The sequence below is a fragment of the Lepidochelys olivacea genome (assembly GCF_965140295.1).
Source record: "Lepidochelys olivacea isolate rLepOli2 genome assembly, chromosome: 2".
NCBI classification, from domain to species: domain Eukaryota; kingdom Metazoa; phylum Chordata; order Testudines; family Cheloniidae; genus Lepidochelys; species Lepidochelys olivacea.
In genome coordinates this window covers 184,554,434-184,685,687 of record NC_140412.1, presented here as the reverse complement: position 1 = coordinate 184,685,687, position 131,254 = coordinate 184,554,434, and the positions used below count along the sequence as shown (strand labels likewise).

The 131,254-nt window shown below is 39.6% G+C and overlaps 1 protein-coding gene across 3 annotated transcripts; it reads left to right on the top strand.

Moving 5' to 3' along the window:
• Positions 1-18,929: 18,929 nt before the first annotated feature.
• On the top strand, positions 18,930-122,354 carry GOLGA4 (golgin A4; the record flags this gene model as incomplete). Of its 3 annotated transcripts, XM_084618163.1 has the most annotated exons (26): positions 18,930-19,355; positions 27,827-27,919; positions 47,524-47,589; positions 48,633-48,947; positions 51,907-51,954; positions 53,378-53,434; positions 56,473-56,544; positions 57,859-57,957; positions 58,578-58,716; positions 60,557-60,744; positions 62,680-62,763; positions 63,542-63,689; positions 70,130-70,308; positions 71,528-71,659; positions 73,268-73,423; positions 74,407-78,713; positions 80,862-80,983; positions 83,528-83,658; positions 95,636-95,749; positions 100,704-100,724; positions 100,949-101,017; positions 101,790-101,865; positions 111,072-111,175; positions 117,258-117,344; positions 119,444-119,508; positions 121,602-122,354. In XM_084618163.1, the coding sequence occupies 25 exons, from the start codon at positions 18,930-18,932 to the stop codon at positions 119,471-119,473; spliced, it is 7,263 nt and encodes a 2,420-aa protein (XP_084474289.1). In that variant the 3' UTR covers positions 119,474-119,508; positions 121,602-122,354. The 3 variants fall into 3 exon arrangements, with proteins under 3 accessions (XP_084474289.1, XP_084474291.1, XP_084474290.1); XM_084618165.1 differs by lacking the exon at positions 56,473-56,544; XM_084618164.1 differs by lacking the exon at positions 119,444-119,508.
• Between the last annotated feature and the right edge of the window lie 8,900 nt (positions 122,355-131,254).

Below are 131,254 nucleotides of genomic sequence, written 5' to 3'. Positions count from 1 at the left end.
TTGAAAATTTACCAGACAAGTATGGACTTTTAGGCCAATAAATGTTAAGTGGATTTCCTGGGGAATCCCTAGCCGGAGGTTAATGCAAATTCCCGAACTCTAGTTATGCAAAACCCCAGCCTTTTAAGGCTATTCCCTGAGGAGAGGGTCATTGTCTGCTGTTTACCTGATACAGAAGGCCAAGATCAAAGGCCCAAGCTTATAAGAAACAGCTGATCTGCTTGCAATCTGTTCTGGAGCTAAAATGGATGAATTTGTAACCTAGGGGAAAACCTAGTTGTGGGTTTTGAAGGAGTGACAACCACCAGAGCCTGAGACTAGAGTTGTAAGGACATCTGGTAAGCATTCTAGCTTACTAGAGCGTAGGTTCTTTTATTGTTTTAATGTGTTTTTTCTTAAATGCTTTTACTTTAAGAATAAATATGCTTGCTTAGAAAGGGTTGTGTGGTAACTTATAACTGCAGGCAATACATTGCTTTCTCTCTGAGGGCAATGACCAAAGTGCAGATGCTGGTCTTTTTAGGCAGTCTGGCTTGCTAGGGATATCACAGTGTAAGGCAGGAGCTGTGCACCCTAGGAAAACCTTGGTCAGGAGTGAGTGAGATGTGGCTCTTGATCCAGGACAGATGATGGCTGTGAGCCAAAAGTGGTTGAGGAGGGACATCCTATCAGATCATTTCAGGACTACTACCTCTGTATCTTTTCATTTATCATGGACTGACCATATAAACGGTTCTCTGTGTATTCTAATCAGAATGACAAAGTGAAGGAATAGTACCGTAGCCACATATAAACACACCTAGCACTTGGGTTTGTGGGTGAGTAGCCCACCTAAGTAGATGGATTTTAAATCTTCTGTTGCAATCTTCATTTTGAATATGTTGATTTTTCCCCTCTGGTTAGACCATGGAGGGGGACTACAGGTACAGTTACCCAGCATCACAGTTTCAGTGTATCCATTATTTATTTGCTTATTAATAATATTTTATGCTTTTAATAACACCTACCATCTCAAAGCAAACTACAGACATTAGTGAATTATGTCCCAGTACTGTAGTGAGCTTCACATCAGTGGCTCCAAGCATCTGCCAGGGAGCTTTGCATCTGCCACAGTTCTCATACTTGGAGCTTAGTGCAGGATCGATGCCCTTATTGTTGTAGGATCCCTACTAGTTAAGTATTTTACAGATGGGTAAATATGAGAGATGTGCAGAGTTAAAGGGCCAGATTGTAAACCCTTTAGTGAGCAGTGACTAAGTGACTTGCACAATTATTTCCTTTGACTTCAGTGGCACTACTTACATAAGTAGCTGCTCACTAGTGGAAGTAAGGGTCTCAGAATCTGGCCCCTTGTTTCACAGGAAGCCTTGGCAGAGCTGGCAATAGTATCAAGCTGCCTGAAACCTCAGTTGTGTGTTTTAGCCGTATATAGTATAAATAAAGCAAAAATTCATTTGCTTTTTAATGCCAAGTTAGTTTACAGTATGTAGCCCTAAATTGAAACTGATGAAATTGTCAATATAATTCTAAGAAGGTATTTCACAGTCTGGATTTTCAGATCCTGGCCTCTGCATGTTTGTATGCGGTGCATGCACAGACTTAGAGAGAATGATTCTGTTGCGGTCATTAAGGTACCTTTCTGGGAGGTGGGAGATCCTGGTCCTGTCCCCCTGCACCAATCATGCTTTCATTATTTATCCACGGGGGAAAAGCTTCAACAGGGAAGACTGAGGGCACCCTTCACCAGAATGTCCCACAGCTCAGTGTTTTGAGCATGTTCCTGAGAGGTGGGAGACTAGCTGTTCAAATCTTTTCTCCCCCTCTATCAGAAAGAGGGGAAATGAACCTGCATCTTGCACATTCCAGGTGAGTGCTCTATCCGGGGGCTAAAAAAGTTACAAGATGAACACCTCCTCCAGTGAGATTCTGAATGGGACCCAGTCTGGTAAGTGGCCTCCAAGCACACTACTGGACTGAGCACACACGACTTAGGCAGCTGAATGCCTATCTTCCTGACATTCATGGATCACTCTGGAGCTTAGGTGGGACATAGGCATCCAAACGCCTAGAGGGAAGCAACAGTGCACATGCCCAGAGGTAGAAACATAGGTGTCTAGGAAACTTGTACCCTGAAAACTTAGGCACTGAGAGAGTTTGGGTGCCTACCAGGTCCAGCAGGAGTTTTGTGGATTGCAGTGGAGCCAAAACTGGGCCTTGGGTACCTAACTCTGGGGTTTAGGCACCTAAGTACCTTGATCTGAGCCTTAAACTCTGTGGTCGGTTTATCCATCTGTAAAATGGGTGTACTATTTGTTTCACAGAAGTGTTATGAGCCCTAATTAACTTGTGTTTATCAAGAATTTTAAGATGATCAGATAATAACCACAATTTTAATTCATTATTTTTACAATACTGCTTCTGTAACAGGTCAGCAGAAGCCATACAATATAAACCAGGGGCTCTAAAGAGACATTTAAAGAGTGGGAGATAGATTTACCCCATGCACCTGACCCTCCTCTTCCCTCTGAACCCCCACCCCTCCACCAGGAGTCTGCCTGTCCTGGCCTAGGACCCGTATACTCACCTCCTCCAAATTTGAAGGAGTGGCATTGTGACCTGGCACATGGGGTTGTAGCATTATTCAGATTTGGCCCAGCTCTCCCTCTGTCATGACAGAGGCACGACCAGTCCAACTTGAGTGAGTGGTGTTTAGACTTGGTGTGCAGGATTGCAACACCACTGAGGTTTTGCCCAGCCCATCTGCCATGACAGAGGGGCAGCTGGGCCAAATTTGAGTGAGTGGCATTGCAACCTGGCATGTGGGATGGCAGCACTGCTCAGGTTTGGCCTGACCAAAAAGCGGTTGGGCCATGGCTCCTTATCTTACAGTGGCTCTACAGCATATAATATAAACTGTCTTGCAGGAGTATCCTGTGGACCTGTCACCCAGGAATAGATCATAAACAAAAGGAATTTCAGCCTTAAAACTTTGGGCATATTCAGCTAGATATTTCACCCCACCCAGGAGATGGTAATGATAGTGGACAAACTTATAGTAAATACCTGAAGCCAGCAAGAGGGATGACAGAGGATAAAACAATAATAAGAGTCTCCAGTCAAAAACACATTTTTTAAATTAAGAGTACCAAGGAATTTGCATGATAGGTAATTTCCAGACTGCAATATCAGATAATCAAGATATATTGAATGCTATCGGGGTAGCCCTGTTCATCTGTATCCACAAAAACAACAAGGAGTCCGGTGGCACCTTAAAGACTAACATTTATTTGAGCATAAGCTTTCATGGTTAAAATCCCCACTTCTTCAGATGCAACTAACATCTGAAGAAGTGCGGTTTTTACCCACAAAAGCTTATGCTCAAATAAATCTGTTAGTCTTTAAGGTGCCACTGGACTCCTTGATATTGAATGCTAACAGCTTCCTAATCTGAAATTCCCCAAACAATATGCCAGACTCCATTACAGTCATAGCCTTCTGACATCCTGCCTTAAAGTACTAGTTAAAAGATTTAGGAACATGAGCTTTCATATATTTGTGCTTGTATGGTTTCAGTATACCTACAGAACAAGATGTTTTTTCTTCAAAAAAAGAAACGAAAAGAAAAGAAAAGTTTCTTTTGTTTTCTATGGCAACAATAGATTCTGTACATTGCAACATATAGGAAAATAGGGTTATATCACTAAATCATTCATTCATCTAGTCTGCATCGATCACTGTCCCATACTTGATGCTTCAAAGGAAGGTGAAAATCCTCCTTAATGCACCTTCCTAATTGTACAAAGATGTAAGGGGGGGAAATACTTCATGCCCCTCCCATGATAATTTTATACCCTGAAATGTAAAGTTTGATTACTCATATTTTAGCTAAATAGTTACATATGTTGTTGTCATAAAAATATGCATCTTTTTAAAATCCAGCCATAGTATGACTCTGACTTTCTGCAGCAGTGAATTCTGCTCAGACTGGCATTTTCTCTGATGTGGTTTTAAATGTACTATCCTTTAATTTAGTTTGTACAATTCCTTTGGCTAAGATAGTTTCTTAGCTCCTCCCAAATGTACCGACCTCACTATCTCTAGCAGTTGGTATATTTTTGTAGCTTCACCAATTGGGATGTTTAAATGGTTGGAATAAGTCACCATGGAATAACTTAATAGAAAAAAGGTCACAGTCAGTAAGGTCTTCTTTTAAAGAGATAGTATTTATAGCAAGGAATAAAAAGAAGTCACACAATCAGAAACTAACAAGAATAACTCCCAGCTTGGGGTTCTATCTGATGCTGTGACCCTACATGGAAACCCAACCTTCCCAAAGGTATTCTCCCAAGCATCCATTCTTGTGTCTATTCCCTAAACACCTGTGCAAGAAGATAGGGAAGCTGAGTTAAAAGTGCATGTCTTGTTTGCTAAGAGTCGGGTAGTGCCCTGGTCCTCTCTAAGTGCTAATGGCATTTTAAGTGAATTGCTCCTTTAGTTACATTGAGTAACCCCGTGGGCTCACTTAATGTCTCCTAGCTCATCCCAACAGGAAAAGCCTACTATCTCTGTGTACAAAGCTCATTATCTCTAGGCATTGGTGTAGCTCAACCTATTCTATCCCCACTGGCTGTACCCCCTCAACAAGTTCTTTGTTCTTTTGGACTCAGGTCCCTTGCTTACCCCTTTAGACTACCTAACTATTAAATATTGACCATTAAAGTTGCTCAAGAGACCCTCACTATTAGCTAAGGTAGAATCTAATTACTAGCTAACTTCATTGCAGAAGTAAAGGATGTGTGCGCCTTATGGCACCATATGCTTTGTTCTTTATGGTGGTGGCCTAAGGTCAAAGAAAGTGCCGGGGAGACAATGCGGTGTGAGGCATCACAGGCCTCCAACCCACCCCCACAGTCAGTATTCTGACCACAGCTGCCACCCATCAGCATACCTGTATGACTGGAGTCGAGGGGCAGCAAAGCTCTAGCTTGTAAAGGGGCTGCCCAGGAAGTTCCCGAGTGGGTGAGACATCCAGCCCTACTGGTTGGCTGAGAAGCTTTACTTAAACCAAACAGAGGCACATGAAGTAGTTTGAGCAACTAGAGGAAACCCTGGCTTGCTGCTCTTATGGACCCTGAGCCCTGCCTGCCAGCTTGTTCCTGTCCTCCTTTTCCCTATCTGTTCCCAGTTCCTGCTTTCCTGCCTCACTCCAGGTCCTTGCTCCTACACCCTATCCCTGATGCTGATTCTGGTTTGGCACCTGACTGTTTCTAGCTCTGACCTTTGGCTTGGCATCTGACCTTGACCATGGTTCCAGGCTCCCCTGGCTGTAATGATTAGGCCTGACCATCTACACCTCAGTTCCTACATGCAGCTCCAGTGATTAAAGTAGATTGAAACAGGAGGGGAAGTCCTAACTGCACTAATCAAGGAGGAGGGGGTATACTATTTATCCAAGTTAGAAAAATGTGAGGGAGTTGTAAGTTGCTTTTAGCTTTGCTACACACTCTTACTTAAACTTGCACACAGTTCCCCTGCCTCTCCAGTTTGGGGGAGCAATACTCCCTGACAGTTCTGTTTCAATCTACTTCGCAACCAGTGATGATGCCTATATTCTTGCAGTTCTTAGGATAATCTTCAGCATGCTTAGCAACTTCCACTCTTCTTTTTAGATCTTGGTTTTCTTTGAACACCTTCACAAATACAACCCTCTTTTTTCCTCACAAGTCCCTTAATGACCTTTATTTAAATGACAATTAATTAAGCCTTTTGATTCTTTGTTTCTTCCTTTTTTTAAAAAAGGGAATTTACTGCAAATCCGCCCTCCCCTTTCCCAAGTCTATGTTAATTCAACACTGTGGGTGAGAATTGAAATATACATTATGAAATTGTAAAGGTGTGGTTTCCCTAGCAAACATTGTCAGCCATATTGTACACATTGTGTAATGCTGCACGTTATTGCTAAATATTATATGGTAGCAGTGCACACTATATACACTCACAAGGGAGCTGAGTTACTATATTTTTACAGTTCATGCCATTAGTATATTTAAATTCTTTCCTGTGTTGTCATTGACATAATTTTGCCTTTATAATAGTGACAAGGTAAAACAATTACATTCTTCTGAAACACCGCCACCAGTGGTAGTTTACAGTCACAACACCTAGATATAATATTAAAAGTTGAAAGTATACCAAATAAAACACAAATGCTGTCTTCTTTTAGCTTTGATGATAAAAGTCCCTTTTGTTTTGAAGTAGTAAAGCTCTTTCAACCACCACTAGGTGTTGGCATCCTTTCGTCTGTGAGAGACAGTGGGAATTGCAGCCTATGATGTAGCTAGTTTGCAATGTCTCATGTGACTGAATTGCAAATATGTGGGTCTTGATTGGGAGCTGCTTGCTTCCTACAGGATCTTTTCTCTTCAGGTTGTAGGAGCCAGCTCCTATCATGGACTTTGATGCCTGGATGGAGAAAATGGCACCACTTGTTACGAACACTTGCCAAAATTTCCCACTGGTCAGGATCGATTCCAAATTCCTTTATATCTGGCTTGCATGTATCTTTGAGCCACAGTATTATATAAAAGAAATTCCCCAGTTTCTCCCATCAGAACCACAATTTCCTTGCTATTATTTCTCATTTTGTGTGCTTCCTGTACAATTAGTGCCATAACTTTTAATTTTAGTGTTAGAATTCATTTTACCATACATAGAACTAAAAACCAAATTACTTTCAAATGGCTGGAACACAGAGGGTCTGATTTTCCGTGGCCTTGCAGCTTGCATGGTCATTTATACCCATTTTTCAGAGGAGTTAAATACCGCCAAGTCAGAAGTGTAGTGTTCTGTGTTCACTTTGTACACACTTACAGAGATGTAAAGGACTACACGAACTGCAAAGTGGTGAAGATTCAGGACCAGAGGATCCACAATCTGTCTACTCAGAAAGAAAATGTTCTATTTAACCAAACTGTCTTTTTCCTAAATACCACCTAATATAAGATTCAAAATCCTTCCCTCATTCTCAAATTAGTCACTTTTGTTTACTAATTGCTTGGTGTAACAAGTCACACTTGTAAACACAGAGTTTTGCTATTGACCTAATTGTCATCTGCAAGCTGATGAAGCCCTGTAAATATGCAGGTTTTCCTTGTTTCTACATAGAAATTCTATTTTATAATAGCAATAAGACATTCTAGGCAGTTGTTTCTGATGTACGCCACCACATCAAAGTATATTACTTAGCAGGAAGTGCTCCTATAAATTAACAGAAAGTAGCTGACTCCTGTCTACATATACATATGGTATACTGTAACCCAGTTTTAATAGCTACATGACACTGTCTGATTGTACATAGCAGGAGTTAGAACTGTGAGTATAGAATAAGTATAACATTCCATGAACTGTATTTATCAAATTGTGAAAAGAATATTGATTGCAATCAAACCTAGGTGTCAACAGTCTGTCTTATTTGGTCAATGTTTGTTTTTTGTTAGGATAGTCTACTATAGTATTCAGTTTCTGTTTTTGTTTTCTTGGACTGTCATTTTTTCCCTCTTTTCTGGAGTAATTGCTTCAATTTTTAATATTATCTAGCAAGAAAACTAGAGATACTTTGTAAGAGATGAAGTTATTTTGACAACACTCAGAATAAGACATATGAAAATTAAAATATTATGGATGGTAAATCTTCTCCAGAAATTTTCATAACATAAAAAAAGATCCAAAATACTGCATATGCTGTGTTGCTTTTTCTTATGTCACATCATATTTGCAACAGATGATTGGTTTGAAAGATCTAGCCTTCAGCAAACTCATACATTTTTCACAAAGTAATTGGAGTTGTGGGTTTGGAAAGCAGTGCTGAAAGCCATATTAATAATTTATATCAATCTCCCAATGATTGGCTTTCTTGTGACTTCCCGAAAGTTGTTTCAAGTTCAAGATAGTGTTTTTAAAATCAAATTAGACTGGCAGGAAGCCACATGTATGAATACTTTGCCTACATTAGTTGCCAAGGTAGTAATTGAAATTGTAATTCTTTCAGTATTCAGCTATAGAAAGGCAAGTGTAGCTTGAGACTAACTTTAGCACATGCCTAAATTTAAGCACAGGAGTATCCCAAAATAGGATTACTGTGTTTAAAGTTTGGCAAATACTTAAGTACATTTCTGAACTAGGACCATACTTTCCAGTGTAGCCCACAGTAAGAGAGTCATTTCTACATTAGTGGTCCACTGAAGTACATGGCAAATTGTGACTGATTTAAATGGGACCAGAATTGTACCCTTAATTAGCTGACATGAGCAGTACTGCTTGCAGAGATTTTTCAATTTATCCTTCACAGATGAAGCAATAAATGTAAAAGTTGTATTTGCCTTTAGTAGAGCTATTTTAAGGCAAATATAAATGCTGCAGTAATGGCCTATGTTAGCTGTTAAATACTGTAGATGAGAGAGATATAAACCTATTGTGAACTCCTTGCCCACATTCAATAGTGTAATTTCAGTGGAGCTCTTTGTGAAGTGAGGTAAGGAACTCACAATCTAACTCCTAGAAAAGCATGAAAATACTGAATTTGGCCTTAACTAACTCCCTATTGACTTCAGTAGGAGTTGGATCAAGTCCCTTATTAGTGCATAGTACAGTATCCTTTAACTAAGTCAGGGACTGCAGAATGTACTGCCTTTTACATGAAAGGCTATTGACATGACAGTATGTATCATTTCCCACAAATGTAGAATATTTTTAGATATTTTATACATCATTGCTTAATGTGGGATTACTTTATATTGCTCAGGTAACACACTAAACATGTTGCTGTGTATAAGATGACATTTTATACTAACTTCAGAGTACAGTAATTATAATATTGATGGCATTTATGTAGTATCTTTAATCCAAGGCAGTGTACAGGGATTACTTCACCCTTCACTCAAACACAACCTCTCCGTCATGGAAGCTGGCAGCTCTTCAGCTGTGTACAGGAACACTCCAATTAAGAACAGAAAATGGTGGCTACCCTATCCAGGTGAAAGAATAGGCTATAATTATCCAAACTGGAATATGGCCAGATAATATACTTAATCTTGTGAAAAGTGCTATAGAATATATTTTAGTAACCACTCTATCACAATACTGGGGCAGCAGGATAACACTGACTCCGAAACAGTTTCTTTCAATGAATCACCCTGCTACTTTTTGCAGCAACAAGTTTCTCAATACAGGAAATAACTTCTAGTTCTCCATTTGCTCTTAGTATCTCATTCTTCTTGCTCTCTGTTCTGTAACCTTCAGTCCTACTAAATCCACCCTCTACCTCCAAAATCCTCTAATCATTTAGGACATCTTGTACAGGAGAGAGCAAGTAACTCATGATTCTGCCAGTAGTGCCAGGAGTATTCATAATGCTGCTTCAAAGACACTAGGTCAGCTTTTGTTGTCCTCCTTGTAACTGATATTCTATTCCCTGCTCTCAATGTTCTATATAGCAGTGTAGAGACAGAAATGCCAATATAAAGGAACTGGCCCCATGGCATTGGAGAAAAATGAAGAGCATTACGTACTTATGGGGAGATTTGAAGCACTATTTTCCCCCAGACCCTCTAGCTCCAACACACCCAAGCACATGCAGACGAACCAGCGGAGCACCAGTCTGGACTGTTTCAGCCTATGTTAAAATATATTGCAACATAAGCTATACTGTATACAGGCTACACTTAATATAGACTGCAGTATAATTTACACCTAAAATATGTAGGTTGCAGTATGCATACTCAACAGCACACTTTAAAGGTCAACTAATATCTTTGACTGTGAATTTCTCTAATTTGTAAGCACAAGTCACATTCTTAATGAGTTACAAGTGAATAGGGGTCTCATTTCCCTCTCCTAAGAAAAAGAGACCGAGACCTCTTTTATCTCCCTGATATGTCCTTCCCTAACTTGTACGTGTCAGCCTCATGCTCTGTACTCACCTCCCTGATTTGTCCTTCCCTAATTTGTACGTGTCAACCTCATGCTCTCTACTCACCTCCCTGATTTGTCCTTCCCTAACTTGTACGTGTCAGCCTCATGCTCTCTACTCACCTTACCCTGCTGCTGGCTCCCATCCCAGTTCTTTAACCTATCCCCACCCCGAGTTTCCAACACAACCTACACATTTCCAAGGCAAGGATGGGTACTCAGTAGCCAGTGGAGATGGGCTGCAATTGGAACAAAAGCCAAGGAGGGAGCAGGGCTGTTCCTACCCATGCACAAAGTAGGCAGCTGCATAGAGCACCAGGAAATTTGGTGCCTTACGCAGCTGCATGTTACTCCAGCCCCTGCTCCACCTCTTCCCCATAGCCCCTGCCCCTGCTCCACCCCAGCTCCCCTGAGGACTGCAGCAGGGGCTGAGGGCCCTGCATTCACCAGGTGGTGGTAAGTGGAGTGACCTGGCCCCCAGCCATGTTGCCGGTGAGTGCTGGGGGGTGGTTTCCCCTTGTCCCCCAAGCCTCAAGGCTGGGAGCCAGAGGAGCAGAGCAGAGCGGGCTGAGGCCGGGTCGCTCCACTTCCCAGGGAGTGTGGGGTTGGGGCTGTCTTGCACTCGCTGGGTGGCAGGAAGTGGAGCGACCCAGCCCCAGCCCGCTCCGCCCCGCTGGATTGTGCTGAGGGACGGTTTCCCTTCTGTTCCTCCAAGCCATCCCCGCCGTGGTGGCCTGGGGCCAGCCCCCCCTTTCCCTGTGGAGGCTGCGTAAGGCACCAAAATGGCTAGGGATGGCCCTGGAGGTTATGATTCTAGAAGCAGGAAGATAAGCCAAGTAGGAATGTCCTCTACTGGAATTAGGAAACCTTCCTGCCACCCTACACCCACAAACCTAGACATTTACTTTTTCCCAGGTTTTTACTTGTTCCTCAGTTAGGGTGTGGGAGTGGCTGGCTCACTACAAAAGCAACTTTCCCTCTCCTGGAATTGGCACCTCCTCATCAATTATTGGAAGTGGACTATATCCACCTGATTGAATTGGCTCTGTGAACACTGGTTCTCCACTTGTGAGGTAACTCCCTTCTCTTCATGTGTCAATATATAATGCCTGCATCAGTAATTTTCACTCCATACATCTGAAGAAGTGGGTTTTTTACCCAGGAAAGCTTATGCCCAAATAAATCTGTTAGTCTTTAAGGTGCCACCAGACTCCTTGTTGTTCATGTTTATAAGCAGGGCTTTGGACCAGAGCCTGGAGCTGGAGCGCGGAGCAGCTCCGGAGCAGTGGAGCAGCAGGTTTTTGCCTGGAACTGGAGCGGAGCCGGAGCACAGCTCCAAAGCCCTGTTTATAAGAGTCTTTTCAGTGAGAAATTGACAGACGATGAGGGGAAACAGTGAAACTGACTGTACACAAAATGCTGTCAAATGCACAAAATAAATAAACTGGAAGGCAAAGGTTTTTTTTTGTTGTTATTCAGTTTTAATAATTATGTTACTTGTAACTGTAGTAGGTATAAAATTTTCTGTAGAAACTTTTAAGTTTACTTTTGCATTTGTCCTGCTCTGTGCTTGAGGAATAAGGCTCTGATCATGTTATACATTTATGCACATGCAGAAATTTTACTCACATGAGTAGTCCCACGGGCGTGCATGAGACACCTCACGGGCTTAAAGTTAACCATGTCCATAAATGTCAATGGAATTATGGTGGTATGGGAGTTACCACCTTATATTACTGACTTGTGCATTTTAGTTTTGATGCTGCCTTTGTCAGCCTGTCTATAAGGAAACCAAAGGTGGTGGAGGCACCACTAGCTGTCAGTCAAACAAAAGGTGATCTAAAAAAAAGTGATTTTTACCAGTTTTCCTTACTTTTTACACTATGTAAAATACCAGCCATCTTTGTACTGCTACTATACTCTGTATACTATACTAATACTCTGTATATATTTACCAAACACTGGAAGCTAATAAAAATGTGTGCTGCAGAGTGGAACCCCAGGCCTTGTGTAAATTAGAAAATTTCACTGGTTTAACTAAATTAATTATGAAATGGATCTAGTGAAACCACTGCAAACCCCTGGTATAGATACACTTATATCAGTTTAAAATTTGCTTATGTCAATTTAGTTTTTGGTTTGAATTGGTTTAACCAGATTGATTTTAATTCACCTGGTGCAATTTTCTAGTTTAGGTTAAAGCCTCAATACAATTGGTAAACAATTAGGGGCAGGCATTGTCATTTTGCTCTGTGTTTGCACAGAGCTTACCAAAGTGGGGTCCTAGTCCATGTCTGGGGCTCCTAGGGGCTAACACAATACAAATAGACAATAAAAATGGATATCATGAAAACTGTCTGAACACAGTACTCCTATTGAGTTCAGCTGGACAGCCATGTACACTGAGAGCTTGTAGATTGGACCTTTAAGTTGTGTCAGTATGACATTCCCCAGGGTACAATCTGGACTGATGGACAACTGTGTCACCTCAGTTCTCCAACCCGGGGTGCCTTTTACACTGCTTTGCTGTGAGAGCAACTACTCCTGGTCTGCTCACACACAGCCTCCAGCATGTAAATCACCCCCAGCTATATTATATAAGTACTATAGCCAGGCAACCAGCAATCCATGAATGATGCTGTGGGCAACACCAGCAGACTCCCAGTCCCAGACTTTCCTCTAGAAATGTGCATCTTGTACTACCCAGCACTCTCATGGACAGTACAAGCTCATATGATGTCTGTCATTTCATTAATAGAAAATTATATGCACAAACCTTGATATCTCCAATGGAGTTCCCCAAACAAACACACACTGGTGTAGATAAAACAAGATTATTAGCCACAGAAAGATCGGCTTTAAGTGATTATCAATAATGAGGCATCAAAGTCAGAATTGGTTACAATGTAAACAAAAGCTAAAACACATCTAAAACCTAACTTAACAAGTTAAGTGAATTTAAAGCAAAGGTTCTCTCACCGTGTGCTTTAGCAGTCTTACTGGCTGGAATCCTTTCAACCAGGCTCTCTCCCCGAGTTCAGTGTTAATTTCCTTGTCCTTCAGGTGTTGTTGATATCGTGAGTAGAGATGAAGGGACAGATCTTTTGGGGCCTCTGTTCTCCTTTCTTGTAGCTCTCTTTTTCTTTGAAAATAATCTGTAGCTGAGGTTTAGTAGACAGCCAGTCTATGGAGATAGGAACCTCCAGCTATTCATTGCCAAGATGTAAATTTCTTGCTCACGTTCTTTTTCCTGCCAAAGAGTGGCCGCTTAACCAGGTGATAGTCCATTTAATTTTGTTGACACTTGGCTGAGGCATCAGTTTGCCTTTTGTCTCTGAGGAATTGATTTGTGGCTGTTTCCCCTGATTTAGAATATGTGTTAATAACATCATATAGTAGAATCTTGTAAGTTTACATACAATATTTACACACATATTTTAACAGGACAATAATGATCGGCAAATTGTGAGTTTTCAAATGACCCTCACATGGTATACTTTGAATAAGATCCACTATAGTTTTGTAAAAAAGGTGAGCATAGGGATATAGACTGTCACAGTTAGCGGAAAAAAGTGTGTAAGTGATAAGCAGTAGCAAAGTAGGTGTGGTTAAGAAGATCACATACAGTCCATAAGAGATCTAGCCATTTGGAGTGATAGGGGAATGGCACTCTTTCCCTATTTGAATGAGAGTCAGCTCTCATTTTTGAATGGCACATACCACTATAGTACATACTTTGTACTACTAGCAGAAATGTGGTGATGATGATTACAACTGCAGTTATGTTTGGTTGACCCAGAGCACCACAGGAGAATTACTATTATAGTAAAGGTGATAGAGAAATACATATAATTGGACTATAAAATATTACTATACAAGACCTTGATAGGAAATTCCCCATAGTAAAGATTTAAATGGAGAACTTTGTCCAAAGGTAAATGCAGTTGCAATCAGATAATTATTAATGGAATTTTGTGGGTTAGGCACTCTCTTTTGTCTCAATAAAGAATAGCAGAGAAGCCAGCTTCAGGGGAAACGGAGTAAGCAAAAATATCTGAGGAGTATCTGTGTGTTGCAGAGGAACTAGGCAAAAAAGGGCCAACACCTACGTCCACCTGAAATAACCCATGTACAGTAAAGAGAATGAGGACCATGTGATTTTGGGCTGAGTGGTTTTTAAGGTAACAGATCAGAGGACAGGTTTGACAGGAACAGGTAGTATGTTGAAAGCAAGAGACAGTGATAGAAAACACTGCTTTCTGACTATAGTGCTAGAAATAGTAATGACTTACTTTGGTTTTCTGTAAGTGGAACTCCCAGTGTGCAGTTCTTTGGGGTTTGTTTGTTTTTTGAAAACACAAATGAAGGTAACTAGGTGTTGTGTGTATGTATGTGTGTGTGTATATATATATATAAAACAGACGGTGAAAAATACCATGAATTTGTGTCACCAAAGGGTACCTGACCCACTGAAAATCTCCAAAAACTGCTCTCTCTCAGTAAAGGGTGATACTCTTTTTGCTGTATACTACTTGTACAGGATTTGACAGATACCATCTTATGACTTGGCTGAAATGGTAACCTCTCTGTGGAGCATGCAGTGAGAAGAGTCTAGCTACAACCTGGTAGGTTTACAAAAAAATGGGGAAAAAGAAAAAGGAAATTAAGAGGCATATGGTGAAATACTGTCTATTTTGTCAGGAACAATCAGAGCACAGAGACTACCTCGAGTCTCTAGCTTCAATTTTTCCAAAGAAAGAAACATGACATATTATGCCGGGGTGAGCAAAATTCCAAACTTGATAAGAAGGGGGCAGGGGAAATGAGGAGGAGGGAGAAGATACAAAAGAAACATAAAGAGAAGGATTTTACTGACATCTTGACAGAAAATCCACCAGGACAATGCTCTGAAAGAGAGGAGACAGCTGCAAACTCCACACTTTCATTTGATACCTCTGGGATCTGTATTCCTTTCAGTTCATGTCTAAATATCAAACCTACATACTGCATTTAATAGTTAGATTATATATTGGAATGTATGCAGATTCTTGAGGATACATGAGAATTTGAGATTGAGGAAAGATACTGATTTCCCGGGGAGTAAGAAAGTCCACCAGAATGTTCCATGTGCTACCACAAGACTTTTCTTGTTCACCAAAAGTTACTTTGAATTGTATACCTTGCTTGTGTTTATAAGATTCATAGGGAAGAGAGACTATCTGGCTGAAGTAAATAATTGGGTACTTGCTATGGTCTGCAGCAGGCAACGCTGGGCATTGTAAACCAGCTTCCTGGCTCCCCACCTCCCTGAGGTCCTATACTCTATTTCTTGCCTTCCTCAGTTCCAGAGACTCTTTCTCCTCCACCCCCCAATTCCTTGCATTTACCCAAACCCCCACATCTCCTTTGCCCTGCATGTCTATAGAAAGGAGAGCATGGGAATCTTCATGATAAGCACCTAACTATTCTGGCTCTCGCTGTCCTTGTCCCTGGGCTGAAGTTAGCTTTTTTGGGAATGGTGACAAGAGCAGAGGACCAGTTAAAAGTGAGGCTAGATGACAGGCTGTGACTTATTAGTCATTCAGGGACTGCACAGTGGTACATTAGTGCTTGTTTCTCACAATACTAAATAGTTTACTCAAATAATGCTATGGTTGAAGTTATTAACCTGCCATGTCAGACTGGGCCATCCGATCTTTCCTCCCCCACCTCTCATCTTTCACCATTATACTCAAAGGAGTACAATAATAAGGTCAGTGATAACAATGAGTGTGGCCTCTAAATTGTGGTGTCCCAGGAATCCTCTGGGCTGACCTGTGCCTAAAGCCTTGTCCACACTACAGAGCTTTGTTGATGCAAGTTACGCTGACGTACAGCCACTGCTGTAATTAAATAACTCTTGCATGTCCACACTGTGCTTCTTGTGTCGGCAAAGCGCATCCACAATAGCTGATCTTGCATCGACACAGAGAGCAACGCACTATGGGTAGCTATCTCACTGTGAAACTGGCTGCAGGGTGCTTTGGGAAGGGTGTGCAGTGCCTCACATGTACAGCATCACATGATGAAGGATTTCTCAATCCCATCATTCTGTGAGCATCCTACTAGGTTGCCAGCTGCTTTTTAACTGCCTGCATAACCTGCAACCCAGCCACCTGTCAGAAAGCATGGATCCTGCATTGCTCTTCTGTATTGTGCTCTGCATTATGAATACACAGCTATAATAGGAGCCCAATGGCGGCTATTTGGCTTGAAGGTGTAGAACTGATCAATTAAATTGTTTTTAATTGTTCATTTTATTAATATAACTTCATAAGCAAAATTTTATGAATGAAACAACATTCATTCATAAAACTGGTTACCCCAATAACTGGCTAATTGAGTTTCACTTTCAGTCTAATTGCTGCTTAAATCACTGAAACTTACACTGTTTCAACATTGTAACTTCTGCTCACTGTTTGTCATTTATTATTCTTGTCTGTATTGGAACTTCTGTTCCCTGTTTGCCATTCCTTACACTTGTCCATATTGTAACTTAAACTCCATTTTAACTTGTCCCAAACTGCATTTTAAAATGCTCACTCCATTTTGTAAAGGTTGCTGCAACCTTCATTTTTGCAAAATCCTGCTGTAATCTTATTGGTTTAGTTTAGATGTCTGAATGATATATGTATGGATGATGGAATCAACCTCCAGCCCCAGCCTGTCCTGATGAAGTAAACACCAACGGTTGAAGTTGCAGACAACAGCCCTGACAAAGCAAGAAGAGTCCACCCTAAAAGAAAAGAACAAAAGTACAATTGAAGAAACATCAAAGCCAGATCCTAGGCTGAAAGTCATGTCTGCAATTGATGGGTGATCAATCACACAGGAACCCAGAGGCAGTGTGACACAGCAAGACCTATAGACTCTGGATTCAAACTAAAGCCTACAAAAAGGATGGGTGAGATGGAAGACTTTGGAGGGTAACATTCTGCTGCCAACATGGAAGGGCATCGGTGCATGCCCAACAGAGACCCAGCCCTTCCTTGTGCCCGGCTTTCCTGGCCAGTTAGCCGCCACAAGCTACAAACCCAAGCCACGAACTCAAGCTGCATTCAGGACTGGTAACTATCTAGCAGCTGCAGAACATTTGTGTGTGTGTGTGTGTACATAGGTATTAGATATCAGTTATTGGTCTTAAATCAAATTGTGTTATTATAATAAACGTGACATCTTGTCTTGTCCCTGAAATGATCCTGTGTAGTTGTATCTGTATAACAAAGGTGCCTGTTGACACTGAGCCACAGTAATGTGTGTTGCTGTACTGTGCTGAGCCTGGCATTGTTTGTTTGCACCATGCTATGAACCTTGTAATGATTGCTGTGTGCGTCTGAAAAGTAACACATTTTAAATCACTTTTTAAAGTAGCACTCAGTAATATGACCACTAACACAAGCCCAGAAAAGTAGGGGGCGGGCACAGAGTGTGTGACAGAGTGTGTGGGTGGGTGAGAGAGAGAGACTGGGACAGAGTGTCTTGGGGAAGTGTGTGTAGGGGGAGTGGGTATGTGAGAGAGAGACAGTGTCTGTTGGGGGAGAGTGAGTGTGTCAGAACACTGTCTCTTTAAGTTCAGACAGCAGCTAGAAACACATCCTGAGGCAGAAGCTGATGGACAGACAGGTGGTGTCCCCCGGTTCCTCCACCCCCAGCTCATCAGAGACCGGTACACTGGCAGGGAGAGGAGGACACCCCAACATCAGCCCCCACATCCTTCCCTGGCTCTGCACAGCAGTCTCTCTCCCCCCACCAGCAGCAGCCTGCCCTGCATGCTGCTGTGGTCCTAGTGACCCAGGAGAGCAGGATTCTGCATTAATGTTTTGATTCTGTGATTCCCTCACAGTTCTCCTACAGCCTCCTCTCCCCACAGACCCAGGAGATCCACCCCCTCCCCTGTCGTCCAGGCAGGAGTGCGTTTGCTGCTGGGAACCAGCATGCTCAGCTGGGCAGTAGCTAGCTATGTGAGCTCTCCACCAGAGAAATTTCAAAAACTTCCTGGGACTCTGAAAGAGGAGGGATTCATGCCTGTGTAGCTGCCGAGCAGTGGAGTTTAAAACAGTGAGCAAAAGGGTCATGATGGGCATTGTGGGATATCTCCTGGAGGCCAGTTACAGCGACCTAACGAACGCAGTGTCTACACTTGCAGTGTGCATGATAAACACCCATTTTTTCATGTTGTGTGCATATAAATCTCCTCACTGTATTTTCCACTGAATGCATCCGATGAAGTGAGCTGTAGCTCACGAAAGCTCATGCTCAAATAAATTGGTTCCTCTCTAAGGTGCCACAAGTCCTCCTTTTCTTTTTGCGAATACCGACTAACACGGCTGCTACTCTGAAAAGTGTCTACGCTGATGCTTTGTCGATCTAACTTTTCTACAAAAAGCTCTGCGCCTCCCATGGAGGTGGTTTTATTTTGTCAGCAAAGCAGGCAGGGTTTGTCCGCAGGAGGAGCACTGTAGTGTGTACATCTCCACTGTTTTGTCAGTAAAAGCTGCCTTCTCGTTTTCAACCATAAAACGGAGGGCACACCACCACCACCACCACGTGCGCGTGGAATGCAGGGCCCGTGTGGGCTGAAGGGGCGGTCAGCTGTCGAGAAGGGTGGGGCTGCTCTGCTATCTAGGCGGGTAGACTGGAGGCGTCGGCGAGGCGGGTGTTGCCCATTGTCCTAGAAACTGAAGGTGCAAAAAAAAAAAAAAAAAAAAGCCGCTTAAATCGCATCTAGTCCAGATTCTCTTCTCCAAGGGGCTCAGGTAGAATCGTTCCCGAAAGGGCATTTCCTAGGGCGTTGCTCAGGGCAGAGGGAAGTGGGGACTGAGCTGCGGAGCGGCTCCCTCTGCCCTTCCCCCGGTCATTGCTGGACGCAGCGCGCCCGCCCCTTTGGGAACGGCACGAGCAGGGCGCGGGCGCGGGCGCGAGGAATGCCCCCAGGCGGTTTGTCCCTCGCTCCTCGCCGTAGCGTCCCGTCCTCTCAGCTCCACGTTGGCCGCGCACGCGCAGCGGCTCTTCTGTTCACCTGCTGGGGAGGGGGGATCCCGGAAGGAGCGGAGGTGAAGCGGCGGCGGCTGATCCGGGGAGCGGAGTCACCAGCGCTCGCGGGAGGAGCTCGTCTTCCAACCCCCCCCCCGAGCCCTCGGGAGAGGGGACGGGGCGCGGGAAGGAGGGAGAGTGACGCCCCGTCCCGGAGCCAGAGCGGGGACCGGCAGCGGGGGCGGCTCCCCGCGTTCCCCTGGCCGCCCCCTCCTCCCCGGGGGGCCGCCGCCATGTTCAAGAAACTGAGGCAGAAAATCGTCGAGGAGCAAACGCAGCCGCGGAGCCCAGGGGGGCGGGCGCCGCAGCAGCCGCAGGTAGCGCGCTCCGGGGCCCTGCGCCCCCTCCGCTCCCCTCCCTTCGGGCCCTGGCGGCTCGGAAGGGGATAGAGCAGCGGGGCTCGGTGATAACCCCGCTGCTGTCCGGGGTGTCGCTCGTCACCTGCAGGCAGAGGGGCGGGGTGCTCGGATCCGAGTTTCTCTGCAACCTTTAGCATCCCGCTGTGGGTCTGTCAGAGCTGCGTGCTCACGGCTGACTCCTTTTACATCAGTGACCCCCTCTCCCCCAATTAGTTCCTTTTCCTGGTTGGAAGCTCACATTTATTATTCACAAATACGTGTTATAACTTCCTGCAGCGCTTCAGGAGACAGGGCACTTCTCTAACTTTATTTCTTGCTCTCTCTGTCCCGGCTTTAATATAGGACCTAAAGTACCCAGTTCTCTACTTCTTGGTATGATTTTGTATCTTGGATTAAAAGAGAAAAAAAGATAAAGCACAAAGTCTTAATACAAGTTGTGCTTTGGCAGTCAGAAACAGAACCTTGTTCTTATTCAGGCAGGACTCCTATTGAAGTCTTGAGAAATTATATAGAGCTCTATATATAGCACATTAACTTTTGTGCTCTGTTTTTTTCCTCTTAGAAGTGAGCAAACTGCTGCCCCCAGACAAATCAGTTATTTCACAGGAAAGATGTGCGGTGTGCTTTAAAAACAAAACTTTATGAACTTGGTGCTTTTGAAAGTGAGACACCAACATCTTTACTTGGGCACGGTGCAAGGTAGGCCCGTGAAAAATCCCTCCCCCCACTCCTAACATACAACATCTGCTGTTGTCACAGCCTTAAATAGGGAGTACCAGTCAAGCTGAATTGTGCAATGCTTTTCAAGTCTTCTCAAGGCTGCTGAGAACTGATTTTCATGTTAACTCAGTTTCCAGAAGTAATCTTCTCGTTCAGTATTCATACAAAATCTTTTTAGTTGTCAGGTTAGCTAGAATACTGTGGGTGATGAAGCTATTGAATTTTTAGAGTTTAAAGAATTTAATATGATAACACTGTAGTTTACATCAGATCTCACAGTTCAGCATTGTGGTCATTGGTTATCTTTGTCACACCATCCTGTAATAGTATATTCTGTCAGTAAACATCTTTAGAGGTGATTAAATTTCAATATACGCTTCTAATGACATCTAAACTGTACAGTGAATTACTTTTGTTTGACTGCATCTGAATGTTGAACAGTATTTGATAAATGAAGGAGTCATTATTTAGAAATTAATGATTTTCTACCAAACCTTGAACTTCAGACTTTGTAGTCTGCTTTTTTTTCCCCCTGTCCTCTATGTATTTAATTCCTGGAAGTCTCTCTTCTCCTATGCTGCTTTTAATTTTAAAGAAATTAAGAAAAAACTCACAAAAAACCACCTGCACTTCAGAGACCATTTGGTTACTTAATCTTAGAAATTGGTGGTACTTGGTTATTTAAGTTGTTGCTAATATTACCAAAATTTTAAAATATTCTTGATTATGCTTGAATTCTTACATATCGAATATCTTGAATCCGTGGAAATGTGTTACATTTTTGTTGCAGATTAAACAACTTGAAATTTTTTTTGTCCAATATGTATTTCAGTAAAGGTAAAGTTATTACTGGATTTTAGAGATTGCATGCAACAGCAATTTGTAAGTTTTAATAATATAAAATGTATACTTGTCACAGAAGGCAGTAACTCAAAGGGCAAAACTAAACAAAATCATTAAGTAAATGATAGGCTGTGCAGAATGAGCAACTTCTAGGAAGTATTTTGGGTATGTATATTTACACTATATTTCATCCAAGATGCTGACTCTTCAGGTAGGAGTGATCTCTTTGTTGAGAGTTGTAAACAAGATCTTTATAACATTGTATAGTGAATTAGAATTTAAAATGAAATATGATTTCATATGCCATTAATTATGGGTCTCTTTGCAGTTTTGTAGTGGTAAAGGATTGCTTTCATCGGGATAGATCTGAGGCAATATATTTGTATGCATGTTTTCAGTAAATTATAGAGTGATTTAGCTATATGACTTCAGATTAATTTTAAGGAGACATTTCAGCTAAATCATTGTGCATCACTGAAAATTTTACCTCATTTAGTTTGGGACAGTCAGTATGTACTGAAGAATCAGTAGTTATTTTGAATCAATGTTGTGGAAAAATTTGTGCCTGAGAGTGGTGATTTTTTTTTTCACTAGAATAATGTACAGTATGGCTTTATTTCTCTGTTGAAATATTCATTGGCAAATTTTGTGAAACTGAATGAAACAGTTTAAAGTAAGTTAAATAACACTTTTATTTGTTCCACCATGTCAGTTTCTGATCTGTCAGTGATCTGATATACTATATTGTCACTTTGAAATGAATTAAAAACCGCACAATGAAAACAGATGTGTTTAGTTTTAAACATTCTCCTGCAACACTGACAACTCCAAAATTATACCACTGTGTTAGCATGTGAAATTTGACTTTGAATAAAACTTGAATTGACTAATCTGCTAACTCTACATTTCATACAGCTTGGACTATGAAAGCAAATGACATAAATCAAAAGAAATGGCATCAGTCCTCAAAAAATTTACACAAGATCTCCCAGTCAGGGTGAAAAGTATTCCCCCCCCCCCACTCTCCTTGTAATTTAAAGGAATAAAATAACTGCAAGCAGTTAATTGGATTATATTATAATGTCAATCAATTTTATATTCAAGACAATTTAAAAAAGAAAAAAAGAAACTTACAACATGTGTTGCTTTAGATTTTTTTTCCCTTCATGGTTTCACTCACTTTCTCTCTTTTTTTATATCCTCTCATGGTGCATCTTTTCCTGGGCTGTCTTCACTGTCTACCCTTTCTTTTTTGGTATAGTGTTTTTGCCTCTTACACTATGTAATCTTTTTCCAGTCTGTCTCTACTCCATTTACTCTCCCACTGCACACACATCTTCTCACCTTGCAGATAAGGCTTGATGATTTTACCAGTCACTAGAAGCTAGAGGACTAAATGTTCTGGCCCAAGATTGATTGATAGGCTGGTGCCACTTATTCAGGTACAATGATTAGGTAAGAACCTATTACTGTTCCTGGGCCTTGCTTTGCAACTTCATCTTTTGTAAGAGCTGGTAGCTAGTAAGTGTCAAGTGTCTCAACTTGGAGACCCCCAATTTCCTCTGCTCCCCAAGTCCCCCCCACCCCCAAACTCTCTGGCTGCAGAAAGGGAGAAGGAACGTGCCCTTGCTGTTCCTCTTCCTTTTCCAGACCCCACTGCTTGTCTCCATATTCTGTTCCTTCCCAAGTCTCAGGATCCTCCTGTCCAGTGACTAGCTTCAGTACCTTCTGCTGCTGCTGCACCTTCTAGTTTTCAAGAGCAACAGTATAATGAAACTGACCATGGTTCTGAACACAGCAGCAAAAACTGACCAGACTTCAGTTAATTACAGTCTTCTGAAACTTGAGAAACTTATTAGAAGCAATGGGGACACTGGAGTATTGTCTATAGACGAAGAAGATGGCACTGCATCAGATAATACTTGGTTCCTGTTTGAAAGATTATTTTTGCATTCATAAGGACCAGAAACCTTTTTTTTTTAATTTTTTTTTTTTTGCACTAGCTTGGGGAAACTTTATATTTGCAAGGGGTGAGTAGATTTTTCATTCTCTGAAAAGTAAATGCCTTAAAGTATTTGGAGCTCAATTTCTCAGCAACCTATATTGCCTCCATGGTTGCATGGTACTAAATGAGATTTTTGACTTTCTAGCAGTTTTTATTTTGAGATGGGAATTGCCTACTTATTTGGTAATGGCGGTCCTCATGGCTGTGCCAGAAATTAGAATAATCCATTGTATTTGGTTTGATATTTCACATGTTGGCTATTATCTATCAGCTCTTCTATATTGGCTGTTCTCAGGAAACTGGTGGGAAAAGTACAATTAGTTATTGCTCTTTCCCATCATACTACAGGGTTAGGCTAGAATTGTGCCAGGTCTTTATACATACAAAACATTAAACTCCTTCTGCTTTCTAAAAATGATTGATTTTACTGGGAACATAACTGTTCCTTTTCGGTGGGTGAATAGGCTACTATCCATGTCATAGAACATCTAATACTCAATGCCTGATTCTTTTGAGCTATCCATTTGGAAGGTATAGAGAGGTATTTAAAGCAAGATGTTGCTACTATCATCACATATTTCTGGAAGTCAAACAGTAAATTTGTGACAGAAGTAATTGTACATTCTTGGTATATTGTCAACAGTAGTTAGACATGTATGATGAGATCTTGTTTGTTAGTTTTATCTATAGCATAGAACTTTTGGTATTTTAATATTTAGTTCATAGTGATGATTTTATATTTGAGCATGATGAGACTAATAAACTACATCTGAGTTGGTTATGGTGTTTTCAGTCTGATTCAGCAAAAGTTGTGAAATTTGTCTGTTGATGATAGCCATACAGTACAGTAAAGTTTGTTTGCTTTGTTGACTTCATATAAACTGTCTTAAATTCTTCTGCTCACTTTTCCTTGTACAGCTTCTATTTTTCTCTTGCTTTTTGTAAATGTTCTTGTTTAATTATTTCCTTGTCATCCCCATCCCCAGCCTTGAAATTTCCTTTTGAGCCAGTCATTTTTGACTGTGTTGGCAAAAGTTAATAATTGCCTAAAACAAAAAGTCTGTTTAATTTACACATGAAATTTAAGATTTCTTTGCTATGTAGAATTAGTGTACATTTCAGTAATTTTACAGCACTTGCAGCTCTCTGGAGTCGTTAGCCACACGATAAGATACTTTTCTGACTTTTGCATATATTTACACATGAAGAACATTAAACATATAATGTGACGGGTTACTCAGCTAACAAAATTATCTCAATCTGCAGAAAATTAAAAATGCATCCCAATAAAAACCTCCAAAAATGATAAATATCTCATATCACAGCCTTAATTAACGTTAATGGGAAAAAATGTACCTTGAGAGGACAATAGACTTTTTTATATTTCTTAAAAGATAAATCCTGCAAAATCCAGAAAAAGTATGAGTTGCCTTTAAAAACTCTGTGTTCATTCAAGTTTAAAGCAAGTTTCTGTGCCACTTGTGTTTGTGACCCTTTAAAAGCATAAGTTAAGGGAACCAGAAGGCATTACCCATCAAAATGATTGAATGAATAAATGTGTGTGTGTATGTATCAATTTGCAAATTTTTAAACCTAAAACTACTTTGTAATGACACTAAAATCTCATCTCTATTTGTCAGGCCTCAGATCTGTACTAAGAGTGAAGCATGGTTATAAATTATTAAAATAGCTAATGTAGCCTCACTGTAAGGTCTTGAGACTGACTGGAGAAGGGTGAACTTGAGTGCCTGGTATTCAGTGTGGATATTGATATAGGCATCTCAGAAACTCGGTAATATGATGATGATCAATGGGATACTATAATACCAGGGTACAAAATATATAGGAATGACAGAATAGGTTGTGCTGGTGGGGGTGAGGGAGGGGGAGGTGGCACTATATGTGAAAGAATGCATAGAGTCAAATATTATAAAAGTCTTAAATGACTCAAACTGTACCATAGAATCTCTATGGATAGAAATTCCATGCTAAGAGTATATCAGTAAGAATATACTACTGACAACCTGAATAGAATGGCGACGGTGTGAAATGCTCCAGGAGATTAGGGAGGCTATAAGAATAGAAAACTCAATAATTATGGGGGATTTCCACTATTCCCATATTGACTGGGTACGTGTCATCTCAGGACAGGATGCTGAGATAAGGTTTCTAGACACCATTAATGACTGTTTTGTGGATCAGCTAATCCTGAAACCCACAGAGAGAGAGGCAATTTTTGATCCTAAGTGGAGCACATGATCTGGTCCCAGAGGTGAATATAGCTGAACTGCTTGATAATCGTGACCATAATATAATTAAATTTAACATCCTTGTGGGAAGGAAAATATTAAAGAAGTCCATCACAGTAACATTTAACTTCAGAAGGGGAACTACCCAAAAATTAGGATACTAATTAAACGGAAGAGAGAGGGTACAGTCACAAGAATGAAATGCCTGCAAGCTGCATAAAAACATTTTTAAAAACACCATCATAGAGACTCAAATATATACCCCAAATTAAAAAACATAGTAAGAGGACCAAAATGGTACCACCATAACTAAATAACAGAATAAAAGAAGTGGTTAGAGGCAAAAAGGCATCCTTGAAAAACTGGAAGCCAAATCCTACTGAGGAAAATAGAAAGGAGCATAAACTCTGGCAAGTCAAGTGTCAAAGTATAATTAGGCAGGCCAAAAAAAGAATTTAAAGAGCAACTAGGCAAAGACTCAAAAACTAGCAGCAATTTTTTTTAAGTACTTCAGAAGCGGGAAACTTGCCAAACAATCAATGGGGCCCCTGGACAATTGAGGTGCTAAAGAAGCACTCAAGGAAGACCAGGCCGTTGTGGAGAATCTAAATGAATTCTTTGCATCTGTCTTCACGATAGAGGATGTGAGAGAGATTTTGACACACAAGCTATTCTTTTAAGGTGACAAATCTGAGGAACTGTCTCATATTGAAGTGTCAATAAAGGTGGTTTTGAAACAAACTGATAAATTTAACAGTTATAAGTCACCAGGACCCCAAGAGTTCTGAAGGAACTCCAGTATGAAATTGCACAGCTACTTAACTGTGGTATGTAATCTATCACTTAAATCAACTTCTATATTAGATGACTGGACAATAGCTAATGTCATGCCAATTTTTAAAAAAGTTTCAAAGGCGATCCTGGCAATTACAGGCCAGTAAGCCTAACTTAAGTATCAGGCAAATTGGTTGAAACTGTATTAAAGAACAGAATTATCGGACTCATAGATTAAAATGATTTGTTGGGGAAGAGTCAACATGGCTTTTGTAAAGGGCAATCATGCCTCCTCAACCTATTAGAATTCTTTGAGAAGGTCAACAAACGTGGAAAAAGTGATATAGTGTATCTGGACTTTCAGAAAGACTTTGTCAGGGTCCCTTACTAAAGGCAAATAAGCGAAGTAAGCAGTCATGGGATAAGAAGGGAAGGCCATTGCATGGATCAGTATCTGGTGAAAAGACAGGAAATAAAGGGTAGGAATAAATGCTCAGTTTTCAGAATGGAGAGAGATAAATAGTGGTGTTTCCTAGGGAGCTGTACTGGGACCAGGGCTGTTCAAAATATTCATAAATGATCTGGAAAAGGGGATGGTAAAATTTGCAGATGATACAAAATTACTTAAGACAGTGAAGTCCAAAGCAGACTGCAGAGTTACAAAGGGATCTCACAAAACAGGGTGACTGGGCAACAAAATAGCAGATGAAATTCAGTGTTGATTAATGTACATTGGGAAACATAATCCCAACAATACATACAAAATGATAGGGTCAAATTTAGTTGTTGCCACTCAAGAAAGAAATCTTGGAGTCATTGTGGATAGTGCTCTGAAAACATCTGCTCAGCATGCAGCAGCTGTCAAAAAAGGTAAGAAAGTTAGGAATCATTAGGAAAGAGAGAGATAATAAGACAGTAAATATAATGCCACTATATAAATCCATGGCACACCCACACCTTGAATACTGTGTGCTGTTTTGCTCACCCTATCTCAAAAAAGATATATTAGAATTGGAAAAGGTACAGAGAAGAGCAGCAAAAATGATTAGGGGTATGGAATGGTTTACATATGAGGGGGAGATTAAAAAGATGGGGATTGTGGAACTTGAAAAAGAGAGAACTAAGCGGGGGCTTATTATAGAGGTCTATAAAATTATGAATGGTATGGAGAAAGTGAATAGCACTTATTTACTCCGTCACATTGCACAGGAAACTAGGGGTCACCCAATGAAATTATTGGGCATCATGTTTAAAATAAACAGTAGGAAGTACTAATTCACACAGTGCATAGACAACCTGTGGAATTTGTTTCCAGGGGATGATGTGAAGGCCAAAACTATAACTAGGTTAAAAAAAGAACTAGATAAATTCATGGCGTATAGGTCCATCAATGGCTGTTAACCAAGATAATCAGGGATGCAACCCTATGTTCTGGGTGTCCTAAGCATCTAGCTGCCAGACGCTGGGTGTGATTGGATGACTGGGGATGAATCACTTGATAATTGCTCTGCTCTGTTCGTTTCCTCTGAAGCAGCTGGCATTGGCCACTGTTGGAAGACTGGATTCTGGGCTAGATGGACCATTGGCCTTACTCAGTATGGCTGTTCCTGTGAATTGTGGCCTTTTCTGTGGTATAGGCTTTGAGTCAAGATAAGACCTGTCATGTAGGTGCTTGGGAGAGTTGTTTTCTTCCTTTTAAGAAAATCGTATGGAATGCTTTAGCAAAGCTATATTGAGCACAGCATTTAATAGTTGTCATTTGAAACATTACAACACTGGAGAATTGTGTGTAAAATTAGTTCAGACTACTTGTTGACTTGTGCACTTTCTCCATGCAGACCCACTCCAAATCTTCACCACCAGGCAACAGGAGCAGAACATCTTCACTTACAGAACAACCTGATGAAGGCACTTTAACACCAGACAGGGAGGTCAGTTCAGAGCTCTGTTTTTCTTTTTGTAAACTTTTTATCTGTAGCATATTACAAAATATCTAAAGTGTATAATCATATTTATCACTTTACACAATACCTTTTCATCTAATAACTCTTTATCAGTATTCTCAACACCTCATCTGTATATACAAATTAAACTCTGCATTTTTAATATCAGTAAAGCAGGGCTTCCTAAACTTTTCAAGCTGGTAACACTTCCAGGCTGAGAAATATTTTGTGACCTTCTCCATGATTTTTAACCATAAGCAGGTGAAGTTTTGTAACTATAACTGAAGTAACTGAAGTTTCAAAAACTGAGCTGTAATTGTAAAGGAGATACATTTTTATATACACTCATCCATCACCCTGAATTGAGCTGGTCTTGCTGATGAGGTTGAACTGGGGAAATAATCTGTTAGTTTTGATCAGTGGACAATTTCAATATTTCATTTTTATCACAACCATCAAAGAGAAATCTGGCTTAATGGTACATGGAGGAAAATGGCCTGGTCAGTACTGCTGAGTCAATAGGTTCTTGGGTTGGGGGGTTGTTGCCACTTTATTTGCGTCATTAGATCATCAAGAAAATAGTCCCACAGCTAGATCTTATGCTTCCCTAAAAGATGCTGACTTACAAGTTCCTGATGGTTCTTGCGTGGTTCCTTGGTTCCCTCAAAGAAGCCTGAAACAAGAGGAAATTACTACAAGTTTCCTTTGTGCTTTGAAAGACTCATTTCAAAGTTTTCCGATTAGTTTGTTTACCTTGCTGAATATAGACAGAACAATCCCCTGCTGCCCCGGGAGCGGATTTCAGTTCATATGTGCTCGAAAATGTCAGCAACCGGTGCCATCCAAGCTAAATTATTAAAGAGATTAAGGGGAGTTTTGTAATCATTCAGGAAAAACTGTACTTCTGCTCTTAATGTAAAAGTGTTGAGGTAGCACATTACGTCGTGAGGGCCAGCTCACTCCTACGTCAAAGAGGAATTGTTGGCAACTGGAACCCATGTAATCAATGACCAGTGCAAAAAGTAGAGAATCCGCTGGGTGACTTTTTTTTTAATGAAATTCATTACTCAACAGCTTTGAATGACTGACACCTGTTTTCAGGCATTTTCTTAATAGGAGTTTGACAGTATATGTGTATAAAACAGTGAAAGCATAGGGCATTAGATGTGGTGATGTTATTTATCTGTGTGACCAGTTTACTAATTTTGCAGTTTTTCACAACTTTATATGCGTTCTAGTAATATCTCTAATGTTCTTGTTTAGTTATGGCACAGCTTTATAAACAAGTAAGCCCTCTTTAGGAGAACTGTCAGAAATCTATTAATGATGGGGGAGCCAAAGTAGGGCTGTTGGGCATCCAAAGATAGGGATAATCCCTAGGATATATTATGTATTCTAAACTTAAAATAAAGACTTTCAAGGAGCACCTTGTGCCCTGTAATTTTTCAACACCTTGAAGTTACTTCCCTGATGTCATTTATCCTGTAGCACTGCTGTAATTCTTGTTCCCCTTTCTTCTAACGTCTCTGTACAGTGGAGAGAAGAATGTGGATGAAAGTTGAATAACCTTCCTAAGAAATAACACCTTGTTGCGTTACTGAAGTTAGAAATTAAGTTAAAAAATCAACAAAAATTGAAGATTATTCAAAGTTAATCCCTTTACTGGCTTGAACCCTCTTCCTATCTCAAATTCATGCTCTTCATCCCTCACTCTTTCGGCTCTGCACAACTATTTCTCTGCCTCCATCTGTACCCATCTCCTACACCACCTTCTCTACTAAACATCAGTCTCATCCAAAGAAGCTTATGTCTACACTGCAGTTAAACACCCCCAGCTGGCTCGTGTCATTAGACTAGGGATTGCAGGGCTGTAAAATTGCAGTGTAGACGTTTTGGACTTCTTAAGGAGGAAAAGTCCCAGAGCTTGGGATCCGGCCCAAGCCCTTAAGTATACACTGCAATTTTACTGCCCCGCAGCCTGAGTCCCGCAAGCCCAAATTGACTGATACGGGCCAGCTGTGGGTATTTAATTACAGTATACACATACCTTCAGTTAACTGCTATCTTGTCTTTTTTGCCCCCCTTTGACTTCATGCCTTCTGTTATGCTGCTCTTTATGCTTGGAACAGCAACCAGTTAATGTTCACAAGCCCTCCTGCCTTTCCTTTAGAAAATTTCTTAAGACTCATTTCTTCCTTGAATGAACTTAGCTTATAAAAACCTGTAGCTCACTTTGGGTCTAATCTGTTTTGTGTTCTGTGTTGTTACATATCTGTACGTTTTTTTTATACAGCAATTCTCTGGAGCCTGGGACTCACTTATTTGACACATTCTGCATATTGTACAGTGCCATGACAATTTAAAGATGGGCCTAAACCAAAACTTAGAACTGATGTTCAGGTATATGTCCAAATTTTGCATCTTGAGCCCATCTCTTAAAAATGAAAGCCTCCTTATAGAAAAGTTATTTTTCAAAAATATACCTACACTGTCTGGCTTGTAATGTGTTCTCTAATTCATTTCCATGCTACTTGCAGCATTGAGATTGTTGTTAGTTCTTTTCATTGCCATAGAGTCCATCTTGCTGTACTTCATTTAATCGATGTTGCCTTTGACCTATATTTTCCTCCAGTCTGCACAGTAACGCACACACTCTACAGACAAATAAGAGAATCAAAGGTAGCCCACAGGATGTGACAAGTTGCATTGGAAGAACATGCTCTAAGTACAGTGGTTAAGGCTGGGAAGAGGCACAGAAGCAAGTTTTGCTATTTTTCTGTGTTTGTTTAGGCAGGGAGGGGGAGAAGGGGAAATAGGACAAAGAGATGGGAAACAAAGAAGACCATAAGGGGGCTCAGGTATATGATTGTCTCTCAGCCTAGAAATTCTCATAGCAATTCTGTTGTGAAGCATATTCTGTCATTAGAAATGCAGAAAGTAGTACAGTTGAAAAGCAATAGTAAATCTCCCAGATTTATTTAGAACCATTCTTCTTAATATTACATGAAAATAAGTTTCTCTATAATAATGTACATTAAAGAAGTTATCTCAATCAAGACATTAAAATTCCTCTCTCAAAATATTCTTCATTTGTATTAAACATGATTATTAACAACAAAACAAGCTTGTATAGTTATTTTCATTTTAAGTCTAATTGGACCAGATTTTCATAGAATACAGTTTAAGTGTACTAGCTTTTATTCTTAATCACATGACTGAAGAATTAGACCAAATTGTACAATTCGTTTTTGAAAACACATGCCTTCCTTGGCATGTTTTTCAAGCATCATTTTAGTTTGGCCAAATTAGGTGCTTCTCTTTAGAAAAGAATTGTCAGTGGAGTATTATTGTAGCTAAATAGGTCAAAATACAGATAGTAGCATTTGGGGGTTACTTTAAAAGAACATTGTCAGCTAAAAAAATCTCTTTGTAAGACATGGGTCTGAAAATATATTACTAATATCTTAGATTATTGGGAATTGTCTAAATTTGAAAGAATAATTGTTCACTGTTTAGACTCCTTCTTTGTTTTGCATTTCTCTGATTTAAAAATGAAAATCATTGAATTAAGTGTCAATATTATTTCACCCACCTTGTTTCTCTGATATACTGGGACCAGCACAGCTACAACACTGCAAACAGTTCTAGTCAGTTTAACTTACAGGTTCTCCATGCTGCAGTGTCCAACTTGCAAACAGTGTATAGGAATGTTTTATTTAAAACTTAAAATTTTTGGAATCATGGAAATATTTCCACTGTTCATAGGTTTTGTGACAGCTTGTTTTGAAGAAATATCTTAAAAGTTGAGAGAATTGTAGATAGACCCGTTGTAACAAATGGTACATTTATATAAAGCATTCTTTAATATTTTACTCCTACATTCCACTTAGTTTGAAGGGATTTTAAGTCTGAGATAATGTTTTGAAATTTTGAAAGACTTGCATACTTGACCAACCACACATTTTTGGAGAGATTTTTACCTTCTGATGATTAGTTTCCCTTTCCTTTTCAGCCTCCCATTTGGTTAGAATAGTGGTTTTCAACCTGTGGTCCACAGACCCCTGAGGGTCTGCAGACTATGTCTAAGATTTTTTCAAGGGGATTCACCCTGCCATTCAAAATTTTTTGGGGTCCACAAATGAAAAAGATTGAAAACAACTAGGTTAGAGGGAAGAACTGTCTCACTATGGATACAGTCATCATTGCAGAGCACTTTATGATGCTGCTTCCCCCTACCCCCAAGAATAGAATTTGCTACCTCCTTGCTACCCTGGCCTTTGCCAGTTCTGAATTGTGCTTGGATCTAACTCCAAGCTCATTGCTGCTGCCCCACATGATGATTCTAAAGAGAAATGGATCTGCCAAACAATACACTTTTATAAAAGTTTAGTTTTCTTTCTCTCTTTAAGAATTTTATATAGCTCACAATTATATATAGCTGCCCATTTGCAGAAGGCAACAAATGGAATTCTGGACCGTCATCTGAGAGCCTTTGTGAAAGGGCTACTGCTCAAGCTCAGCCTGGCTTTCAGGATGTGTTTTGGAAGTAAGACTGATGTCCCTTTTTCACCCAGCCAAGTAATCTTGCAAGTTTCTTGTAGAGTGTAGAAGTAAAGTTAAGCCACCACTCCTGTTCTTGTGCATTTTATTTTAGAGTTACAAGATGTTTGTGTTGGCATATACATTTTTAATATTATAATAAGTTTTTGATTAACTGCAGTCTTTCCCAGGGTGGTCTAATAAAAAAGTAAGATAAATGAAACTGGCCTTTCCAATCTAACAAAAACACTTGCTTAATACCCTTGCTAATGCTGCTACTTCAATTCATTCATGCTCTGCTTCATCTGAAATGCTTCTAAAAGACATTGTCATGCATGGATACTAGGTGCTCATATATAACTGGTTTTCCTGTCTAATATATCTGAATATGTAAATATCTGAAAATGTTGAAGGATTTGGAGTTTGTTGGTTTGAAACTGAGCAATGTATACTTTTGGCAGTTATGTATACTTATACAGGCATGCTTAGATTGCACGTTATAGCAGAAACAACAAACCAGAAAAAAGCTGTTCTTGATACAGACATTTATCCTTTCTGAAAAAGGATGCAAGACAAATATACACCCTTCTGTTTTATTTCAGGAGAAACCCTTGATGTATAGATCTTGACTTGCTTGACAGCTTGCTTTTTATATTTCCAACAAGCTCAAGAGTTGTCTCTGTATATGTTAGCTGGAGGGCACTTATGTCTTGAAGATAGGTCTCAATGAGAAAATGTGTGTGGTAGGAAGCAGTTCTTACTAAGTATGTCATTTGTTCTCCCTTTTGTGGCTTGCCTTTAAAAGGTATTATCTGTAATGTTATTGCTTCATTTGAAGGTATATCAGATCAATCCCTACCCTACAGTGAGACCATAAATATGACAATCAAACTTGATGTCCTATTGTTAACGTTAGATCTTTACATTTAAGTCCACTGCTAATATTTCAAAATATTATTTTTGATGTTCATTGTTAGCGGTTAGCTTGTCACTCTTATGATCTGCTCTTTAGTTATTTTAATTTTTAAATTTGTACCCATTGGAGGTTTTCCTTCAGAAAGTGGTTTGTAATTTAGTTTTTTGAAATTTTTTAGTCCCTACAGATATACTACATATAATTAGAAATTGAACATTTTTCCTTTGAGCTGTACTTCAAACATGACTTTTACCTGATTTATATAGAAAGCAAACAAAGCTATTGTCACTAACAGTGGTTTTCAAAAGTATCTATCATAATAGTAATGTCTAATTATTTTCTTAAAAATCAGTGCTGAAGAAAAAATTATTACAATATTTTAAATACTAAACTACAGTGAATTTCCAGTGTAAGGCTTAATGGTGTGATTGTGACTAATATGAAGAAAGGGTTTGTATTAATTTGTACAGTAGATTACATACAAAAACTGAATCAAGAACATTAGAATTAAGAACATTGAGGTTGCTAAGTTAAACATCAGAAAGTTAGAAAATGCTGGAATTAAGGCTGCCCATGCAAAACTTAATTTGGTTCGTGTTTGTGTTATGATAGTTTATCTGCATTTCATACACATCTGTGGTAGAGCCAGGAACAGAACCTAGCTATTCTGGGTTCTAGTCCAGTGCCTTAAACACAAGTGAACATTGTTATAACCCTGAATGAGCACCATCTAATGATCACTAACCAGGTTGCTGAATGTGGATCCACCTGCTGTGGATCCCATGTGCTCTTAAGCTTTCTGTGCACAATTTAGGTACTTGCTCTGGACACACGCTCCAAGTGCAGAGTCACCGTCTGACACTCTCCTTGGACATGTGGACTCCTCAGACCAACTACCTAGGCCCAGAAACTAGAGCCAGCTTTCTCAAGCCTTCCTGTAGTCCTTGCGTGCTCCCAGAGTTCCACCAAAGCTGTGGCGCTTCCAGTATATTGTTTTCTGCCTTTAGGGACTATGTGACAGTGAAAGCAAGTAACACACCGACTGTACAATGGAATTTCCTAAACTGATCACACTTTGCTCTCGTGCAAAAAACAAGAGAGATACACAGGGTGATCATATTTCCCTATGCTGAATATGGGAAGCCTAGTAAAATTACTCGTATTGAAGCAAGTTCAATGGCAATCAATCAGAACTATGCAGTACAAACATTCAAATTAACATCAAGTTGACTGAGCCTCTGTTAAAAAGAAATACTGCATAGTTAGATTCTTTTTATTTACCTTCTTATTTTTAAGGCTTTGGGGTTCATATGGGGAGACGTCACACACACATACATACATTCACTCTTGTACACTTCTCTCACATGGGGGGGAAGGGGAAGAGGAGGGCTGACCAGCTAACGCAGCGTTCTCTGCCCTCCAGGCTTGGCTGGGTCCCCAGGATGGACCCACCTCTCCTGGTACTTATTTCCCGAGGCAACACCGGGGAGGGGAGGCATGCCAGGGTCACATGCCTTCCCTCCTCAGATTTCTGGCAGGGTTCACACCAGAATGTGGCTAGCGGCAGCCTTTTGTCACTCTGCGGGAGGGAAGGGATGGCAGCCACTTCCAGTCACTGGAAGGGCGGAAGGGAATGACCTGGCTTTCTTTCCCCCGCTCTGTGGCTGGAAGCAGCTTATCCCTTCCTGCCTGCACACTGTTGAAAGGCAGCTAACACCTCCAGCCTGCTGTTACCCACCAACATAGCCCAGCCACCTCCTGTCCCCCAGCTACAGCGTGGGCAGGAAGGGGTTATGCCCTAAGGATGCATTGTGCACCAGGGCCTAGAGAACCTGAGTGCAGGGGCTTCAGCGAACCCAGCCAGAGAGGTGACTCAGCAGGGGAGGGTGTCTAGGGGACGGAGCAGCCCTGTGCTCCCTGGGGGCAGGCAGGGGTGGGCAAGAGGGTGTGAAGCCCCTGCCCGAGGAGCTGTTGTGAAGCCTGTAGGTCAGGGTGTGAACAGGCTGGAGATTGATTTCCCCACTACCGCCCCAGAGCTTAGCTGAGGGGCAAAGAGGCTTCCCTGTGCCAGCACTGTGTGGGGCACTGGCACATGAAGGGCTTGGTTCCTCCTGGCCAGTGCCCTGGGCCAGAGGGTCTTGGGCTTTCCCGGGGCTCCAGTCCAGCCAGAGGCAGTGGGGGAAGGAAGGAGCTTGCTGGCCAGGCTGTTGGTGAGCTGAGCACTCTGACTGGGGGCTGGTTCTCCGCACAGAGCAGGCAGCGGGATGCGCCCTGCCAGGTAGGGGTGGCGGGGGGGGAGGGGGAATCAGGGAGAGGACAGTGAGAGAGGGACCACGTAAAGGGCCAGTGGGTGGGCACCAGAAGGGACATGTAACTGGCCACTGGCTGTTGCCTGCCTGCACTCACCAGCTACCACAGTTCACAGCCCACAGCTAGTGCTAGCTGGAAATGGGACAGGGGTCGGGGTCCTGCTGGCTGAGAGCCAGCACACATTGTGTGCTGCGCTGATGGACCAGCAGGGGGAGCGGCCGGCCGCGTGGGATGTAGCTTTGCCCCAGTCCCCGCCTTGCAAACCCACCCCTATCGTCAACCACTGGCCCCCCCGCCTCCGCTCACCACTGGTGTGCAGGTAGCTGGCTAGCAGGGATCTGGCCAGCAGCAGGACCCGCTGTTACCGATGCGGGGAGAGACAGAAAATACGGGACAATTTGCCCGTTTTTGAGAAGAAGTCAGGACACCTGTAGGAGGGCTTAAATATGTGACTGTGCCTTTAAAAACGGGACGTCTGGTCACTGTAGAGATACAGGTCCAAGGAAAACAACAAAACCTATATGCAAATCCCTGCCTCCATTTCCTCACTTGTCTGAGAGCCACTTAGGATTTAGTCAGTGTCCTTGCAGGATCCCAGGACTCTCCTCACTTCCTCCTCCTTCTCCAGCACAGCCTTGTCTTCTGGTTCTCGTCTGCGTCTCTCAAAAAAAAAAAACAACCGCATCCTCCCAGTGAGAGCCAGTCTCTCTCTCTTTCTCTTCCCCAAGGTCAGGTGGTCTCCCTGACTGACATCAAGTCCCTTGTCAGGTGGCCCATTGCTTGGGTACCAGCTTACCTGAGGGAATTAGTTCGCCTACGCTGCAGTCAGCTCATTCTCCAAGCCTGTTTCCATTTAAATGGAGGATTATCTAAATTAACACCCTTGTTTGCTCTGCATTGTTAGTCCTCTGCCAATACTTCCTCTAATTCTAGTCCACGATGGGGGTAAAAAGACAACAATGAATGTATAGTGCAGGTTTAGAATCAAAATGGTACTCTCGAAACAAAATGGAGTTTTGTAGTTTGATATAGAAACATACAGACATGCACTCATCTGTCACATTTGTCCCTTTTCTTGCAAACCTCTTTTTCAATATCCATACTATGTACTAAATAGCAGAGATCTGGTGGGAAAAAATAATACACAATTGTGTAATTAAAGACTTTTTCACAATACATATGCGCATAGTGACTGAATTATGGTTCACCTGGGCAGCCTTATTTCTGGCATTTCCTAACTTTTGAGTTCCCAGTTCCTGGCCAATGGGAGGGCAGAACTGGTGCTTGGGGGAGGAGCAGTGCTCAGAGCCTCGTGGCTCCCCCGCCTAGGAGCTGGACCTGCTGGTGGCCACTTCCGGGGCACAGTGTGATGTCAGAACAGGTAGGAACTAGCCTCCCTTAACTGGGCAGCACCACCAACGGGACTTTTAATGGCTTGGTCGGCAGCGTTGACCAGAGCCACCGCGACCCAGTGCGTTATGTTCTGTGACCCAGTACTGCATCGTGACCCGCAGTTTGAAAACCACTGCTACAGATGACAAAATAAAATTCAACAAAGGCAAATGTGTAAGGTGCTATGCTTAGGGAAGTAAAACCAAATGCACAAATACAGAATGGGGGATAACCGGGTTGGCAGCAGCACTGCTGGAAGGGTCTGGGAGTAATGGTGGCTCACAACCACAACGTGAGTCAACAATACGATACTGTTGCAAAAAAATCTAAAGGCATTTTTGGGTTGCAGTAACAGGCATAGTATGCAAGTCACTGGAGGTAATAGTACTGCTCAACTCAGCGTTGGTTAAGCCTCTGCTGGAGTACTGTGTCCAGTTTTGATTACCACTGTATAGAAAAGATGTAGAGAAACTGTAAAGAATCCACTGGTAAGGGACAAAGATGATCAAAGGGATGGATTGCAAGCCATATGAGCACAGGCTGAAGGAACTGGGTATGTTTAATATGGAAAAGAGGAGATTAAGGTGGGACATGATAGCAGTCTTCAAATACTTGTAAAGTTGCCATAAAAAAGACAGAAAAAATGTTCTTTCTTATCACAGGGGGCAGTACAAGAGGCAGTGGGTTCAAACTACAGCATACCAGATTTAGATTAAATCTCAGAAAAAATTTCCTAACTGTAAGAACAGTAAAATCAAACTGTCTAGGGAAGTCATGGAAGCTCCTTCATTGGAGGTTTTCAAAAAGGCTGGGTAACTATCTGTCTTGAATGATTGACTCAACAAATCCTGCATCTTAGCAGGGAGTTAGATTTGATGATCCTTGTGGTCCTTTCTAACCCTACGGTTCTTGGATTATGTGGAAATAGATTACTCAAATCATGCCATGGTTGAATTTAACTATTTAGCATTGTGAGAAACAAACACCTAATATACCACTACTGTGCAGTCATTACTCAGAACTATCTGATTCCTGAAATTCTTGACAATGTAAGATCAAACTAGTCCCATTTTAAAATATACTGAATCAACTGACATACAAATAATACACATTTCATTTTGGAAACCTTCATAAATCTTTAATTATTGGCAGTCATTGCATTCTACTCACAAGTTTTAAAATTTGCATTTCATTGTTTTAGCTGATCTTGTATAAGAACAAAAGAGAATTAGTGTAAAGTCACTTTTCTCTTTGATAGTTTTAGCTCTGCTGCTTATTTATAAAAATAAATAAAAAAAACTGTTAGTGAAACATTGATGGTTGAGATTTTACACACCCCAAAGTCGTGAAACTGTGAAACTCAAAGTTATGGTTCCCACAGCTATTGTAAGTTGGCCACTTCTGCATATGTAATGTTTGCCATTGTTCTTTTTGCACATATATGTTAAGCCAGAAGAATTATCACCAATGTGACCAAGTTATGAGGGCTGTGGGAACTGTAACTTAAAATTTTATGTTTTTTGCTTGTGTAAAATCTCACTCATGAACATTGTTTTCATTTAATCTCCCCTTTTCTCCTCTCCTAGAAAAGGAAGATTGGATTTTTCACACTTGAATAAGTTTACATTTGAAAGTGTCCTCTGGCAACTCTCTCAAATGCAAAAGTATATTTCGCTGAATGAATGGGTATTAGACTGTGCTTACAATTGTTTGTGTCCTTCTGGCCCTGCTGCTGTAAATACTGTGCCCTTTGAGTGTGTTTGCCCTGTAATTTACTGTTTTCAGGATGTGAACTTTGAAATGAGGGTTTCTCATGTCCTAGTCAGCCCTTGATAAATCATCCAGTAGGTTACTAGAGATAATATTTATCTTATATTCTACAGTGCTTGAATTACATCTCAAGTGTGGCCAACATAGGGACAGTTGAAGCCTTTACTGAAGTTAAACATTTATGGCATAGTTCTGAGAAGTGAAACTAAGCAACGTAGTGGTTTCAGAATGAAACCCCACTGAGGCATTGGTCATAGCAGCGATTCACAATTTTCTAAGTGCTGAATCTTCGTCTCCCCTCCCTGGCTGCAGAAGATCTTCTTGTAGTAGAACCAGTGAGGCTCTACTACATAGAGGGTGGTATAATGAACTATATGTGTGATTTAAAAAAAATATATTTTTTGCTCTCTATTGGCTGATGTACGAGAGGGTAGTGCATCTACTGGATGGGAGGAATCTTCTTTAGCTTTAGGGGTTTTTGGAGGACCAGCATTCAAGGCTCAGCTCCTCAGATTTGTGTGTGATTTCTGTCTCCAAAACATGGATACATTACAAGAGAAGATTTGAGGAACTAATAAAGCAGATGGGCACGTGTTGCAGATTCCAGCTTCGCTGAAGCAGATCCATTGGCTATTCCTCTTGCTTAATGGGAGCTATGAGAGCATGGAGGCTACTCCAACAAAGAGATTTAGGTAGTGGTTCTGGTGTCGAAGAGTGGCCTTCGGGGCAGGGTTAAGGATTCTTCTCTCCCTGCCTCAATTTCTGGAGGAAGTCTCCAGCAAATAGTCTGGCTGCTGATCTTTATGATGAAATAGTCATGTATTTCTATTTCTACTCAGACATGCACGTACTGGAATCTGTTGAGGCTCTCGTTTATATTTCTGTTGCAAAGATTTGCCTTAAATAACAGAGCCAAGGGATGGAAAGGAATGAGAACTAAGCCTCTTGAAATTATTATTTTCCTAGCCCTGACTCATGTTGTAATATCCAGAGACCACTAGGTGTACTTATTAATACAATACTAAGCACATCATCCATTTTCTCTAAGTGCTGTAATAAACACTAATTATAAATCATTGTTTGTGTGTCTTATTCTAAATCTTCCCATAGATCAAATTGTGTCCTAATCTCAATTATAATCATAGTAACAGGGAGCTTTATGTATCCATTTAAGAAAAGATCAGGAACCTAATCATTTTGCAGTGGTGTCTCTCCCTAGAGATAATACTTAGGACCTTGAAATTGAGAAATTGTTTCCTTCTGAACCCGTCGCAAATGAAAAGCCCTTTAAGTGATTCACTCAGCAGATTACTCGAGTCTAGAATTTCTGAATTGATCAACATGTTCGGCAGTAAGATAGCCCAGCCTTTGGTTTCTGAGTGTCAGCAAAAGCTTGAAATATATTGAAATATGTCAACACATATATATTCATATATATTAATTATAGTAATATATTGAAACGTTACACCATTCTAACAATGTTAAACGATAAAATACACCTGAATACATAATGAATTTGAATTGTTATTCCACAGTCTCTCTTCATGGACGCTTTTACTTTCTGTGAGTTTACAAACTTGTCTCCTAAACTGATTCAAATACTTTAAATGTAAACACTACCAGTTGAGTTAGCAATTTCTTGTATCATTCTGTAACTCCTAACGATTCCAGTCATTATGTATGGGGATGATAGCTAAAGTATAGTTTTGAGCACATCCTACATATGTTAGCATCCCATTGTTTAAGGACTTTTTACAATATAATTAATGAATCTTAGTGGAATATAAACCTTCAGAAGTACATAGTTTATATTAATAGTTGTATTAGAGTAGACGTAAAAGTACTGATGTTACTTTTCAATATAAATATATTATGTCATAAGCAATTTAACATATCAGGACAACATACCTGTTCTGAAGATGTTTATAAATAAAACTATAATGTCAATGCAAAATAGTACTTGCTCATGCAAGGCTAAATTAGGGCACACTTTTGCTACCACTTTCTTTCCTCTCCAAATAATCAGTATAATAGATCTTGGCTGTTATGACAATGAATGATCCAATATATTTCTGTTCTTGCTTTGCATTCCTTGGTGGGTTACGTATACCATGTTGTATCTTATTGTAGACCCTTTTAGCACTGTGCAGAAATTGAGGTGGTGAGATAAACGTTTGCAACCTTCTTTGATTTTTTTCCTTTCTCATTACTTGTGTTTTTCATCTTCCTGCTTTTTGCATTGAATGACACAGCTGCTAGCCGGGATGATAGCAGAGCCTGCTTTTCTCTCTGAGTATACTATCTTTGCTTTGGATCCCAAACAACCTAAACCACAGAGTGACAGTGTGGTGAGTCCTCCTGCCCTTTTCAGTGATGCCTTTAGCGGGGGAGGAGAATACTGTTAATTCTAGAAGGCAAAATTAGTACTGCTTATGGCTTATAGTCTCACAAAGGTATCTTGACTACCCTCTTGCTAACCCTGCACTAAAATTCAGGGGTAATACCCAATAGCTCATGGCTGGTGTGCTGTATGATGTGAACTTATTTTAACACAGAAAATTAACATTGTTTTGTTACACAGGAAAATGCATTCTTCCCAAACTTTCAACAAACAGTTGCCACATAGATTTGTAGGTTTCTTGCCTACAATCCATAAATGCTGCTGTAAGTCATTCTGCTAGTTTTTAATATCTGTCTTTGGATATTTTGAAGGAAAATGGGAATGATAAACATTGATGGTAGTGCTTTTTCTGAAAAAACTTTAAAAAGTATGCTATTTCAGCATATATTGCTATATATAATGGTAGCAGAAAACTGTTTTCTTACATACATACTGAAATTCAACCATGCCTAGCTGATGGCATGGTTGTTAGTGCAATAGTGTGCTATCGCTCAGACAAATACACTTTTTCAAATGTATATTCCCTTGTCTTGTGCATTGTAAAAGCAATGTTTCCAGTCTTGGAGCTGGGTGAGAAGCAAGAACAAGAAGAGAGGAGGAGGAAGAACAAACACACCAAGGGAATGCTATTTCCGACCTGAACCAAGGTTTCCTTTTAAACATCCCTCTTCTTTTGACTGTTTCACTTCTATTCCCTCAAAATCAGAAGAATTGCTGCCTTCTATGCTCCAGTGTTATGACATTTCTGGGTGCATAGTGACTGGAAAATATAACATTTTCAAGGGGCTCTGGTCTCCCCATTCTTCACTGTTTACGCTTGGCACCCACTGAAGTGACTGCTTTTTGCTCCACATATAGAGGAGAAAAGAAATATGAGAAGTCACAGAAAGTGTTAAGGGTCAATAAAGTATAGGAAAAGAATTGGGATGTGATCTGCAGCCATACTACTTTTGCTTTTGATCCTGTCTTGCAAATTAAACAGGACTGGACTGGAGGTGGTCCTTTGAAGTTTAACAGATATTTGAGTGCTATGTTGATTTAGTATGTGGGGTAGTTCCCTCAGTGTTAGTACTGAATCCGTCCTTTACTATGGTGCTAAGAGGGACAGTCAGATGCTGGAGGGGTCCCCTGTTTCTGCTGAGATATAAATCAGAGGTGCTAACCAACTAACATTAGAGCTCTGGGCTCTGAAGTTCTGAATCAAGAGCCCATGTTCAGCTCTGGGCCATGTTCCAGTTTAGATACTTTCTGCATACCTAAACTCTCCCTGCAGTTATAATTAGGTTCTGTATTCATTTGTGCTTCCAGCCGTAGACTGTTGTGCACTGAAAAACAGCACACTATGTAGTATCCTGGTTGTGGCTTCATTTTGGAGCAAACATTTCTGTGCATGCTGAAGTGATGGCTGTGCATGCCCTTCCTGGGACCACTAGCTGCACAAATACTCCCCTCTCCCCCTCAAAAAAAATCATGTGAGGTTTAGCATTAATGGGTATTGCCAGTGTTTTTAATCAAGATTCGTCAGTGGCTCTGCCACTTTTTGCTTAATCCTTTTCTAAAAAGACAGTGTGCCTGTGGGGGGCAAGAATGAGAGGGAGAGGAGGTGATCACGAGAACAGCTTTTCTTCACTCCCCTGATATAGGGAAAGCTAGGGACAAAATAAACAGGTTTAAATAAGAAACGTTTTTTTGATGAGTGCAGAATACTGGAAATTAAATTAAAGCTCAACTTCTTCGGTTAAATTAAAAATGAAAGAAGAGTGTTGTCTGGAATTTTTAAGGCTATGTAAAGGGTGCATATGATCTAGAAGACCGGAGCATAGTGGGGAAGCTGTGAAAGTCTGGCAGCTCTGAATTGGAGAGAAGCTCTTTTATTCCTTGTGTTAGTTGATTCTGAGAAGGCTGTTCAAGGTGAAATGTTATTCTCAGGTGGAATTCTTGTGTGTATAAGAAGTCAGATTGTGTGTGCGGGGGAGGGGGGAATGTACGCTAAGTGCTTCCTATCCTATTCCCTCAAATTCAAAATTTACACACAATCCCAAAATAGCTAGATTTTTCTGAAAAATGATTGGTAATAAAATAGTTAAACTACTGAAACTTTCAGATTTACCACGCTACTGAGGTATATGGATCAGTTCACACCTCTCAGTCTACAGACAGCCTGAAAATATAGCTCTCAGGCAGGCTGCGGTGCATCAGTTCATGCTCAGGACATTATCTTTGTAAACATAAAGGATAGAAACTTAGAGAGAAACAGCAAATTTATTTTGGGGGGGGAGGGGAAGCCTGATTGGGTTGGGGGCACCAGAGAAGGATATATCCAATCAGTCTGACCCCTCATTTATATACAGTGGAACCTGATTAATCTGCACTAATAAAGATGACCTCATTTGTGGGTTAATGAGGTTTCCACACAGAGCTGCGTTTGGTGATGTCATGCTTGCTATGGATCAGTGGGAGAGAGCCTTGGCATATTAAGTGCTGAGATGGGCTACTTGCATTATTACTGCTGCTTATAGGCTCCTTGTATTCTCTTCTGCTGGTGTTGCTTGGACTGAAGATTCATGGGCCAGGGTTTCTTTGCTCCTGACTGATTGTGTTTGAGTCCCCATAGGAGTGAAGATCAAAATGTGAGGGGAGCTGGGGTTATTTGCTATCAAAGGCTGAAGCAGCAGGAGCAGTAATCAAAGTAATCTTGATTCAGAACTTCAGTCAGTGCTAGAAGTCCAGGGAGTGGTGTGGTGCTTCTCCAGTGGCCTGCAGAAAGCCTGACCTCACCTGCACTAAGTTCAAGCCTATAGAAATGTCAGCAGAGCCTCCTTGATTCTAGTTTTAATAAACATAAAGTGTTGAAATCCACTAACATTAAAGAATTTTAAGCTTGTGACTTACCAAAGAGTGAAGTTTTGACATAGCGCCTTCCTTCCAAGGATCGCAATGCACTTTACAGATATTAAGATATGACCCTCAGAACATACATTATGTTCTGAGGTACATACATTATTTAAATTACTGTAACATGGCACTGTGTGTAGTGGTCCTTTTTTAGTCCTTAGGTGGTACATAAAATTAAACAGTGTTATTTCCATTCACTACTACAAAATAATAATTTAGTGTATATTCTTTGAGGGGTGTATGTGTACATTAGGACAACCTACAAAAAGAGTAACATAATTAAGATTAAATTGTTAATTATATACTGTGATGGGGGATAGCCGGTTGTGACGCTTCCGGGGTTCACCTAACTGCTTCCTACCGGGGATGTTTCTGTGCTCGACAGCTTTGGCTCAGCCCTGGCACCAGCAGCCTGCTTACAGCACAGTAACCTCATCCTGGCTTCTTCTTGCAGGGTGACACCAACAGCCCTTGCAGTCCCGTATCTTCCCAAAACCATATCCTATGCAATGCTCCACCCCTCTCACTGTAGCAATCACAAAACCTTATCAAGTTCACTACTTCTTTAAAAAGACAGTACACAGCCCCAGCCTGTTGGTTTGGCTGAGGATTTTATACTTCAGTTTGAAACACTGCACTGAGATGGTTTTGTAATAAAACAAGATTATGTTTATTAACAAAGAACAGATAATTAAGTGATACCAAATAGAAGAAATTGGGATAGAAATGGTTACAAATAAAAATATGCATCAAAGACTAAAAACAGTCATTCTTCCAGCATGGCTGGCCAGTCCTTAGCAAGGCTCCACCACAGAGCCCAAAGCACATGGTTTCTTTGTCTCCTCAGGTGAAGGACGCCAGAATGGATTTCTCTGTTTATATTTTAAAAATTTCTTTGGTTTCAAAGTCAGAAAGACCTCCTGAGGACTCAGCTTGCTGCCCACCAGAGAGCTGATGCCATGTTACATTTTGTAGTCTACCTGTTGTGATAATTAAGTGACTATCTCCCCCACTTGCTAGTTTGATGGCTTTGTTTACCTATTAAGTACTTTTATTGTCTCTCCTTGCCCAATTTACATTGGAGACACATTCAAGTGGGTAGAACCACATTCCTTTGTTTAGGGAGAAGTGACTTAAGCGCCACCTGCCAAACACACTTTAAGAATGTATTTCCAGTATATAGTTATCTTTCATATCACGTGTATATACACCACTCAATAATATTAACGACTAGTGTGTTACAAGTTTGCATGTGATCCCTTACCTTTTAGATACAGATTATGACAGCCGTGAGTTGGGGTATGCTGAACTAGTCAGGCCAGCTGAGCCTTTGCTAGATCGCAATGAGCCCTTTCCCCTCTGGCATTGGGGTGCTCCTAGGGTCACAGTGGTGGTGTATTTCGGTTTCAACTTTGAAACTACATTTCACAATAATCTTTATAGATGCTGTTCTCGTGTCAGTTCATATTTTTTTTATAAATATAAATACCTGATTGGAACTAGTAAATACTGTTGCTTCAGTCTTTCAGTCTAAAATATGTTAACATATTTGTTTACGAAACAGACATATAAAACCTCCACAGCTCTGTGCTAAATCCATGATATGACCACCAGGTGCATTTTGTAGCTGATGTGTGTTGTTTACTTGGGCCACGTCTACACTTGGAACTTAACCTAGCAATGTTGATCATGGGAAAATTCTTCCGTCAACCTAGCTACTGCCTGTTGGGGAGATGGTTTAACTATGTCAACAGGAGAACCCCTCCCATCTCTGTAGTGTCTACACTGAAGCAATACAGCACCATGGCTGCAGCTGTGCCATTTTAATGTGTCAAATGCAGACAAGCCCGAAGCCTGTAAACTCATTGCAGCGGGGAACATCTTCCCTTTATGTGCAGTACAGAACTGAGCATAGTATTGGTACTGCACAAATGATGAATCAGAAGTTTATATTTTTATTTAGGTCTCCCTAATTACTAGCTTTCTAAGATAGAAAGTGAAAATTGAGAGCCAGGGTAGTTGTGAGTAAAACCTATTGAAAGCTATGACAGCCCCATAAGTAGAATACACAGGGATTGTAGGAAGCAATAGTTGTCCCAAGAAACTTAGTATTTCCTTTAGCGGTGCAGTCCTCTTAAGGAGTACACAGATTTTGTGCTCAGTGTAGACAGAATAATACAACTTCCAAAACTAAACAGACTTTTTATATGGTTTATGTTATTGCTCATTTCACTTAGTGTCAGTTTGGATGTACAATGTGTATCCCTCTCAGGCTTCCTTGTCTGTTCTAGACTTTGTCCTTGGCACCCTGAGTCCATCCATCCCTTATGAATCCATTGGAAGTCCTTTTTATCTTATAGGAGTACTCGTCCTCTTTCCCGTTTTTACAGTAAATATATGCAATGTAATTTCATTGTAGACATACTGTGTTTAAACCTGACATTTGCAATTGTAGTAATAACTGAATACTTTAACTGCACTTCTATTGCATGTGATGGCTTACGTACAAATGCTTGTGTTAAATTCATTTGACGTACCTTGATTTAAAAACCCCTTTTATACAATTTTAATGTTTCCATTATAATGTAATCCTTATTTTTTGGCTCAGTTTAGATACTTTGCAGTTCTTAGCCTGAAAGATTCTCGCTTTCAGGTTTTAGCATTTTTACCACTTCAGCCTGCATTGGTTTGAATACCAATAAAGTATTTGAATTTATGCAGGTCAAGAAGCTGCTGAACTGATGTAAACAGAGGGGGAAGAAAAGGAAATCATCTCTAAATTCTTTAATAAAAATAAAAAAAATTATTGCTTTCTGTTGACTTTTCATTTGGGAGTGGAGGAGAAATGTTTATTTTAAAAAGTTTTGCATATCATAACTTTTCTGAAAGTGTCATTTCTTTCTCTGTACTTTGTCATAAACTTCTGAGTGTACTGATATAAGGAAGGTAATATGGGTAATTGCTTACAACCCATGTGGTAGTAGTGTAATACTTGTTACCAATCAATCACACTTTTCCTGCTATCATTTCCATTTGTTTTTAGTACCTTTCTTAATGAATAAATATTTCAAATGCAAGCCCTATGAGTAATTTAAGAAGAGATGTTGACATTTGAAGTTCTCAGTGTATTAATCAATCCACACACAGCAGCTTTGTAGTTCTGTATATTACAGCAATTTGTGTTTTCAAAACTTAACATACTAGTTGCAGTTTGCATGAACGCATTTTAAAAAAGGAAAAGTACTAATTATGTTTACTAAAAACATTTACAAAGCCACAGAACTGGGATGCTGTTTGTAACAAGTGGGTTTCTTTGTGCTTTATATTGTGTTCCTTTTCTTGTAATATTTTTATTTTCTTGCATCACAGAATGTATCTAAACAGACAGCCCCCAAATCCACAGACAGCAATGGAAGTGAACCACCTTCTCCTCAGGTACTTTTTTCTGTAGCATTTTCATTTCATTAAAAATGCTGTTGACTGCTTTAGCCTGTATTGATACGTTCGTGTGACTCAGTATTAGAGTAGTGGTGGCCAAATACTTTGATATATAAGTTGCACAGCTCAGTGATTGCCCGTTAAGACTGGGCAGCTTAATCTGTTGGATTGCTATTAATAAATGGTAGTTTTGTGGGAAATGAAGATTTAGATGTGAAGTTGCATAAGCCTCTCTTTCCTTTCCAGTGGGCTATTTTAACAAAATTTGGTGACATGTAGGTAGGCCCCCAGTCTTACCCCAAATAACATGGCTAATTCAGTGTGGATGGGTATTACTTTCAGGCTTTTGTCAAACAGATTGTGTTGCATGGATGCAAAGTGAGTTTCTACTGGAAAAAAATTTTTTTGGTAGGGTTAAAAAGAATTGTGGTAGAGTACTGACTAGTGTGCAGGATATCATTAGAGAACTTCATTTGTATAATTCAGTAAGAGTACTCTTTTTGCTGTGAAAAGTTCTATATTAGAACTAAGTATTTGAAGTGAGTATAAAGAAATAAGACTATCAGAGAGTAAACCCCCAGTTTGAGAAACCCTGAAGTAGACACTACGCTTTTTTACCATACAAGTACTTGTATAATAAACTTACTATGTGGGTCATAGGAAACATACTTCAATATCTTTGAGATATGTTTAATGACTTTATAAAGCTGTTGTAAAATATTGGCTTCTGTTTAACGGTATCTGTTTGACTTCTTTTGTAACTTAGGAGCAAATATGATATTTATGCAACTATTAGGTTTTTGATGATCATTTAAAAACTTGTTTAAATTATTGCTAGGATGCTATTAATTTAAATTCTTTGCCATACAGTTCAGTACAAAGGCTAATTTCAAACTATGTTTCACTAGATAAGTAGTTTTGTTTCAAAGAAAAAGAAAAATCACTATGAAGATTGTATTTTAGTGTGTATATGTACCTATATTTTTAATTGATCTGATTTATTGAAGTGCCAAAGTAATCCATTTCCTATATTTTTGCAGTTAAGTGACACTCAGACTTTTGCACAGAAACTCCAACTCCGGGTTCCTTCAATGGAATCTTTGTTTCGAAGTCCAGTAAAAGAATCCCTGTTCCGCTCTTCTTCTAAAGAGTCCCTGGTACGAACTTCTTCGAGAGAGTCATTAAATCGACTGGACTTTGACACACCTGGTCCCACATTTGATCCACCATCTGATGTTGAAAGCGAGGCAGAAGAGTCACTGGGAAACATGGACAGCCTCAGCAAAGAACAGCTTTTACAACGATTGCGTAGAATGGAACGTAGTTTAGGCAACTACAGAGGAAAATATTCTGAGGTAAGAAAATGTTTATTGACTTTCCTAAATGTGGGAGGGAAGAAAAGACAGTGATGAGGAGGCAGGAGTGACGGGCTGAAAAAGTGGAAGAAATTTATCAGTTCACTAGCTGTGTATTTGTATATGTATTCAGTAGCTGTGTATTTGGGACAAGGGTATTAATTAGTGGCTAGTAACTTGAAAGTTACCGTATATACTCAATCATAAGCCGGTTCGTTTATCAGCCGATCCCCCCCAAGATGGATAAGTAAAAATGGAAAATTTTTATGACCCATTCATGAGCCGACCATATAATTCATAAGACGACCCTATAATTCCCACCTTATCTGGGGAGGGCCAGGGGAGGATGTCTCTGGCCTGGCTGGAGCTGCGCCGGCAGGCTGAGCAGTGCGGCTGCAGCCTGCTCCGGTGGGCCAGACCTGCCAGCGTGGCCGCAGCATGTTCCAGCGGGCTGGGCCGGGTAGCACGGGCGCAGCCCGCTCTGGTGGGCGGGACCAAGCAGCCACAGCCTGCTCTTGGGGGTGGGGCTGAGCGGCACGGCTGCAGCCTGCCAACCCCAGAGCTGCAGCTGCTTCAGAGACTGGGGGGAGAGCAGCGTGGCTAGAAGTGGAGAGAGTCTGGCCCTGCCTCTTCCCTTCTGGATCTGCTGGCTGTGCTGCCTCTCCTTGCTCCCTCTTTTGGGGGGCTGAATCCCACCTCTCCCTCTCTATACCTGTTCATAAGCCAACCCCCCTTCTCTGATGCCTCCCTTTTTTGCTAAAAAAATTCGGCTTATGAACGCGTATATACAGTAGATTTTTTTTTAGTTCTAGATGAATTTGTATTTCTAGATGATTTTTTTTTTTATTTTGGTAATCTGTAGAACATTGCAATATTTAACTTCTCTTGTTTATATACAAAACCATATTACCACCAACTGAGCTGGATCAGTTGGGATCTCTTGAGTTATATGGAAAATATACTTGTGAAAGGTTTCCTGAGCTAAAGATTTATTTGAATATAATTGAAATATTGGTCAGATCTTCAATTCCAGTAGTGTTTCACAGTGAGTTTAGCATGGGATACGGTTGCATGGCAGTTGATTGTATTTCTCAAGGATAGCATTCAGAGGCAAAGTACAAAAACGTATATTTACATGTTCTGATTGATGTATTCCATGTACAACATACAAATGTTTTTCCATTTTGCCTCCATTGGTCTTTCATTTTAAATCACACCCCACAGATTTCTACTTAAAAGCAAACAAAATGTTCTTTGTTTATGTTCAAGGACCATAAATTTCACAGTTTTCAATGAAAATTGATCACCTTCATTTTCTAATGTTGATCTGAAAAGCCATCCTTCTCTTCTTTAAATGCATTTGTTCATTCAGAATTGAACATTGGAAAAGTCTTTGATTCTCTGAATATACTCTGCCTGTGAATATAGAAATTCCTATGCAAATCTGGCTCCTGATGTGACAATGAAAGGAGTAAAATATGTGCATTTCTTTATTTTTATTGTTTCATGTGTGTGTGCAGGGAGACATCCTCGTCTCTCAACCTTATTGACAAAATAGATTACAATTAGAATGAACAAAACAAATCTGACAAATTCATTTTTTCTTCTTTCACTAAGAATCTGAAGGCACAGTTATATACTTTTCAGTGTTTTCTAACTGATCACTGCATTATTCACTGTTAGTACACAATAAACGAACCTTACCTGTGTAAACCCAGTGATCTTTGTATAACTCTAAAGAAAGTGTTACTAAAGAGAGAGTTTTCTTCAGTGTCCTGATTTTGAGTATGGTCTATTAATTAGTTCCTAATTTGCTCTAGAAATCTGTTCGTTTATTCTATGGAACAGATTTCCTTTTCTTCCAGAAACTGTTTTGTTGTTCAGACATGTACATTGGGATTTCCATGCACCTACAATCATTATTTTTGTGCCTCTAATAATAAATAATTTAAAAGGGAAGTTGGCTTCATGGGCTATGTATTCCCACAAAATCCTTGAATGGCTGTTGTCATAACTAAATGTGCTTTTCAAATATTATTGATTATTCTCTTCTGTCCCAAGAGTTCCCTCCCGCCCCCCCAGACAGGACTATCACTTGTGCTTAAAATTGCTAATTGCCCCACATTTTCTCCAGCATAGTATATTAGGATTTTATGTGGCATCTCAGATCTCTGGATGCACACAAAGTTTTGGCTGAACAGAGTACTGCTTAACCAGTTTCAAAAGTTTACACTCTAGCACCTGAGTGCCATTACGATATTGTAGGCCTGCCAGCTTTGCAAATGGTAGGGGAACATCCCCAAAGTTTAATTAAACTGAGTTGCACTATTATTCATTAAGTCTTTGTCAATTTACCATGAGAAACTTGGTCAATTTACAATCTTTCTTTGTCCACCAGTTCTGCTGGGTGTATGTGAGGCGGATGGGAAAAAGTTCTGTGCTTCAGAAGCCTCTCTTTATAAGGGTTATATACATTCTGTCTTGTACATCCTCATATTATAAAATGAAGTTGAGTCTGTCTGGGATTTAGAGGAGTACATAGAAGCACAGGGTAGTTTTTCAGGTGTGTAGCTTTTCAGCCATAATCCTTATTCTCTGGACTGCCTGCATGAAACTTATTTTGTCACCTGTGCTTAAAGGCTTTTCTGCAAGGGGACAAATGGTACATGGCATGCTGAGTAACCTTCCTCTTTTGTTTTTGCCATTCAGACTTCGAAACCTAAACACATTTGGTATTGGGAAAATATTTTATTAGAAAACATTCCCCTGCTGAGCTTTGGTATGTACTACCCAAAGGAGGAATGTTCATGAAAAAGTTACCTGTAGGGCCTACCTGGTGAAATGAGGAGTTTGAAAATTTAGTTAACTTGCATAAACCATCAAGTTTTAACTTCAAATTAGATAATTCTGGATGGAGCTGGACTTAATTAACCAATATGCTTGCTTTGTATATTTTTAGCTGGTCACTGCCTATCAGACTGTCCAGAGAGAGAAGAAAAAGCTACAGGTAAGAAGAGGTACAATTTTTCCTGTTTTGTCTGAGCATATTTCTGAATTTTAAAATGTTCTTCTCTCGCATCGTAAAATATGTAAGTGATGTACTAGTAATTAAAGAAAAAGAAGCCAAGCAGATGAGTCTCTTTATTTTAAAGGTAACTTTCCTTTTTCTTTTGCCATCTTAAAAATAAGTTACACTAGCACTAAAATATTTTTTCTATTAAGGTTTCAGATTAGGGATTTTTTTGCAGTTCAGTCTTTTATTCTGTAATAGTTTGAAATGTATTCTTTTTTTAAAAAAAAAGGCAAAATATAGCTCATGCTAAATAAATTGAACAGTCTGTACAAAATTTCCTACATAAGGTGGTAGTTGTGTGTATCTTATATGCAGTATGGATTCCAGAATTACTTAATTTTGTAGTTTTCCTTTTACTATCCCATATACCACCACCACCACCTTTTCTTTAAAGTGTTGTTGGCAGAGTGCTTGTGTACTATGGGCTACATTGATCTAAAGTCTCTCATATCCCCCTGATTTCTGCAATGTCCCATTGCAAAATTTGTGCTACTGTTAATAAAATTGCAAAATGTTTCCAGAATGATTTCAATGAAATCCAAAAAATTATATCCATTTAATTACTCTAATTTAGTTTTGCCATAATTTTCTGTGTGAAGGGACACAGTAATCATTTCACACACTTATATTTGCTAAAGCAAAGGAATACCAGGTATATGAGTTCTAAAAGCCCCCTTTGTTGCTTACATATGAAGTTTCAAAAAGCTGTGAATGCTACCCGTATAGCAGGTACAAGAAAAGCAGGGGGGAAATGAAAAGCCATTGTGTTCTATAGGGAAAAATACTCTTACGAAAGTGTAGGGGGCTAAACACATGGAACAGTAATTTGAAAAACAAAAAAACCCAACTTAGACAAAAAGTAAACTTTGAATCTTTCCCCAAGAGATTTCTTTGAGGATGTAAAAAAGGGTAAGAAAAAATACAAACAGTGGAAAAATGAGAGGCCAGTGTTCCCCAGGGGAAATAAAGTAAGTGAGCATTCTGAACAGCTAGGGAATCAAATGAGAAAATTTCATAATACAAGTTTAAAATTTAAATTCAAGTAATAATAATTAAAAAATAGAAACCACAGGTTATAGGGGAATAAAAAGAGGCTGTGTATTTTCAATTGTGACTCTTCAGTTGGGGATGCTTGCTACACTTCTGTGTGATTTGTTTGTTTTTTTGTTTTTTTAGTAGCAGCAGCCAGGATCAGGACATATGGATTTTAATGCTCTGTTTTATAATTTGCAAGTAACCCCTTTTGTACTAATACTTTGACAAGGCAAGGTAATCAGGCAGCTTGATTTGGAAAAGAGATGCAGAACATAAGTCCTCTACACTAAAGTAAAGTATCTGCTTATTCTTTTTTATTAAGGGTATATTGAGCCAGAGCCAGGATAAAGCACTTCGGAGAATTGGAGAACTACGAGAGGTAACTTCAATTGATGGTTGAATATTTTTAAATTCATACAAAGTACACTTTGTAGTAGTGTTTTATCCTTTGATGTGCAGTTTTTTTAGTTTGTAGTAATTAACAAATTCTGTAATACCAGTGCCAAAAACCTGGAATTCCCTTCACCATTTCTGTCCACTTTTTTTTTTTTGTATTATGTTCTTTCCTATCTTGCTTATTTCCACGTCAACCACTGCTATCTTGATCTAGGATAAAGCACAGTTCCATAACATTGTGATAGAACCATGTTTGCCTGTTTACACTATTCCTCTTGTCCCCGACCCAATGGGTTATGAGTACCCCTAACTGTGACAGAGAACTGAGGCTAGCATGTGGTTTTTCTTGCAGCTTAGATGAGGCCCAACAGTGGATGAGGATATGAAATTTGTGACTGCTTCAGTGGTTGGAAATGGGGTTGCACATCATTTTAATATACATTTTCCAAAGATGATCTGCAAATAATGTCAGAGAATTTTGTGACAAGATTTGCAGACCCCTATCTGTTTTAGACTTACTGTGCTTAGGTACTACAGACATAAGCACTACAGAAATACCTGAAATCACGTTTAAGTAGATGGTAGAAAAGTACTAAGTTATTGTAAAAAAAAAACTGAGTTGAATTTCATAACTTTCTCATACAGTCTTTTTCCCGCTGTGGTGATTGTTGAAAAGTCATTTACTTTAACGTGTACTCATTTATTATCCTGCCTTTGGTATTGAGCAAAACCAAACAATGTGCAGAACCTAGTTCATGAAGAGGCATTATCTTGCTTTAATTTCTACCATATATGACTCTATTATTTAAATCCATGCCAGGGTTTTGAATTATTCCTTATTTACAAAAATATTTTTATCATGTAACATACAATATAATTAAAGTCTGGATGAGTGGACATAAATATGATAAACTGATCAAATTAAAACAGTCCTGTTCATTTGAAATCATGAACCTATACTGTATGTATAAGTAGCATGTTAGGTAAATTCTTTGGCAAGTATGCTTCCTTTTAATTTAACTTACATGATATTTACAAAGTGTATAGGAATCATGTCACAAGTTTAACAAATATCTGCAACCTGTTAGAGAGAGAGAGCAAGTTATACTGACTGTTTTACAAAATCAAGTTAAAGATCCCTAATGAAATGCAATCAGAAATTGAAGCAACTTACCACACAGGTGTTGGGTACCAGAATGAGATGTCAGCTCTGCTTTCACACAGCGACATTAGTCTTCAATTCACACATGTTCCTAACTCTTTGTAACAAGCTCCCCCAGAAATCTAGCCCCCCCACTCATTCGAAACCATACACCTTCTCCTTAACTGCCACTCTGATGTAACTGGGTTCTACACACTGCCTTCATCATATTCTCGCTTGTTGCTACAGCTTTCAACACTGTTGCTAAGATCCTTGGAATGTCATTGTATCAATCATTCTGATTTAGGAGAATTTAGGTGGTTTAAATGCCTATATTTTTTGCCAAACAAATGATTTAGAAGATTATTTAATAAAGATAAAAGGAATTTCTTAGGCATAATCACACTAAAATAAAGTGGTCGTATTTCACATTTATTGGCAAGAAGGGGCTCACAGATTTCCTTGCATGCCAACTTTCTTTTAAACTATTTTTTGGTCTGTAATCACAAAGTGCTGTTCCTCATCCATGTGGGGTCTAATTCAGGTGAGCAGAGTTTGTAGAATTTTAATTGTAACTTACAGTAATTTTCACTCATGCTCACATTCTGTCTTGTATAGAAAATCTGTAATGTTTTTACAAAAGATAAAGGGAGGTGACAAATTAGCTACCCCCTTCCTTTATTAAAAATTTAAGTAAAATTTCCATGGCAGTCATCTATAACTATCTAAAATGAAACATCCTGATTTGGGCATGACCCTTTTCCCATGGAAGTAACAAAACTCCCAGTGCAATGGTTCAGGAGTTGGGTCTCTACTGAGAAATTTAGACAGATCTTTCCTTAAAAGATGCTTTGGTTCTTATTGTGCTTTTTGTAAAGATAATTTACTTTAAATCTGAGTACATCTTTACTGAAAACCATAGTCCTATGCATAACTTAAGACTGATGATAACTCTATAGAAGGGTTACTAATTATGTAAGATTGAATTTATTCAGGCTTTCCCTAATCTGCATCAAATTACATTTGCACCTCTGGAAAAGACTGTCTAAAACCAGATCTTGAAAAAGTCAAAAATGAATAGGAAGCTCTGTGTTGGTCTAAGCCAGTGATGGTCAGTTATTTTTTAGTTGAGGTCCCAATTTCTTGGTCAAGGTGTAATCCAAGTCCAGACTCCAGAGATGATGATGATAATAATAAAAAAAGCGATAATGAGTAAATAAAAAGATTTTGAAGTCTGTTCAAAAACGTCTGGCGGTCTGTATTTGGCTTACAGTCTGCCTATTGACCACCCCTGCTCTGAGCCATCAACTTCTCTAGAGTTTGATTCCTAACTTTCCAAAAAATAATCAAAGGTGTTACTAGTATTCTAGAAATATTTCTTGTAAACAAAATTTGTTCTAAATAAGTGTCCTTTCTTAGAAAGAGTTGCCCCTTATTGTGTAAAAATAGAGGTCAAATTGAGTCTCCTCTGAGGATAAATCCACAACATAACAGTGCCCTGTAAATGAACACTTCCCTGTCTGCCTTTTCTGTTCTTTACCAATAATACTTTCAGAGCTTTCTGATACAACAGAAGAACATTTTATCATCTGTAACTTGCACCTGTAGCAGTAGACTTCTTTGGCATTTGTTGTCACCCTGAGCTCTCCTGCTTTTTGTCTTTGCCAGCTTAAAGTATTGCAGGTGAGGCTCTCAAATGCAGGAAACCAGGTAATCAATAGATAGTGAGAAATGTAAAGCAAAGCAAGGCTAAAAAAGTGAACTCAGTTGAATGGGAAGAGAAAGGAGCAGTCTGTGTCTTGGAACTCTCGTCTTAAACACAGTCCTCCTGTCTCTGTATGGCTCGTATAGTAAGCTCACAAAGATGCTATTCTTTATAGGCAGTTGCTGTTCTCAAAGCTGACATCAGGGAGGGAGGGTTCAGTTATGACATCTGGAACTCATCTGTGAAGGTAAGGGGTAAGCAGTAAGACTTAGAGCATAAAAGTGAGGTTAACAGTGTCAAATGGGAATAAAGAGGAGACTGAGCAGTCAGTGACCCAGGTCTTGCCCAAGCTGTCTTGCTTTGTCTCCTTCTGTCTCTCTGCATGGCTTGCACAAACCCAGACTTACAGGTGCAGTTCTCTTAAAGGTAAATGCTTTTCTCAAAATAGGCACCTGTAAAATGGTAGTAATTAGATTTGGTTCACCAGCTCTACCGGTAAACTGACTGTGAAAATGTCTATATATCATTGGGGGCATGTTTGTTGATAAAAGTGACTTTTTAAAAACTGAAATCCTAGGAAATGATTTTCAATGGATGCATGAGTAAATGCATACATTTCTTACAGTCAACAGAAAACCTATTAGAACTGTTTAGCAATTGACCACTTAAAGAGATTTACAGATGTACCCTTTCCTGCTTAGAGCACTGTTGTACTGTACTTGCTGCTCTGTAATATAGATCTTATTGTAGCATTTAGGAACATTTACTCCTTTCAGAGGAGTAGAAAAAGAAACCAAGAGAGACATGGTGGCTCAGGGAATGGTAGTGATGTACATAACTCTTTGGTGCAAGATCACTGATTAACATTTAGTCTAGATTAGTAGTCCATTATCTAATGTCAATTCAGGGGAGTGAATAGGTAGTACCAATATATAGATTTTAGTGGCCAAATGTTGTGGACAAAGGCACTGTCATCATTAAAATTAGTTGGTATTCTGTTAGCCTTCTCATTAGGGAGTCATAGGAGTGGAGTCTGACTACTATCTGCATTAGAAGCAGTAGCTCTCCGGTCAGAGTAGAAGCAAATTGTTTGAGCAGTGAGGGAAACTTGATTTACTCTATGGATAAGTTAAGGATTTCAGTCTCACAAGGCCTAGTCTTGTGAGGGCCATGTGTTCTCAACTCCAAAGGAATTGAAAGTGTGTGGCAGCTTTCAGGAGTGGCCCTGAAGTGATCCCATCACATGCATTAACTCACTTAACTTTAAAGAGAGGGAAAAACCCTGCTCTTACATCAGATCTTCTCTCTTTTTTCCTAATTTTGAAGGGTGGTACTGTATGTGCAATCAGATGTACTGAATGTTTTACATACATGCTGTACTGTAATAACTGTGTTAACTTTGGTTCATACTCTGGACACAAACTTGCAGTCAAATTTAAATAATCAGAAACCTTAGTACATCTTTAAACATTGTTTTGAGATTATTTCGTTATAACATTTTAATTTAACTTTTGAACAAACTTTTCATTTTGCATTGAAAACTTGTCTCTGTGTTCCTTAGGAGCTCCAAATGGATCAACAAGCTAAGAAACATCTCCAGGAAGAATATGATGCATCTTTAGAAGAAAAGGATCAGCTTATTAGTGTCCTGCAGACTCAGGTAACATCACTGATCTAAGAAAGAGACTCTTGAATCAGTTGAAGGAACAAAAGAGAAATGATCGCCCTTTTTCCAAATACTGTAGTATACAAGGTTTTATAAAGAAATGGCGTGGTTTCATTTCTTTAATGGTAGCGTTTAGCTCCACATGTCTGTGTCTTTTAGAACAATTAATGTTTGTGGTCTGTAAAGCTTCTTGTATACATGTGGTGTTGAAGAAATAATACTTAAAGATGTATACTACAGGTGATAAAGAGCAGCTTTGCAAAATCATTCACACAAGAAATGCATTTGTTTTCTAATGGCAAGTAAAATATCAGATCCATCATTATGGGCCTGATGTGAGCAGATGTTAGGGCTGGTAAGTTTTCACAACTTATGCAAAGATGATATTGGAAAAATGTCCCATTTTGCTTCACCACCTATAAGAATGATAGTGTTTTTATGAGTGGAGAAAAAACAATGCTTATTGTGAAATCTTATCAAAGAGAATTTGCCTTTCTGTGGTACTGAGATACCAATTTGATTAAAGCTTCTTTCCATTTTGAAAGAAAAACATGTAAGAATGTACATGTATCGTAATATTGCTTCATTTTTAACAAAATGGATATTTTGTTTAGGTATCTTTGCTGAAACAGCGATTACAGAATGGCCAAATAAGCACTGAATTACCCGAAACAAATACTGAAACTGAACCACAAGTTCAAAGTCCAGCAAAAGAAATCAGTGCAGAAAATGTTTTGGAGCCAGGAGGTACTGGTAGGTGTTTTTCAGAGAAATTTTGGAGACAGTGGGGCCAAAAGGATGGCGCAATTATGACAGCGTATCAGCAGTTGCAACCTAGGCTAATGTAATAAAAATGCTTTCCAAAGGGAGACAGTCTGCCTCAAAATATGGCAGCTAAGAAGCTTGAGGGAGTACAGAGGAGTAAAGACTCAAGTTCAGACGCGTTACTTGTCAGTCATAGAAACTTTGAGAACCTGTACCACTGAAGTCATGTGTAGCCGGATTAATCCAAACTGCCTCATACCATAGTAGAAACTACCTCATACCATAGTAGTTCATCCATTTGGTTTCCTGTGATTTTTATGGTATTGTTCTTTTGTAAGTTTGGCCCCAGGCTTTTCTTTCTTGGCCTTTTGACTTCAGAAGGGACCGCGTCCCCTGGGTTGCATTTGACCTGCTTTTGAGGAGTATGTCAATGGTTGTACAGGTTTCTTAAGTTTCTGATCCATCTTGGCTTCTTAAAACATTATTGGCAGGCCATTGTTAGCAAGTGGAGAGTGCTGCCCATCCTTATTGTGTTGAGGTCTTCTTTCTGGAATCCATCAAGGAATCCTTTCTGGGATTCTGGAATGGTTGCCAGTTACTACCCTGTCTCATTTCTCTGCTTCCCGAGGAAGGTGAAAAATGATACTTGATTTACCTTGCTGCCTAGGTTCATGGATGATCTCCTGATTTGGTTTTTCTGAACGTCTCATCTGCTTTTGAAATGATTGCCCCTGGCTTGTAACTTTTGTGACCAAAAGACTTCACTGCTGTTTTGGTTTTTATTTTCTTTAAAAATTCCTTTGAGCAATACTGCCAGCTAGTTACCTTTTTGAGCTACATCGTACTCCACCTTGGGAAAACAGGAGTCTGGTTGGTTGGAGCTAGAGAGAAGTCCACCACATGAAGTGGTTTGCTTCTCATTTATATCTCTGCATGTTGAGGATATTCTACTTGAGGCAACAGGCCAGATTAAGAATTTTGGTGTCATTCAATCACATCATTTGCATGGAAAATCTTGTTGGATGTGGCGCAAATATTTTTTGAATTGTGCAACTTGTGTAAGGTTTGCACCCTTAAAAATCAAAATGTGACAGGTTCTCTTGTGACCAGTAAAATGAGCCTTTTGGTCTCAAGAGCATTAATGTTCCTTTATCCTCCATTTTTGGTGAATCATACCTCTCTAATTAATTAATTGTTTCAAAACATCTTGTTAAAAGGTAATTATTTCATATGATTTTAAAAAATATTTTTATTATGTTAAGGTCTCAGGAGCCTTTGTGGAGGGCTGCTTTAAAAATTAATATGTGGTTTCAATATGAATGTGGTGCATTGATGGCTCACTCTGTGTAATGAAGGTGCATTCAGCTTGACTCTGTGCGCTTATTACAATCAATAAAAGAATCTTCACATTTATTTGATCCAGAATTAGTCCTCATTGTCAAGTGGAAAACTGAAAGAGAGCTTTGAGGAAAAGACTATTTGCCATTTTGTGTATATATGCACATTTATGGTTGGCTCTTGAAAGCATTCAGGTTTTGTAGATGGCTACAAGTAACTCTAAATTCAGTTGTAACGTTGCTGTTTGGGGTTTGTTTGTTTTTTTTAAAATGTTCTCTCCTCTGACACTCCCAGAGGAGTAAACCGTTTAATTTCTGTTTATAGTTAAAAATCACTGTTGCCGCTTTTAGGTGCTTTCCCTGTTGTCTGTTTGTATCCAGAACTTCTATCTAGGTAGTCAGTCATGTTAGTATTATTACAAGGAGTCTTGATAAAAGATCTGTATTTTGGAAAAGTAGTGCTTGTAGTAATGGGGTTATGTTGTCTGTAGAGGGTGATGGAGATTCTGCAAAAACACTAGAAACTCTGATTAAGAGAGTGAAACGTCAAGAGAACTTGCTTCAGCGATGTAAAGAGATGATCCGATCGCACAAGGAACGCTCTGCACAGCTAACCAATGAGAAAGAAGCACTGCAGGAACAACTAGAAGAGAGACTTCAGGAATTAGAGAAAACGAAGGTATGGTAAAATCCCTAACCCTTGATAGGTATCAGCTAATGTAGTGCAAGAGTTCTGATATCATTTAATTAATTTACACAGCTGTTCTGATATGGCATGGGTCATGAAACTGATTAATACCAAATACTGTGTGGCTGCTGTGCCAAGCTGCCATGGGAAACAAAGATGTAACTGCACAATATTGCTTGCAACACTACTAATGTAGTATATGCCAATGATATTTCTATAACATTTTTCATCTGTTATCAAGCACTTTACAAAATAAATAAGTCTTACAGGACTCCTTTAAGGAAAATCAATCTGCAGCCAGTATTTGAAGGATCCCAAGCTTGCAGCCCAGGCTCCTGTTGTTCCCTTCTGGTGGCTGCTTCTGGCATCGACCCCTGCACTTCTGCCCCCTCCCTGTAGAAGGCTCATCTCCCATCTAGGTGTGTGTTGCTCAGCCAACCATGCATTCACTCACCATCTGCCTCCATCTTTAGATGTTCATGGGGAGGCAGGAAGCCATAATGGGCCTGGGTGATCATTGTCTTAGCAGGAGGAAAATTAGGGCAAGAAGTTTCCTTATAGCTATATCATAGGCCTCTGTGAGGGTGAGTAGTAGGAGACAGCAGAAGTCAGGAGGTCATTGCAGATGCTGGGGCAGAGGAGGAGGGATCCCAGAAAAGGTCAGAGGATTCGTAGTTGGCTGTAGAGGAAGAAGTGCAGACTCTCTGAACCAGCAGTTAAGCAAGGAGTATTTTCACTTATAGTCAGATGTGAAAAGTAAATATCTAATACTTAGACCAATATTCCCTATAATTGGGTTGGTGACAGGCATATGGATTCAGAGGTTAGGTTGTTTGGAGAAACTTCACTTCAAATTTCCTGACTTTCAAACATTTGGTATCTTAAAACTGCAAAGTTCTAATAGTGTTTTCAGTTGATGTTTTCACTATTAACTCTACCTTAACTAAATTTTTTAAAAGTTTCATTTTAGTGTTTTGTCACAACTATATTATATCACCCAGACTCAGAAATTTTCCTTGTAAGTCAGAAGTTTAATCACTGTAATATTTTAATATTTAAACAATTGTGTCACTGGAAAAGCTAGACATCTATGGTAGTTGGAATAGAATACTGCACAAAAATGAAAAAATAAAAAGCTACTGATACATGTCTGAAAGAACATATCAAGATATAAAACAAGTTTTTTTTGCAGTTCACTAACAGCAAAAACACAGTGAAGTATTAAGAAATATTTTGAGGCTTAGTATAATGAAGGGAACGTCTTACCTAAAGATAGCTTGTATGAAGGAAGAAGTGGATAGATATAAAGTTCCTGCTTTCAGATTTTTTTTTAACATATCAAAATAGACATGGGATTTCTTAGTAAGTGCAGAATGTATTTATAATAGTTTGCCTATTTTGTTTTAGGGCGATGAGCATTTGAATCTTGTTTCCATTTCTTGGGTGAGATTCTTATCCTCACCCTGGCTTATACCAAGTAAAAGGGCTGGATCAACATAAACTGGCTTTTGGGCATAGGAAAGGATTCTTCCAGCACAAGAACTGTGGAAGGCAGCTGTAATGTTGCCTTCTTCAGACCCATTTTCGAGCCTTGGGATGGGGGTGGGGGTGGTATGTCTGGGATGGGTTTGCATCATGTGGCTCTGCAGATATTCTGGGTAACACTGCCAGCCACAGGATAGCCTCGGGAGGCTGCCAAAATTTAGACCACCCCTCAGAGATGTTTAAACTACAACAGGGACTGGCAAGTACCTTGCCCTGGCTTGTGAGTTGTGTGATAGGCTGCTTAGAAACAGCACAAAATCTAGTTTCTTCTCTGTCTCACAATTAGGGACTTTTGCTTGCATTATCCGGACTTGAAAAAGAGGAAACTTTTTCTTAATGGTGGGAATGCTGAACTCTTTTTCATCTCTTGTGGTTTTTCAGGAGCTTCACATGGCTGAGAAAACTAAACTGATTACTCAATTGCGCGATGCAAAGAATTTGATTGAGCAGCTAGAACAAGATAAGGTAAATAAGGCAGCGTTTTTTCTTTAAACTTTCAGCTTTGGGATAAAATTTATACAAGCTCAAACTGTCTGACCTCTAGTTCTATTACAACTGCTCTTAGTAGTGGTTTGGTTTTATTTTACATTTCAGATTAATAATGTTTTGTTAGCTTGTTAAAAGTTAAACTGGTGTTAGAAGGCAGTATTTTGTAAATGCTTTGGTATGGTTGACTAGTAGTTCAGATTTGATGTTGGAAGAATGTTTAGAGCTGATTGGGACATGTTTTTAAAAGACACAGCACAGTGATTAGTAGTCTAGGTGAATTTCTAACTGATAGTTATAATGCTAGGTTATGCAAAAAATAGTATCTAAAATGTGATTTGGAAATGTACATATATGGTAAAAAGTGATCAGTGAAGTAATAATACCCATCATGTGTTTGAGATAGGAAGAGTTTTAATGGCTTCTATTTTATATGGGTTCTTATATGTACTGCACTCATCACCTCAGTATATGAGTGCCTTCCAGTAGTGTATTAAGCATTGTGACTTAATGACTGTCACATTTTTGTTTTCTCATCTTTTCCCTAGAGAAAGATGTATGCAGTGGAGTGCTTTGGGTTTTTATTTTTATATATATAAATACACACATGCACATACACACACACACGCTCTGCTATATGTTGATTAGAGAATACAAGGTCTAAGAACAGAAGGTGGTGAGGTTTGTGATGATCCTTATGGATTGGCACATGCTATGTATTTATGTATTAGTCTCACCTGAAGCATTTCTTACCTAGGGCATGGTAATAGCAGAGACAAAACGACAAATGCATGAAACTATGGAAATGAAGGAAGAGGAAATTGCTCAGCTGCGTGCTCATATCAAGCAGATAACTACCCAAGGCGAGGAGTTACGAGAACAGAAAGAAAAATCTGAAAAAGCTGGTAAGAAATTCTGGAGGTTATTGGCTTTTATGTTTGAATGGGAAAAAGCTTCAGCATGGTCTGTCTGCACTCTCTCATCAGTCATCTCATCTTTGTATTAAAACAATTCCCTGTCCTGCTAAAGTTCTTCTACCCCTTCCTACTAATATCACTGCTATGTAGGGGAAGCAAGTTCAGTTTGGTCTCTGCCTCCCAATATAACTAGAGGTTGAGAACATTTTATATTGTTTTCTTTGACATCCACATTCACTAATCCAATGATGAAATATTGTTGAACGACAACCATACCTATCCCTTTTTGCACGAGGAAAGATTGCTGTGATTTGGTGGGTTTGTATAGTTTTCAGCAGAGAAAATTGGAGGGGAAAAATATTAGTGCATTTTTGTCAGAAGTGTAGTACATATTTTCCGTAACCTCAACCGTAGGAGAGAATGTACATATGAGAGTGGAGTGGGGAAGAAGATGAAACAAGTTAGGCTTTTACATTTTAGGGGAGAACCTATGACCATGCCTCAAAGTATTAGTATCAGAAACATCCCCTAATTTATTTCTAGCTGAACATAAACACAAAGCATAATTTATTTGTTCCAGGCTTTAAACTGTTTTGTTATATAAATACACATATCAGTTTTCTTTACAAGAAAATGGGTAACATATTAAATGTGCATGCTAATTTAGCACTAATTTAACAGCCAAACTATATTCCTTGGAAATGTATTCCTTGGAAAATAAAATGAGACCTTGTACCGCACAGCTTATAGAAGGTTTAGTTTTATTTGCATTCAGTTTGCTTTCATAATCATTTTGAGAAACTTCATCTGAAAGTTGCATTTAATGCAGCTAATAAAAATGAGTAGTTTAATCTGCATAAACTGCACATTACAAATGTATTCTGTTGCTACGATCTAATGAGAAGTTCAGATTCAGAAATTTTATTGCAGTTCACTTTATATTTCGGTAAAATTAGAACAGAACTTTATAAAGAAGGATTTACAACATGAGTAAATCATGTACGTTCTGAGTGATGCAAAGAAACTGACTGAGCATCTAAAGCCAAAAAGGTAAACAGAAAATAAATATAATTCCATAGATGGTCTATTAGCAAACCTTTGGAAAACTTGTGAAAACACCAAACATCTGGCTTAGAAAACCCACTTTTCCAGTTGTTAGATTTTTTTTAATTTATTTTTAGCTTTATAAGAACCAGATTTCAAAACTAAGCAAATATTAGCATCAGGGTTTTATAAAATTGGGGTTTGATAATGTTTTTCAGAGATTGTAAAGTGTAATTTGTAGTATTTGCTTTTAATAATGTTTCTTTCAAAATAAGTGCATACAGGTTAGTTGGTAGTATTTTAACTTCTCTTAGCAGGAAAAATGTGCTTTAATTAGTACACCTGTAGGAATGAAGTATTTTACCGTAGCTATCTGAAATAGAACATTGAAAAAATTGAAACCAGTTGTATGTCTTGTAGTATGGAGACTAGTCCGTAAATAGCTTCTTCTTTTGGTTTACTTAGAGCTTCAAAATAGGATAGGGATGATTCCCTTGGTACTTCGCAAAATTAACTGTTGTGGTGATGCACACAATTTGACCTACAGGGGGTGTTATGCTGAGCACCGCATTTTGGGAAAGTGAGATTTCCACCCCAAATCTATTTTTAACCAAAACAGCAGCAACAACCAAAAAACCCCCCCCGACCAACAGCACACCCACAAACCACTTTGATGTATCAGTCCTGTTAGCATGTAAGCACTTGCATTCGCTGTATTGATCTTTCTATGGGTTTGAGGGCACAGTGTTCTACACTGTTGAACACGCTATGAAAATAAGAATGGTTTTGGCTTCTGGATCATTTGCTGTGTCATATTGGATCCTAGTTTTCAAGTGATAGAAAGCTAGTAATCAAATTAGAGTACAGAAAATTTCTGTTAATAGTAGCTCTGAGAGATGTTTCTGTGCTTTTCCCCTTTATTCGGTTTTCCTTGCTTTGTGCGTTCTAGAAAATCATTCAGGATGAAGACTAAAATCAGTCATGTCGAGGTTCAGTTTAAGATGAAAGTGTCACACACTATTTAAAATACAGTTTGATTCAGCAGCATTAAATTACTATAATTGTAAGTTGTAAAACTACTTCATTACTAATTGTAATAGAGCAATTGATGTGGCTTTTAGGCCACAGCCTTCTTCTGTAATGACTGTAATATTACTATTACATGCATTTATGACAGGCCTGTACATTTTGTTTAGCACACTAAGTCCTTGAAGTTCCATACTCTTTTCACCATGTTGCCAATTTTGGTGAATGTCTGTATTCCTAGACTTGTTTATCTTCACAAAGTATTGTTACTTAACCAGAAGGGAACGTGAAAGTGAATATTTGTGGAAAGAAAATTTGTTTTATGTTAAGTAAGATATGGCTAAGATAGGTGCAAACTTACTTTCATTACACTTGTATAGCTACTGTATCATTCATAGTGACGATTTATCTGTTTAAATACAGCATGTTATAATATGTCAGGCTGTATTTTTAACTTACCTGGAATCATAAATCTGTTCACTTTCTTTCCTTTGTAGCTTTTCCTTTATAGTTAAACCATCATTTTAATTAGGTGACCTTGATGAAATGGACCATTATTTCATTTGATACAAATAACTTAAACTGGTGAATATTCACTATTATGTATGATTATGTTGCAACATGATATATAAGCTTATTTTGTAAATAAATATTACATAAAATCACAAGTATGTAAATCTCCCTATTTGATAATTACAGTTCAACTTCTTGTAGTCAGGGTGCATTATATACTGAAATCTCACAGAGCATCTTATTTTTGTGCATCCACACATGCCAATAAGTGAATTGTGGTGCCTTTCCCAAGCCTTGTATGAACAGGACTGGGGTAAGGGCTCTCTTTTTCTTACATCACACAATGGGTGCTTGAATCAGGCTCTACAAAGTAAATTCTGTGCTTCTCAGGCAATGTCAAACTTCAGTCCTTTTACCTAAACGAATTGTAACTAACTTTCTAAATCCCTGCAATATTTGGCTGTCAAGTTACAATTTATCAAAAGTAGCCAGGGTGTTTGTAAACTTGCACTTGAAAACCTCAGTCTCTTACATATTATTAAATAGTTGGCATAAGTCCTCACTATTCAACATTTTGAACACTCTAGATATCCATTTAATGTTAAAGACAATAATCTATTTTAGTACCAAGTAGAATCATGCAATTATTTCTGCCTTTATTAGGCAAATTATATAGTGTTTTGTTTTTCCATCTCTTTGTAGGTCATACTGGTATTCATTTTGACAATTTAAATAATTCTCCTTTAATTTACCCTTCATGGTATACAGAGAACAAGAGCATGCTTAATAAGAATTCTAGTATATGCATTTCTTAATATTAGGTTAAATGCACAAAACAACCACTATAAGTATATTGAGTGTAACTGTCATATTGCTTATTTGAGTTGCTCTTCTCTGCAGTTGTGAGTTGGTTGAAACAGATGAAATTTATATTTCCTCAGTCTCTTTCATATCCATGCTCAGTGCAGTATTCTCTAGTTTTCGCCACTTGGCGGTATTGTAGTTGAAGATTACCGCATCAGTACTCTTGAAGTATTGGTTATCAGGAACCCTTGATAATACAGACTGACATTAAATGAAATTTTAAAAAATTAGATATTTTCACCATGTGTACTTACTGTTGTAGAGCAGTGTTTAAAAAATTGTCAAGAACTTGCCAGTGCAAGGGCTGGTGGTGGTGGTGGTGGTAAAAATAATAAAAGTTACCCTACTTTTCCTCTAACACAGACTTTTTTTTAAAAAAATGAAAGCTTAGATTCTGCAGCATTGATGGCTTTAGTCACAATGGACACAAAAGATGCCTATTTGACGAGGGTGAGCTGGTGAATGGGATTTTGCAAGGCTAGACTGTAGTATTGTTTGCTATATTTCTTAAATTTTTGTTTTGCTGAGATACGTTACAGAGGATTAACTTTAATGTTGTTCCAAACGTTTGTATTTTAACATGTCTGTTTTAGTAGTCCCTGTGCTAGTGGAGAGAAGGACAAAGATAACTTTGCTTTCTGGGTTCAGCCTAGAGATGTTTTAATGAACAAACAAGGCTTATTATTACAGTTTTATAGCCTCAGTAGGGAAAAAACAAGTCCTGATAGGTGCAAAATTAGTCAGTTTTGTTTAACTGGAAGGAGGCTAGTTTAACCTCCTGCTGGTTTGAAATGATCACTTGAGTGTCATATTACACTAGAATTAACTACCTTGAATAAAAATATTAGGTTCTTGCTTATATACCAGAAGTGCCTGAGATGCATAGAATTTCACTTTTAGAGAACAGAATGTCTTCCTGTGAAGTGTTGCTTCCTTGTGCTGTCATGTACCCTTCACCTTTTATCCACCAGCTTATCTAACTTTCCCCTCAGCATTGTGCTTCTGCTTATGGTGACGGAGCTGGCCTGCTGCATGTTGCTAAACTGCTACATTTTAGTAGTCAGTCCTAGTGTGAACTTGAAATCTTTTATCTGATGGATCTGCAGGCTATGGCAAATGCACTCCCCCCAGTAATTAACAAATGGCTTACATGACATTGCAGCGTATATTACTCAGCCCAAGTGTTGAAAGTGTGAGATGCTCTTATGAATAAAAAGTTAAATAAATTTGAAATTTTTAATGGCAGTTTTTATTTCTGAATCTACTTCTGGTAAAAACTGTTACTTTTTAAAAAAAAGTAATTTGTGACACTGGCATTGTGGATACTCTTTGTAAAGGACTTACGGACAAACTATAGCCGGCTATACATAGGTTTGCAGGAGAAAGTAAGGGAGATCACTCTAGTCCCTGCAAGTGCACCAGTGCAGGCTGTATCCATAGTAGGGTTCGCCAGGTGCCCGATTTTTGACCAGAAAGTCTAGTCGAAAAGAGGACCTGGCAGTCTGGGTCAGATGTACAGATCAGACACCAAAAGTAGGTTACCATGGGGCAGAGGTAAGCGCTGGGTCATTAGCCTGCACCAGCCCCTGCTCAGCCAGGGCTGTCTCCTACCTGCAGGCAGACTCCTTGTCAGGCTGCAGCAGCTCCTGTCCCAGCCGTGGAGCAGAGGGAGCCTAGCGGGTGAGGAGGGAGGTAGAGATGATCCAAGAAGCGACAACGAGGGATGGGGGGAAGGAGCACTCGATGGGGGCAAAGAGCATGCAATGGGGTTTTGGGGGAAGAGGTGGAAAAGGGGACAGGGTCTGGGGAAGAGGCGAAGAAGGGCCATGGCCTCAAGGGAAGAGATGAAGCAAGGGAAGGGCTTTGGGGGAAGAGACTGGGTAGAGGACAGGGCCTCGGGGGTCCAGTTACCAGCAGCTAGAAAGGTCACAACCCTAGTCCATATTTGATTTATATGCACTGGCGAAAGTGGAATAGGGGATATGGACTATTGCTGACCCCAGAAGGTGCATGCCTGGTTGGGCTGCAGGGTTGTGCACTAGCAGAGCTGTTTGTCTTAGAGCTCTGTGCACTTCTTTTTAGCAGCGCTGACTGAGCAGAGTGTACATTTCCACCCTGTTTTATATTGGTTTACTATATATAAAAACGCGCAGAAAAGAATCTCCAGTGGTTTTAATGTTTATAATGTATTTAAACACTTCAGTTCTTCTGATCATTAAAGCAGGAGGGAGGTTTTAAAAAAAATCTGAGTCAGTGTTTTGCTACTGTCAGAAAAAATATCACTTTCTAGTTCCCATTATGAGGACTCACAAAAAAGCTTTCTCAAGAAATTAACTCCAAAAAGTCATAATTTGGGTGAACATAATTATTTTAAGAAAATAAGTCTCTTGGAAATGCAGGAGTAGGCTCAGAAATGAAGATTATAGTTAAAAGCTTTATTTTTAAATGTAATTCAAACACCATAAATGCAAAGTGTCTTTCACCTTTCAAACTCATGGGCAAGTAAAATATCTGGATGTTTTTTAATACATAATAAAAAGATGTAACGATAAGTGGATATACATTCCAGTCCTGGCTTTCTACTTATTCTACCAATAATTCTAGTGGAAGATTTCTTTAAAATAAACTGGTGATAAGTTACCTTTTCTTCATGGCGCATTCTTCAGTCCTTTTCAGTTAGTCAGGATATGAAGCTAGAGGAAGAGCTGTGGTTTAATATGTTTATAGTTGGCGCACTTCATTCTGATTCTGGGTGAGCAAAATATATAGTAACCTAAATGCAGTAGTGGTCTAGGAATTCGCAACTACTGTTCTGTTCTCTTCCCCTTCCTGATTAATGAGCCCATGTTAGCATACGGTGGATTGTTAGGGTCAGATTCTTCTGTCTGGTGTGTAACTTATAGTCAGTAGGAGCCCTGCGCACATGTCAAGGAAAATAATTATTTCTGGAATATGAAATATCTTTGTTTTCTTTCTTGCAGCATTTGAAGAGCTTGAGAAGGCTCTGAGTACAGCCCAAAAGGTAGAGGAAGCACGGAAAAAGCTGCAAGCAGAGATGGATGAAAAAATTAAAGCAATAGAAAAAACAAGTGAGGAAGAACGTGTAAACCTTCAACAAGAGTTAACCAGGGTGAAGCAGGAGGTGGTTGAGATTATGAAGGTAAAAGTTAAGGCTGAGTATGTATCATTTGTTTTTAAATTAATGCTTTAAATTAAAATGTGTTAACGTATCCGGGCTTGTTTTCAAACTCCTCGCTGTTTAATAGAAAAAAAATAAATTCTAAGGAAAAATGTGTTCAGTAATAAAATACTGCAGTAGTTTAAACCTTCCCAAATTAATCTGTCCCTTTCTCTGGCAGCCTGTGAAACCTCAACATTAGGATGTGAAAGGAAATGCACACAAACGGCTCAGAACTGACCTCTTGGTTGCACGCTGTTTAATCAGTGTCTCTGGCAGCGCACCTGAAATAGTCACGATAGACACCGCTTTTCTACTGGCTTCTTAAAATATTCCAGTGCTGTTTGTTACAAAGGAAAGCGGAGTATGGTTAACATATCAGGGTTTTTTTCGTCTCTATTATGGTTATGATTTTTAAACTAGAGTACTTTTTATTGAGCATTTTTAGTCTAACAAGTCTAAAGATTTTAAAAGCCTGCCACAGTGTGTGCTTTTGTAGAATGTGCTCTCATTCCATCCACTGTATTCGGATATAAATCTGTGTTCCTCCATCTTATTTTTCTAATAATTTTCAATTTGAATAGCAATTTCTTGTGTTTATTTATTATGTTGTTAACTTTTCTATGGTAATAGATTGCCACACTATAGTTCTAATATGGTGTTTTAGGTGAATGTGGTTTGTAGCTGGGGGAGGATTTATAAACTTGTTTACATAAATAATTTACCTACCTGTGTAGGCCTTCAAATCTGACTAAACGGTATCTCTGGTTATGATTTCACCAGCTGAGCTTTGTCCTGAATGTTGGCTTATGAAACTGACTTACTGAGCATAGAAAGGGAGCTACAGACAGTAGCTTATATCCTAAAGCTGTGAGAAAATTTTCTCCAATTTAAAAAAAATTAAAACCATAAATGGATTTGGGAGCATGGTTGGGAAAGACCTCAGAGTTTGGTTATTCTGTCACTAGCACTATGCATGAGGTGACAGAGCATGGAAAAGCATTTCAGAAACTTTAAAATAACTTCTTCTTTGGGATTATTCTTTTAATATGTAATTTTAATGTCTTTTACTTATGCATGTTGAGTAACATGTTGCCTATTAAAGGGAAGCAATTAGACAATTCCCTTTGTTACTCACAGTGGCATTGTTCCTCCACTATATGAGAAATAATGCAAGGGACGTTTGTTTATTGATTTACAGAAGTCTTCAGAAGAGCGTGTTGCTGAGCTAGAGAAATTGCATAAAAGAGATCTGGCTACCAAAGAGCAGGAGCTAAATGAGAGATTACAGGCTCAAGAAAAGGAGTTCCAGGAGAAGATGAGGGCAGCTCTTGTAAGCATCCCTACAATGTACAAGGTTACTTCTGGCAGAGCTGGGTGGGAATAGAAGTCTGTCTGTCTATGGTAAACCCTTGTCTCACCCCTAAATCTCACTGTCTTTCAGTAATCTCTATTGGACCCTGGTAAGTGTATCCCAGACAATCCAGGAGTCCGAGACATTCAGTATGGATACTGCAGCTGGTTTTTATATGCCTTGCTGCTTAATTGAGATAATGAGTCACTTGAATCGGCCAGCACCTGCAGTTGTGTTAACACTCAGAGAGAGAAGATGGGTGAGGTAATATCTTTTATTGGACCAATTTCTGTTGGTGAGAGAGACAAGTTGTTATCACTCCAGAAAGAGATCTTGGAGTCACTGTGGATAGTTCTCTGAAAACATCCACTCAGTGCACAGTGGCAGTCAAAAAAGTGAACAGAATATTGGGAATCATTAAGAAAGGGATAGATAATAAGACAGAAAATATCATATTGCCTCTATATAAATCCATGGTATGCCCACATCTTGAATACTGGATGCAGATTTGGTCGCCCCATCTCCAAAAAGATTATATTGGAATTGGAAAAGGTTCAGAAAAGGGCAACAAAAATTATTAGAGGTATGGAACAGTTTCCATATGAGGAGCGATTAAGACGGGGACTTTTCAGCTTGGAAAGAGACAACTGAAGGGGAATATGATAGAGGTCTATAAAATCATGACGGGTGTGAAGAAAGTAAATAAGGAAGTGTTGTTTACTCCTTCTCATAACACAAGAACTAGGAGTCACCAAATGAAATTAATAGCCAGCAGTTTAAAACAAACAAAAGGAAATATTTTTTCACTCAATCTGTGGAACTCCTTGCCAGAGGATGTTAGGAAGGCCAAGACTATAACAGGGTTCAAAAAAGAACTAGATAAGTTCATGGAGGATAGATTCATCAATGGCTACTAGCCAGGATGGGCAGGGATGGTGTCCCTAGCCTCTGTTTGCCAGAAGCTGGGAATGGGCGATTAGATGGATCACTTGATGATTACCTATTTGGTTCATTCCTTCTGGGGCACCTGGCATTGGCCACTGTCAGAAGACAGGATACTGGGCTAGATGGACCTTTGGTCTGACCCAGTATGGCCGTTCTTATGTTCTAAGCTTTTGAGCCACACAGAGCCCTTTTTCAGGTCAGAAGTTGGTCCAACAAAAGATATTACCTCACCCACCATGTCTCTCTAATATTCTGGGACCAACACGGATACAGTTAGGCTGCATTAACACTCAGTTCACATTTTTAAGATTGTTTTCTCAATCATGAAGATTAGAAGCTTAATTTTTATTTGAAAGTATAGATTCTGCAGAAGATGGTGGATTATAAGTATGTTAGCTTGTGCCTATTTACCTGGCAAAACTTTCTATTTACTGCTGGTGTGGGGATTTTGCAAATTTTATGTTTATGTTGATATGAAAAACAAAGTTGATTGTGGTAGAAAACGTAGTTATATAGTCCTTTGAAATGAGATTTCCTTTTCTTTTGATAATTGCTTTTTAGAACCATATCATGGTGTAAAAAGAGTTACTTACTGGAGGTTGCTTTTGTGCAATATTGTTTTATTCATAATTTTTGACACAGGAAAAAAGTCAAAGCGAGTGTTTACAGACAGTACAAGAAAAAGAGCAACAGGAATCCCTGGCATTAGAAGAATTAGAACTGCAGAAAAAAGCAATACAATCAGAGTGTGAGAAGAAACTTCAGGACATGCAGCAAGAAATACAGACATCTAGAACTGTGAGTAAAATAGTCAAAATTTTAACTAACCACTTTTCTGCATATTAAGTTTGATGCTAGTAGATATGGTAGACTTATGTGAATTGGCTATGATGAAAGACTGTCATACTTAAAACATATATTTTTGCAGCACCAGAAATTAAACTGTTACCATGATGTGCTGCAGTTTATAATTTTGTGGAGCGTTAAATGGCAGAACATGGAAATATGCTTGTTTCATATTCATGCCTAGGGCATGAACTTGTATTCCCCAGGCAGAATTTTTGTATAGCTTGCCTCGCTCAAAGAGGTCAATCTTTTTGGCCTCTTGGTGGTACCATGATATAAATGTTAATAATAAATAATGATCAAGTGAATAAGACTTTGCTTGAGTGAGAGTTTGAAGGATCTGACCCTTCAGGTCACAAGTAAAACAATTTTATCTACTTGTTACCTAACGGATGTTTTATACATTACTAAACCACTACAGAATTATTCTAAATTGGCAGTTTGTGCTCAAAAGAGGTCAAGGATTACAATATCAACAGTGTAAAGGCCAGAAATAAGGTACGTTAGCAGATGTGTGCGACTGCTACTGAGCACCTGCTGACACTCAAACTACTGGAACCAGAGCCATCAGCCTCTCAAGCTCAGAGCAGTTCTGATGAATTACCTCATATATTTATTAAACTATTTAAAAACCTTTCAAAGAAGTTATCACATTTAAATTTTTAATATAAGTGAAATAGAAGGACTTCTTTTATTTTATAATTACCATATAACTTAGTGGAAACAAAATTAATAACAACTGACAATACAATAAATGGCTTACATAAAACAAATTGATTCTGTTTGTTTTAGTGTATTGTTGATGATGATTATTTTAAGTGGGTGACAGTTGGAATTTGTAGAATTTGAATCTGGTAAATAATTAAGCAGGCATTACAATTCTTTATATTAAACATTGTTTATTCATACCACCTTTTAAAATCTTCTTTCAACAGAGAATTCTTGAATTGGAAAGTTCCCTTGCAAAGTATTCACAAGATGACAAAAGACAATTGGAGGAACTAACTACTTTGATAGAGTCTGAAAAAAACAAGCACAATAAAGAAATTACTGTAATGGTTGAAAAGCACAAGGAAGAGCTAGAAAACATGAAGCAGCAGGAGGAAGAACTTTGGACAGAAAAACTGCAAATCTTAAAGCAACAGCAACAGTCCACAATAGAAAAATTGAGAGAGAAACATAAACAAGAAATGGATATAATGTTGAAAGAAAAAGAGTCAGTTTTCCGTGCACACATAGAAGAGATGAATGCAAAAACATTAGAAAAGCTTGATGTGAAACAAACAGAGCTAGAAGCATTATCTTTCGAGTTATCAGAAACACTAAAAATACGTCATGACCTAGAACAAGAGCACTTTGTATTGAAAGATGATGTAGATAAAACAAAGCAGGAGTCTGAGGCAAAACTGGAACAACAGAGAAACCACTACCAGGAAAAAATTGACATGATGGTTAAAGAGCATGACGTATCTGTCCAAGGAATTGAGAAGGCACACACAGAAGAAACTAACCAACTCAAGGTACAGTTGGAAGAAAAAGAAAAACATCTGGAGGAATTAAAAGCACAAGAACATAAACTAAAGGAATCGCTTGAAATATCTGAAGCTGAACTTAAGCAAGTGTCTGCTAAACTAGGAGACCTCTGCCAGTCACACCAAAATATCTCCAGTGAGCAGGCAAAGGTTTATGAAGGACAGTTAACAGAGCTGCAACAAAAGTTGGCAAATATGGAAGCTGAAAAATCACATCTTAAAGAACAGATTGTAAGAGCTGAAGCACAGCTGAATGAAGTTAGGACTGAATTAGACTCTTACATATCCCAGGTACATGACTTGAGGCAGCAGCTGGAAGACCAGAGGAGTGAAAACACGCAGAAAATAACCTCTCTAAAGCAACAGTATGACTCTCAACTGAAAGATCTCAGTACAGAAATTGATCAGGCAAAGAGAGATTTGGTTGAGAAGGAAAATCAACTTGAACAACTAAAAAAGCAGCAGAGTCAACAGGTGGAAGAGCTCAAACAGAAGATATCAGCCAAAGAGGAGAGAATTAGTGCTTTACAAGTTGAATATGAAAATAGTTTTAAACAACAAGGAACCAAGATGGAAAAAATCAAACAAAAAGCAAAAGAGATGCAAGAAACGTTCAAGAAGAAACTTTCAGAACAAGAAGCTAAACTGAAAAAAGAATTTGAAAACAAGCAGTTGGAATTCAGTCAGAAAGAGAAACATTTCAGTGCAAAAATGCTGGAAATGGCACATGCCAGCTCAGCTGGAATAAATGATGCTGTGTCAAAACTGGAAATGAATCAGAAGGAGCAACTAGAAAGTCTTGCAGAAGCTCATAGGCAGGAACTAGAAGAAGTTGCTCAAACATGGGGAAAAAAACTCAATCAGCAGGTGGAAGAGCTCAAGGAAAAGCACGAAACTGAACTACATAAAAAACAGAAGGAAGTTGGAGACCTGAAACAGAAGCTTGCCACCTTCAGTGCTGAGAAAGAGGGGACTAACATCGAGATCACCCGGCTGAAGGAAGAACAAGTGAAGAGAGACGAATCTTGGAATGAATTGCAAAAACAACTAAAGCAGTTGTTGGCACAGGTGAACACCTTGTCACAAAGTGAAACTGATCTCAAAGCACAACTTGAAAAACTAGAAGATGACCTCAGTCACTCTCTGAAGGACAGGGCTGTATTACAGGAACAGCTCAGGGAGCAGAAAACAATGGAAGAAAAACACAAGATCAAAGTTACAGAACTGACAGATATGCTGAAAACATCTGATGAAAAACTCCAAATTCTGGAATCCTCATACTGTAAAGAACGTGAGGATTATGAGAAAAAACTAGAGGATAAACATTTGGCGAGTCAGCAAAAACAAATTGAATTTGAGAGGTTGTCAAGCGAACTATCAGCACAGCTAGATATTTACTGGAAGGAAGCTGACGCTTTATTGCAAACTAAAACCAATGAAGTAATTGAAAAATGTACTGAAAAAATTAATTTAGTAATTTCCAGAATTGCACATTGTCAGCATCAAACTACAAAAATTAAAAAAGCAATATTAATTAAAAACTGTAAAATTCCTGAACTAGAAACACAACTTAGACAAATAACAGAACATCATACTGCAGTAAATAGCTCTTTGCAGGAGTCCACACAACAGTTACAAGATAAGGAAAATGTAATTATACTCATGAAAGCTGACATTGAAAGACTTGTAACAGAAAAGGAGCTGTTGCAAAAAGAAGGAGGGCATCAGCAACAGGCTGCAACAGAGAAGGAAACTTGTATCACACAGTTAAGGAAAGAATTATCTGAAAATATTAATGGTGTCACTTCAATGAGAGAGGAGCTTAAGGAAAAAGAATCTGAGATCTGTGCTCTCAACAAGCTTGTGACTGAACTAAATGTCAAACTTGAAAACAGCGTAGGTTTAACAGAAAAAGAAGCAGCCATATCTTTGTTAAGCAAGCAACACCAAGAGGATCAACTGCAATTATTGAATCAGGTGCAGGAATTATCTTCCAGGGTTGAGTCACTGAGTCAAGAAAAAGCATCAGCTTTGGAGCAGGTAGACCACTGGATGAACAAACTGTCAGAATGGAAGAAAAAAGCACAGTTAAGGTTTACCCAGAATCACAATACTATTAAAGAATTACAAAGTAAGCTTGAATTAAATAATATCCAAGCTGGTGGAAAGGATGAAGAAATAAATCAACTGAAGGAAGAGCTGGATAAGCAAAGCAGGAATTTAGATAGTTTGAAAGCTGTAATGGAACAAAAGCAGAGGAGAAGGGAAAAGCAAGAAGGAGAATTAACTGCAGAGTTAAAAATCCAAACGGCAAGAACTGCTGAGCTGGAGGAACACATTGCTCGGAAAACAGCGGAAAATGATTCTTTAATGGAAGAACTTAAAAGGCACAACGAGCGAAGAGACAGTGAGCAAAAAGAGCTTGTTCAGCAACTTCAACAGGCTGAGGTTGTAGTTGTCGAAAAGGACAACAGGTTCAAGGAGGCTGAAGAAAAAGTGCTAAGTCTTGAAAAGCAAATGGATTCAGTGAAAGCTGAACTCGATACAAAGCAGAGAGAATTTGAACAAATGAAAACTGCAATGATGAAAAGCAAAGAAGAAGAGTTGAAGATGCTGGAAGATAGGATGAATGCAGAAAACACTATCAAATTAGCAGACCTGAAAAAAAAGGCGGAACAAAAAATAGCTTCTATTAAAAAGCAATTGACCTCTCAAATGGAAGAAAAGGAACAACAGTTAAAGCTATCTATGGAAAATCAGTTAAAAGATTTAGAACAAAAAATGCAGGAAAGAGAGGCCAAAATTATGGATTTAGAAGAAAAAAATAGATTAATAAGAGATTCAGCAGACTTGGAAAGAGAAATAATACAAAAAGTAGAAAATGTAAAAACTTCCTTAGAGCAAGAAAAAGCCAGTATGCTAGAGAATGTACGACAGATGTATGAAGAGAAAATAAGTGTAATACAAAAAGACTTAACAGATAAGGATGGATTATTACAGAAGTATGAGAACGAGCAACAAGAAAGTAATGACTCTAAGCTAAAAATGAAAAGCCAACAGGAGGAACTCTTTAAAAAATTGGAATGTACTGAGAAAAAGCTACAAGAAGAACAAAGTGTGATCAAAAGGCTCCAGAAAGAAATAGAGGAAAAAAATAAGAAATATTCTTTGTTACTGGATCAACACACACAAGGTGCTGATGACTTAGCAAGCATCAGAGAAGAATTAAAAGCCCAAGTACAAAAACATCATGGTATGGAAAATGTGATCGGAAACTTACAGAAACAGCTTCAAGAAAAAGATGAAGTCAGTCAGTCTTTGGATCAGAAGATAAGAGAGTTGGAGGATGATATAATAAAGAATAAAGAAGCATGGAAGGTTGAGATGGAAGAAGTAACTTTTAAATATGAAGAAAAATTGCAAGGTCTCCAGCAGCAGTTGGATGAAAGAAATAGCCAGCTGAAAATTTTTGAAGAAAATGTAAAAGAAGAGACTAAGTCTGATTTGGAGCTGCAGAAATTACTTGGTGATATGCAGACTCAGCAAAAGGAGTTGCAAGCTAAACTGGAGGAAGCTGACAGAGAGAAGCAAAAACTGCGCAAAGAAATAAGCAAGGTACAGAAGGATTTGCGTACGTTGCGGAAGGAGCATCAGCAGGAACTAGATATAATGAAGAAGGAATCTTTAGAAGAAATGGAACAGAAAATCAGGTATCGTCTATATTCCTTAGTCCATTAAACTTTTTTTTTTAAAGTGATCGTTAGTCACTTTAACCTGAAGATAAATACATATATTTTTAAGCTTATTTGATACCAGTAAAATAGAGATTAATATTTTACTAAGGATTTATTTTTAAAAAAATAAAGCACTTGAAAGTAATGTTTCACAAACAAGTGAAAAAATAAGCTTTAGTTTCATAAACCAAGGAAAAGTACAGTATTTTGCAAAAAAATATATATCACTCTTGGTTTGGGCTCAGTGATGTTTTTGCAGCTTTCCTGTACAACTTAATCCTGGTGGAATTTTGCACCAAAAATTAAAAATTCTGCACACAATATTTAAAAATTCTGCATATTTTATTTGTCAAAATAACACAGTATAATCACACCAGTTTCAATTATTTTTGGTCATTTATTTCAAAATACCTGTCAGCAAGTATGTCTGTAACAATACAGACAACAAAAAAGATTTAGGAAATATTTTTTGACAAATAGATTCCTTACTAGGCATATTAATACAGAACTCTGAGAAATAATTAAGTTAAACTACAATACAGAACTGTATTTTCCGCACCACTCAGAAGCAGTGCAAAGGCTTGGGAGAGTCCGGGGTAATGGAGGAGCTGAGTTAGAGGGAAGTAAATTGCTGGGAAGGAGCCTAGGTGTGAACTTGGAGGGTTGTTGGGTGTGGGTGGGAAAAGTATGGAACAGTTTCTTGGGGGAGTCGGGGGGGATTGTTAGGGATCTTCCCCCATGCAGACCCTGGCTGACCCCTAGCCTCTCCCATTCAGTCAGACACATCTGCCCCCGTCTCCATGTGCCCTCACCCAGCCACTCCCCTGTCTCTATGTAGCTCTGCATCCCCTTCCCCATCACCATGTGTCCCTGTGCTCCCCCCAAGCCACTCCCCTGTCCCTGTGTCTCCCTGTATTCCCTGCCCATCCCCGTGTCCCCTCTCCCCCGCCCCATGTGTCTGTGTCCCCACCCAGTCACCCTCTATTCTTTTTCCCCGTCCCCATGTGTGTCTGTGCCCCCCAGCTACTCCCCTGTCCATATGTCTCTGTGCCCCCACCAGCCACCCCCTTCACTATGTAGCTCTGCATCCCCATCCCCATGTGTCTCTGCACCTCCCTCCCCCCTGTGGCCCTGTGCCTCCACTCCCATTCAGCCCCTGCCCCAGTCTGTCCTCCCCGACTAGCCTTTATGAGCCCCTGTCTGACCCTCTCAGCAGCCCCACTCTGTCTGTCTCTCCATAACCCCTGTCTCCTGCAAAGGCAGCTCTCTCTCTTCCCTCACTGTCGCGGAGCTGCAGTTTTACTCTATCACCACATCGCCCTCTGGTGGGGAAAAAGGCAGAACTGCAGCAACATTTTGGCAGAAGCTTTTTTCTGCACACAAAATAAGAAATCTCCAGAGCTCATTAATTATGCATGTGTGCTGTAGCGCAGAATTCCCCCAGGAGTAACAAGTGCCTCTCAATACACATCTTAAAATATACACACAGTTTTAATGTCCTCAGAATGGAGAATGGGGAAAGGAGGTTAAGAAAACATGATACTTAAGAAGATTTAGGCCGAGTACAACTATGGGCCTAAATTTGCAAAAGTAATGTGATTTTTGAATGCTTCCCCTACCTTCTAAAAGGTTGCCCACCTTTAAGGTTCCTTAGGTTGTACCCAAAATCGAGTTGAAAATTCAGGCAGTGAACTTCAAAGAAGGAGGTACAAGCTGATTTTTAAAAAAACCAAAACCTCTGTGTTCGTGTGTGCTTGTGTGTCAGAAAAACATGGTATACTGTTGAGAGCCCTAACAGTTTCTCAACCCAGGTTTTGTCTAATAACGCTGTCTACATACAGAGCATTAGTATGTTGATCTTCCCTGAGCAAAAGTTCCATGACTCATTTTTATTGGTCTCTTCCATCTTGGCAGAACACCTGGGTCTTCCAGGTGCATCCCATAGGAAAGGAGCAAATAGCCTCCCTGGGCCCCAGGGAATTAATCCCAGAGCCAACCTTCCCCTCGATGCAAAACCATGCTTAAGTAAGAGTCTTGGAGAGACTACTAAACTACCTTTGGTCTTTCCTTCATACGCTTCAGATCAGTAATGAATTTCTTGACTATTTTTGTTCTGTTGTACAGAATTGAACAGGAAGATAATGAACTAAAGCACAACTCCACCTTAAAGCAGTTGATGAGGGAGTTTAATACTCAGCTGGCTCAAAAGGAGAGGGAATTGGAAACAGCTGTACGTGAAACTATCAGTAAGTGAAATGTTGTTGTAATCTGTATGGATTTGTTGTTTTGTTGTCTGTTACAAATACATTTGTCAATTTCAGGTTAACTTTTGTGGGGTCAGTTTCATATGGGTATCATAGAGGAGGAAGAGTCACAGATCTGGGTAGTAGCCATTGTTGTATGAAGTTAGCTCTGCCTAGAGGGCTACCAGGTCAGGAAAACCAGGTCAGGGGAAAAAAAACTTCTTCCGCAGTAGGGAATATTATTCTTGCCTAGGGAGCAATTGTAAAGCTTGTAAGATGCACACTGGAAACTTTGTACTTTTGCATCTGTTCTTTCTTATACCCAGAGACTGGGTTCCCTAGCTGTTGCTGTGGATTTCTGCACCTGCCAGTGTGTAAGACACCTGACTTGTGTAAGACACCTAACTTTTTAGGAATGTCTACAGGTAAATTGTAGGTACGTGAGATGATTTGTAACCTGTTACATGAGAGGAAAGTCAAAGTACAGTAAATGTATTTGGTTGGTGAGTTTGCATTTTAAAATTTGTGTTTTCAGCACAACACACTTATAACAAGCATTAGACAAGGGTGTCTGACTGTAGTCTTTGATGGCAATTGTTTAAGAAAATGTATATTTGATTATGAATTGGAAATACATTCCCTGAGCTGCACCCTGCAGCTTTTAGCCCTGAGAGTCAGTCTAACTTGTGCCAGCTGAAAATGGTCCCAAAAGGATCATATGTCAGCTGGGAATAGCTGAAGCACAACATGCTTCTTCATCTACACTTTGCCTGCCCCTGTGCCTAAAACTGTGAGGGGAATGGGGAGGCATAGGAATTGGTTATTTTGGCTCTGTGCTTGCTAGAGATGCCCCTGTACCTGGGGAATTGAGACAGGGAATTGCAGATGTTTTCTGCTCCCTCATCCTGGCAGAATAGGGCTCTAGATTCAGGCCAAGACATGGAACTAAAACTGCTACAGGGGCACTCATGGATGATCTCCTGTCAATGGATAGAGGTTAGACATCTGTTCTTATCCTCTTGTACCTCTCTCTAGCATTCAGCACTTCAGTGAGATACTGGTGTCCTATCCAAGAGAGGTGACAAGGGTCCAGGGTAATATGCTAAAATGGTTGGGTGTATCCCTAGAGGGAGACACCCAATGAGTAGTGATGGGAAACTCCACCTCCACTAGACCATTCACTTGTGGAGTCTCAGAGGGATCAGTTGTGTCTCTAGTTCTTTTCAACATTTACATGCACCCACAAGTTGAACTGGTCTTACAAAATGGACTCAAATGCCAGCACGAGGTAGGTGAGTCATGCAGCTCTGCTGATTCTTCTCCAGTACCACCGAGATAATCCAGTGTTCGGACAAGATAGCTCATGAATATAGAACAACTGGCTGAACAAGCAAGACATCAGTGAGGCGGTGGGCAGAGGAAAGTATTTTGAAGAGTTTGCAGCTATGGTGCAGTCTCCTTTGGTTGAAGGTACACACTCAAAATTGGTCAACCAAGTCTTTAGTTTAGGAATGCTTCTGGATTCTTTCCTGATGGTAAGGTCTTGTATAGCAACATTCGGGGTAACACTTTTGACCGTCTCTGGTTGGCTAGGAAAATCTGTTCCATCCTGGTGGATAAAGACCTGGCCTCACTTATTCTTGCCTTCATCACCTCTTGGCTGGACTAGAACAATCAGATATACCTGGGCACAAAGACTGCTGTGCTTAGGAAACTCCCAACTAGTACATAATACTGCAGTGCTTCTCAGCAATACAGGCTGCTGCGAGCACAACAAACCTATCCTCTGCTCTATATGCTGACTTCACATAGAATATCAAGTCAAGTTCAAGGTCTCAGTCCTTATCTTCAAGGCTCTCCATGGCCTAGGTCCAGGATAGCTTTAAGACCACCTAAAGCCCTGAGATAAAGAGCATGTCAACAACTTCATTCCCTGGAACAGAGGAACTCTTCAACAAAGGTAAATTTCATCTTTGTGAGACAACTTTCTCGGGGCCAGTCCTGGACTGTGGAATGAACTTCCTGAGGACCATCACAAACCTCGCTGCCTTTTGATTCAAATGCAAAGCACACTTCTTTGACTTTGCCGTCTCTAACATAAATACATGTATATTTTAAAAAAAAAATCCCTTATCAAAACAAAGACACTCCAAGGATGAGAGAACAAACATGCAACAGATAGTCACGTTGCTTAATGCACAGCTGGATGACACTCAGTTACTATGATCATGTGTATGGTATAAAAACCTACATAGTATAGTAGCATTGAATCTGCTGCTAAGTATTATGACCTTTCACCTTCTTGAAATCTGTTCGGCACTCAGGCTGGAAAAAAGAGACACCCTACTTTTAGACCATATATAGCATGAATTGTTTGACTTCCTTGATTTTTGCCTCTTGAAAGATTTTTTTCCTTCTCATACACCTTTACAGAAGTGACTTCAAATCTTACTTTTTAATCTTGGTCATAATGTGATGTTGTTTTTTATTTGTTAAAATATAGCTACCTACTCAGTTGTGATATTTCTTGACTTTTTTAAAAAACAGGTAAAGCCCAGGATGTGGAAACTGAACTGATAGAAACCCATCATGCAGAGACAACACAGTTGCATAGAAAAATTGCTGAAAAAGATGACGATCTAAAAAGAACTGTAAAAAAGTATGAAGAAATCCTTGAGGTATCTTTCTTGAGAGTGATGTGATTCACTACATTTCAGTATAATTCTGTTTTTTAAACTTCCCAATGGGTTCTTTTAGGCAAAAATTTTAATCTTTATAGGAGATTTTTAAAAACACATTATTATATAAATGCTTCTTATGGGTTTAATAATTCAGATTAAATTTTTTTGTTTAGATCTAAATATTCCCCTGCAGCAGGGGTGGTCAACCTGAGCCTGAGAAGGAGCCAGAATTTACCAATGTACATTGCCAAAGAGCCACATTAATACATCAGCGGACCCCCATCAGCTCCCCACTCTCCTCCACTCCCAGCGCCTCTGACCCACCGGCAGCCCCACTGATCAGCGCCTTCCCCCTCCTTCCCCTCACCTCCTGATCAGCTGTTTCGTGGCGTGCAGGAGGCTCTGGGGGCGGAGGAGAGAGGAGCGAGGGCACGGCAGGCTCAGGGGAGGGGGCGGGAAGGGGTGGGTGGGGGCAGGGCCTGTGGCAGAGCCAGGGTTGAGCAGTGACACCCCCCGGCACACTGGAAAGTTGGCGCCTGTAGCTCCAGCCCCAGAGTCGGTGCCTAGACAAGGAGCCGCATATTCACTTCTGAAGAGCCGCATGTGGCTCCAAAGCCACAGGTTGGCCACCTCTGCCCTGCAGTGTTTGCACTTAAAATGCTTCTGCATTTTGCTAGTCCGAGAGAATCCCAAAATGAAGCTGGCTATACACACAAATAAGGCTAGTTTGCTTTTAGTGCTCAACTGAGATCTTGATCCGGCAGCGAAGTCCATAAAATCCGGAGCCCAAGTAAGTTAATCAGGGCTCTGCTTAGTGTTGGGGTGGTTTCTGACAGCTTATCCACTCAATAGCCTCCAAGACCTTATCCACTCAGCTCAACTCCAAACTTGTCACTGAGGTTTCTTTATTGGTATACAATCAACCTACTTTTGAGATGAACAGGCTCAAGCATAGTAGGTGGGTACCAGACATAATACACATCCAAGGCTACACAGAAATCCCCTTAGTTTATATACACATCACACTCACATTCACTATACATTGCATTACTTGTTTTGAGACTGGTTTGGTTATTTTACAGGAACCAATCCCTGTACAACATACTCTGTCCACTGCTGTCTGTGTTCTTGGACTTAGTAAATGGTTCCCTCGGTGTGTCCCGTGTCCACCCCCCCTCCCCCACACACCCTTATCTTAGCGAGCTCAGACATTGTCTTTTAGCTTAGTGACCTATTTACTTATCTTGGCACAAACTTTCTGTTTTCAGCCTGCTGATCTAGTCCCCTCTCTAATCCTGTCATCCAAAAAATGAGGCCTACCTGTGTTTACTTATTCATGTCAAGCCAGGCCTACACTTTTTAGATGTAAAGATCTGCACACGCATCTGAATGTAAGAGCAGTTTCCAAAATGAAATGCAGAAAGTAAACAAATAGCATGAAGTAGCCTGAGGTTTTAAAAGGATTCAAGTTTAATAATCAAAGATGGTGTTGGTTGCATAGTAGCAATTAAAAAAAGTAAATGGTTTTGTCCCTTCAGTGTTCCTTCAGTGACCAATGTGAAGGACTGCATATCAGACAAAGTTAAGAGGGCTATGTTCTATTTTAAAAATAGAAAGGAATCTAAGGGCAGAAGACCGTATTCTGGTTTTATACCTCATACATCCTGAAGAGTTCAGTGGATGGGCCAAGTGTGTAAGGCAGGGTAGAATTTGGCCCAGAATCACTTTCCCTGATTTAATTTCCTAATTTATAACAATAAAGTTAACCCCTTTGTGTCATAATTCTAATTTCTGTGTTTTGGGCGTATTCCCACCTTTTTTTTTCATCTACTCTCTTGTATGGTTTAGACACAACAAATCCTGCATCTTGTCAGGGGGTTAGACTAGATGACCCTTGCAGTCCCTTCTAACCCTAAGTTTTTGTATAACTTTTTGTGACTAGGGCTCTACCTTTCAAAGTCTGCGTAGAGCTTCCTCAATGTTTTTAAAATTCCTTTTGTTAAAATTTCAGGTTTCTGATATGCCTTGTTCCTATCATGTTTTGGTATTTACACTATTTTGATTGCTGTGCAATTGAAATAAATGAAATATATGAAGAGCTTTGTGTAGCTCGAAAGCTTGTCTCTTTCACCAACCGAAGTTGGTCCAGTAAAAGATAGTAACTCTCCCATCTTGTCTCTCTAATATTCTGGGACCAACACGGCTACAACACTGCAAACATGAATTTTACATACCCATCTCTTCTTTTTCATGAATTTTATAGTCTGATAAGTAATGATGAGTACCTCTAGTGTATACAACAGAGCAGATGTTAGAGAAAATTACAGAAAACTGTTTGTCTCTACATGTTCCAGATCTTAACACCCTCACTTCCAGGCAGCATGGTTTTGTTGTATTTAGCACTGTGAAGTTAGCTTCCATTACTTTATTAGAAGCAAGTAATAAAGTGTTTGCTATCTTGCTTCTTAGATTACTTTTTAAAAAGCAATCATAGCTCAGCAAAATATTAGGTGGGGAATGTGTCGACTCTTAAGATCTCTTCTCGGAATAGGAAATATAGCTATCAACATTAACTTTAATAGGGAGAAAATGGCTATCCATTATTGCCCCTTCAAGTACCCCTTTATGGTTTGAGCAACAAATTTCATATCAAGTTTCTTGCAGTATAAAAATGTGCAGTGTTCTTTAACAGCTATACATGTTATGGTATAAAGACTAAATAAGTTATATTGTTTACTGCTTATGAACTATATACTGTAAAACTATTATGGGTGCTTCTGCCTATATAAATCTGTGATTACCTTTTTAAAACTAGTTAGAGAAATTTAGTAATCTCAGTAAAGATTGTAATTTGACATCTGGACATTATAGAAGACAAAGAAATAGATCAGTCTACTAAACTTTATATGATTTTATTTACTTTTTATTCTGGCATTTTTATCAGGTGTCTCCTTATCTTTAATGAGAAATACTGTGTGATAAAGGGTTTATGAAAGTCGCCCAATTGAGAGGATTTACAAGTCAATGGTAATCTATAATTTGTGTTCTGTGATCTTCAAAACACAAACTAAAATATCTCATTAGAGGAAAAATTGAATGTTGCACTAGAGTTAGGTTAATCTAGATTTATGTATGAGTTAAAAATGAAGGATCTCGTTTAAAGTGTGTAATCTTTCATTTGTCATAATTCCCCCCATGTGCATGCAGTGCAGGCTTTGTGGTTAAGATTTGGGAAATTACAATTTTATTGATATCTTCATATTTCATCATTATGAAATCAGAATAGAATTTGGTTTATATATTGCCAAAGTACAGCCAGTGCTCTACAGAACGGTGAGACTATAGTGCAGGTGCTGTGGCATGCATTAGAACCAAAGTCCCCCTCTCGGTAGTACTGACTGGGCCCAAAGGTTTGGAACTCCAAGACATTTGAGGAGACGCCAGAGACAAAGCTAAATTGCAGTGCCAACTTCCTGCTGCTTTCTCTGCAGCAGATTTGGTCAGGATTTTCTTAGCCGTTGGTCAACCAAGAACTGGGGGGGAGGCACAACATTGGAGTTTTAAGCCGAGTTTTGTGAAGTAGATGTTCTTAAAACCTACCGTGTCATAAAATACTCCCTAAACTATATTGTACAGGGAAAATGCCATTGATTGACTGAATATGAGGAAATAATGCTATCTTCATTTCGTTACGTGATATTCTACAGGGGTCTGAGGCCCACATCCCTGCTCTAGTCCTCCATTTTCTTCTGCATTGCTTATCCCTCATCTTTTTTCACTCTTCCTCATTGTGTACCTTTGTCCTCCACTCTTCTTTGGTTTGTCTACATGTGGAAACTGACCAGCTGTTGTAGAATAATTATTCCATTATAGCTATTCTCGTTTAACTCTCCTGTGTGGACGCTATCTATTGTGGAATAAAAGTGACTTTATTCTGGAATAATTACTCCGTTAATTTTTCTGGAATAAAATCGTTTTTATTCTGGAATAGTGTCCGCATGGGGGAGTTATACTGGGACAGGTATAGCTGAATACATTATTCCACTTTAGCTGTGCTGGTCAGTTTCCCTCTGAAGACAAATGCTCAGTCTGTTGCCAAAGAAGCTCCAGCTTTAGCATCTCTTCAATGCTACTTTATTAGGTACAGCTGGGGATGGATACAATTTCATAATTTACAGGTATACTATTCCAGCCAATTTTTCAGAGTTTATTAAGATGTGGTGTAGTATGTTTTCTGTAAATTTGGCTTCAGGACCCTTAGTATTGCTTCATGTACTGTTTGTATGAATACAAATTCAGTATGAAACAAAGACTATATCAGTTAATGTAGCTGGATCTATGGTGAATCCAGTGAGTTGAGATTAATCAGTAAAAGCACAGCTCAGAGTTGGAGGGTGCGGCATTGACTTTGTTCTACCTCTGCTGTGTTATTAGGCAGTACTGAGGAAAAAATATTGTAAGCGTATGCATAAGCAGTAGCTATTCAGTGAGATGTGTGTTTTATAACTTTCAGCAGCAGAAGGCTAGTTTATATCGGTATTTTTTGGGGGGACGGGAGGGTGGGGGGTGGTTGTTTTTTGTTTTTTAAGTCTGGTGCACAGACCCCAGAGATTATAGCTATGTGAGAGTAGATAAAATTGGAGCTGTAAACTTGATCGTTGCCCTTTATTAAATAAAATAGGCTTAAATATTTGCAGCATCTTCTTTTCCCTTCCAGAAATTTCTGATCACTGCTGCTAGCTTAATTTTAGAATTAAGATAGCCCCAGTGTGCTCTATTTTATCTCTTGTTGAAAGAGCAGAGATACTTTAAAAACGTTTAGCCATTCGAAAGAGCCACCATCACTCCACTTCAACCTCAGTTTCTTTCAGCCATACAATTTCTCTGACCCTAAGACCGTTTTTTTTCTTGCCTTTGCTCCCAGTTGTATGCTGCTTGGCGCAACTCTGCACTTTCCATTGCCATACTGTTAATTGCTTTAAATATGGAGATGCTCCTCTCATCAGAGAAGACAAGTTGCTTTGGAGTGTGAGGGAAAAAATGGAGGGTGCAGGGCTGGGGCAAAATTTATTTACTGGCATACAGAGACATAACCACAAAGTGTACATCACAGTTTATGATTTGCAATCTTGCCTAGAGTTTAGTCTTGGTAAATTGTTATCATTGAAGATTTGCTCTCATTTTTCTCCCGTATACAAACTGTTGCCAGATCCTGTCCATTGTTATTGTTTTTTTGTTTGTTGGTAACCTCTCTAAAATATATTCTTTCCTTTCCATCTCTGCAGCTAATGCTTAGTCCATTCCTTGGTTATCTCTGGTCTAGATTACTGTAACCTGTCTCTCTCTGGCTTCCAGTTTGTCACCGTGCCCCACTGCATTCTGTTCACAATGCTGCTACCAAAAAAAAAGAAAATGCTTTTGTTGTGTGTGACAGGGTGGGTGAGGTCATATCTTTTATTGGACCAACTTCTGTTGGTGAGAGAGACAAGCTTTCAAGCCACACAGAGCTCTTGTTCAGGCCTGGGAAAGGTACTCTGAGCGTCACACCTAAGTGCACGGTGGAACAGATAGATTAACATAAGTACAGTAAAATCTGTTTTATCTGACATGTTGGGGGAATGTAAGCCAGTAAGTGAAAAATGCTGGTTAACTAAGAGGGAGGGAGTTTGGGTGTGGAACTGGGGGTTGAGGCACGGGTTCTGGGAGGGAGTTTAGGTGCGGGAGGGGACTCGGGACAGCGGATTGCGATGTGGGAGGGCGTGCTGGATGGGGAGAGGTACTCACTTCAGGCGGCTCACCGCAAGTGGTGACCTGTCCTGGCTGCTCCATGGTCAAAACACGGTTAAGCAGCAGCTAAGCAGCTCTGCCCGCTGCTGCCCCCTCAGCTCCCATTGGCTGCAGTTCCCAGCCAATCATAGGACTGGAAGGGACCTCAAGAGGTCATCTAGTCCAGTCCCCTGCACTTATGGCAGTACTAAGTATTATCTAGACCATTCTTGACAGGTGTTTGTCTAACCTGTTCTTAAAAATCCCCAGTGATGGAGGTTCCACCACCTACCTAGACAACTTATTCCAGTGCTTAACCACTCTGACAGTTAGGAATTTTTTCCTAATGTCCAACCTAAACCTTCCTTGCTGCAATTTAAGCCCATTGCTTCTTGTTTTATCCTCAGAGGTTAAGAAAAACAATTTTTCTCCCTCCTTGTAACAACTTTTTATGTACTTGAAAACCGTTATCATGGCCACTCTGAGTCTTCTCTTTTCCAGACTGAACAAACCCAGTTTTTTCAATCTTCCCTCATAGGTCATGTTTTCTAGACCATTAATCATTTTTTGTCGCTCTTCTCTGGACTTTCTCCAGTTTGTCCACATCTTTCTTGAAATGTGGCGTCCAGCGCTGGACACAATATTCCAGTTCAGGCCTAATCAGCGCGGAAGAATTTTCTTGTGTCTTATTTTCAACACTCCTGCTAACACATACCAGAATGATGTCTGCTTTTTTTTGCAATGGCATTACACTGTTGACTCATATTTAGCTTATGGTCCACTATGACCCCCAGATCCTTTCCAGTACTCCTTCCTAGGCAGTCATTTCCCATTTTGTTTGTGTGCAACTGATTGTTCCTTCCTAAATGGAGCACTTTGCATTTGTCCTTATTGAATTTCATCCTTTTTACTTCAGACCCTTTCTCCAGTTTGTCCAGATCATTTTGAATTTTAATCCTATCTTCCAAAGCACTTGCAACCCTCCGAACTTGGTATCATCCACAAACTTTGTAACTGTACACTCTCTATACCATTATCTAAATCATTGATGAAGATATTGAATAGAACTGGACCCAGAACTGATCCCTGCAGGACCCCACTTATTATGCCCTTCCAGCATGACTGTGAACCACTGATAACTACTCCCTGGGAACGGTTTTCCAACCAGTTTTGCACCGACCTTATTGTAGCTCCATCTAGATTGCATTTCCCTAGTTTGTTTATGAGATAGTCATGTGAGACAGTATCAAAAACTTTACTAAAATCAAGATATAACTAGCACATGGAGTGGGGTCAGCACGCAGAGCTGCCTGCCGTGCCTCCACCTAGGAGTAGCCGGGACAGGTCGCCGCTTGCAGGGAGCCGCTCAAGGTGAGTGGCCCTCAAATTCGGCACCGCCACCCTCTTCCATGCCCCAATCCCCTGTCCCGAGCTCCCTCCCGCACCCAAACTCCCTCCCAGAGCCTATGCCCCACACCCTGTTCCACACCGCACCCCTCTGCCAGCCCCGCACCAACCAGACTATAAACCGGAATTTCAGTGAAGATCAGAAATGCCGGTTTATGGAGCTTTCCGGTTGCTGAAGTGCCAGATAGCACAGCTTTTACTGTAGTTAGTGCATGGTCTGAGGGACCATTCACGGTGGAGTGGCCCATTAACACTTCTGCAGTCATAGAAGAAAAAGGGGTGGCGGGTTAGTGGGTTAATATTGTAATACAGATTGTTCTGTGTGTCAGGCTTTGTCTACACTGGACTTTCGTCGGTAAAACTTTTGTCATTCAGGGTGTGGAAAAGCACGCATATCCCCCGAATAGCGAGAGTTTTACCGACGAAAAGCGCTGGTGTGAACGGCGCTTTGTCGGCAAGAGAGCTCGTTGGGGGTGGAAGTTTTTTGTTGGTGGGAGAGCTCTCTCCTGCCAACAAAGAGCTGGTACACTGCGCACCTTTTAGCAGCCCGGCTGTAGCGGCACAGCTGTGTCGCTAAAAGGTACATAGTGTAGACATAGCCTCAGTCTATTCTTGGAATCCTTTCATGGGTTTTCTCTTGTCTTTTATACCAATTTCAGGCTTCAAGTTCTGCACACTCTGTCCCTGACTACATAGGACTGGAAGGGACCTCCTGGTCCCCTACTGTTGCAGCCAACACCATCATATAATCCCATTCTTAACTCTTTTTTTTTTTTTTTTTTTTTTCTTATTCCTGAACCCAGCCAACCTCACTTCCTTTGCATGGACAGTTCCTTTCCTCCCTCTTAACTGCTTCTGTTTTATTCCTCTGAATCAAGTATCCATGCATTTTTCCCTGCTGCCCCTTACACCTGGGGCGTCCTCGTACTGTGCACAAGTCAGCTAAACTGTATTTATTGAAATCTCTCCTTAAAACATCTTTGTGAAGCCACTAAGTAGTAATCTTCTGTACTTTGTCAGCATTATAGTACAACAAACACACACACATGCCATACCACTCTGAGATGTTAACCTCCATCTGGCCTAGGGTTGCCAACTGTCCAGGAGTGTCCTGGAGTCCCCAGGAATTAAAGGTTAAGCTTTAATTGAAGATTATCATGTGATAAAACCTCCAGGAATACATCCAACCAAAATTGGCAACCCTGATCTGGCCATCCAACGTGGTTTGTGTATGAAGTAGTCTCTCTTATATTGCACATCCACATGGTAGAGACGATTTTCAAAAGTATATAAATGACTTAAGCCAGGTCTATACTACAGACCTACACTGGTATAAATACGTCGCTCAGAGGTGTGAAATATCCACACCCCTAGGCGTTGCAGTTATACCATCTTAATTTCCACCTCCACCCCGTGTAGACAGTTCTGTGTCGACAGGAGAGCTTCTTCCCTTGATATAGCTATCACCTCTCAGGGAGGTGGATTAACTAGCCAATGGGAGAAGCTCTCAGGTGATGTCTTCACTGCAGTGTTAAATCAAGCATAGATAACTTGATTTAACTCCTCTCAGTAAGCCTAGTTCAGCCACACTGCAAATTACCACGAAGTACACAGACTCATTGGATTGCAGAGTGATTGTGTTAGCAGCTGATATGTGTTTTACCAACCCTAGCTGTAGACTGTGTCCCCTTACAAGTTAGTCAGCTTGAATTAAAAGCACCACCACACTCAAGCTAAGGGGGTTTTGTGTGTAGACAGAACTTAAGTTATAACGTGAGTTAATGCTGCAGTGAAGACAAGCCCTTACAAGTATAAGTGCGTTTTCAAAAGTGACTCAAGCTGTTAGGAGCTTAAATCTTATTGAAAGTCAATGGGACTTAGGCTTCTAAGTCACTTAAGTGCTTTTTAAAATTTCACCCCATGTCTCTGTTTTGTAAAGTACTAAGCATATTGGTTAGAGCTGGGTGGGAATTTTCCATCAGAATGGCTTCCTGAAGGAAAATGCCCTTTTTGCAAAATCAGAATTTTCTCTAGAAAAATTTCAGGTTTTTTGAAAATCCATTTTTATTTGGAAAAATCAAAACGATAACACATCAGCTGCCTGCCTGGAAGGCTCTTGTCAACTTTATTTTCTGTCTTCCAGGCAGGAAGCTCGCAAGCCAAATGGAATCTTTTTATTTAAAAAAAATTTCTATCCTGTGGATAACTTTGAGGTTTTTACTTTTTGTTTGGAAATGGGACAGCTTTTTTCTGATCCTTAAATTTTCAGTGGGACAAAAATTCCATTTTCCAGTCAGATCTAATATTGATAGTACTCAATACTGTTAAACTATACACTCCTGGTTCTACCATATTGATAAAATGCTTTGTATTTACTGACCATCTTTATTGGAGGCAGATTAATAGTTTGTAACATTTTGAATGCTGCTGAGATGTAAATAAGTGATTTATGGGCATGACCGTTAATTAAGATGACAAGCTAAAATCATCAAGAAGTTCTGGAACAGAAGATTCCCAATCTTTTTTTCTAAGCGAGAGATGTTCCTTTAATGAAATGGAAATAGTTTTACTTAATGTATAGTCTGATTCATACTGCACTGTCCTATAACTGCATCTTTATTGACATCTTAATGTTGGAATTGTAATATGTATGACAAGACAATTTTAGACTTCCAGGATACTCACTCTGGCGCAAAGCATGGGATTTACTGCTGTGTACATCTTGCCCCCCCCCCCCCCCCCAAAATTAGGGCTAGTAGCTAAGGGTGTGCACTACTACACAAAGGACCTTGAGACTTTTATTCTGCTTTTCAAGCCAGGAAAAGTATTTTGAAACTCATAATAAGGATGATCTGTTTCACTGCTACGCAGTGATATTGCTTATCTTTTCAGTCTTTGGCAAATACGATGACAACAGTTGCTACTGTAGATATACTTAATCCTTTCTCAGCACAAAAGTTTCTCAAACTTTGTTGCATGACCCCGGGGGGGGGGGGGGGGGCAAAGCCGAAGCCTGAGCGTGTCCACCTGGGGCAGGCGGACCAAAGCCCGAGGGCTTCAGCCGCAGGCAAGGGGCCTGTAGCCTGAGTCCTGCTGCCGAGTGTTGAAGCCCACGCCCTACTGCCCGGGGCAGTGGGGCTGGGGCTTGGGCTTCAGCCTTGGGCAGTGGGGCTCAGGCTTTGGCTTTGGCCCTGGGTTCCAACAAGTCTAACGCCAGTCCTGAGGACCCCATTAAAACAGGGTCATGACCCATGCTGGGGTTCCGACCCACAGTTTGAGTACTGCTGAACTAGATACCTCTTGAGGTCTCTTCCATCCCTAGACTTCTATGATTTTATTGGGCAGAAATTTGAGGAGCCCTGTGGAGTGCCCAGAATGAAAGGGTATAAAATCTTTAGGAATTTCATTCGCACCAAGACACCCAACTATGATGTGGTCACCACTTTGGAGGGGGAAGGGTTATTTTTATGTCCCTTCTGGATTTAATGGAGAAAAGGGGAGATTGATTTAGACCTTTTTTGAGCTAAAAATTAAGGTGACTTTGCTTGGGGTCCCAATACATTTATCTTTGAAAAGTAGGAGTCACTATGTGTTCTGGGGCTGGAGAGTACTGGTAGTCATAAAGTAGAATGTATTTTTATATGTTTTCCTACATAGAACTGTAAAACACTTTACAGTTAAAACCACTTCCATATAAAGGTTTGATTACTCTCAAGAGGATGAACTACATACAAAGATGGGGTGCAGCAAAAGCGCTCAGTTTCAAATTCAGTAAAGATTTAAGTAGATATTATTCTTATGCTTATCTGCAAAGTGCTCAGCACACATTTAGTGATGCATAAATAAAAAGACTATTACAATAGGAAAGGAAAGAAATGCAGTAATGGGGCAAGGGAAAGATACAGAGGTTTAGTGTCAATTGTATACTGGAACAAACAGATTTGATTGCATGGCTTGATGGGTAATACTTCAATAATTCGTAGACAAAGTCTGGAGCTTTGTAAGTGGTGCAGAAAAGGAAAACCCCTTTCCCGTCAGGAAAAAGTCATTGGGATGGAATAGAAGAGACTGATACTGGAGGAGCAGAATGCGCAAGTGGAGAAATGGGCTATATGGTCAGAAAGGCAAGGGAAAGGAAAGAGAGAGAGCACTGAAAATGAAGATGGCAATTTTAAATTAAATTCAGTGGATAGGGAGTCACGCAGTCTGAAAGGAGGTCAGATGGTCTCACTTCCTGAATCAAAAATTGCTTGACCACACCATTAGAACCTCAGTGAAGTTCCAAGAACAGAGATTTAGTACAACCTTAGAGAGAATTAAAATATTGGAGACAAGACGTGATTAAGCCCCGGTCATTGCCAATAAATTGAAGATAGAAAATTTTGTTTGCATGACATGTCTCTTTCACAAAATCTCTATTTGCTTAAATTGATCTACCTACTGTACACCTTCTGGAAGTATTGAATATCATTTGAATGCCTTTTTTCTACTCATTAAAAATGTATAATCCTTACTAAAAATTTTCAAAAAGCTAACTAATTGTTTTTGTGTTTGACAATTGAAGTTTTGCCCGCATTAGCTGATAAGTCCCTAATGTCATTCCTCATTTTCAAGGTAATATAAATTGAGTAGTCCTAAACTTTCAGTGAGAGCCTTTGCATTTCAAGTTGATTATTTTCCTCTCTATATGAAGCTGAGCTATTTTTTAAGTGCTTTTTGTATAATCCGGTGAGAAGGTTTTAAGAGTTTAGACATTAACTGTGTAGTATGTAAATTAATGCAATTATTTTTCATTCTGAAGGCTCGTGAAGAAGAAATGACAGCAAAAGTAAATGAGCTGCAAACACAGCTGGAGGAATTGCAGAAGGAATACAAACAAAAGCTGGCCGATGAGGAGAATAGGCACAGGGAAGAAGTGAGCTGACATTAATATTTATACTTGTAACTTTAGGCATTAGTGTCACAGTTTTCATGAGACCTTGTAGTAGCTGTTAATTGGCCTGGGTTCTGTTTATATATCAGGTTTTGGCTTTCTTGTGCAATTCTGAATTCTTTGACCAATCTGTTTTGCTGCAAGTTGTGCAATATTTAATTTGATCTTGTTTTAATAGTTTGCTTTTTGGTTGTGTTTTCCCCTCTGCTCCTTTTTTTTTTATACATTGACTTTACACTGGAAGCACTTGTAACTTGTTCAAGAGGATGCAAAATTTTCCCATTTTAATTATATGAAATTTGGAATTGTAATGCCTCCATAGGAGCAATAGTCTGGTTCTGTTTCAAAGTGCCTGTGTAAATACAATCATTGTATCCAAGTTATAAATACTTGCAGAATAAGGATAGGATTTTTAAAGGAACCTGAGGTAGTTAAGGGTCCTAATGCCATTGAAGTTCAATAGAGTCTGGGCACCTAACTCCCTTAGGCTCTTTTGAAAATCCCTGCTGAATTCTTTTCTGATAATATGTATACAAACTTCATGTTCATCTCTCCAATCTGATGTCACATGAACTTTTTATTTACACACACATTGATACATATTTGTTCATTCATAAGTTATTTGCTGATGCATTGAGAATGAACCTTCATTGCATAGTTGTTGTCTTGATGGAGAAATGCTACAATTGTTTGTACAGATGACACTTGATAATGATCTATTCCCATTCAGATGACGACATTTTAAGGTCACTGATGATTATTTTTGTTTTCATGTGTTTTCATGTGTCGGATTAATATTTATAATGCCTTCCTTTTGATCTTGTGTAAAGGGAGCTCCATTTATTTTGCAGATGTTTAGTTATTAGGACACCATTCTCACACTCCCTGACCCAAAGAATTGTGTGGCTGTCAGGTGTATGTGGTGGGAGTGGTTTTCCCCTATTTGGTTTAAAAGTTGTTTGGCTGTTTGCCTTTGTTTTTCTTCCCAGCTCTTTTCACTTTGGAATTGCTTTCCTAGGACACTAGCTTTGCAGTTTACCTAATGCAATGGTGCACCTTTGCAACATTGAGGGGTTGGGTAAGCAAACTGTGCAGTGCCAGTGGGCCACATATATTTACATAAATTCACATGAATTGTGTACACATTTGCATAAATTTAAGTGGACATTTTGTTAGCTTTATACTCCCCAGGATGCATTTAGAATAAATGGAACCTGTATAAGTAAAATATTTTATGACCCTTACTACCCTTCATTTTCTCTTGCTCTTTCTGTCCTTATCCATATTCTTCTTCCATTTTTCCTTTTTGCTGTTTTTTTCTGCTAAGTTAACAAAACTGTTCAATCTTCAGGTTCAAGTAAGTTAAAGCTACTCCTTTTTAGGAATTGATATTTGTTCGCTGTTGTTTCTTCACATCCTTCTAATTTATAAATGGCTTTCTTGTAACACTTCCCACACTACGTAAATGTAGATCTAAACCAAAGCTTGCACATAGTATAATTAGTTTTAAAGTAAGTATAATATTTTTGCCATAGCATTTGTTTTTATTCCATGACATGACAGATAAAATAATTATTCACCAATAGCCAACATCTAAAATTTTCAACTGGGGTGTTTGAATCTTTAGAAATGAACTCTAACAGCAATGAGAAGGTGCCTGTTCAAGCAAACTCCTGCTCCTGTTGAATTTGAGCTCCATACGGAACACAGAAGTACATTTTTTATGGCATGCAGAAGGGGAACTTCTCACCTGCAATCTGAATGTTAAGGAATCTTGTCTTGCTGAGGGACCCATGAAAGCAGCTGTTTCCCTTCTGCGCTCCATCCGAGGGCACGACAGAAAACCTTAGGTAGTTAGTACGTAAAGGTCATCTAGTGTCCTCTGTATATTTCCAGTCTTGGGGATGTACTGATAAGTGGAGATGAGACATGGAAACCTTCTGGTAGAAGTTCCTTTTAGGGCTAGTCTACACTGGTAATGCTAAAGTGCTGCCACGGCAGCGCTTTACTGTGGCTTGTGTAGTCACAGCAGAGCGCTGGGAAAGAGCTCTCCCAGCACTCTTAAAAAACCCACCTCCACGAGAGGCGTGGCTCCCAGCGCTGGTGCACCGTTTACACTGGCGTTTTACAGCACTGAAACTTGCTGCGCTCAGGGGGGTGTTTTTTCACACCCTCAAGTGAGAAAATTGCAGTGCTGTGAAGTGCCAGAGCGCTCATGCGCCTCTCCCACCCTCACCCTTAGTGTATGCACACATTCTGACAGCATGGCTATAAAAGAGGATGTGGTGCCTATTGCTGCCTTAGTTCCTTTCACTTGCAGCAGTGAAAGAGCATGAATCTCTCCAGACCTTGCAGATCCGTAGTAATATAAGTGCCTTTTTAGATTAGTTATTGTTAAAAAGTTTTATAGTTAGGATAGTTTTAGATTAGGGTTTTATTTTGGAGTAGGAATACTTACTCGTTCCTTTTGGTAGATCCCAGTGCAAAGCAGCATGTTTTTAAGAGGTGTCTGGTGGGCATGTTTGGTGCCTGAAATGACTAGATGAAAGTCATTCCACGGCACACTGTGCTATCTGCAGCACATTTACTCCTTCGGCCAAAAGGAAAGACAAAGTTGACTTCAGGCCCTTCCGTTACAAGAGGCTTTGTTGGTCAAGCCAGTGGGATCCAAAATAATTCCAAGGGATCTGAAAGGAAGGATAGGAGAGCTGAAAAAATACAATTTTAAGTGGAAAAGATTGGTTATGTGGCTGTCTGAATATTGACCCTTGTTCAGCCCCCATGCAACTTATTTTAGAATATTTACTATGCTTGAAAGCACTGGGTTTGTCTGTCTCCTCCATTAAGATCCACTTAGCAACAATAGCAGAGTTTGTCACACTCAGTAATGGAAAATCCATTTTTCGCATATGTTGCTGAAAAACTTGTTAAAAAGCTTATTGAATTTGGATCTGCAAGTATGGGACACTGCACTTCCGTGAAATTTGAACTTCCAATTTTAATGCAACTTACGTTTCCCCTGTTTGAATCTCTAGTGAGCTGCTCTTTGTTGCATCTTCTGTGAAGACAGCTCTTATGATAGCAATCACTTGTGCTAGAAGGGTTAGTGATCTACATACCTTAATGGCAGACCCACATTATTCTGCTTTTTATAAGGACATGATGATTCTTAGACTGCATCCCAGATTCTGTCCTAAAGTGATATTGGAGTTTCATGTAAATCAAAGTATTCATTTACCAGTATTCTTTCCAAAACCTCATACCCCTGTAGGTTACGTTCCTTAGATACAGAGAGAGCACTCTTACATTATCTGGCTACAACTAAAAACTTCAGTTCCTCTCCTGAGTTATATATCTCATATGTGGGTAACTCTGAAGTTCAAGCCCTTTCAGCACAGTCTTTGTCTGGATGGGTTAGACAAGTATATTGAAGAGTGTTATAGAGAGACTTCACTCTCTCTTCTTGTTCATCTTAGAGCCCATTCTGTTAGAGCAATTGCTGCATCTGTAGCATGCATTAAACATATTTCCTTTACTGAAACATGCAAAGCTACTATGTGGATTTTGGTTCACGCTTTTATGAAGCATTATGCATTGGATTTGGCAGCCAGATCTGGCACACGGTTTGGCAGTGGTGCTCCCGTCATTCTTTAATTAGGACTGATGCTCCCTGCATCCGTCTGATGTACTGCTTGCCAAACTTCCTAAGAGTGGGAATATGCAGAGGGGGCCTTTGGAGAAGAAACCAAGGTTACTTATTTGTATGAGTATTTGTACTCCCTGCCTGCCTTCCCCACTCTTGCGGAGTCCTTATTTCAGTATTACTTGGAATTCCACTTTAGCAGTGGAAGGTAACTGAGATAGCAGTGGGTGCCACATCCCCTATTAGAACCAGGCCCTCAGAACGTGCTCGAACAGTGGGGGTGGATGGTCGGAGGGGCACCGGGGTGCTCTGATGGGTATGGCTACCAAAAGGTTTCATCCTCTCAGCTGCACAGGCTGGCGCATCCCCCGAGACTGTGAATATGCATCTTGAAGAACTACAGTTACAAGTAACCAACCTTCAGTTTCATATATTGCCCTGATTTACCCTTTCAAGATCTGTACTTTAAAAATTACAATACATTTCACACAAATGTGTTGACACCCAGTTAAGGTTGCTGACATTTAATATAACCCAATATGGAAAATGTATAACTAATACAGCATTATCAATTGAAAAAAACCTAAGCATTTAAAAAGATTGGAAGTAACCACCTCAGATAATTTGCATATCTACATAAATTTACAACTTTCAAAGGTAACAATATTTTGGATAAGGAAGCTATTGTCATATGAAAATTTACTTTGCATGATTCCAGTAACACCCTGAGTAACTCTAAGCCAAAAGACCTAATTTAATTTACATAATTAGATATAAATATATCAATAGCATGTGTGTATACAGTATTCTCAGTAAGGTTAACTGTATTCTATGAGCATTCAGTTACCATTATTACACAGTATCTGTTTTGTAGAGATTGGACATATTAGCTTATTAACTTAATTTTCATGTAAAGGTGAATTGGTCATAGCTGAATGAATTGGTTATACGCTTTCCAATGTTATTCAAAGCATAACTTACATTACTCATTCTAGATACATGTAACAGTGATGAAGTACATTTACAGGACTTTATTTTAAAATTTGAGTATATACGTAATTTTGTTATTTTGATCCTAATTGCTCTCAGCAGTCACAAACACAGAGTCCTGATTAGGTGACCGATTAATCCTTAATCGACTGCTACTATCTCTTAACGTCTGTGTATTCTTGTCCAGTGTAATTCTCCATGCTGGCATGAATTCTTTTCGAAAGATATTGTTGTAGTTTTATATTTTATATCTAAAGATGCAAATGAAAAGCATTTTGTTTAATTGTATCTTTTTTGTTCTAGGTAACAATAACAGAGCTTCAGGTAAGGTTTGAATTTCATTGGTTCATTGTGCTATCTAGATGATTATACTGTGCTCCTCAGTGGCTTGTGATTAGAAATGCTGTTTTTAGGATTGCATATATTAACTGGTGAAAGGGGGAAAAAAAAGTTTAACAAGAAAAAAATGTACTTGCAATGCAAAAGTGTGCAGTGTATGTACAATGATTGATTGATTGATTGAATCCCATATGTGGCTTTTCTTTCAGATACAGCTAGCACAGAAGACAACTCTTGTCAATGATTCAAAGTTGAAAGAGCAGGAGTTCATGGAGCAGGTAGGGGTCTTGTTTGAATAAGAAGAAATAGTGTTCTTAAAGTCATAGAGTTGAAACCCAGAAGGGACCACCAGATTATCCAGTCTGACCTCCTGTACCTCACAGGCTACCACCAGTGCCACACATGCACTAAACCCACCAACCCAAATTAAACCAAAGTATTACAGCCTGCAGCAGGCTAAACTATTATGTGCCACAGGCAGACAGTAGTGGGGACTGCAATGCACCACTGCTTGAGGCCCCTGCAGTGGCAGGGAATTGATTAAATAAGAACTCAGATAGGTCTGGCAAGTGACCCACACACAGTGCATCAGAGAAAGGTGAACCCCCTACCCTTCCAAAGTCTCTGTCAATCTGACCTCGGGGAAAATTCCTTCCTGACTCCACATATGGTGATCAGTTGGACCCTGAGCATGAACCAGTCAGATAAACATTTGAGAGGGAATGCTTGGAAGAACCTCAGAGTACTGGCCCACCCCATCTAGTGTCCCATCTGAAGCCATGGCAATTTATTCTTTTTTTCTCTCCCACAGTAGAGCTAAATGCTGTTTAACAGCTAGCCTTAAAATGTAATTTTCATAGTTTTGTACTCTTTAACCCCTGAATAGTCCAGTATGGAAACAGTTTTTAGTGTTTTCTTTTTATACAAACAAAAAAAGCATCTCACGTACATGAATGGTTGAGATGTTCATGTTGCAGATCTGAAAGTCATTTCAGTTATGTTTCATTTTAATTGTTTATATTCATCACTTGTCCTTTTGTGACTGTTTAGATTCATATACTGAAAGACAGGTTGAAAAGTTATGAGAAAAATGTGTATGTCACAGCTGTCGGATCACCATACAGAGGTAAGGAAAACATATTTCATCACGTAGTAAATAAAATAGCTCTTTAAAAGAAATGGTCACACTTCGCAAAGTTTGAAAAAGTGATATTAATCTTTTTTTCTAATGTGACATTTAGTAACTGCATAATGGCTGTGCAAGATCCTGTTAGATTCACTGTGGAATCTTGCTCGTATTTTGTCCTATTAGAGTTTACCAGAGCTGTCACATGATTCCATGAACATTTTGTGATAGTTATATTTATTTTGTCACCACTATAAGAGCTTTGTAACCTCTCTACCAGAGCTTTTGAGAGCTTTATGTCTCTCTATAGTCAGGAATAAACAGAACAAAAAAGCACAGCAATCAGTGAAACACAAAAAGTTGAAAGTATTTGATTGTAAATCTATAGTCTGATTATGGGGTGGCATTTTATTATTTAGCCCTATACACATGCATGATGCAGTGCAATCAGTAAACCATAGCTGTGTCTCAGGAATCTCGTAGGTTACTTCGGACAGATAAAATACTGTGGTTGTTTTGTTGTTTTGAATGAATATGGTGCATGCCTTTGTGTTTCTGGTGTTACTTACTATGGGATTGTTAGAGTAACCAAGCGGGAAAGGTAAAATAATGGTCTAGTTATGGAGCATCCCAACTAATGCTCACATGTAATAGCCAGGTTTATAGTGGTGAAGAGGTGAATGTTTGCCCGAGCCCGGGTGACAGCTGTTTTACCAAGGCTGAGAAGAGATATCAGAGGGAACACAAAAACGTTAGAGGTCCCTAGGTCTAGAAAAGGGTGGGGATTGGATAGCCAGAGTCTGCCAGGGAGTGTCAGTGAGGGCTGACAGTTGGGCAAGAAAACTTTAACAGAGAGACATGGAGACTATAGCAAGCAGACTGGGTTTCCCAAGAGAGAGCTGGGAGTAGGCTGGACCTACCTGAACTATGGATAGAGAGGTTAAGTTTAGGTAAGGCCATGAGTTAACCTGTTTTCCTAAATGCTGTGTTCCTTTTGCTAATTAAATGCTACTTTATTTTGAAGAAGCTGGCTCTGAGTCACTTTAATTAGCTGCTGTCACAGGTTTCTGGAGAAAAAGGATTATAGTTGCCAAACACAGTTGGGCCTGTCAGATTAACGCAGTTGGTTAAAGAGGGGAGCTGCAGCCCAGAGCTCTAGTAATAGAACCTTCATAAAGTGTAGGAAGCCAAGCCTGTCACCTGACGGATGCAATCAAGACTAATAGGGGTCTTAAAAACCTCAGTAACCATGACAAAGACAAAGAAAAGGTCAGAAGAGTGGGAGCAGACAAATAGGGGAACAGTACCTAAAGGCTAAACAATAGAAGAAAAGAAGAATTTTTAGAGGGGAGACTCTTCTGAAGAAATGAGGCTGGTATGAAAAAATTCAGTACCTAGCACTTTCTGGAGTGTGTAAGAAGTAATAGTCACATCCTGTTTGGGAATATTAGAGACAAAAAAGTGGGCAAAATTTAAGCCTTCTAAGGCCAAGTGCTGAAATATAGGTAGTAGGAGATCTTTGTCAAGCCTTGAGGGTAGAGGCAAGGAGTTTGAATTTCTTGCAGCAGGCAAGCCAGTAAAAAATACTTGCAGGGAGTGATATGATCAAAGTCAGAAGAAGAGGAGAACCACCGTTAGGTAATTTAATATGTTCTATCATTTTCCATAAAATATTTTCTTTCTTTAAAAAACATTGAGTATAATTCAAAGCATTGTCACACTCAGCTGTGATAACTAAAACTATATTGGTGACATAATGAGAAAAATACACTAAATTTTGTTTCATGTGGATGAGCTAATGAAGCCATGCTACAGCATGGCTCATACATTCTATTATCAAAAAAAGCATCCTTCAGATTAGATTTTAAATCGTTACAGTGATTTTGTGGTAATACAGTGGCCCTTTCTTGTATCAAAATTTAAGAACAGACACAAAGGGTAGAAGTATAAAGTTATATACTTCACCGTTCTTTTTCTTAATATGAGTAATGATTGTTGTGATAAACATCTTGTTCTTTGCATTGGCTGCTTCCTTTTGGTTTTTTTTTGTATTTGTTTAAAAAAAAAAAAGAACTCCTTACAATTAAATTGGAAGTAATACTAAAAATACACACATTTTTTTATACATCTGAAGTAATTAGCTTTTTGGAAAGTTGTAAAATATATGTTCACATTCTGGGTAAATGCACAACTGTTTGTGGGTTTCCTGAGAGCTGCTCATTAGACTTGGATGTGTAACTCGACAAGAATGATTATTCTTCAAGAATATAGTTTTTTTCCTTTGTCCTAGATATGGAGATCAATGATTTCTAGTGGGTTTTGTGGAAATTGCTCCTTTCCTTGTGGATCTGTGAAGCTTATTTTTCTGAAATGTCCATTCTGTCGAGCATTTGGGAAACTCCTGAAAAAAGTTAAGAAACAATCTGAATAAGATTGACATTTCCAAAGAAAGACCTTGCTTGTGTCTAGAATTAGGTCTGGTCTAAGCACACCTTTGTTATTACTATATCGGATTAGAAAAGGATATAGTTAAAGCAGTAAAACAACCAAACTTGTATGCTCGTGTAATAGTGCTTATATTGGTATATCGTGGTTAGACTAATCCTCAGTCTACAATATATTGTAGTTTTATTTTCTAGTCTTTTATCTTTCTTGGTATAGATTTTTGTTGTTTCCCTTAAATTTTTTTATATCTAGTTTTTAAAGATTTACTGATTAGTAGGTAAAGTTTGTAACACAATGTGCACCCCAACATGGTGTAAAAATGTATTGTACTTTGAACATACTTGATTTTAATGATGATTATATCAGTATGGCATAAACACACATAACTGGTAATTGTGTTACTGTAATTGAATGGATTTTGCTGTTGTACATTTTGGATTCACTCCAAATGAAGTAATACTTTAAAAATGCTGAGTCAGATTTATACAGATGATGGTGCTTGAAATGGATCACAAGAGGCACAATCCAGACAATCTGGCACATATCTTTCCTTTCATTATAAGTAACTTGCTCTGTAATTGATTAAAGCCAGGAAACTATTACATTGGAGAAGAAAAGTACTCTAAGTAGAAAGCAAATTTTGAGTAGAAAAGGAATACGAAAATACTGCTAATGCATGTAACAACACTGAGATTGAGAACTTCTACCACTAATATATAAACGTAAACTTTCTTTGGGAAATATCTGAAAGCAAAGTGATTTATAGGTCTAGACAGAAATATTTTATATCTGTAATGAGAAGATGAAGATGCTGCCAACATATAAGGTCTGCAGTTGATTCTAAATACAGACCAATAGGATGTGGGTAAAGTGATCTCCCTGATTCTCCAAAAAAAGAACAAAGCCTATAGGTCTGGTGACACTTAAATAGTAGTTGAGCTGCTGGTCACTATACTATTTGTAATCAGGGGAGAAGCTTTAATCTCTTGGATAGAGAATTTTGACAGATCTACAGTGAAGGGAAACCACTGAACAGCTGTTTTAAATAAAGACTTCTTTTTAATTCTGATCAGTATTTTGAGTTGCTAAAGATGGTTTCCTTATTCTTTATGGATGGTGAGCATATAGAAAGTGAAAGTATTATAGTAGTCTTGTGGAGGAATTCATAGATGACCACGTGTACACAATTAATAAATTTGGACTAAGAAAGTTATCACCCATCTGCCACTCTCCAGTGGCTTTTGCCACACCCCTCTTCTGCGTCATAACATATGCCCTCATCTGCCCCGTGGCTCCATTTTCCCCTTCCTGGCTACCGTTGCAACCAGTTCCAACCAGCTCTACGTGCTCCTCTTCCCTTCTCCACCCAATCTTCCCCCTCCTTCCGTCAGCACAAATGTAGCTCCCACATCCATATCTTCCTCCTCACCTCTGGTGACATGTGCCTCAGCCCTCACCTATCCCCACCTCTCCACCTCCCATCGCATCTGCCCTCTCTCACCACCATTCCTAATCTCATGCCCATCTCCTTCTCTGCCCCCCAGCACCTTCCCCTTCTTTTGCTGTCTCTGGAACACCTGCTCCATATCTAAAAAGATCTGTCATCTGTGATCCTCTTCATATCTTGCCTCTAGCTCCTAGCTCTCACGGATCCCTTCGTCTGACACTGCTTCTGCAGCTGCCTGGTCTTACAAAGGTGCTGCCCTGGATCAGAGCATGATTTGGGTTATTGGGCTTCTCTTTCATTCTTGCTGCTTTGACATCCCCCTCCCCCTTCTTTCAAACATCACTGCATCAGACTCTTCTCTCCTTTCGCCCTCCATGTTGCTTGACATCTACTGTTCATCCAACTCCTCCCCATCAGCCTTCCTCTGATTTCGACTTCAGGTTCTCTTCCTCTACTCTCAGTCTCCAGCGCTCATCCTCTGTGACTTCACCTTTCATGTGGAGGGCTCCTCTGACTCTTTAGCTGCACATTTGCTCACCCTCACCTCTTCAGCCAACCTGCAGCCTCGTTCAGCTCTTATTGTTCACCTAAAGACTTGGTCTTTACCAAGCATTGCTCTCTCTTTGATATCTGTTGCTGAGTTCTCCCTCTCCAGCCATCATCTGGTCTCTTTCAGCATTGCTCATCAGCCACCTTCCTCACACTTTGTCACTTGGCCTTTCTGTCATTTTTTCAGTCTGTCAACACTGATGACTCCTTGTCTGTTCTCAGCCCTCTCTTCCCTTTCTTCCGTTGATATGGTTGTTAATACTCTCTATTCTTCATTCTCTCCACCCTTGAGTCTTTTGCCCAACTCTTTAATCACAAAGTTCACCCTTCCCTGGCTCCCCCTTCCCCCTCCTTCTCTCTCTTCTCCCCCCCCCCCCGCCCCCAAGAGCAGTTTCCTTTGCTCCTGTGGTCACACTGCAGAGCTTCTCTGATGGAAATTCTGTGACTAGGCTGATTTCCTCTGCTGCAGATTTGTTCTGTCCTCTTTCAATTCTGCCATCTTCCTAGCTAAACAATTCTACTTAATTGAATGCATATCCTCAATCCCAGCTGCCTTTTTGGCACATTTGACTTGCTCCTCAACCCTTATTTCATCCTGCCTCTACTTCTTTCTCTGCACAAGATCTTGACTTCTTTTTTTTGTCAGGAGAAAGTTGACAAAATATGACATGATCTTACCGTCCCCCTTCTGTAATTTTCATGTCATCAGCTTCCCTCTCTCAGGTTCAGAAGTTTCTCAACTGCTCTCCTCCTTGAACTTCTCCACTTGCATCAGCGACCCATCCCATCTCCTTATCCCCTTCATGCCTACTCTCATGCCAACCTCTGTCTTCTCCTTCTGTCTCTTTCCCTCACAATACAAATATGCTTTAATCTCTCCCGTCATAAAAAACAAGTAAATCCACCCTTGACACCACTTGCCTTTCCAGCTAGCATCCCAGTTCCCTTCTCCCTTTCATCTCTAAGCTTGTTAAACATGCTGTCAGCAATCCCTGGCTGGAGTTCCTCTCTTCCAGTTCCACTCTAAACCCTCTGCAATCTGGCTTCTGCCTCCATTGAAACTGTTCTCTCCAAAGTGTCTAATGGCCTCCTCAAAGCCAAAGTTCAGAACCAGTACTCCATATTCATCCATGATCTTTCAGCTGCCTTTGACACAGTCCACGATGCTCTTCTTTGAAATCTTTACCTCTCTTGGCTTCTGTGACTTTGTCCTCTCTTGGTTCTCCCCTATATCTCGAATTGTTCCTTCAGTGTGTCCTTTGGAGGATCCTCCTCATCCGCCATCCAACTTTCTGTGGGGGTTTCAGAGAACACTGTCCTTGATCCTGTCTCTTTCTTTATTCCTTGTCTCTATGTAATCTTGTCCACAAATCCAAATTCAACTGCCATTTCTATGCAGATGATTCACGTATCTACCTCTCTACTCCAGTCCTGTCTCCTTCTGTGCAAACTAAAATCTCAGTCTGTCTGACATTTCCTCATGGATGTCTAGCTGTAAGTGCAAGCTCAACATGGTTAAAACAGAGCTCAGAATCTTCCTTCCCACACACTCTTTTCTTAGTCACTGTGGGCAGCACCCCATCTTGCTGTCACTCAGGCCCATAACCTGGGCATCCTCTTCACTTTGGGTCTCTCTCTAGGTCTTCACATCTGTTCTATGTCTAAATCTTGCAGATTCTTTTTGTTAAGATCTCTAAGATACAGCATTTCCAATCCATCCACACAGCTAAAATGTTATCCAGGCTCTCATTGTCTTGCATCTCAATTACTGCAACATCCTTTTCTCTGGTCTTGACAAATGCATTCTTTCCTCCACTCAATCTATTCAGGATGTTGCTGCAAAGATTATTCTCCTAGCCTGTATCTTTGAATCTCTCTGTTGGCTTCTCTTTCTCTATTGCATCAAATACAAAGTGCTTGTCTTCGTTTTCAAGGCCCTTCAGTACATATCCACTATCATTCACTGTTGAGATGTTGGTTCCCACCTCCATCAGTCAATGATATCAGCCTCCATCACCCACTTACTACATTTTCAAATGAGCACCATTATGCTCTCCTGCATGCCCCTCATGCTGGGGAGGTGCTCTTCATAAACATCCATAAAGCAAACTTGTTATCCTTCTCCAGATCCCTCCCTATAACTCTCCTTTGCCTTGATGCCTACAAAAAACTTGACAATGGTTAGGCTGCTGGCTTCCAGAGACCACTGTCTTTCACACTGACCAATATTGTCTCCTTGTTTCCTTGTATTCCCCTATTGATTTATCTGTATCCATCTGTTGTATCTTATCTTATACTTACGTTGTAAGCTCATTGGAGCAGGGACAATCTTTTTGATTTGTTTGTACAGCACCTAGCACAGTGGGATCCATGACTGAGGTGTGTAGGTACTCTGATAATATAAATAATATCGCACTATCAGAGAGGGAGATGTAATTGGAAAGAATATTAAAAACTGGAGATATATTCTGTCTGCCTCTCAACCATCCCATCATCTCCACTTCCTCAGCCTGTTTGCTTACCCTTTTAAATTACACAATTTTACTATATCATCTGTATAAAATAAAACTAGGGCTGTCAAGTGATTAAACAAAATTAATTGTAATTAATCGCACTGTTAAACAATAATAGAATACCATTTATTTAAATATTTTTGGGTGTTTTTCTACATTTTCAAATATATTGATTTCAGTTACAACACAGAATACAAAGTGTACAGTGCTTACTTTATATTATTATTTTTATTAGAAATATTTGCACTGTAAAAAACAAAAGAAATGGTATTTTTAATTCACCTAATAAAAGTACTGTAGTGCAATCTCATTATCATGAAAGTTGAATTTACAAATGTAGAATTATGTACCAAAAAAACTGCATTCAGAAATAAAACAGTGTAAAACTTTAGATCCTACTCAGTCCTACTTCTTGTTTAGCCAATCACTCAGACAAACAAGTTAGTTTACACTTGCAGGAGATAATGCTGCCTGCTTCTTGTTTACAATGTCACCTGAAAGTGAGAACAGGCATTTACATGGCACCGTTGTAGCAGGCATTGTAAGATATTTAAGTGCCAGATGTGCTAAAGATTCATATGTCTCTTCATGCTTCATCCAACATTCCAGAGGACATGCTGATGACAGGTTCAATAACAATCCAAAGCAGTGCGGACCAACTCATGTTCATTTTAATAATCTGAGTCAGATACCACCAATACAAGGTTGATTTTTTTTTTCCTTTGTGGTTCGGCTTCTGTCGTTTCTGCATCAGAGTGTTGCTCTTTTAAGACTTCTGAAAGCATGCTCCACACTTCATCCCTCTCAGATTTTGGAAGGCACTTCAGAGTCTTTAACCTTGGGTTGAGTGCTGTAGCTATCTTTAGAAATCTCACATTGGTACCTTCTTTGTATTTTGTCAAATCTGCAGCGAAAGTGTTCTTAAAATGAACAACATGTGCTGGGTCATCATCCGAGACTACTATAACATGAAATGTATGGCAGAACGGGGTAAAACAGAGCCAGAGACATACCAGTGCTTCCCCAAGGAGTTCAGTCACAAATTTAATTAACACATTATTTTTTTAAAGAGCATCATCAGCATGGAAATGTGTCCTCTGGAATGGTGGCCGAAACATGAAGGGGCATAGGAATGTTTAGCATATGTGGCACTTAAATACCTTGCATGCTGGTTACAAAAGTCCCATGTGAACTCCTATTCTCACTTTCTGGTGACATTGCAAATAAGAAGTGGGTAGCATTATATCCCGTAAATGTAAACAAACTTATTTGTCTTAGTGATTGGCTGAATAAGAAGTAGGACTGAATGGACTTGTAGACTCTAAAGTTTTGCATTGTTTTGTTTTTGAGTGCAGTTATGTAAGAAAAAAAATCTACACTTGTAAGTTGCATTTACACGATAGAGATTGCACTACAGTACTTGTATGAGGTGAACTGAAAAGTACTATTTCTTTTGATTATCATTTTTACAGTGCAAATATTTGTAATAAAAAAATAAAGTGAGCAGTGTACACACACTTTGTATTCTGTGTTGTAATTGAAATCAATATATTTGAAAATGTAGAAAAACATCTAAACATATGTAATAAATTTCAATTGGTATTCTATTGTTTAACATTGCGATTAAAACTGCAATTAATCGCGATTAATTTTTAAATTCATGATTAATTTTTTGGAGTTAATTGCTTGAGTTAACTGCAATTAATTCATAGCCCTAAATAAAACCTTTGCATATAGAGTTCTGATCTTGTGAGGTACTGACTAACCCAACTCCCAGTAAGGTCAGAACTACAAAAGCTTGTTTGAGACCCTTAAGATTAAGAATCCTAATTAGACCAATTTACCCTGTGTATTTATTCAGATTTTTTAAGTAAGCAACTAAACTGGAGTAATTTCTTGATTCAGTTGAGCTGACACAAGCTTCTGAATTTAATTGGAAGGGAGGAAGGTAGCAGCTGCAATCAAGCAAACTCTGTTTTAAATGTATCTATTGCTGTATGTTGGTGTAGAAAAAAGATCAAGGAATGTATTCAAAAAAACTTGAGAAGTAATTGAATATCTTCTATATAGATGTTCTGTAATATTGTACATTCAGTTGCAATTAAATTTTAGGCATTTGACACAATTGTTCAGATTAATACAATGTTTCTCTACTTGATTATATTTTATTTCAGTCATTTTCTAAGTAAGAATAATTTTGGATTATATGAGGGACTGTCAGAATAAATATAGTCTTATTTTTGTTTACACAGATGGGAATCTCTGCCTTGCTGATGTCTCTCTCTTTGGAGAGCCTACTGAGTTTGAATACTTGCGGAAGGTGCTGTTTGAATATATGATGGGCCGTGAGACTAAGGTATGGAATACTGTATGCTGTGATTTGACATGTGGTTTGGATTAGAATTGAATTTCTCACTCTTGCTGTGTAGGATTTGATCACCGTGTGTTTGCTATTAATGGAATGCTGTGACGGTAGCAGATAGTGTGTAAAGAACAGGGTTTCAGTCCTGTTCGGAGTTTGAATGATAGATCTTTGTTGTGTTTTGGTTTTTTTCTCTTGTGAACCTTATGATGTTGTTTTGACACCAAATTCCAGCAATAACTATTGTATTGAAGTATATCTTGTGACTAGTTCTGAAGTTTCAGAAGCATCTTCCCCAAAACCCCAAGTACCCTATTTCACAAGGGCATGAATCTTTTGTGGGTGGTGTTTTTGTTATTTTTTGAGGTATTTTGAGTAATAGAAGAGAGTGACTGAAAGCCAACTTTTTCAGTGTAGAATGTCAGCTGGTGAAATCCTCCTTCAGTTGGAATTCTGAATACCTAGTGTGAGTAGCTATATGTAGAAATTGGTTTCGTTTGAAAGAGATAATGTCATAAGTTTTATCATCTAAGCAAGATGTTTGTATTATTTAGATGAAAATCTTTCCTTCCTAGGGCTAAATACAGCTGTCTATAATACTTCCACTCTTCCAGTTACATCTTTCAGATGGGGATAATGTTAAGCACTACAGCTCTCAGTATTTCATTAGAATTCTAAATGAATCATATTTGTTCTAAAGTGTATTGTTGGATGTAATGGGTGTGGTTTGACATTTTACAAACAAGCACAGTAAGCCGCTAAAGCAACTTCAGCCTAGCTTTGAGACGGAACCAGACAAAAATCCTGCAATTTGATTAACGTGTCTGCATTCAATGAAGCCTAATTTGAAACATCTCTAGACTAATTTTAACGTTTAAACTATGTCTAGTAAGGCTTCAGTTACGTGTGTTACTGATTAAAACTGTTTCTTGTTAAGTGTCCAAAATATCACTGTACTTAAATTGGGACTTTGAAATTGCAAATGTGAGGAGTTTGGGAGTAGTAACACATTAAAGCTAAGCTTAAGGCTTGTCTACACTGGCAATTTACAGCGCTGCAACTTTCTCGCTCAGGGGGGTAAAAAACCACCCCCCGGAGCACAGCAAGTTTCAGCGCTGTAAAGCGCCAGTGTAGACAGTGCCCCAGCGCTGGGAGCCACGCCTCTCGTGGACGTGGTTTTTTAGAGCTCTGGGAGAGCTCTCTCCCAATGCTGCGCTGCGACCACACAAGCCACGTTAAAGCGCGGTAGCACTTTAGCGTTGCCAGTGTAGACTAGCCCTGAGTTTCAGCAATCTTTCTAGGAAGGGAAGAAACCACAGAAGTTGTGGGAGTAAAAGTGAATCGCCATATATATTGCTTGTGATCTGAAGTAAGAACAAAATTCTCATGGGCCGTGCAATCTGCATTACTATATAGACATTAAAGTAGATTGATTTTAGGGGTCTGGCTTCCATTCAGGGTGCAAGTTGCTTCATTTAAAAAAACAAACAAAACAAAAACAACCACCTTCTGAAAGTTGCGTCCTCTCACAACCGAAGACAGAGTTAGAAGCCATTCTTGGAGGTGGTTTTCTAAGATTGTATACATATCCAAAATGAAAATAAACTGCGCTGAAGTTCTGTCTAGCTCTTAGACTTGCTTAAGAAGGTATTATTTTTATTTTAATTGAGAGAGGCATTTTATTCAATACAAATAAATGAATGGAGAGAGACATTTTCAAAGGTTTTAAAAATTTGGTAGCTACTTTTAGATTTGATAGATGATGGAAAATTGTAATGCAACTTTTTGCAAGTGTCTGTGCTCTTTCTTTAGTATTCATAGTTATTTGGTTGTCTGTTAGCACCAAAGAATCAAGGTAGCAGGACTAACAGAGCATACACAAAATTTAAAGAAGTGATAAATTTCTGGGACAGCCCATGCTTTCCTCTCTAACAATTCAGATCACAGTAGTAATGGGGTTGATTTATATGTTTGAAAGCTAACCATGAAAATTAAACTGTTAATAGGGTAAAAATCGAATGAAACCTGACATTCTCATTAAACACAGCAATGTTCTAGTTGTCTCCTCACTTGTGCTTCAGAAAGTACATGTAGTTATACCCTTTTGCAAGGAAATCTCATCTATTCAGTTTGCGTTAACCATGAACTCTATGCTGATAAAAATCTCTCTCCCACTCCTGTGTGGCTTCCCTGCATCTAAACCCATGTCTCAGCCTGGTTTCTTTGACCGCAGCTTCTGGATGGCTTGCAAGCAATTTAATATGGCCAAGCATTTAATTTTTCTTTCTCTCCAAAATCCACACCTCACATTTTTTGTTAAGTTGATAACATCCTCCCTGTCACCCAGGCTTGCAACCCAGGAATCATCTTTGACTCATCTGCTCTTCATATCAGGCAGTATCCAATTCCTACCTCCCTTTCATCTGCAACATCTCTAAGATCTAATCTTTTATATGTACCCAGACAGCAAAATGTCATCCAGGCCCTAGACATCCCCTGTCTTTTTTACTGCAACCTCACCTTCCTCTTCCTTTGCCACTTCTATCACTCCCCCCCCGCCCCCAAGATAATGTAGCAGCTAAGATCTTCTTGGCCCTTTGATATGATCTTGCTCACCCCTTCTTAGAATTTATGCACTGCTTCACATTCAAATTGTGCTTACTTTTATAACGCTACATAACACCCCCTGCCTACTTAATTAACCTAGTCTCATTTCCACATTGCAACCTACCACCACTTTGCTAATGATACACAGTGTCCAAATTGCTCACCTTGCTCATAATCACCTATGCACTTTTTGCATATCATCCCTTTATGTGGAATGGCTTCCACTAAGTGGTTTGCCAAGCCATTAGTCAAATCCCACCTTGTGAATACCAACATAGAAATGGATCTTAAGTGAATTATCTAAGACATTTTATTTTATATAAATAAATGTATATATCATATATGTGCACTTAATAATGTATATTTCATATGTATAAGTACTTGTTCAAACTACAAAAATAAATTGTTCAGTCACACTACACACACCTTTGAGTAACCAATGTAATTTAACTGTCTTCCTACCCTACTTAATCTCGTGCCACTTTACTGTGTCATATGAAATTACAGTGTACATTTTTCTGGGAATGCACCTTGTTAAGTTTATCTGTACTGTGAGATGCATAGCACACTCTGTGGTGCAGTAAAATAATGTTCTTAACTACCATGTGAATAACTGAATTAACCAAATATAGTTATACTGCATCTTTAGGACATTGTGTTGAAGTTTTGTTTGTCAAGCACGGTAAAAGCCCAGTTCTTACAGAAATCTAGAGCATTGCTTTTACAGATGCTGAGACTCACAATTTCAGTATACAATTTGGAGTCTGTTCTAGAGTCAAAATGCCAATCTCTGTGTTGTTTGTCTGCCTCCGATGTGTGCAATTCATGTGTTGGTTACAGAGGCTGCTTTGCAAATATTGAAATGGAAGGGTGGTCTGTCATAATAATTCCAGATTTTGTTGATTTCCAGCCTGTATTTCTGAATTAGTTAGATGCATGCAGAGCTCTCGGGGAACCTAGACATATTTTTCACTGTTACTGGCTTGTACACTGAAGCATGGCAGGTGGATAGCCTTGGCAATAATACTGAATCGTGTAGCAACAAATAGGGAATTGTGTGACAGTATGGAACAGTTATATGCAGCTTTGTGGTGAAATTTGTGGGTTCTGCTTGTGAGGAGCAATATTGTTCAACTATAGAGTGCCTTGATATCTTTAAGAAATATCCATTCATGAAACTGTTTAAGATATTGTCTGTTCACAAGGACATTTGTAAATACTCTATGCTCCTTGAAAGAATTGGCAAGAAGTAGGAATGTAAACAATCAGCTATTTTATTAGAACTTTTTTCTGTGTATGTGGGTATGAAAGGTAGGGGTTATTATGATGCTTCACCTGGATTTTTCTAGAAAAATATAGTCAAGGTAATAAAGGCATAATCAGGTAAATACTTTGTAAAGCGTATAGTCTTAAATTCCAAAATGACTGTAAGTTTCAGTCACACTATTTGCAATCATATGGACCTGAACAAATTTTATTTCTAAATTTCCCTAGTGACTGCAAGAACTTGAAGAATTTCAAGGCAATGCTAGTGATAAATTACAAAACATACGTTTTCAAGAAAGAAGGCTTTAAGAACCTTTATTTGGCATGTACATATTAGTATTTTCATGTAGTATTTGCAGTGCATGTATATTTTTATCTTGTGCATACCATTGTGTCCTGTTGAAATTAATAGTGAGGGCTTCAGAGGTAGCTGTCCTGTAAGTGTGGGTGTACATTCCGAGTTCATTGCTTCGTGATCTTTCAGTCTTAAGCGGTGAATGAGGGGTTTGACAAGAGAAATTAAAAAAGTTTTTGGTGCTGATTTATGTTATCAGAGATGTTCCTCAATATCTTTCAGCAGTTCTCAAACTGGGTTGGGACCCCAAAGTGCGTCACAACCCTGTTTTAATGAGGTCGCCAAGACTGGCATTAGACTTGTTGGGGCCTGGGCCAAAGCTGAAGCCTGAACCCCAGGGCCAAAGCCCAAGGGCTTCAAATGTTAATGACAGGGCTCAGGTTACAAGCTCTCCGCCTGGGGCTGAAGCTCTTGGACTTTGGCTTTGGGCCCCCACCCAGGGCAGTGTAGCTCGGCTTTGGCCCCTCTGCCTGGGGTGGCGGGGCTGGGCGGGCTCAGGGTTCGGTCCCCCCTCCTGGGGTCATGTAGTAATTTTTGTTGTCAGAAGGGGGTCATGGTGCGATGAAGTCTGAGAACCTCTGAGTTTGAATCATGAACGGTAAATAGCTTAAATTAAGCTGATTGAACAGAACAGTTAGCAAGGGGAATTCTTTCAGCTTTATAGCTAGGTAGTAGCTATATGTAAATATACATGAGATGAATTAATCTGGACTACCCTTTCACCTTTATGATGGTTGTGGTCAATTATGTCCTCCAGTTGCTTCATTATTGTTACTGCTGTCTCCTCCTCTTCGCGCAGTGATCTGTGCGGAACCGGTGGGAAACAATAGCAGTAGATGGGCAGCAATCTTGTCACCACTGCATAGTGTGAGAGCTGCAAGTATGACTCTTATAGCACATTCTCCTAGAGCTGTACCTACAGCTGTTGCAGCATGTGGGAAAGCACCTGACATTTCCTGCAAAACCACCTGACCACCTATATTCACCCATGTTCCTACACCTCCTTCCCCCTTACCTTCTGTTGTTGCTGACCAAAATGACAATGGAAGCGTTGGTCCTGTTTCGGGTGGGAGTATGTTGGTGGCTAAAACATTCAAATGAGAGCTGTAATCCTGGCTCTGCCACCTAATGTGTAACTATTGATATGACCTTTTCTGTTTTGTTTTCCACGTACAAAATAGAGGTGATTCTTACCTATCTCATACAGGTGTGGTTATAAGCTGAATTAACATTAATGCTTTCTAGTTATGACTCCTTTCATAAGAGAACGTCAGAGCACTTTGCTGTATCGGTGCCACGTACTACACACCTGTCATTAATGTTTCCACAAATGAAGTTCTGCAGTTAATCTTGGAACCTGCTTGTGCACTAGCTTATTCGTCTGGATTTGTTTTACAAGATGCCAGGCTGATGTGAATGCAGTTGAGTTGTAGAGCATTATTTCATGTGACTACAAAAATGTATCTTGCAGTGACATACAGATTAGATTGTTTATAGGAAGAGATCTCCGGAATGGTTGAATCTTTTTCAGCAGTAGTCAGTCGTGCCATTTTGTAAAAGAGGTTAACGTGTTTGAGCTTTGTGCTTACTACTGAGCTTATATTGTTGTCTGGAAGCAGCAGTTTGTGATCATATAAACTGAAGATTCTTCCATAAAATTCACATAACATACCATCTGTCAAGCAAATGAGATGTGCATATCTGACTCTTTTTGCAATGGCTTCCATTGACATTACTAAAAACATACAGCACTTGGATAAATGAATAAATTTGTAACGGTTAAACAGCTGTTTAATCTTTTCTTATGTATGTTAAGTTACTTATCGACCATTCACTTTTTTTCTTTAGACAATGGCAAAGGTTATAACCACAGTGCTGAAGTTCCCAGCCGACCAAACTCAGAAGATCTTAGAACGAGAAGATGCTCGACCATTGGTAAGCCTTATAAGTAGACTGGATATATAAACTTGGGCTGCTAGACATAGGTGGGTGAAACTTGGTTGTTTAACACCTCTCCCTTCCTCAGGGGAATTTCCCATTGTAGAAGAAGGCTTGAGTTTATGACAAAAGAAAAAATTAAGGGCCTTGTCTCCACTAATACGTCCTGCCATTGGTCTAGTACTGGAGCAGCTCCACTGGTGATAGTGACAATGGGAGCACTGTGTAGCCAGTGTGTCGGCATTTTTTCCACTGTGCCATCTGTCCTTACTAAAAGCAAAAATGGTAACAACTCCTGTGCTTACTCGGCTTTGCTTGGGGTACAATAGCAAAGTTCTGCTGATAGAGCTTTCCCCTAGAACAGCAGAGGGGAAAAGCAATGAATACAGCCGGTATAGATACATCCTTGATGTAGAGTAGAATGCCTTTTTAAATTGACAACAAACATGAAAAGCCTGCTCAGCTCTCCCATTATGGGATATGTCACGTGAGCATAGAGAAGTCTAGATTTTGCTGGGGGACAAAATAGAACTCATACTATACTAGTGTCTTTAATAGCTCCTCAGGGCTAGATTTTCAGTTATTTAAGGAATTGAGGAGTGCTTTGCTTTACAAAAAGATTTCCAAGTAGATGAATTGCAAGACCAGGAGCAGAGTACTTTATGCTCTCAGGGAAGCAAGATCTAGTTCTAATCAGAAAAAGCACTCCTTGCACGATCATTATTTTAGAAGTATAAAAGGCATTTTATTAATGGAAAGGCTGTGAAAATATTTTCTCTACACAATATCTGAACTCAGTAGGATCATTCCTGTTTTTGTGGGCCAGTAAAATAAATAGTTAAGAATTTATTGTAGCTTGTACTTCCCCAGTTGGTCTTGTTTCTTCTCTCTCTACTGGTCTTGGCTATCTCTGATCATTTTAGAGACAGATAAGTTTATTATTTTAGGTAGTCGTATGTTTCACTTTACGAAATCACACAAACACATTGACCTCTTTGAAGCAAACTTTAAAAAAATCTTCAGTTACTGTTAACATAGAGTTGAACACAACAAGCAAAATTATAGATTTTTGTTAGAAGGGGTGTTAAAGGTGTTTTGTTTGAAGGAAACTATAATGTAAAAGCAACATTGGTATTGATAAGTATTCTAGTCCAGACATGGCTCTTGGCCAGTCCATCCCAATCTCCAAATATTTATTGAAACTCGTAAAACAAAAAGAGTGTAGCTTCCTCTCCCAGCTCAGCAGTCCTTGCACTGAAAGTGTCTGCACCCTGTTGTCTGAAATGATTAGCACCATGCTTGTCTTCAAAGGTAATTTAATCAAATATTAAAAGAAATAACTCTTACCTTTTTAACCACCTCCCAAGCCTTCAAAATTAAACATTTCTAACCAGTTTATTCTTTTTATTAGCTTATTACTCTGCCTGGAGTAGCACCTATTTAGATATTTACTCAACTTTTTGATGTACTTGTGTGTAAGAGATAAACAGATTTAGGCTGCTGGGATTAGACTAAACTATCCAAGCATATTATTATTAATAATCAGTTGATGTAGGGCTTCTCCCTGTTTCATAATAGAGTGGTGGTGGTATTTGAAAAACATTTATTAAACACTTAAATTTCCTTTCTAGTGGTATAAATTGTCTAAATTAGAGCATCAACGTACATTTTTAAAACAAGTCTGGAATCCTTTGATTCGTCTGATAAGGAAAAATCTGATCTTCCTATTAACTTTTGCCTGAAATATTTACAGATTATAAAAGTGTAAATTGTCAACTTGTTTTATTTCAGTAGCAAAACTCATTTACACTGTAGTAAGTTAAGGATGCTTCTCAGTTTTATTTACCATTTTAGTGCCTGATCTTTTCCTTACCTATACAATGGGCATATATCTTAGAGTTTCTCCTGAAACTTTTTATAAACAAATCACAGATAAATTGACTTGGGATATTGACCTTGGTACATTAGTATTTACTTCAGTGTTGTTTCTTTCTAATCCTCTCAGCCTCATATGTAAGCACAAGATGTCCACTGAGCTCAAATTTGTGCTATTAATAAAATATTCCAATAAGGTGTTTTTCTTCCTGGCTTTGTAGTTTACCTCACCTCGCAGTGGTATCTTCTGAATATTCCCATCAGTCTGTGCTTAGTTAGCATGTGGGTGAGTGAAGCCTAATATGTGTATTGTGTTTTATTTGAAGGTCAAATCTATAGCATGCGATTAATTATCCTTCTACTAGATTTTTATTTCTCTCCTCCCTGGTTTTGTTCATAATTATGGAATGCTCTTTGCATGACAAGCTCGTAATATACCCCTAAACTAACTGTTTATCTTATTTTGCTTTACAAAGTTAAGTTTGTAAGAAGTAAGCCTCAGTTTCAAGATTAATATATTTTCTGATCAGAGGATAGTTTGCATCTTTTCAGATACTGATTCAGAGCTGTACAAACCTCAGATATGTCAAAAGGGAGTAGAAAAAAGATTCTTAATCAAATAGCCTGTAATATAAAATATATTTAACTTGGCTTTATTCTATTTGTGCTTTTATCATTTTCTGGGCTTCTTACTTGAATAAGCAAATAGGTAAGTCAAATTACTGGAATATGCTCACTTACTTTGGTGCTTAAAATGGATCCATATGCCATATAAAATTCAAAAGGATTCCTAATTTAATAAAATACTTAAAATGAAATATTGCATACATATTGCCCTGATCCAGTAAGGCACTTAAGCTTGTGCTTAACTTCAAGTTGGCTTCAAATTAGACTTCAAACCTACTTAAAGTTCAGCACGTACTTTAGTATTTTGCTGCTTCAGAGCCATAGGTTGGTGGTAACGAGATGACAAAGCAAAGAGGGGGAGGAAAGACCTTTTTGATTGGGGATGTCACAATATTTGTTATTACAGAATTTGTTACAAATTAGTTTGGCTTCATTAATGAACCTGTGCGCAAATAGCTCTAGTGTTAGAGACCAAGTGGTTGGGTTGGTTTACAATGAAAAGGGGCATCAGACTACTCAAGGTAAAAATTAAAACAATAATGATCCACAGTAATAGGACATGGAGGTAAATAGTCACAACTTTCTACATAATCTAATCTGATTAGCACTCTGATTTAAAATGTATAATATTTCAAAACAAATTCTGTGGGACATGCTGAGCTTGCTTTAATTTTTTTTTCTCTCTTAAAACTTAAACCAGACACAACTTAAATGCAGAATATATCTTTGAGTTCTATAAAGAGGAAAATCTGTTCCTCTCTACCGGTCCTTAAAGTTTCTACTCTTATCCTTATTTCATCCTCTCTTAAATGTTGCATTCTACGCCCAGTTTTTTCTTCTGGTCCTTACTTTTCTGGGATATTAGCGTCAACTGACTTTTCCTTTGCCATGGCTGAAAATGGTTGAGGTGTCAGTATCGACAGGCTAAACCTACTTTCAACCCCATTATAGAAAGCGTGCTTGAGATGTAATCCCTTTACTCTTTTTGTTTTGTCCTTTCTATCAGTAAAACAGTTTTCAGCATCATTTAGGAGGAGCAAAGAAGGGGCTTGATGCTGACCATGGTGTCAGCAATAGGTCATTTTCCTAACGTAAATGAGGCCTGCACATGTAAATCTTATATAATCTCGTAAAATCTCATTGCAAGAGTAAATTGTGCAGTCCTCGTTTTTCAAAGCTTTAATGGATTCTGACAGTTTATTGCCCCCCAAATATGACATTCTTGCCGCTAGGCAACTTATGATCAAGGTGATGCTGACTGCATTGCAAATGTGAGGTGTACACTTCTTGATTAGGTAGAAGGGATTTATGTCCATGATTGGCCAAGGCAGGAATTGTTTTGAAGTGGGGTATTGTTACTTTCCTGTCATTTTAACTAGAGGTCTTGATAGGAAAGAAGGGGGAATAACATTTTGTCTCATTCTAAAACTCAGTTTTGTATTTTACTTAACTAGGCATGATGCTCAGATGCAGTATGTAGTTTCCAGTGGGTTCTTATCTTTTACTCATCTTCTCAGTTGTGTTGACTGAAATATACAGCAAGTGAATTACTTGCCCAAGATCACAGAATAAATCGAGTCATTCAGCCTGACCTCAAATCCAAGCTCCTTCTGTCTCCTGTTGCTTTTCTCCAGCAATCAGATTCAGTTGCTCTCCTGATTTATTTATTTTAATACCAAAAGTGCTTGTATTTTTCTCTTCACAATGTAACATTCATTTATTTGCCTTTACTTTTTTTTTTTTCTTCCCTAGTCATGGCTACGACCATCTTGAAGAAATGGTGATAGTAAGGTCTTATGACAATGCTGCTTAGAAATACATGCATATCTCTGTTCTCCGTTGAGAATGGACAAGAGGAAAAACTATTATTCAGGGTCCCAAATGGAGCAGTAAGACTGAGGAAATCAACACACACTTTGGACCGTGAATATCGTTAAAACTGCCTTGAGAAGAGATGCTAATCAGTGGTAATCTGGTGAGGAGTCTTTTTTTCCCCCTTGTATTGAATACTGTCTTCTATTTTGTGTTAAAGGTTATTTTTTTAAAAGGGAGAAAAAAAGACTGTAACCTAGAAAGACTTTGCCCCGCTCTTGTATCTCAGTACAGGTTTCACTGGGTGTTTTTAAGAGTTGAACTTAACAGGTTGTCTCTTCTATTTATTTCTGAGTTCTTGACTGACTGAATGAATTGTGCAATACATTTTTGGGTGGGTAGCAGTTAGTGGGTGATTCCTGGTGAATTAGGCCATTTGTTTGAATATTTTCTTCCAATTTGATCTTTTGATTGTTTGCTAAAGGCCATTTCTTTAAGCTTTTGCTTACAATAAATCCAAATTTTAGTACCTCATGTATTTACTCTTAGCTTTTGTACTTATATTTTCTGGAGAAGAAATACACTACTGTAAATTGTAAATAGTTAATACATAACTGTATCATATGCTGATCTGTGACTGGCAATGCTAATCTGGCAGGAGCTGAGATGAAATAAAGTTTTATTTACTATACAGTTTTGGAATTGCGTGTATTTTTTATACTATACATATTTTTGTAATGAGGAGCAACTCTGTTCTTGACCACCGACAAGACCCTAAGGCAACATTTGCTTGGAATGTTTACAACCTAAGGCCGTGATCCTTCAAAGACTCACTTAACTTCAGGCATGTAAGTAATTAATGGGGCCACTCCAATGCATAAGTCTTTGGAGGATCATAGCATCAATGACAGACATAGAAAACATGATGAACTGGAAAGCAAGAGAGTCACTTGGTATATTTTGTTATACCCACAGGGTTATTGGAATGCAAAAAGGAGCTTGATCCTCTAAACCCTCATCCAAGTATCCCCATATGGGTAAAGATCAATTGTTCTCTGTTTATAGGGGTATCAGGCACAGTACGGTAGATCCGGATGAAGGTAAAACTTAACACCCACACTTCCCCATCCCAAGTGCTTATAGTTGTGGGAATAATTCTCATCTGTAATCTGCCAATTAGTTTCTCTCTGCTAGTATTACCTCTAATGTTCCATGCACATAGATAACTTCAGATTTTTATTTGTTTATTAGTTAACTGCCACTATAAGATACATACCATTTTACTTGCCAAAGCACTATTTGCTCCATGGCCCAAGATGGGACAATCCTCAGTCCTGTACCAACAATGGGTAAGAGCTGATTGCTTGTGGTGCATCAAGACTACAAAAAAAGAGATTTAAACCATACTTGACAGCTGCCATGTAGAATGCCAGCAATACAAGATGCACATTGGAAGCCCTGTTAAACTGACATATCAGACCTTATATAAGGTAAAGTTATTTTCTAAAAACTTAGGTTTTTTTACTTTCCCTTCAAGACTTCTATAGCTGGACACACAATAATTAAAGAATTCTGATATTACACCTAGAGTAAACCAATAATTTTGTATACTGCCTAAAATATTTCTAAAACACATCATACAGCACCTACCACTGTGGGTCCTGCTCCCTGGCTGCAGCTCCTTGGCACTATCATAATAGAAATAACATACAGAATAAATGATGGCGTAGAAGGAGGATTTTAATGGCATCAGTTTGGGGTGGTCTCGTAGCTTCATCGTTCCTGAGTAATGCGGAAAACGTGTAATTCTCACGCTCACGGGTGGGACGCAGTGCACGCTTTCCAACATAAGCAACGTAGTGCAGTGGTTCAGGGCAGAAAATGAAAAGTGGCTTTTTTTCACATTGGGGGAATTTTTATAGGGCAGAATGTAACTACCCACAGTTGGAATTAAGCCCAAATCCTTTGAATATTAAATAATTCTGTGGGAAAATACTATGAGATCTTTAATGACCCCAACTGGTCAGAGGATCTGTTTTAATCTCATCTGAGAGTCTGACATTAGAAATGTAGATGCATACCTTACCTATGAAATAAAAACCTAGAATCCACTGACACATTTCCACATTACAAACAAATGAAGGGGAGAGAAGATCAGTACCTCATTGGTTTGGTTTTGACAAGTGACTTTTCAGGGTTAAACAAAACATTTAAATACATCCTTGCAATGTTTTCTGGAGTTGAGTAGTCCTTTTTAATAGCCTTGAAAGATATTACTGAGGATTCTTATTCAACTAAAGAAATCGGTGGCAAAATGTTTGCAGGTAGAAGGAGACCCTGTTATGGGGTGTTTAGTTGCAAGAAATGCTCTTTGCATTCAGTTCATCTTCAAAAATTTTGTACCCTAGTGCAATTAAGGAAACAGCAGAGATCATTCCATAGAGTTCAGTATTGTAGTGCTCTTTAGATAGTTAGTGATGTCCAGAAGAGATCTTGAATCCTTCTCTTTTGATCCTGATCAATCAAACATGATATGAAGAGAAGAGAGCATTTCAATGTTGCTTGCTGTGATAAAGCTCTGGTACTCAAACACCCAATGGCAAATATCTCCAACTCTTCTGTTACCAATAGACTCTCTGACTACACTGCTGCTTCCCTTTGTTCTTTATGAGCTTTTTCTTCTTTGACTGTATCTGATACGCTTGATACTTTCTCACAGAAACTCTTTTAGTAGTTTCTCTCTTAAGAGTCTTTTTTGGCTTTCTCTACTGTATGTTCTGCATTGTGTATGGGAATCTTGTTCCACAGAATACTGGCTGATGTTCATCAGCAACCTTGAATAGATTTCAGATTTGTACGTGTGGATCTGTAGAATGTATGTTCTATTCTTTCTTGGCTGGCCTTCTAAGGGTTTGTATAATTTTGCTATCAATACCATTACAAAAAGTTTAAAATACACAATTCAAGCTTAGGTTTCCATATAAGGTATAAATGTTATGCCATGGGAAATTAAATGCATTAACAGCCTATTACCCTGACACTGAAGTTTATAACCACTTGTATTTTCCAGTGTCTTGTCTCATTCTTCACCATCTGGACATTTTTCATGAGGCTTTGATCACTTCCCCCCCTTCTCACAAGATACTACATTAGGGCTGTTATGACTCGAGTGCAGTAAACTGAACTGAAATTGATAGTCAATATACTATTGAAACAACATTACTACAGCTTGGAGTGAATAAATTAATTCTTTTTTTTTCTAACCTCTGTTGTCATCACATCTTAAGTGATCTTATTTTTTTAAAAGTGTATTATATGGTTACCATCCAGCTTTCTTAATTATTTACAGCGGAAACAAAAATGCTCCCAAAAGTCACTATTTTTGAAAAGCTTAAGAAAAGTGCTATAAATTCTTCACTCGTCATACAGATATTTCTTAACGTAATGGTGATAGAAATGGTGTTAAGCACAAGACTCTGATACAGTTTGAGTTTATAACAAAACTCAAGAAAATTACTTCCAGAACTTAATAAAAGAATGTATAAACATGGAATTATTTTAGAGTTTAAAAAAGAAAAATGTCTACGGAGCATGAGCGTGGAAAAAGAGTGTTTCACCTTAAATGTGGTGGCTTTTGTATTTCTTAGAGCATACTAAAATACTGCTACTAATTCCAATACAGATATAAACTACCTTGGAATAATGGATGATGGAGGAGAAGGGAGGAAAAGAGTGGTGGCTGTGGGAACCGGTAGAGTATGAAGACTTTCCTCTCTGGGTTATAGGTTCTAAACCAGACCTGGTCAGTGAGGACCAAAAATCACTGCCATCTGGCTGTGACGTATGAAATGAGTTGATTGTCTCTCTTCAATTCCTAGTCAGCTGATGTCCCCATCACAAAATCCACCACTACGCTTTACACTCATAACCAACGCGAGGGGGCAATGATCTCAGCAGAGAGACCAAGGCTTGAAGAGGCATGAAGACTGAGCTACCTCCATCTCTCTGGTCCTCCTCCTATAGGCTAGGGTTGAAGCATGTTGGCAGGGCTGTTTTGGAGAAGCCTTCACTGTTGGCGCAATATCTCTCTTTGTGGCTACATGACTTTATTCTCAAGTGCTTTTCACAAGCATTTAAATTCACTAAAATAAAACGGGCAAACAGGGTAGCATATACCCTATTTACCACTGGTTATATGTTGGCAGTTTTATAAGCACTAGAAAGGACTGTGTTATCACATCTAGAATGTCTACCCATTGTCTTCAAGAAAGATAGCTCTTGCATTGCCCAGCTTTGAATAGAAGCACTTAAAGGTGTTTTTTGTTTGTTTGTTTTTGACTAGGGCCAGGCAGTATATCTTTTACAGAGTAATCAAAACAGTCAAGCAAGAAGTATTTAGAAGCTTATAAAAGTCATTTTCTATGCACCAAAGTTAGCATACATTTGTGGTTTAAAACTTGCAGCTAATGACCTGAAGAAATTCTCTGCAGCTTTATATTGAACTTGCTGATCTTTCTCGCATTGATCTGCTGTTTCTGGAATGCAATAATTCATGGAGAAGCTCTGCTGAAATTTTAAAATTGAAAAATGAGCTTTTGAATGGGGAAGAAATGAGTTGGCTAAGTAGGAAGTATGTACAAAGGGAAATAGAAGTCAGTATAAAAGTTTCATATCATGGCTGATCTATAAAGGAACTATGCAGAAAAATTTCTTCCCACACAGACTGAAATTGCCATATTGTATTGCATCAGACCCGTGGTCTATCCATTCTAATAGCCTGACTCTGACAATGGCCTTTACCAGGTGCATCAGCAAGAAATCTTGCAGTGTGCAATTATAAAATAAGCAACCTCTTGGGGAAGTTTCCTCCCAATTCCTTCCAGTCTGGTTTATGCCCAGAAGTGAGTTATTAAAAATAGTATCCTATCTAATGTAATTGTTGGTACTTTGGTCTGTTTACATGTCTAGTCCTCTTTTTGAATCCTACCAAATTCTTGCTGTCGGTGATGTCTTGTGACAAGTTGTTCCACAGATTAATTATAAGATTAAAAGCAAGGATTCTTTCTCCTACTACTTGACGTAAAATTCCTCTTTTCGCTTCAAATAGAACTATTCCTAGGATTGTGATGTCTTACTGAATTAGAGCAATTAAGTAGATGCAGATATTGTTCCTAAGCAAGCACAGGAGGAAGTATACCACCCAGGACAGTAAATACAATATCTGCAATAGAATATACTGTCATTGTAGGTGGTTAGTGCTTCACATGTGTAGTAACGTACCCTTAAAATAATGGAAGGCATCGGCCCTCCCCATAGTGTAGGCTGGGATCAGAGACCAAAGGTGGCACTATATGGAGAGTGCGAGAGGGGAGTACATTGAAATTGCTATGTAGAAAGGTCTTCTCCGAGTAGTGTCCCTATGGGTGCTCCATGTTAGGATGTGAGTATGCCCAGGCAGTCTTGATGGGAGACTTTTGGCAGAAATGTCCATAGGTCCACACCTGCACCCTAGACACCGTCATGCTCCAGTACTAGGGCATACAGGGACAGGCAGAGCTGCCGCCACTCCAGTTCCTTCTCAGCTGAATCCCAGTGAATCTCAGTGAATCCCAGTCCGTGTGCACTCTCTCCTTGCAATTGCTTGAGAATAAAGACTGTCTCTGACTTGCTGCAACCAACCTAAGAGTGAAGGCTGTGTTTCTTCCACACTTTCCTCAAACTATAGGACACCAAGTAGGATTTCATGGCACTCCTTCTGGAGCCTTTTAAAGCTGTCCTTTTCCAGGCAGAGGATATACTTATCAATGGGAAGCTCACCTGCTGCAGTGCTAGTCCCTTTGGCCTTGTCTATACCGACTTTGGTCTTTAAGTATTCTTCTATTGCAGAGCCAATTGCTCAGCTCCACTGGAGGGGTAGCGTGACTGTAATCTCTACTATAGAGAAGGTTCCGGTGGCCACTAGTGTTCTACCGCTATATCATTTAGACTTTGAGCAGAGTTAAAGAACATGGTTGTCCTTGTCTTCTCTAGAACTCCTACCATTGTTACCACTGGTGGAGTCGCAAAGGTGAGAAACTTTAAGAAATACTCAGAATAGACACAGCCTTCCATTTCTGGGAGCAGGAAATTGGGAGCTAAAATTGAACTTAAACCTCCTGCGTGGTGGTGCAGAGTCTCTGTGGAACAAGTGGTCAGCCTAGAATTCTCCCTTGGGACCCAAATGGTCTCGTCTCAGTGAGGGCGCTGAAGCCCCAGGCATTCGACCATTGACTTTCCAAACTGCATGCATTTATAGATAACTGTGATGATGTGTGGGTTTTCCCTTGTTGTTTTGCTTGTGAGTCTTACTGTTGAGTATATGTGAGTTTTACTGGTTTGCATGAACACTGTGTGTGCCTCAGTTTCCTTGTGTGCTGCATCAATACCTTGGTGGTGGAAATATTAGGGTGACTTTGGCTGAGACCTTTGGGGCAGGTGAGGCTTTAGCTGCCTGCACATATGCTATGACCAGTGCCCTTCGTAACCTGAGAGCCAGGAGGGAGATGCAACCAGGTGGCTACCAGGTGACTCTTTGCCCAGGAAGCGAGACAGACGCGGAGGAGCAATGGGAATGTCTGAGGTAGGGTCACTGGAAGCTGGCAGTCTGTTTGGAGGGACTGGAAGGAGGAGAGTCCAGGGCTTCTGGGCCAGGACTCCCCAAGATGGACTTGGCTGAAAGTCACTGATTTCTGTGAGAGGCGCTGCATTCGTTTTTCAACTGGCCTTGTCTCACTAACTGAGCTGTCCACTGGGTGAAGATGGGAGCTGTTCCTCCCATCAGGTGTTCCCTATTCAGAGTAATTGGGAACACTGCCCAGGCCCTGGAGGGAGAGGTCAGATACATGCTGGCTTTAGGGGTATTCAGCCATCCACCAGCCTTGGGGCCTCTCCCCGTGGTGTTGGTTCCCAGGAAAGATGAGTAGATCCTATTCTGTGTAGCCTATCAGAAGCTCAATGCCATCACCATGTCTGGTGCCTCCCCCATGCCTAGGCCTGATGAGATCCCAGACAAGTTGGGGGGGACTCGGTATCTCATGACCAGGGATCTCACCAAAGGCTACTTACTGGCAGGTGCCTTTGGATCCAGATGCCAGATTGAAACCTGCTTTTGTCACCCCTTTGGGGCTGTACAGATTCCTGGTCCTACCTTTCTGCCTCAAGGAGCTGCTGGTCACCTGCCAGCGCCAGGTTGATCAGTTACTGAGGGGGATGGAGAATTTTACAGGTTGTTAGCCAGACTTGGGAGGACCATGTGTCCCAGGTGAAGAGGGGGCTGAGTCGCCTCCAGGCTTCAGGGCTGACTAAAAGCTGGGAAGTGCAAGGTGAGGATGGCAGAGGTATCATACTTGGGCCACAAGGTGGGGAGTGACTGCCTAAAGCCAGAGCTGGCTAAGGTGGAGGCGATCAAAGACTGGCCTGCTCCCCAAACTAAGAAACAGTCCCAGGCCTTTATTGGGATGGCAGGGCACTACCGGATTTTTGTGCCCCACTTTAGCCCTGTGTCAGCTCCCATCACTGAGCTATGCAAGAAGTGTAAGCCAGACAAGCTGGTCTGGACTGGGTAGTGCCAGAGGGCTCTCTGCACGCTGAAGGAGGATCTAGTCAAGGGCCCAGTTCTGGTAAACCCAGACTTTGACAAGCCCTTTATGATGTTCACCGATGCCTCAGACACAGGGCTGGGCGTGGTGCCGATGTGCACTGATGCAAAGCAGGAGAAACCCCCCATTATGTACCTGAGCAGGAAGCTGCTGCACTGGGAGCAGAGCTATGCGGCCAGAGAGAAGGAATGCTTGGCCCTGGGGTGGGCTCTCAAAAGGCTACAGCTGGATCCTTTTGAGTACCACTTCACTGTGTGCACTGACCACTCGCCCTGCCATGGCTGCACCAGATGCAAGGGCCCTGTATCAAGCTCCTGAGGTGGACTCTGTCCTCCAGGAGTATGAGATCCAAGTGGTCCATGTTAAGGGGAGTGCAAATGTTATAGCTGATGGTTTGTCCTGGAGAGGGGGGAGTAACCCCACTCAGTTTGGTCTCAAAGTGGGGAGAGATGTGACAAAGTGGGGATTTTCCCTTATGTTGTATGTGACCCTTACTGTTGAGCATATGTGAGTTTTACTGTCTTGCATGAATACTGTGTGTGCCTCAGTTTCCCTGTGTGCTGCACCAATACCTTGGTGGTAGGAATAGGGGTTTGTGACTTTGGCTGAGACCTCTGGGGCAGGTGAGGCTGCTCCAGCTGCCTGCACATATGTTATGACCGGGGTGCCCTTGTAACTTGAGACCCCTGAGGGAGATGCAACCAGGTGACTACCCAGGAAGTGAGATAAAGACAAGGAGGAGGAGCAACGGGGGTGTCTGAGGTTGAGTCGCTGGCAGTCTGCTTGGGGGGACTGGAAGAGTGGGAGTCCAGGGCTTCTGGCCCAGGACTCCCCAAGATGGACGTTGCTGAAAGTCACTGATTTCTGTGCTAACAAGTTCTGTCCTACGCTGTATTCCTGTTGACTAATAAACCTTCTTTTTTACCAGCTGGCTGAGAGTCACGTCTGACTGCGGAGTTCGGGTGCAAAGCCCTCTGGTTTCCCCAGGAGCCTGGGCGGACTCGCCGCAGGAAGCACACGGTGTGGAAGAGGATGCTGAATGGTCCAAGGTCAGGTCCAGGAAGGTTGAAGGTGTGTAAGCTTCTTGCCCTGGTGACTATGCTCAGAGAGAGGAGGCATGCTCCCCCAGAGTCCTGACTGGCTTCATGTGGAATAGTTCCAGAGCATCTCCCGGTGACTCCATGACAATAACATAGTCATTTCAGTTGGTGTTTTAAACACCATTTGAAATTCGGGTCTCTATTGTTTTATATTAAATGTTCTTTGCTCTTTCTCCTCTTTTGACTGTTCCCAGTGTTTGTGTCATTGTCGCACTAGAACAAACAGTTGCCCGAGGAGAGGATGGTATGCATAAAAGCCACAAAACACTGCTGCATGGCTGGATGCTTCATACAGTGGGGAGAGACTGCTAAAGAGGGGAAAAGCATTAAGACATTATTGACTGAGTTTTAGGTTTAATGTAAAGGTTTGAGAGAGATGCTGACTAGGAGGAAGCTGGAGTTGGTCTTTACTTTAGATAAGCTTTTCTATTGACTACAAGCAGAAGTAAGTCAATGTATATATTGTTATATACACCCTTCTGTGGGAGCTTGATGGTTTCCAGCCAGCCCCTGGCAGTTTCAGGAATGGAATTATAGTTAAGGAACTGAATAAACTTGGTAGACAAAAGGAGGTAAAAATAACTCCTGTTCGTGCTCTTTTGACAAGGTGAGAATTAACTCGTCATGTCAATGCTGTTACCAGCCAATCATGAACGCGGCAAAGTTTGTTTAATATCACATGTTGGGATGGACATGAGCCTAAACCAATTTTTCATTTTGCCAGTGAAGTAATTAAATGCAACCCCTGGAAAATAGCTTCATGGACGTTGTTACTAACTGTGGCCCTGATTGTATGAGCTATTCTATGCAGAGGGCCCCTCCCTTCCATGCTCTATGAATTCACTGAAGGTGGTAG